The 118,996-nt window shown below is 40.6% G+C and overlaps 2 protein-coding genes across 6 annotated transcripts; both read right to left on the bottom strand.

Annotated features, from left to right (window-relative positions):
- Positions 1 to 814: 814 nt before the first annotated feature.
- Positions 815 to 109,691, bottom strand: LOC134538314 (transcription factor kayak). Of its 4 annotated transcripts, none has more exons than XM_063379512.1 (5): positions 109,406 to 109,691; positions 7,121 to 7,292; positions 4,984 to 5,144; positions 3,035 to 3,142; positions 815 to 2,479 (listed from the first exon to the last, which is right to left on the bottom strand). In XM_063379512.1, the coding sequence occupies exons 1-5, from the start codon at positions 109,547 to 109,549 to the stop codon at positions 1,892 to 1,894; spliced, it is 1,173 nt and encodes a 390-aa protein (XP_063235582.1). In that variant the 5' UTR covers positions 109,550 to 109,691; the 3' UTR covers positions 815 to 1,891. The 4 variants fall into 4 exon arrangements, with proteins under 4 accessions (XP_063235582.1, XP_063235583.1, XP_063235585.1 ...); XM_063379513.1 differs by lacking the exon at positions 109,406 to 109,691 and adding an exon at positions 27,709 to 28,015; XM_063379515.1 differs by lacking the exon at positions 109,406 to 109,691 and adding an exon at positions 22,373 to 22,469.
- LOC134538313 (repetin-like) lies at positions 85,941 to 105,756 on the bottom strand. Of its 2 annotated transcripts, none has more exons than XM_063379509.1 (2): positions 98,765 to 105,756; positions 85,941 to 96,529 (listed from the first exon to the last, which is right to left on the bottom strand). In XM_063379509.1, exon 2 carries the CDS (start codon positions 91,114 to 91,116, stop codon positions 89,905 to 89,907), a length of 1,212 nt encoding a protein of 403 aa, XP_063235579.1. In that variant the 5' UTR covers positions 91,117 to 96,529; positions 98,765 to 105,756; the 3' UTR covers positions 85,941 to 89,904. The 2 variants fall into 2 exon arrangements, with proteins under 2 accessions (XP_063235579.1, XP_063235581.1); XM_063379511.1 differs by lacking the exon at positions 98,765 to 105,756 and having other exon boundaries at positions 85,941 to 90,540; positions 90,613 to 91,314.
- Positions 109,692 to 118,996: the final 9,305 nt, after the last annotated feature.

The following is a 118,996-nucleotide window of genomic DNA, read 5'->3' on the forward strand; positions in this document are numbered from 1 at the left end:
CATACATATGTTAAATTATATAATGATAATGCAGTTGGCCAGTAATTTTTAACACCATTGGAAATATTAAACTACCCGTTTTGATAGCCACATTGCGATGTTCGTGGTTAGCAGTAACAAATATACTGAATAAAAAAATTTTATATTCAAGTCAACTCATTTGTTTCTGAAAACTAAATTATGATTAATGGAAACACAAGTACCATTCCCCATTTCTTTAGCCACTTTACCAGTCATTGTAAATCAATCTAAACCTTAACCCTCCTCCCTTTTCAGACCTCCCGCTTATTCTTAATGATTCGTACAAAGCAGAGAAATTGATATTAAATATAATTTTATAAAAATAGATTTAATTTTGATGTAATTATGTCAATCCCTTTATTAGACCTAGTTTAATTTGTTGAAGGTGCCAACATCATACATATTTCAAGAGTTTTCCTAGAATTGTCTGAAATATCAAGGTTATGAAAAAACACCATCTTTGCTGAAGCTGATTTTTTTTTGAAAATTTTACGAGCACACTTTCGTTACTGGTAATTATCATTCTAGAAAAAAGTAGCCTTGGGCTACCAAAATCTCCACTCACATTCAGGATTACATACAATCCTTATGCTGCTATAAGATATTAATTTTTTAATCATTGTAACATGTTTTTAGAACCGCCGCAAGAAGTCATCACGCCAACATTGAACTAGCTGTGCTTGAAAATAACTATTAATATGAATGCAATAAAATTTACACGTTAAATTGTCAGCGAAATCTTCCAACCACACAATCTGAAGGTAACAAACAGTAAATGGAAAAACACTTCATATTTCATACAGTATCAAAACTTTGATAAGATTTATTCACTTGACCAAACATCCACAGAACACGTCACAACAAAAATATACACATGTAACATCACAAACAAAGGCTTCCAAGATTTCAAGGAAGACAAAAAAAAACTTCATGAATTCTGCAACTGCCAGTTGCCGAGCAAACATAAAAACTGTCCGTACCACAAGACTTGCACAATGCAGAAGAATTAAACAGTTAAGTACAACAAATACAAAACTTAGACTAGCAATACTCTTGCACTTGACTCAATATTGTCACATCTCCCTTTTGCACTTGACTTACATTGTTGCGTTTCTCCAATCGACTTACATTGTTGCGTTTCTCCAATCTATCTTCTTTGATAATTCAATACAGATAAAAATATACTGCTCAAATCGTTTATACTCAACTGTCACAATATATCTAATTTTTTAAAATAATTATCTGATACATTATAATATGATTTCCGAAAATAAAAATGCTACAACACGCTCTTTAAAATCTTTTCTGAAGCACCAACCAACACAAGGTCATTCATGTATAAAAACACTTCCTTGAAAAATATTATGAACAGTCACGTGTGAATGTGTGAACATCAAAATTAAACAACATCCATAGCAATTAAGTAAGCAATACAAAGTTTATCAACATTTGAAAAAATATTCCAAAAAAAATGCACACCGATACCGTGCTGAAAATGCAATATTTCACACGTGTATTGCCAGCGCACAAACAGTAGTCTTATTTCGAAAACAAAATCTCTTATTGCTCACTTACAAGGCCATGCTATTTTCTGCCACAAAATTATAAAAGCATATCATGACCGGAGATCGAGATCTCCTGTAGAAGAAACCACTTAAAAAAAAAAAGAAGGCATTTTCTTGGTAGCAAAGCAAATTTGGCGAAAATTGAGCAAACATCTTTTGACGGAACGGGAAACAACGGCGACGTGAAGGCAGGCAGGCAGACTAAACACGAGGCCACTTTGGTTTCACAGCATTATGTCCGGCGGCCACGGGGGCTACCTCCGCACGCCCCGCCTGGCCTCCAGCCCGGCCTGGCCCGCCCGCCATCACAAGGACACCAGCTTGGGGGGCACGGAGTCCGGGCTGGACAGGTCCACGCAGCCGGCGCTGCGCTGCTGGCTGGAGCACGACGGCGTCACCACGGGGTTCGACACGGAGGAGACGGGCGTGAGGCCCGTCCCGCCCTCCATCAGCGAGTCGAAGTTGAAGGGGATGTTGGCGGAGGGGGTGGCGCCCGGGAGGCCGGCGCCCTCGAACATGGCCGCCGCCGTCTTCAGCATGTTCTGCATGGGGGTGAAGGCAGCGGCCACGGGCAGGGACGTCGGCCTGGGGGGCTTGGCCCCGCCCGTCGCGGAGCCCCCGGACATTGCCGGCCGCTTGGCGGGCGGCGGGGCGCCGAAGAACCTCTCCTGGTCCGCGACTGGGCCCGGCGGCTTCATCTCCCTCTGCTCCGGCACAACTGGGGGCAGTATCAGCGGCTTGACGTCCGGCGGGGAGGGCGGGCTGCCTGACTCTCGCAGTCGGCAGCACACCTTGTGTGTCTCCAGAATCAACTCCAGCTCCTCCTTCGCCATCTGCAGTTGCTGGATCTCGTTTTGAAGTCCCTGTTTCTTCTGTTCCAGCTCCTCAGTTTGCTGAAAGCAATACAACATCTCCTCTATAGCCGTTTGCCACCTAAGAAATATACATACAACATAAAGTGCACACCACTATTTTGTCACCAAGTATTACCTGCCTCAACAAGTGATCCTGCAGAACAGTACACATTGGCAAAAGCAAGTGGTGTACTAAAGAAATATGTATTTACTTTGCAAGGCAGAGTACGATAGTAACGATAACTGAAGTTACTATATTTACAGTATATAGCACTGCAGTACAAACTTTAAATAATTAATGCCCATTAATTACTACGTTATTACATAAGATTTGAAGCACAGGACTTATTTTTAGATTTAGAAATACACAAGAATTAATTTACTGACAAAATTTGGCTTTTACTTTATCTGTATCTCGCACACCCTGTTAAATCAATATTTTGTCAATACGCATAGTGTGCAAGACCCAAAATTAAGAAATTTTTTAAAATCATGATATTGATTAGAAAAACCAGGGAGTTATGTTCATTGGACCACATGAAAAATATGCTTATCATGCACGACAGCTTCTTGGTTAATTCCTCACACACTTACTTCCAGAAGGGCGTTGGTATGATCCATCCTTCTCTTTCTACATCTCGCTGCTGCCATCTTGTTCCGCTCACGTCTGATTCTTCGTCTTTCCTCTTCCTCTGGGCTTATCTGGATCAGGAGAAAAAACATTGGTTAAAAATGTTAAACTATGTTATAAAAACAACAACTGTACAATGCAGCCTCAAAACTTAATGTGCAAAACAAAATTTACAAATGGCTAAAGTTACCTTTGATAGCATAACAACTACTAGGACAAGTTACACTTCCAATTGTGCAAGTTTAAAAGAAATGCATACCTCAGTAAATTTTTTAAATGTGTGTGAGCTTATGCCAACAGTCATTTCATAACTTTTTACAAAACAACTAGTGAAAAATATATTGATATCTTTAATGTTACACCACAGAATGATTTGATTACAAGATAGTAGGGCTCTTGAAATTGTTTGAGGAATAACAATTACAAACCTAGTTACAGTTTATTTCTGGTAGATTTCAAAGAAAACTACATACATATTGTAGCCGTTATCATGGTGCGACTTTCAGAAAATTGTAATATAGTCTTTTGTTTCATGTTCCACAGACCCCGAAAACATTATCAGCTGAATATATATAGACATACATACACATGTATGTATATATATAAAACCTTTTGTGGACACGACAACTATCACAATTTTTCACAAATCACTTCCAAAATATTACATAAAATCTAGCAGTGGAAAAAATCTTGGTAAAGTTCGTTAATTGGCAATATCCGACCAAAGGTTTTATCTATGAGAAACAGAAATATTGCTGTTAACTACCATAATATGGAAAATATCATATCCGTTTTAACATATTATAACTCGTAGGTGTAATACCAAAATCTTTTATCTGTGTAAGTTTTTGATTACCCATAACTGCAAGGAGTTGAAAAAACAAGTGTTGAAGAACAAAAAATCATAACTCCCTTCGTAGGCACATCGAATCCATGCAAATTTTTTATTAATCTTATAATTTTTATCTAGCACTTTTGTGTCAAACAATTTTTGATAAGACAAACCATTGCTACAAGGGCTTAAAAAAAAGGTGGTGGAAATTAAAAATATTCATAAAATCTCTTCCTTTTATACTATTAAATCCATTCTTAGCTATTCAATGCTGTGTTGTTAACTACTGAATGCTGGATACATTGAGTTAAAAATATTCTTAATTTTTTTTTTGCTGCATGGAAGATGGGCAAATATTTAATCGATCATTTTGTAATATTGGAAAATATAAATGTTATGTACATTGAGTTATTAAAATGTTCCAGAAGTTTATAGAAATTTCCAAAATTATTTCCAGGATAAATAGGTACTTCGAAATCTACCTAGGAATGTAGGCTGTGCCAAAGGAGATTTTTTTAAATTATATTTTCCAAGTAACATCACATACAACAAATTGCATTTAGTTGACAGTGACGAGCTGAGTTTATTATTTACCTCTCTGAAATCTCTGGGGATTTTAAGGGAGACCAACAGTCTCATAAAATATTTGTCATGCACCTTAATATTATATCTGTAAGAATACTGATATTAAAGTATTTACAAAACTAAAACTGTAGTAAAAGTGATTAACTCCTTCCCTCAGGAATGCACCACAAAATCTAATGCAAATAAATTTATTTATAGGTGTTATAAAGACACGGAACAATATTAATCTATTATTTTATTTAATCTAAACTATACAGAATACCATGGTTCTGGTACATTTCACAATCGTAACTTTGCCCAGCAGAAACATTGTAATGTTTCTGCAACATTACAGAAATGTATCTGAAACATCAAGTGCCGTAAGGGAAAGGAACTCTCGCAAAGCCCGAATGACAGATCACAAAGACCTCAAGGCGGGCCAGCAAGATGAGAAGACGGCCTAAAGAAAGAGGCGGGGGGCGGATCGCTGGAAAGGGCAGGAGGGCAGAAGCTCACCCCGGTGTTCTTGGCCGGGCGCCTGCCGCCCACGTTCCTGCGAGCCGTGTTGGCGACCGTGGCGATGGTCGGGTTGTGCAGCGCCGTGGAGGGGCGGGAGGGCGCGACGGACGTGATCCCTCCTTGCCATCCCTTCTGGTCCACGAGGCTCATGTAGCTGCCTGTGCGAACAAGGAAACCATGTGGTCTGCTCTCTCTCTGCTTGCTTACACACACAACCGAAGTCATACGAAAATACTATGTAATTGCACAATAACACACCACAAAACTATTTATAAATCTGTTTTGTTTGAACTGTGGAATTATTAATTAAATTTAATTTCTAAATACAAATTTCACAAATGGAGCTCTCTTTGTTAAAAATCCATCAAAATTATTTTCTCGCAACGCTGGGATGCATCAAAGGAAAGGTAAAAATGTGACAACATTTATTTGCATGCCTTGCCCAATTTTGGAAACAGATAAAATTAACTTTTAGAACGAATAATGCAATTATAAAAGTACATAGCACATATTTATGTTTGTTACTTTGCCGATAGTCTAGTTCAAAAGAAATGTTTTGAAAATGAGATTATGTATAGATTCCATTTTTTGGTGTCATTTAGCTGGGCACCCATAAAATGAACTTGGTCAGTGACCACACTGCAAGAGTCGGGCAATTTTAATTATTATCTGTCTAACATTTTACAAACAGCAAGTAAAGAACAAAATTGGTAATAAAAAATTGCTACAAAACATCAAATGAAATGCTTGTATAGTGAAACATCTGTAGAAATTGTCCTAGATAAAACATAATGTCATGATGAATCAGTCTGAAAGGGGTTAAGACCTAATCATCTTTTTTTTTCCAAATACAATTGCAAGATGTTATCCATAGTTTGACGGGGTTTGTGTCCAAGTTTTGGACACTTCTTTACTTTAAATCAATATGTGTGAAGTGATAATCATAACAGTTGTAGTTTCTGCGTGCAGTAATATTTTTTTCCTCCTGATCAATACAGATTGGTTCAAAATTTAGCCTTGCCAAAAAAGCAAACAGTGAAAGCCGCAGTTGAGATCAGCGCCTTATATTACTTCGCGAAAACGTGTGGAGATAAAATTAAGCTTCGCAACCAACTTTGAAAACTAAAAAGCGTAACAACCACTTGCATGCACCTACGCTGGTACGATATCACAGGCATTGCAAATACTGCGCGACAATATCTATCTGCAAGTAGGCTCAACCATTGTTGATGCACTATTAGTCTCGTGGTCATTAGCAATTCAAATCCGACGGTAGTTTGTCAGAAAAGAAAAGTTCGACCGACTATCACTGTAACGAGCACAAATTAAGCAAAAAATTGCTGTTGTCAATAGGATATAAACACCACATAATATTCCATAGCAGGAATATGGTCAACAAACAAAAGAAAAACAAAGAAAAATGGACTAACAGAACGAAAAAAGACCCACAAATGATGACAGCACAAAAATATTGAACCCCCAAAAAAAATATTCAGCACAACAGTTGAAACGAGACAAAAAACACCACAAAACAAAAAGACGAAACAAACGCGCAATAGTTTTTCCAAAACAGAAGAGAACGACAGACAGAACGACTACAGACACACATACATGTGCTCAACAACGGCATATGTCCAAAAGCTTTTTACATCAGGTCATGCACTCCCATTGCACAAATCTTTTCAAAGATAATACTGTAACGAGCGTCAGAAGTAACTCAAATAAAAAAAAAAATAACCCGTGTATTGTCATCAGTGGCGTAACCAGGATTCGTGTACGGGGGGTGTTAAGAAGCATGCCGCCCCCCCCCCCCCCCCCCCGTATTAAAGCGGGGGGGGGGGGTCCGGGGGTTCCTCCCCCGGGGAAAATTTGGATTTTAACGTGTGAAATAGTGCTATTTTAGCAGTTTTCGGTACTTAAATTTAAATATTGTAATTGATATTTTTTTTATTAATTTTAATATGAAATTTGAGTGATGAATAAGAAATTAATTAAAGATTTGGTGCTAAGGGGGAGGGGGGTGTTTGAACCCCTAACCCCCCCCCCCCTGGCTACGCCCCTGATCTCCATGAAGTGGGGGGTCTGCGCAACAAAGAGCGCGCAAGGAGAAGGAGAATGAGAAGGGGGGCCCCACCTTGCGTTATAGGCTGCACCACCGGGGGCACGAAGCCCGCCTCGTTCTGGTACGGCTCCACCTCGCTCTGCAGGTCGAGGAACGTCTGGTCGATGTTGCGCAGCAGCGTCGGCGTGAGGGTGGACGTGGTGCGGGTCGGCACCCCGGAGTTGAGTCCGTCCAGCGACACCACCTGGGGAGGGGCACACGCACCAGGGCGCCGTCAGCAAGCACTCTTACACTGCAGAGAAGACATTGCCGCCACGTCACAACGCACCACTGTTCAGGTCATGCGAGGATTTAGTGCCACACCTCTCCCCCTGGATAACACATAGGAAGCCAGGGGTGCAACAACTAAATTTCCAAAGGGGAGGCAATATACCTTTTTATGAAGAATCATTGATCCCCGGGAAAATTTGTATTTCAAGGTGGAAAATGGTGCTATTTAAGCAGTTTTACTATCTAAAAATTGATTACACAGCACTTTCTTTGCCCTCCGTTCGCCCCCACTTCAACGTTTCAGAAGGGGGGGCAAAATACCCTTGCCCCCCCCCCTTGTTGTTGCGCCCCTGTCGGAAGCAATAAATTAGTAAACAAGGTACCGACTATCGGGGAAACCCGCCCCCGAAGACAATCCACGGATCCGCCCCCTGTGAAAGGTTAAGGAACATTACATAAACACTTCGGACACATGACAAAAGTTCCAGTAAGGTTACGTTTCATCAGTCCACGGGGACTTTGGCGGAAGAACTAAAAAACAATAAAACAGCAACGGCACATACAGAAAAAAGTTTCTCGAGTTCTTCTAACATCTCTAGTTACTAGGCAAGCGAAAGTGGGAAAAATTCCTAAACAAATCAACGGTGGGACGTTAACGGAGAAACGAAGAGTGCACAAACGGTAAACTTACAAAGCAGAAACAAAACAAAAAAATTCATCGTCATCGTCAGAGACACCTGTATTCCTCAAAACTTTCAAAGTTGCGGCCACAGCAGCTAACATCAAACGAATAGCGGCGTCCAAGTTCTCCGCGAAACACAGGTGTCTCGAACCACGACGACGAAGAGGAGGAGGAATTACCTGCTGGTACCACAACTCCTGCGCCAAGAAGTGACCCAAATCGAACGAATCCAACTCCATCATCGCTGCTAGTCGGGCTTAAGGGGGCTCGGTTTCGATCGAAAAAAATAGATTGACGGTAAACAAAAAAAAAAAGGTCGTTCGTTCGTGAAGAGGCACGAGGCGTCCCCGACTGCTGCAGCAGTCTCGTGTTCGGGCGGCGGCGCCCCGCGTTCGCGACCGTGCACCGCCGAGCGCTCGCGCCGTCTGGCGAGACCCGGGGCGCGCCGCCCACCGCCTGGCCGCCTCGCGCGCTGTTTTTAACCCGGGCTGGCAGCGCGCCCTGTGCCAGCGGCCTGTCGCGACCTGCACGGGCCCCGGCGCTACCTCCCCATCCACTTCTAAACATGCTCTCAACCAGTGGCGGATCCAGGATTTTGGTTTGGGAGGGGCTTGACCCAGCTGAGGCTAGGCTTTATCAAGGCAAACACTAAAACAATAGTGGACCCAGATGGTTTTGGAGGGGGCTTGAGCCCCTTAACACCCCCTCTGGATCCGCTACTGCTCTCAACTCGTGGCCAATGGATACGTACAATTACACCATGGGCGTCGCAACCGGGGGGGACGGGGGGGGGGACACGTCCCCCCCCCCAATAATAAAAAGGTCTTCAATTTCGTCGACCTCCAATAATATATTCAGTTTCGTAGTTATATTATTAATATGATTTCTGTGATATAAACCCATATGTTGCGCATGGTGAATTTAGTCCAATCGTGGTAATGTGAGCACTTTGGGTTTTTACAAATTTGTTCTCTGAAAATATTTTTTTATAAAAAATAAATTATATATTGCAACCAACTATAATTATAATATCTAGGAAAGAAAAATGCCAAAAAAAACACCTTTTTGCGCCTTCAAACCCCAAATTTTCCCGGGGGAGGACCCCCGGATCCCCCGCTTTTTTCCCAGGGGATGGATGTTCCTCAACAACTAAATCAATTGCAGTCCCCCCCAAAAAATATATCCTTTCGACGCCCATGCGTACAATTATAGTGTAAGTAATCTTCTCTTTTAGCGCGTAATATTAGGACACAATCGAAAGGTGCAATATTTAGTTCACTAGGATCTTTTGATCACATGACAATATGATTAAAACCTAATGGATTAGCAGAGGTTCGTCGGTAAACTAAAGGACGTTTGCCTCACGCGTGGATATTTACTTTTTTCCCACCTCTTCTTTTTGCTAGAGCGAGAGAAAAAAATCCGTTTCGATAGCTGTGAGGCAAATGTCGTGAAACTGCTATTAAAATGTGATTTATTCCCTCCTTTTACGGTAATCACAATTCTATTAGTTCTTTTCTACAATGCCACGGAAACGGAGACGGATGTCTACCGTTCATAAATGTAACGTTTCATCTTCTGAAACCTTTTATAAGGAGTTAACACCTGTGGACGGGGAAGGGGGGAACATTCCATGCCACTCTCCCTTCAAGAGCACCAAAAAAACTGGCCTATCAAAAAATGTATTCTTGTTATAGCATCATCCCCCCTCCCCTTTTTTTTTCTTTCACTCTCTACGCCCATGGAGAAATTAAACAAGTTTCGGAGGTATGCATGGAAGTATACGATGACACTGAAACGAAGACCGATCTCACTAAACGAGTGTCTACAATGTAGTGTGTTCCGCGCGAATTTTTAAAAAATTTCTCCTGTAACAAAAGTTACACTTTTTTTGTTGCAAGTTTCTGAAAGAAATAAAGAAAACCCAGCTTCTTTCATCCCTATGCTGTCTTTGTTTTCTCTTATAAATTATTTTTTTCGTAACCGTGATATTCATTCAATATCATTGGTTGGTTGTCATTTGTTACCATTCCGTACTTTGCCTGCACTATAAAACTTAACACAATGAAGCACACAATGTAGAAGCAAATATGACAGGACGACAAAAAACATGCAGGACAAAGCAAATAAATGGCACGCACTGTTGCCAGAATTCTACTACCCAGCTTGTTAAAACATTTTTTTTTTAGATATCGATGATTATATTAATTTTAGTGTATTTTTAATTTTACTATTAGTTAATTTTTCTAAAGACCAGTATTAATGTACATGAGAACTTTTTGCACCTGTCGGTCACTACAAATAACAAGGTATTCCAATAATTATGTCACACAAACACAGCCAAATTTTTAAATATTAAAAAATATATAAAAATTACAACGTTTCCTTAGAAGTAAAAACTGAATATTATCAGATGATGCACATGATGAAACAACAAAAAAAAAATGTGTTCATAAAATTCTTATTCTAAATTTTCTTTTTAAAATAAAAAAAAAGGCCATACAATATCAAGTCTTGTCTGAAACCTTTTGCGCTCTTTGGATACACCTGGCAACGGTGCGCACCGAAAAGACGGACAGCGCCAACTGCAGATAACGTGCAAATTGCAAAGAGAAAAAGTAAATGCCCATTAAAATGCACAGTGGATCTTAAGATGAGAGAAGCTTGAAAAAATTGTCCGACACCCTTCTTCCCCCCACTTTTTTTTTTTTACACCACAACAACAACAAAACATGTAATCGCCGCATCCTTGGGCGCTGCACTTACTTAACCTGTACCGGTTGTACAAAGAAGTTTCACTCCAATAAAGCTGAACAATCGCTGCAGCTCCACGCACGCGCAACTGACGAAAGAACGTTGGAACGAGACCAGCCCGAAGACGGTGTTCTGCTGTTGTCCTCCGGGAAACGAGAGATATCTCTCTATCTCTCCGACGTAGCTAACACCCCGCGCACACGCCTGCGCTCTGTCGACGGGGGCCCGAGATAACAGCACTCAGTTCCGCGAGACGGCGCTGGCTTATCACAACCTCCCCCCCCCCCCCCCAATCACTGGGGGCATGGCGCAACCGCAGACCCGAGGATCTGATAGAGGCACATTCTTGCAATCTGCTCACAAGCCAACACAAACGTGTTAAGTTAAGTGCCCCAGATAAGAGGGATAGGAAATTTTTCTAGGGTAATCTTAATATTTTGAACACGCGTAAACAGAAAACAGAACTTTATTTAATAGTGTCTGTCCCTATCTTCTTCTAGAATCTAAGAATGAATAATTGATGTGTTTATGATAGCTAAGATGTGATACAAGAGTGCACAATGATTTAGAGCCAAGATTGTTCCGCGGACTCATTGGGTGGCAAAGTAGACTTTAAGCACATATAAAACTGCTTCACGTTGACGATTGGACTACAGTGCTCTTTGACACGCCCACTGACGACCCTGGGCCAGTAATGAAAAAGTGGTTACCCAATTAACTTGTAACCCGTCTAAATAATATGACCAATATGCATTTCTTAAAATGCCCGGTTATGTTTAATCGAGCCGAGTCTAGCCTGGAGTGAATTACCATGTTTCTAATACAGTATAAAAAAAATTGGGTAAAACATTAACAATAAATTGTCAAGGTAAAAAAAGGGTCAAATTTTTCCCGGTATATTATTATCTCCTGAATAAAATAGAATGTCCCAGAACCAGAACTCAAATGTCAAGCTGAGAATAGTTTATAGGCCAATTAAATACAATTCTGAATAATAATAAAAATCCCGAGTTAAAAAGATGTCTCATTTAAGCAAATAACCTGCTAAGTTAGAATAGTAGATTTTTTTAATAGAATGAACTGTCAACATTACCCAATTACTAGAGACCTGCAAAATTCGCGGATTCATTCGGTGATAAGCTAGAATTCAAACACATATACCTCTTAGATAATTTTGCTATTGGCTTACTGTTCATCTGGACGAATCTCAACCAGTTATAAACCCTCAACCAAAGAACGATCGAATCACAGAAAAACCAGCTGAGACGACTTACAAGTCGGCAGCCAATGAACTTGCGTTATTTGCCCGAGTGTACAGGGGTATGTGCAGTCTATCCTGAAGGCCATCGAAACCGCGAATTTTGCAGGTCTCTACGGCAATTACAAATTTTTTGCCGCATAAGTCGTGCAAAGAATCCCCACAAAGTATAACCTGTTTGAAATTTGTATTACGTAATAAAAATTTGCAGTCATGGTATCTAATAATTTAGTGCGAGCAGGGTGCAGATTATACGCTTTCAAAAAAAAAACGCTTACTAAGAACTTTTGGTACTTACGTATTAACGCCACCGCAGCTACCTTTAAATATTGTGGATGATTGGTTGGGTTAGTATAGCTACGTTAAAATATATATATATATATATATAAAATATTTATTATGGTTGCTGAGGAATTACCAATTTAAGATGTGGCTATCCTGACCCAACCAAAAGTTCACATGATTTCACAGAATATTTTCAATGTTGCTACACTAACCCAACAAACCGTCCACAGTATTTTAAGGTAGCTGCGGTGGCGTTAATACGTAACTACCGAACTTTTTTTTTAATTTTGGTTTATTATTCAGAATCTCTTATCATTTTGCTTATCGTTGCGCTCGGCTTTGATGCTAAGTCCTGAGACACCCCCGCACACCAAGGTTTCTCCGTGGCAACTACCTACCTTACGAGCTGAAGACCTAGAACAGAATAAACCTTCCCCCCCTGGACGCTCATCGACGTAACTTGGAACTGTCAGGAACGGTGGCTGGAAGCTTTGAATATATATACTGTATAGAAGTCGCGAGTGGATAGGATTTACTCTACGTTTTTCAAAAGCGTTTGATGAACAGCTTGGGAACTTCACCACTGCAGTGCGCTGCCGTAACGCTCTGTATCGTCTTAGTAGTTATTTACACGTTAGAGCGCAGCACTGTCGCCCGCTGTCATTCCCCGCACCCCTCATCCATCATTCACTGCAGCTCAACGTCGTTCAACTGGAGGGGGAAGGCGTGTTTGAAGAGTTCGACACTTGTCCGCTAGGGACCACAAGTCGATGCCCTAGAGATGGTGGCGATTGCGGGCGGTGAATTAACCAACTACCTCAAAACCGTATTAGAAATTTTAACCTGGGCTGGCGACTTCTATACAGTATATATATTCAAAGCTGGAAGGAAGCGACATTCGGGTTGGTAAACAGGAAGCCGCTATCGCTGGAAATGCGGCGACCAGTTCCTATTGGTTGGCTCGCGCGGGGAGATATTTGTCGACGCGAAGACATTACAGTCTGAAGGGGCGAATGCAGGACAGGGCAATCGCCCAAGGCCCAGTTCTTTTTTCCAAATTTTATTTTAACCGTCTGTCTAGTTTTCTGTTAAAAAATATGGACATTAGTGAGTAAAGAAGAAAATTAGAATTTTATAAAATACATTAACAAAGTGCCCGTTAAAACATATTTTTAATTCGTGATATAGTATTAGGAATTTTATCGTAAGCATTTATAAAACTGACCCGGGATAATTTATAAGGAAAGGAACATCAAAATTTCAAGCTGAATTAGCAAAACAAGTTTTTTTAAATAACCAAAAAAAGCTTGTTTCTTTGTTTGAACCAAGTTTTTTTTTAGTTTAAAACCAGCTTTTTTTATTACGTCAGTTTTGATTCTCACCATGTTCAAATGAAAACCATACAACAGCAAATTTGCACATATGAAGGGTATTACCCACAGGAAGAGGATTCTCCATAGAATGGGTGTTTCCCACATACGGTCGGAGAATTCCCACAAAATAGGAATGAACTATTTCATAAACAAATACACACATATAAATATATATGTGTGTGTATAAATTTTAGAGGAGTTTTTAGCTTGGTATAGTTTACAACTTATTCAGAATAGCATGTAATTGTTTTGTTCCTGTAAACCACGAGAAATATTAATGAGCAAACATTTGTTGTTATTAGAGTGGAATTAGACCTTTTATTAAAAAGTTAAGATATTCTTTTAAACAAAAAATAATATTTAAAAATAAATTTTTGAATAAAAACTACTTAGTTTAAACAATGGTTCAAATCAGCCAACCCTTAGCAAAACCATCGTTGACAATTAAGTTCCACGTTGGCTTAAAATATTGTTTGGAAGAGTTAATTTTTTCCAATTTTCAAGGGAAAAGCCCTATAAAAGTAAATAGTCCAGAGCCGCCACAGCATTACACACACGCGAACAGTTTGTCTCGGGAGTTCACAAGACTAAGCCTGTATCGCATATTCCACGAACGAATGCACTTTACTGGAGGGTTTGACGACTTTTTAAAATTTGCAACGTTTTCCGAGGAAAGTACTTGCACAATTAGTTGGCCAGCCTGGTTCTTTGGGGAATTTGTTCGTGTGAAATGACCAGGTAAAAATGCTCTGTATCACGCGTTTCTAGTTTGTACGTCATTACTAGAGACCTGTAAAATTCGCGGATTCATTTCGCGATAGGATAGAGTCCAAATACTTTTGACATTATTTTGCTTCAGTGATTGGGCCACAGTTTATCTGAAGGACTCTGGGCCAATGAAAAATCTTTAACAGAAGAATTAGCGAATCACGATCATTCCAGTCAACAGGTGTTACGAGTCGGTAACCAATCAGCAGATGTAATTTCCAAGAGTGCATAGAGGATCATGGAGTCCATCCTTTAGGGATTTGAAATCGCGAATTTTACAGGTCTCTAGTCATTACTTTTAACTAAAGTCTATTTGTAAAAATTTCAAAATAATCCCTCACTTGCATTTCTTTGGAGATATACGAGTTTTATTCAAAGTAAACACCCGGGGGGGGGGGGGGGGGGGGGGGGGAGAAAAAATTAACATGGCGAGTGAGATGGAACCTTTAATGCCTCGCATGCATCTGTCTCGAAGTGCATTCTCGTTCGCAGGATGGTTTACAATGCGGTAATAATGCTGGCATCTCCGGATGTTGGTGAGCCACAACTCACCCACACCCACACACACGTACACACGTGTCGGGGCGAGGCCGGAAGCCGGTCTCTCGGAGAATCCCGCGGCAAAAGGCCCGGTGAGTCAGTGCAAGCGACAATCCGCCTGAGATTGCACAAGGAGGAGGAAAAAAAAAGGAGGGGGAAGGGGAGAGAAAAGGTGGGGCGGAATGTCGCCCCAGCGACGAGGAGAAAACGCGTACAGCGTTGCCAAACCACACGGATCTCCCCCGCTAATTTTAACGGGCGGAGGAATGTTCGGCAGAATTTCCTCTTAGACTGTAGATTGCAATTGTACCATTTAAAATAATAATATAAAAAACATTTAAACATTTGATTGCAGATTTTATAGTTCAATATAAAATAACGCCGGAACTTAGTTCGACACTATTTGTAAAACGGCGTTCTTCTCATGATCAGCACTGTTTTGTTGGCAAGACCCGTTCTGCGACACGGAAGCGAAAACGGATCTCACGGAACGGAGTTATCTACAACAGCACGCCTGCTGACAGGGATCCGTACGTATCAGCTCGGCAATGCCCAGCTCTTACGTTTGCGTTACCCCGTGCGAAAAACAGAAACCTAGCATTAATTGGGCCATGTTTGTTTGTGTTTTTAATACTTTAGAAGTTGTTCCGAGTACAAGAGTAACTAACGTCATATAATTACTTTGTAATAGGGATATATAAGTACATATAAATCCTGACCAGTGTTTGAATTAATTTTTCGTAGCCACGTAGCCATCAAATTCAATCTCATTGGCTGACATATGTAACGTCCCCGTGCTGTGTGCACGCAGCAGATAAATACGTTGCTGGTCTCTGGTACACATGCGGTGTGCACAGCTTCAGGAAAATAAAACCTGCTATTTGTAAACTGCTCCATACATTCGAGTTGTGTGTTCACGGGAAAGCATTTAAGAATATGCTGAGGGCGGATGAGTTGCGTGTTTTCAGGATAATCTAATAGTTAGAGACCTGAAAAATTCGCGGGTTCATTTCGTGTTATGCTAAAATGCAAATAATTATACCTTAGTGCGGCTTCTGCCATTGGTTCACTGTTAATTTGGAGGACTGAGGGCTAATTAGAGACCCTCACTCATAGAAGTGTCGAATCACAGGTTACCCAGTCGAGACAACTCACAAGTCAGCAGCCAATGTACAGCTGGTATTTTCCCAAGTGTGTAGAGGCTATTGGAGTCCATCCTGAAGTTCATTGAACCCACGAATTTTTCTGGTCTCTATCTATAGGCGTGGAACACCGCTACAGATTCATTTCTCCGCCATCTTATGGGTGTATGTGATGTTCCAGGTCGTTATTTTATATTTACGTCTAACGGTTAAACTTGTAGACGTTCCGAGTGGCCAAACTTCAACAAAATGAATTTATATATTTAATACATTTTTGCATTATTAACTGACAAAGTTTAATTTTAATAAATTTATGTACCGCGCGGATAAGGAAAACCAAAATGGAATAAATATGGCTACTTGAGTGGTATACTTTAAATTTATTTCAGGAAATTTTGTTTTATTTAGCTCTTTTTTATTTAATCATAAAAATTAGGAAGATTTTCTGAAACTAAAATGATTGTTTGAAGTTCCATTTTTATATTCAGTTTCATTCTTCTAATCCACTCTGCACAAAAACGTAACAAAAAAAATGCAACTTTTGCAGCTAGTAGTGCAAAAAGTAAATAAAATATATATTAAAAAAATAGTTGTCTGTAAAGTCGGTTTACGGACGATAGTTTAACGCGACGTCATAACAAAACATTGATGAAATGATTGCATACTTTTATGAAAAATTGAATCATTTTTATTGAATTATCACTATTTTATATGGATACAAAGGAGTGAAATAAAATATACAATTTGATTGATAAATTTACTTTTATTTGCACTCATTAATTCAAATATATTTATTACTTTAACGAATAGATTATTTTAACTATAACTTTTATACATGTTTGCTATTTAACTTCTTCCAATCTGTGTTATTCTGTTAAGGATAGGACGATGATAGGAAAAGTAGGAAACGAATGGGAGTGTTTCAAGTTTAATGTGCCTCGAAAAAGTCAAATCGGTGGGTTGTTCCAATCGAGTGGAAGAGAGATAGACGCGGCGCAAGCGTACAATGAGCGTAACGGGACAATGTGCGTTTCGGGACACTATTTCGTGCGTGCATCCGGCGTTCATCGATTTTTTAGACGTTGTCACGTCAAAAAAATGCAACTTTTGCAGCTAGTAATGCAAAAAGTAAATAATATATATATATTTTTTTTTTGAAAAAAATTTCGAATTTGTGAAAGCTTAGCCACTGAACAAGTCGGCAAGTTTGAAACGTGACTTGGAGCAGGACGAGAAGGCATGACTCGAAGGCGACTGGAAGGAACGCGAACAGCCGGAAACCCCCTTCCACGAAACTCAAGACCGCATGTTGCGGGGCGCGGCCTCTCTCGGCGCCAAGCGGCGGGGCCTAATTGAATACATTAGCGAGGCCGTCCATGAAGAGGAGGGGGGGGGGGGGGGGTAGAGCGTGGTCAGCCTGTCGCGACCCGCCCACTCAGGGGCGTCAGCCTGCTGCCGTTTAGCGCGGCGTCGCAAGTCTTCTCGTCGTGCGTCAAGATGGCGGAGAAACCAAGATAGAGAGGTGTTGACGGAGAGCCAAACGTCCGATCGTTATAGAGACCTGCAAAATTTCGCGGATTCATTCGGTGATAAGGCTAGAATTCAAACACATATATACACCTCTCACATAATTTTGCTATTGGCTTACTGTTCATCTGGACGAAATCTCAACCGGCTATAAACCCTCAACCATAAAGAAGGATCGAATCACAGACAAACCAGCTGAGACGACTTACAAGTCGGCAGCCAATGAACTTGCGTTATTTGCCCGAGTGTACAGGGGTATGTGCAGTCTATCCTGACGGTCAGCGAAACCGCGAATTTTGCAGGTCTCTACCGATCGTGCATCTTCGGTTTTTTTGTTCATTGTAAAAGGTTAGGTTAGCTACATTATAAATACTTTAAAACATTGTGGACGGTTGATTTGGTTAGGATAGCTACATTAAAGATACTGTGAAATCATGTAAACGGTTTCCTAGCCCTGGATAGCTACATATTAAAAAAGTTATTTGCTAAGCAACCATAAAATGATTTTACAGTATTTTTAATGTAGCTATACTTACCTAATATAACCAACCATCCACAATGTTTTATAAAGTATTTATAATGTAGCTAACCTATCCTAATCGACCGGAAAATGGAATACCACACCGGTTTATACAATGAGATAGAACGGAAAAAAAAGCGAGAAACTTCGGCTGTGGCTCTCTCGTCTGTGAAATGAAGGCTTCCCGGTTTTGACGCACGTCCTTCGGGTGCTTTCAAGAATCTCTACCCGATATTCTAAGCATATCAGCCATTTTCACTCTTCTAAAAACACGGTTTAAAAACGAAATCCGGAAACAGAACTAAGTAACTACTTCATGGAGTTAGGAATATAATTACATAACAGTATAACATAATTCTAACAATGTCTAGAAACTTGCTTCCTCGTAAACAGTAAATGCAGTTTCCAGGATTGAGAGCCACACCCGTACAGTTTCAAAAGAAACAAAACCACGATATTGCAAAGACTTATAAAATTAATGTTACGGTCTAAGTATTTTAAATAACGCTAACCTAAACTCCCTACACACCTCAAGAAAAAAATAAATAACTAACTACTATCCGTTGCATTGACGAACCTAACCTAACCTTTTAGCTTAGGAACTTCGGGAAAGTTCGGGGTTGACCGAAGTGCTTGGCTGCCGAGAAGCGTCGCGACGACGGTATACTCGAGGTCGCACCTTAGTGTAGCCCCTACCCCCCCTCATCCGACCACACGCCTGGGACACGGGTGTCGTTTACCCTTGCCCCCCTCCTCTAGGCGGACACGACCATGTCACGGCGCAGATAAACAGGGCTTTGTCCGGGCGACGACGCGACGTCCTTCCAACCCAGCCTCGGTGGCGCTACTGCAGAGGTGCCCCCCCCCCCCCAAACAATATGACTCACCCCCCCCCACCAACCTAATGATTCGCCCCCCCCCCCCCCGCCCTCCCGAAATTTTTTATGCTATTTTCTCAATGATTTACTCAATTATTTTATAATATTATACTTCTTTAGTATTATATTTCATCACATTTTGCATTAATTAAAACTGATTTTCTAATAATAATTTTGGTCATATCAGGTACCTAATATTTCCATCCTGAACCGACAGATAACTGCTTTTGTTGAGGAAAGTGCGGGGTTGCCAATTTGATTTACAAGATCCCTTTCAATTATCAAAGCACCATAAACGTATTTTCACATTAGAAGCTATAATTATGTAAATAATATATACATTTTTCTCGTCTTTTAACCCCCTGAAATTTTAATGACGCAGTCTGCGTCGTTACGCCCCCCCCCCCCCCCTTGTGGGCACCCCTGGCTACTGCCTTGCCGCACAAGTATCTCGCCGTCTACAACACAACTTGACATACACGCCAAGAATACCCCCCCCCCCCCCCCCGGGAGTAATTTCTTAAAATGCGACGGAAAGTAAACGAACGGAAATGTTTTTAACAACCTGGGTGCTGTCATCTGTGACGTGTATGACGCAAACCAAAAGTTCACAAAGCCAAATGGGTTCTTTATAGTAAAGGCAGTATGATAATTTAGGTGATATTAGGCGAGCTGTTGTTACAACACGTACAATTTCAACTGTGTGAGAAGCAGTGTCGTCTAAGAATACTACTCTAGGCCCATATATCAGTGCCAATAGTACCTAATGTGCAAGAAATCTGTTTTGCACTGCTTGCTGCTTCTGGGCGTTTATCTTTACCTTTGTTGCTAAAACAAAAAAAAATAGAAACTGGACTTGCCCCTTTATTCCAATTGTCCCACAATACATTCTTATTAGATATTCCTCCATCTAAACCCCGGACTAGAATTAATTTTCTTTATTTCAAATATAAGTTTTTAATTAGTAATTTGAAATTGTAATATAGCCCTTTTTTATCTATACTTTGCAATGAAATTAACTTGGTTTTCATATCCGGATTATCACAAAATATTTTCACAGATGTTACAACCTACACATTGTAAAAATGTGTCTGAACATGCCAAGCATAGCGTAAGAACTAGTGCAGACATTTCGAGAGAGTGAGTGAGTGAGTGAGAGAGAGAGAGAGAGAGAGAGAGAGAGAGAGAGAGAAAGGGAGCGGACATTATTGTTTAGCTTATATGGGTAGTTTCATAAATTATGCTTCAATAATTTCTTGTTTTTCTCTTTATTTCAAATAAATACATAACATTAGCAATTGTAATTGTTTGTAAATAGTTTTACACATTTAATAAGTGTTTATTTAATCATCCAATCCTAGATACGATCCAATTTAGATTTCAATAATATAGTGTGGTATGTTTCGAACTAACCATTCGTAGGTTGTAAAACTTTATTTTAAGATTCCATTCGTTAATAAAAATTTAATAAATTACATTTTTATTTATGTTTAGATGATATGGCTTCACACAAACTGTTAATTCATTCAAGACTGTATACTACACGATTTCATGCTCTCAATCCATGCTAGGATTAATATAAATATGGCCTATATCGCACTCGTTCCAAAACACGGACATATCAGGGAAAGTATTTTATATACATGTTAATGCCTTCTTGTCTATCAGCAAACACATTAAAAATAAATTATTATTTTAGAATTAACTAGAATGCACTGCGATAGCATTAAACATTACACATCATTACATTAAAAAAATACCTTACTGAACATTGGTTTAACCGTTACTGATTGCACTTACTAAATATCCACGTGAGTAATGTTTTGTCAAACCGTTAGTAAAGGCCCTGTCACACTGTAAAATATTTGTCTCAAGCTATATTTGACAATAGTTTGAGGGGTACATTTGGATGCAAAACAGCTTTCAATTTTTTCCATAAATCAAATTTGTGCATATAACCTCAAATATGTTTTTAATGATGTCACACTATCAAAGTTTATATTTGGTCTGAGCTCTCTCAAACTTTTCGATTTCAATCTCTTTTTAAAATGAAATAATGCATTACAGTGCTGGTTGGAATTATTGAACATGTTATGCTAATTGTGTATTTTTAAATCTTTTAAATATGTATAAATTCAACTTACAATAGATGTAGAAACAATTTCCTTTTTACACAAAATAATTTCGCATACGACATTTTAAAGATTTGTTGTGATGAAAACGGATGTCATTTTCGTTTTTTGTATGCACTATTTTGATTGGCTGATTGCATCCAACGTATTTTAGAACCCTTCAATTTAATGTAAACTCAAGTAGTCAATCTTGTCAAACAAACACAGCTGTGAATGTAAAATTTTCGGTTACTTCATAACCCTCCAAGGTTATACGATTCAACATATTGAAAGGTGTTTGGAAGCGAAAATTGACAGTGTGACAGGGCCTTGGATGAATACGTCACAAGGCTACTGCGCGGGAAGTAAACAAAACATACCCGCCAAGACCTTGTCTTTACAGTGAGTTATATATGCCATAACAGGTTTCCCACTCTTACTTTTAATTTCCCCGAGATTTCCCTGTCCCTATCTAAGATTTTTTTTCCTGCCTCGTCGGTCTATCTGGCAAAATAACAAGATAAACTACAATATACTACTGTCAAGACGCATTTCGACAAACATACATGTCATGCAAAATTAACAACAAAAGCTGTTTATTGCACAATTTTCAGTTCACGATGTTATTATTTCGATCAACTACGTAACCATAATTACCAGTCTGAACAAGATAACGAATAAATCTGATGAATCTTTCAAATTATAACTATCGATTGTGATCAAGCTTCAAGACTATGGTCATTTTATTCCGTTTGAAATTAACACAAAGTTATTTTATTCCTTGTGTCTTAATTAATGTTGGTAATAAAATCGGACACGGATTACTAAGAATATATAAATTAATGATTAAAATAAAATATTTAGATACTGTATAGTATGAAATATTATTGATGCTATGTACTTTCCTTTGACTATGTTAAGTCACCAATCACACAATAAGAAATATATCATAGTGTCAATTGTCAATATGTTTAGGGTTTGAGTCAATTAAATCAACAACTAAACGCACATGACTTCTAGGGTAACTGCATAACTATTTCTGAAGAAACTATTTGCAGCGGCCACCCACTAATTTCAGGCATGCCAATTAATTAAATATCTACAGCGATTTAACGAAATTAAAATTTGACGATCAAAATATGAAATATTGTTATGTTTGAAATCTGTGGAAAAGATGGCGTTTTTCGGTTCATTTCTCCATATTCAACCTCTTTACCTGTTTGCGTTCCGCATGGACAGCTCTGGCCGCAACGGCAGCCGACGGCGCACTGGACTGACGGCCCCCAAGGCGCACCGCCGCGAACAAAGGCGAGGCGACGGACGGCACGTGACCTCTCTCCGCGAGAAGTCATGTGACCGCCACGGGCGCGCCCCGAGTCGCCTACCTCTTGCCCGGCCGCGGCGTGCCCAAAGAGCTGTTATACGTGTAGTTTCCCACCTCTTTGGGCGTTCCTGAAAGGCTTACACCTCTTTGGGCGTTCCTGAAGAGCTTATTGTGAGTGCAGTTTCCAACCTCCTTGGGCGTTCCTGAAGAGCTTATTTTGAGTGCAGTTTCCAACCTCCTTGTGCGTTCCTGAAGAGCTTATACGAGTTCAGTTTCCAACCTCCTTGGGCGTTCCTGAAGACCTTATACGAGTATAGTTTCCAACCTCCTTGGTCGTTCCTGAAGAGCTTATACGAGTAGTTTACAACCTCCTTGGGCGTTCCTGAAGAGCTTATACGAGTAGTTTACAACCTCCTTGGGCGTTCATAAAGAGCTTATACGAGTAGTTTCCAACCTCCTTGGGCGTTCCTGAAGAGCTTATATGAGTAGTTTCCAACCTCCTTGGGCGTTCCTGAAGAGCTTATAGAGTACAGTTTCCAACCTCCTTGGTCGTTCCTGAAGAGCTTATACGAGTTCAGTTTCCAACCTCCTTGGGCGTTCCTGAAGAGCTTATACGAGTAGTTTACAACCTCCTTGGGCGTTTCTGAAGAGCTTATACGAGTACAGTTCCCAACCTCCTTGGGCGTTCCTAAAGAGCTTAGAGTAGTTTCCAACCACCTTGGGCGTTCCTGAAGAGCTTATACGAGTAGTTTCCAACCTCCTTGGGCGTTCCTGAAGAGCTTATACGAGTACAGTTTCCAACCTCCTTGGGCGTTCCTGAAGAGCTTATACGAGTATAGTTTCCAACCTCCTTGGTCGTTCCGCTGAAGAGCTAATTATGAGTGCAGTTTCCAATCTCCTTGTGCGTTCTTGAAGAGCTTATATGAGTATAGTTTCCAACCTCCTTTGGCGAAGTTCGCTGGAGCTTTTAGCGCGGTATCGCCTCTAAGCGCAAGGCTCCGAAATGGTGCACGGTCTTCTCGTCGTGTAAGGGACAACTATAAAATTTCAGCGGTTACCATGACATTACATTGCATAAAATTAAAGTTCAGGTGTGATGCAAGTCCCTTAAGTGCTTTCAAGAATCTGTACCGGTTGTTTTGTGTCTAAAAATTACTTTGGAAACATGCAATTTAGCCACTTGAACACTTCTAAAAAAATAGTTTATTAACTTAATCTGGAATCAACGCTACTTTCGACCCTCAACGAATTCTTAAATGTTTTTCGTAAACGGATCCTACTCTGATATCTCGAGTGTTTTAAAATCGCGTTTTTGCTGAAGCTCTGCACACCGTTGTGTGCGCCCAGGTAGGCGGGGGCCTTAACAGAATCAAGGTCGCAAACGCAATCATCACTACAGTACATAGATCTACACTTGCATCGTCATCAAATATTAAAGGAACTGTATGACACCACGTGGTGAAGAAATACTACTGTCTAGTTCATTTAAACTTTACACCTGGCTCAGATAATTTCGTACGCTGTAATTTGTACCTAAAAAAATAAAGGTCCCCCGACATTAATCGTACATTAAATTATTATGAAGGGCCAAGCTTAAATTAAAATTTTATTAATGGTGATATGACCATTTCAATGAGATCAATGTAAGAATAATGTTCATACGTAATTGTTTAGATTTTTGTGGGTAGAGCATATTCCAAATAGTCGACAATTCTGCCACAAGCATGTCGATACGTGTATTAATTTAATTACACAAAAGCCAAATTTGTTTCCACCAAAACAAAGTTGGTATTTCATTAACCCAACAAAGAAACAGAAAATGTATTAACTTATCCCAGCCACTCAAAATTGTTTCGTATTCCGACAATCTGAAAGAAAAAGTGTTTTTGTAATAACATTTTTTAAAAAACAATTACTGCTGTCCTGTTTTTATGTTAAATTATGCAATGAAATTTCCTTAACGAAATTTCAATTTTCTCAGATTAGTTATTTTAAAATAATTTACCTAATTTGAAAATTCTCTGAAAGAAATAAAGAAAATCAATCAATCCTTCGCCATCCCCATAGCTGGCCTCATTAGGTTTCTTTATATGAAACACAAATTATTATGCATATGCTATTTATGGTGTGCATGACCATGGACTAAAATACCGTCTGAAAAAAAATCGATCACAGTCTATGGCAGAATTGAGCATGGCACTTTCCCCTCGAATTACTACAACCGGGGAATTTCCACTATTTTCCCCGGATTTCAAGTAACTCCTCCTGACTTTCCCTGAAATCCCACTTCCCTGAAGCTGCGATTATAATAGTCCGTTGCCCCCGTCCGTGAGTCACCTGACCTGCAGCCAATCAAATGACCCTAAAAATTATATCTGCCCGTCCGTCAAAATAATGGTAATTTTATACGTTTGATGCACGGGCGTATGAAATTAAACCTACAAATGGTTTCAAGGGTTTTGTGTTTCAAATTTCATTATATCATAAGATTTTTTGTCTTTAAGTTCTATAGATGCTTACATATAATTTTTAATTATATTTGAACGCATTTTAAAGTTTCTGTTTGAAACAAAAAATCGTCCGCTTTACAGAAGTGTAATTAATTACGCATGGTAACTCAGAAAAAAAAAACCAGAGTGAAAAATATTTGAGTTTAATTAGTTATGAGTGTACCTACAGCTTAAATGGTTATCAAACGCCAATCTATTTAAACAAGGCAAATTTTCTCCAAAATTTAAGCGGCATATACACACACACACACACACACACACACACACACACAGGGAAATATGACAATATTTGAAATATGACGGAGTGTTGTGAAGCACTCAGAGGATGACGGACGGACTATTTATTGTATTTTCGGCTTGTATTTACAGTGTGGACGCTGTGTACCAAGGTGTCTACAAATCCCTGGTGAACCTATTTCAGGACTTTTTCAGGACCTTTTAAATAAAATGCGATTGCAAAATGAAGACGACAAAAAAAAAAGTTAACAAATTAAGAAATTAAAAGTTTGCTACTTCCAGCGTCATTGCTGTTTATTTAGGGATTTTTTTTTCGTGAACCAGTTCTCAGTTTCCCTACTTCTTCGTGACAGGAATTTCGTGACCTGTGCACTTGGCAAACACCGTTTTTAAAACATTTTTAAAAATCGTTAACGCGGTAGCACTAAGATGCAAGCCTAGACTAATCAATAAAGCCAGGAGGGGGGGGGGTGGTTAGAATGTCGTGCAGCGTGTTTCGCAACGGCGCGTGTAATGCGATAAGACCGCAGCCAATCGGAGCACTGCGTCTACAGCGTTGCACGCCAGAAGCTGCGTTCAACGAGTCCAGCGTATGCTAGGATCACACACACAGCGCCACAGCATAACATCGCACTATTTGTGAACACGCTTGTGTTCCAACAAAAAGCTAGATGTAAAATGTTTCCTGCCATTATTACAGTCCCACTACACACGCTATACGACAGCCATCAATGTTTTAAGTTGATTTTTAACTAACCAGTATGAAAAAAAAATCTGTTTCATCAAAATGTATTGCTTATTCGGGAAAAATCTTTGAACGTAAACGTGTTTCAAAACTTTTCGGAAACGAATTTAGTAAACTAAACGTCGAAATGTAATTTGATTACCGATGCGACAGTTTAACCATCATTCCCAAACAAAATGATGCTCATTTTCGTAACGTTGCGCCCGCGAAGCGATGGAAATTGAAAAGAAAACCAATCAGGTAGTCTGTCCCGTTCGCTCTTTTTATTGCCACCAAAACCGTCGATGACAGTTAAAAAAAATCGTTAATTAAACGTTTGCAGAGATAGGTAAATGAAACTGCCGTTACAGTTGTACTTGCAGTAGGTATCTTTGTCCAGATGGCAGCACGGTACGTTTCACAATACTAAACGATAGTCCATTACGAAAAGAAAATGCACCGTCATCTTAAGACCGCCGCGTCTATTATGCTGGAATTACAATAGCGTGACACTTTTCTATAACTATCGAGTCATGGACTCGACGTTTCTGAAATCAGAGCCAGAAATTAGATTGCGAAAACTGGTGAGGATGGTTGGTGAACTTTTAAATTTTGTTTCTACATTTATGTGTGAAATTTTTCTAATAACAGCAAAACGAATGATGAAATGACGTTTCTACCGATTTCCTCAATACAAATTCGCAAGAAAATGAAAAAAATGCTACAGATTTCAAAAATAAAATATTTTTATACAACGTGTCTGTCGTTGGACAATTATCAAGAAAATCATGTGCAAACTTAGTTCCATGTGGTTCTATAACTCCCCACTCTCAATCAACCATGAGCAAACGTTTCGACACGCGGACAGAAATTGCGTAATCAAAGAATGGGGTATTAAGATCAAGTTAGCCTTACTTGCATCAATATATACGATCAACAATGTTGCAAAACTTTTCTGTATCTCCTTGGGTCAAAACAGAGTACCAAGCTGATGGAAAAATTCAGTAAAGTTTCACCGAGAAAATAAAACCTACAATAATAGTTTTTGTTATGTAAAATAACCTGAACGTAGACCAAACATTGGCGAAATACATGTGTGGTGTGATACGTCACTTGGGCTGAGCTCATATTTTTTTTTCCACTCTTTTACAAATAAATCAAGGTCGTGTCGGAGATGTTGCAACGTCGCGTGCGCAACTTCTCGGAACTCCGTTGGCGTCATTGCAGGGTGACGTCACCGAGCGAAGGCGCGCCAGAACCACCTGACTGAAAGTATGCGGGATTCCTGGAAACGGCGTGGAAACCCCCAGTCCATTCCGACCAGAAACGCCGTGCTTCGGTTAAAATTATCTTCCGGACGCGGTACGCCATTTCCTCTCATCAGAACGAGTACAATTTGTATTTAAAAATTCAGCAAGCTCCTTAAATCTTGTTAAACATATTAAATGGGTAAAAGGAAACTACCTATGCCGGATGTTAGTGAATTTGAAATCCAACTGTCGTCACTAATACAGCTGTTTCAAAAATAATTTAAAATAAATTCATTCAATATTAATTTGTTACCCATACCTACGAGTTCACGTACGAACGAGAAAAATGCAAAGATTGTTTTCGAGCATCAAAAAGCTTGGCGCAGTATTTCCGACGCATACACCTTTTTAAAGAAGGAAATTTTGATTGTTTTGTTGTACAATAATCAAACTCGCGTGGGACGGTAAAAATCATGCTTCGCAGTAGGTACCAATGGCAGTACTCACCAGTGAAGGTTTATCCTTTCTCCCCAGGTCGGAGTACATGGTGTAGATGTTGTCGTCGAAGTTGTCCAACACGAACGGGCCGATGGGCACCAACTGCGACATGAACTCAGCTGGTTGGTCCACTTTCGCGCCGTTAATAAAAAAAAACTAAATATTTAGAATTCCACTTCCACGAGGAACTTGCGAGAAACTATTTTCTTTTCCACTCTTCAAAGTTCCGTGCGCGAGAAAGAGACAGACGAGGGAAAAAACAACACAACAACCTACGCGCGCGCTGTCAGCCAGACAACTGGTGGCTGCTGGCGGGCCACCAGTCGCTTTTACAAGGTCGCCGGGCGACCGCTTGGCGCGCTGACGTCATGCGACGTTGCTAGTTCGTGGAACCTGCCGCCAGGCTACGCGCGCGCGCGCTCTCTTTCCTGCCCCGCCGACTGCCCTCTCTCGCTTTCTCCTTCCGAGACACTCTTGTTTGTTGTTTTTCCACGTACGTGAACGAATAACCCCGAATTTCCGAATTTACGAATTCCCGGCACAGACACATATCCGAAATAATTAACTCAAAGAGTCAAAAACCAATTTCGTTGGGCAGCAGGGTTATATTTAAGTTTCGACTAGTGTGCTATGATGCAGCTTGTATCCTGACGTAACTATGATGTAATTATGTATCATTGTTGAATAAAAAAGATTTATCAATACCAAACCAAAACAACAGAATAGGTCGGACCAATGCCGGACACAAAAGAGAAAGGAAGAGGGCCGGGAAAAGTGGTCATATTCCTCCTGAAGAAATTGGGGAGAAACCACGCGAGATCTCAGTGAAGGCAGTATGTTATTTTGTTTGTTTATTTATTTATTATCAACTTTATTAGTGGTGAAGTTAAGGCGATACGCCTTTTCTTACACTTAACCACACTTTCTGTTAATACGTCATGCATGAGATTTAAAAAAAAAAAGCAAAACATACACATAATACATGATAAAATACGTAAGATAGATATCATAATTAAGCTTTAAATAAATGTTCAAAGATAAGAGCAAAAGCATTACAAAATTTAACCAAAAGGTAATTGACAGGTAACTAAAAATTAAGCATAGGCAGACATGTGCTGGAATGTAACTAACACAATAAATCCGGCGTTGCATAAACACATTCACACAGATTCAAGCAATAGGTAAGTTGGGAAGTGATCACGATTAAGTTGGTGTTTCAAAGATTTGTTTTCAGCTTGTGTTTGAAATTAGCTAGGTTTTATTTTATGCACTGTATAATGCTACAACTTGCAATCACAAACTACGAAAGCAGTGATGCATGTTGAAAAATTGTAACACAAATGTCCAAATTCCTCGTTTTGTTGACGTAAGTTTTTGAATGCCTTTTTTTAATCCCCTCCCAAAATAAAATTCCTGTGTCTGTACTGTATGTTTATTATAATTATTTTCACTATAGTTATCATTATATTATTAAAACTGTAAATCGAAAGATACCCAGGGCAACTAAATTCTTTCAAAGTAGCTTCGCAAAATATTCTTAACCGGGTTGATTTGTAATATAGAAATCCGATTCCGTAGGTACATATCATGTTCGGTATTATGTTCTAGACTAGAATAGGAAGGGCGATAAAGCGATACCCGAAAGTTAGTTTCATTGATAACGTGTTCTGTGCAAAACAAGATTGTGGATGTTCCCTACCCGAAATTCCTATTTTCCCGTAAAGACATAAGAAGGTAATAGCTGCCCGACCAGGCTTCGCACGGTTGTATTGATTGTTAGAGGGGGGGGGGGATGAGACCAAATCTCTTATTTGCAGTTATAATAAATGAAATAAAATGAAAATTAATTAATTTTGATAAAAACTTAATACAATGCTTTGTAATGTACCGAAGAAAAAACGAATAGCACCGATGGTTTCCCGACTCTCGAGCACGCAACGTTGTCATGGAGACGAAGTACCCACTGTTTCCTGGGCTTAAACACCAATCAACATTGATAATCAGTTTATTATTAATTATAAATTATTAAGACGATTGATCGAAATAAAAACTATCCTAGCTCTCAAGTTGGAAAAAATTACACATAAATGCCAATTTTCATCTAAATCGGTTGACTTGGTGAAGAGTTCACTGGAAACAAACATCAGGACACTGGATTTATATATATTAAGATTTATTAAAGTTACACTTCTTTCGGCACACTATGGAAAAATGATGAGTAAATTTTTACGATGTGTGCCCACCACGCAAAGATATTTTCACAATAAGATGGCGGACCCACGTGTATGAACATAAACCCATATATAGTCACTTTCATAAAAATTAGGAGATATACCAAACGTAGTGGTGTGCTAACTAAAACTTTATGATAGTGAAACTACCCTGGAATATATTGTAAACTAAAAATCATAGTAAAGAGTAATTTCAAGTTTAAAAAAAATTAAGGATACTGGTATTACAACAAATATGATTAATATTGTCCTATCAAACTTTCGTCAGGCTTCGTAGCGCAGTGGTTATAGTGTGATTCTAAAACTCAGTAATTGAATATATTTTTTTTAAATTACAGATTACTGGATTATACAATTTGTGCTTTAAGAAAATATATATAAATAAATTTTGTTTCTCAAAATGTTTACATAGGTCAGTCCATTTAAATAATTATTTAATTCTAGGTAGGCCTATATCTTCTATTTTGACTTTAAAAAATATTAAATTAATTACGTTTGTTAGAATATTAATTTCCATGAATTCGCATTGGTATTAAAAAAATTATAATAGTACAAAATTCCTTTAATGCTTAGAAATTTATAGTCACCTTAAGTGTGCGGAAACGATATAGTATTAACTTTTTAGTGAATTTTAACAAGGTGAAAAATATTTTTAAAAAATATTATTTGTCAAAAATCAGGTCTAATCCGGGGTTTCATATTTTTTCGAGTTTTTTGAGCTTTTATCGGAGACGTTTCATTATATAGTTAGCGAATTCTAGCGGCGGGTACGGAACTAAGTGTGAGTCGCGTTCAGAATTTTAGTGATTGATATTGAATACGGGTGTATATCATTAAAAACATTTATTTATTGTGAATATTAGTGATATAAATTGTTTTCATAAACTTTTGCAAATCTATTTATATATGTCCCCGAATGTATAATTTATTTGCAATACAACTTGTTATTTAATAAATAATTAAAATTAATAAATAAAAATAAATATTTAGCATATTTATTTATTATCGTTATTAACTTAAATTTATCTCGATTACTTTACTAAATTATATCATACACATGATTGTATAAATATTGAATATTGAGTACTTATATTAATTTTTGTTATATTAAATTTCATCAAAAATAAGTATAACTTATAACGCGCGTAAATGTATAAACACCTTTTTAAAATTCTAACATTGTTTTTTTTTAATGTTATCTATACAAACATAGTAAAGAGTAACTTGAAACATTTAAACTTTTTCAAATGTGTGAAAATTGAAGTTTTTGAATGAATGCAAAAAGTTCGATACCAACACCTGCGATTTTAGAAGAGTGAAAATGGCTAAAATCGCGTGTGTTTTCGGAGTAATTTTTTTTGGGCATGAAACACTCTCTAGAGATTCTTGAAAGCGCTCAAGGGACTTGCGTTAGATCCTGTATCTTCGTTTCTCCGCCACATAATACTATGGTTACGGCTCAAATCTCATATTCGCCCCCGTGGCCCCCACAAGGGTGGGCCTGGGTGGACCCCTGGGCCCAGCCCTGTTTATTTTTATCTCAGTGTGTGAAATAAATATACGTACTCGCTGTGGTTACTTTAAAGTAAAATAATTTTATAAATAAAGCTTAGTTTGGACTTATAACACAGTAAACATAATCTTACCCTGTATTTTTAGGATAAATAACATTCTAAAAAGAGTGTAGGTAAGAAATAGCCATGCAATTATGATGTAGCACGTGAATGTAAAATTAGGGGCTGCGACGCGTCTCCGATCTAGGGTCCAGGGCGGGTAATCGAATTCGGGGGGCCATGTCTTCTCTGTGCATGAGGAGAAGACTGCGCGCCAGTCCAGAGTCGACACCGCGCTAGAAGAACCTAGCGAGCGTCTCACATCCACAACTGCGAAACGTGGGTAATGCGCTTGGGAACAGTGTGTCCACAAGGAAAAAATATTTCGTACCAACTTAGGCGAGAAAAAAGTACTAGATTAGAAAAAAAAAGTACTAAATTATAATTTGTTACGGTTTTCAACAATTTAGGAAGTTATTATGACATTGCAATGCTCGAACTTAAATATCACACCACACACACATGCAATCCATAGTTTTTTTAAAAAATAATTACGCTTAATAATAAAACATATTGGAGTTACAATAATATTATTATATTAAAGAAAAATGTACTAGATCTGTACTAAACCACTAAAAAGGTTATAGGTAAAAGTACTAGATCTAGTACGAAAGTACTAACTGTGGAGACCCTGCTCGGGAACCGAACAATGGTTGGAAACGAATAAAAGAGCACTCTCGAAGGCGTAACGTGATCGGCGCGATGTCTTCCAACCAGCAGAACAAGGGGGCATGATCTCATCCCTCCTCCTCCACCCCGCGCAAGACAAAAGAAAAAGGGCGATCTCGCGCGCAAACCTTTTTTGTCGCAGTCATGAACTTCGCGATACGACGTCGTTAGTCGGGGAGAATACGGGGAGAGGGGCTTTATCTCGCGCTCGGCGGAGACAAGCCTCTGGACTGCTACGTGACATATCTGTCCCTAGTAGCAGCACGTCGGCGCGGGCAGCCCTATATAGGGAGGGATCTTTTGTTTCTGAGGTCATTGTGCACAGATAGAGACTGAGAAAGAGGCCTTATTTTCTAATCCACAAACGTGAGTGTAGTGTAATCAGTTGATGTCATTTGCTGTTTGGTACTTAGCGTGAACTCTTGTATATTAGAACTGTGTTGTGAGTTGACTAGGTGGCACTTGTACCGGGCCAAGTGATAGACACAGTTTAAATCACCCGCACCCCAGCTTTTTTACAGTTGGCACCATGTTGGAACACTGCAAGGGTTGGCGTCCATAAACCGTGAGAGTGGCATCCCTGCAGTGAGAAACAAAAAAACAGTCTTCGTTTTCATCGGCATGATGGCGGTTGGTCGCAATGATGCGGGCTGATGCTATCGTGTAATTTACGTTGCATCGTCGGTTAAAACCTTCTCGATACAGTCCACATATGTTTGTCATCATTAACATTGGCTAACGGCTGCATTTCACCTTCTCTCCAGATCGCACAAGATTTGGTCAGATGTTTTCTTCGTTGGCTTCTACACATGGCTTTGTTTATTTTTTTTATTAATGGAGCTTTGAAGCACTTGGAGCTGTTGGAGCATTTTGGAGCTTTTGAAGCTGTTGGGGCAGTTGCAGCACTTGGAGCACGTTCGTCCTTTTTTTGTTGATCCTGGCATAGCGAGCACAGCGCCCGCCCTGTGTGGCTGTAGCTTAATACGAAACCTCGGACATTTAACGCTGAATTATTTGAAACAACGCCAAGCGTATATAAATATACGTATAATTATGTTTTCAACAACATTTCTCGACTCGAATCATCACACGTAGTTTTCCCCACCCGCCGCTAGAATTCGCTGCCGGAGCAGCTCACGTCGACTATCGATAAAAAATTTATTTGCAGACCGAAAATTTTAAAACCATACGATGGAACGGCTCCGATAAAAACCGAAAAAAGACTTGGGAAAAAAAATACTAAACCACGGCTTTGGACCTGATTTTTTGACAATGAATTTTATTAAAGTACACTTTGTGAACTTTGGCCCGCGCCATCCGCCGCCGTGTTCACACATTTTCCGTTCCACGCGACTTCCGTTACCATTCGCGAAAATTACTCCCACCACTAAACGCCGAATACCATAACGCCGAATGCCATAACGCCGAATGCCAAATTGACCGCAACGCCGAAAACTAGAAAACTGCTGTGTACCACAACGCCGAAATACATTAACGCCTGAAAAATGTCATTGCAGGACTGCCACAAAGGTTCGGTTAGGTATGGCTAGGTTAGGTTAGGCTAGGTTAGGCTAGCCTAGGTTAGGTTAGGTCAGGGCCGCAACTAGAGTCTCTGGCACCCGGGGCATGAATGGATTCATGCGCCCCCCCCCCCCCTCTTTTTTTGCACATACCACACCAATAAAGCGGGGGGGTCCGGGGGCCCTCCCACGGAAAAATGGTGCTATTTAAGCATCTTCCATACCTACATGTAACAGTTTCTGTGCTACTGTACCTTCCATGCATGAACCCACTATGTCCATAAAGTAGTCCTAGTATAATCACTAGACTTGTTCATTAAATGTGTTGAGACGTTATATTGCAAATCAGATTAGACATTCCTGGCATGCAAGTTAAAAAACTTTTTACCAGTTACCAGTTGTAGTAGGAATTACAATGCAAGCCGGCGATTTCGGCGCCCCCAACAGCTTTGCGCCCGGGGCGTATGCCCCGCTTGCTCCCCCCTAGTTGCGGCCCTGGGTTAGGTTGTGGTTTTTCGGCGTTAAGATACATTTAAGAAACACACACAAATTCATTCAGTTGTTTTTCATTTTGTTCCTGTGCCGCCTCCCCCCCCCCCCCCCCCCTACACGCAGCAACATTTTTCGGCGTTACTGTATTTCGGCGTTGTGGTACACAGAAGTTTTCTAGCTGTCGGCGTTGCGGTCAATTTGGCATTCGGCGTTATGTTATTCGGCGCTATGGTATTCGGCATTATCGTACGTTCGACGGTGTGGTAACGACCCCGCCGGCAGCTGAGATGTCACACATCGCCTCGGCCAAGCGGCCAAGTGTCTGGGGAGAGGTGCGGCGGCGACCAGAGACGAGGTCGCTCGAAGGAGTGATTGGGTGATGACTGCAGCAGGGAGGGTTAAACAGGGGGAGAGGGGGGGACAATCTCCGTCACGCGCCCGCGGACATCCTGCCCGGCTAGGCGGCGGCTAACAGGCGCATGGCTGCGGTCACAGCCAGCCGCCAGGGGCCGTCCATGCACACGGGCCCTGACATGTGCTCACTGCACCCAACCGATCACATCTGCGACAACACCATAACGTCAGTCAGGAGGCGCCACAACAGGAGGGGGGGGGGGCAAGGGTATTTTGCCCCCCCCCCCCCTTCTGAAACCTTGAAGTGGGGGCAAACGGGGGCAAAGAAAGTGCTGTGTAATCAATTTTTAGATAATAAAACGGCTTAAATAGCACCATTTTCCACCTTGAAATACAAATTTTCCCGGGGGAGAACCCCCGGACCCCCTGCTTCAATATAGGGGGTCGATGATTCTTTTTAAAAAGGTATATTGCCCCCCCCCCCCCCCTCCTTTTGGAAATTTAGTTGTTGCGCCCCTGACGTCAGTCGCATCCAAATCTAATCCATGTATTTCGTTAGAAAAAATGTAAATGTTCGTTGGTTCAAAATCTTTAAAAAATCTCCGAAAAGTTCTCCGCCGATTCTCTTTGGAATCTTATAACGCAACGTTGCAGTCGAATACGCGCGTGTTTTTATATACCTACGTGCAACCTGTGACAGGTAAAGATATAGATAGGTAAAAATATATATTTAATGAACGTTTGTGGGCTCGTCTTCTGTTTTGTAAAGATAATGGTATTGATATAGAAAGGTTAATATACAGCTATATAGAGAGATATAAAGAGGGATATATTAAGATATATAGAGATGTAGAGATACAGATAGGGAGATAGAAATATATACAGACAGAGAATTAGAGATTTTAAAATACAACAAAATATTGTGAGCTTTAAAGAGGGACATACATAGATAGATAGAGAGATATAGAGATGCTTTATATATGTTGACCTACTCTAAATTACAAAAATAAAATGAAAGAGGCATAGCGACGCATGCCAGCCATTAGCCAGTCTATGCATTTTTTTTCATGATGTGACTAGTAAAGAAACTAATATTATTTTTACTCGTACAACATTTTAATGTCGACTAAGTCATTTAAAAGAATTTTTTAAATAAAGGCGCGAATAAACAATATTTTTTTCTGCATTTAACTAAGATCCTGATCTCGTTCGAGGCAAAACTAAATTTCTGATTTTATGCTGTGTGCTTGGTAATGTCACAAACGTTTGTGGACGATTTCAGAGCGAGAGAGAGAGAGAGAGAGAGAGAGAGGAGAGAGAGTAAAGAAGATAGAGAAAGAGAGAAAATAACTATGTTAAACCTAGGAGTGAAATCTCAGTTTAATTTTATACTTCTTGGTTCAAGCTTCAGAACATGTGACCGCTACGCGCATTCCAAGTGAAACTTCATACTTCGATAATTCACTCCAAAGTCGATGATCCCTTCCTCGTTGAACTAAACGATATGGGTACAAATCCGGAAATTTTGCGGCTAAACATAGCGTCAGGTTAAAATTCACAGTACTGTATATACTCTACCCTCATGGTGACTGATTGCTAGACAGGAAAAATTCGCGGGTTCAATGACCTCTAGGATAGTCTCCAAAACCCTCTGTACATTCAGGCAAATGTCACCTGTTCATTGGATGATTATTTGTGAGTCGTCACGACTGGGTAGCCTGTGATTCGATACTTGCATAGTTGAGCATCTCTAACTGGCCCACAGTCCTGCAGATTAAAAGTGAACCAATGGCAGAAGCAGCACAAAGGTATAATTGTTTGAATGTTAGTATATCACGAAATGAATCCGAGAATTTTCCCGGTCTCTACTGATTGCTTAATCTAGAACCTGCCCTTCTCCTGAGTGGGTGGATGTGATTAGGTCACTCTGCTGCTGGCTGGCAGTTGGCTGGTCCACAGTTACAGAGAGGAGTGGCGAGACAATGCTCAACCTACCACCAAAGCAATGCTAAGGTATAGACATATGTTCTCAGTATAACTGCCAACCACAAGAATTCGCGAAATTTCCTGGTGTCAATCAGTGGGGGGTTCGCAATCGTAACAAACATGGCGACGAAGAAAGCATCCGAAGAGTGTTACAGTTGTCAAGACTCTTCTCCCTCAACCATAGACCGCCCAAATTACTTAACGTTGCACTTTGGGTTACTCTCCGATGAGTCATCGCCTCAACTCACCTTACCGTCTGTACAGAAGTTTCACTTCAAATAAACTTTGAACGGATTTAATATTGTGACTACAAACCAAAATGTGAGTTTTTTTTTCAACTCTGGCAGTTTTTTCCAAATCTACCCCTGATCAGATTTTGGCTATCAAAGAACTCGATAGAAATTTTCAACCTGGTACATACATTCTTCCCACCCAACCAGTAGTTCTAACCACAAAAATAAATTAATTAAAAGCCGGTGCCTACAGAACAATAATTTTATTCCTTAACTATGGTGTCACTTAGCGATTTTCATGTCCGAGAGGATTTGTTTTTCCTTTCCTGCGCTGATCCATGGTGGCTCTCAGCTCCGAGTCCAGGTCTCGTCTGCGGCCGCCGCCGTCGGAGACCTTGTGCTGTCGCTCCTTCTGGTCCTGCGCCGAAGATGTCCTCCTGGGACTCGCGGCCTCGCTGCTGCACCTCGCGGCTGTCCCCGGGACCCGCCCCCGAGGCTTCACGGACGGCTCCGTCCTGTTCTTCGCCAGCCCCGCCTCCGGTCTCTTCGGGGAGGTCGTCGTAGACACAAGCCCGAGGTCTCTCCTCGCGAAGAGCTCTCTCACGCTGGCCCGCGCCCCTCGCCCGTCCAACAACTCCGACAGCACCGACAAACCCTCCCTCGCGTCACTTTCTTCCGTCTTGGACCGACAGTTCCTCCCCGCCAGTTCGCTGGACAGCGAGATCCTCCTCTCGACGAGTCGCGCGCGATGGTCGCTCGTGCTGGCCGGGACCTCCGGTCTGGTCGGCACCCGCGCGCGCTTCCCGGTCCCGGCGCGGGTTCCCGGACCACTTCCTTCCGGCGTGACCGGCGACTGTTTGCCCGGACGCCTATCTTCTTTTGCCCCGCCTCCAGCGGCAACCTTCGGTTTAGTTTCTTTGCGGCCGCGGGATTCGATGTTCGTCGAACCTCCTCCTGGGGAAATTTCTTCAGGGGCTTCCTTGATCACGCCGACACGTCTGGGTGGTCTCAGGATTCTCTCGGCGTTCGGGAACGGCGGACCTGCCGTGTCCGGCGACCGTTCGCCCGGACGCGCATCTTCTTTCGCCCCGCCTCCAGCGGCAACTTTCGGTTTGGCTTCTTTGCGGCCGCGGGATTCGATGTTCGTCGAACCTCCTCCTGGGGAAATTTCTTCAGGGGCTTCCTTGATCACGCCGACACGTCTGGGTGGTCTCAGGATTCTCTCGGCGTTCGGGAACGGCGGACCTGCCGTGTCCGGCGACCGTTCGCCCGGACGCGCATCTTCTTTCGCCCCGCCTCCAGCGGCAACTTTCGGTTTGGCTTCTTTGCGGCCGAGGGATTCGATGTTCGTCGAACTTTCTCCTGAGGAAATTTCTTCGGGGGTTTCCTTGATCACGCCGACACGTCTGGGTGGTCTCAGGACTCTCTTGGCGTTCGTGTCCGGAGGAGAGGAGCTAGTCATCAGCTCCAGGGACCTCATCTTCCTCGCGAGTCTCCTCAGGGCGGCGGAGTTCTCCCTGCGCCGCGCCCGCAGCTCGCAGGTCCCGGCCGACAGGACCCGGGTCAGCTCGCGCAGCCTGTCCGCCGCCGCCGCCTCGCGCCAGCAGCGGTGCAGCAGAGCCGCCAGCAGACCGGCGCCCGACGCCATGTGGACGCAGCCGCACGCGGGGCCGCCGGAGCCGTCGGCGTCGGACCAGATCCCCCAGCCCGCGAACAGCAGCACCGCGAACAGGTAGTCGTCGTTCAGGAGCGCCCACAGGTAGCCGCCGACGCCCAGGCACGCGGCCTTCAAGTCGCCCGACATGTCCCGGGGACGACACCCCCCCACCCGCAACTTCCCCGCGCTAGCTGACTCCGCGCCGGACCATCTTCCCTTCCCCCCCAGGTGTCTTACACCTCCTGTTGCTGGGAGACGGGTACTCGGGACTGTTGTTGGCACGAGTGTCTGTTGCCACGGTTGCTACCATCGAGCATACCACGGTGTGGGTCAGTGTCGTAGCCAGGAGTTTGCATTGTGGAAACATTTCTAAATGACTTTTTTTTTTGACGTGACGTCTAATAAATCGATGAACGCTTGCTGCACGCACGAAAAAGTGTCCCGTTACGATGTGTCCCGTTACGCTCATTGTACGCTTGCGCCGCATCTATCTCTCTTCCACTCGATTGGAACAACCATCGATTTGACTTTTTCGAGGCACATTAAACTTGAAACACTCCCATTCGTTTCCTACTTTTCCTATCATCGTCCTATCCTTAACAGAATAACACAGATTGGAAGAAGTTAAATAGTAAACATGTATAAAAGTTATAGTTAAAATTATCTCTTCGTTAAAGTAATAAATATATTTGAATTAATGAGTGCAAATAAAAGTAAATTTATCAATCAAATTGTAGATTTCATTTCACTCCTTCTTTGTATCCATACAAAATAGTGATAATTCAATAAAAATAATTCAATTTTATTCATAAAAGTATGCAATCATTTCATCAATGTTTTGTTATGACGTCACGTTAGACTATTGTCCGTAAACCGACTTTACAGACAACCAATTTTTTAATGAAAAAAGACTGTTTAACGAAGGAGTTTCTAATCCTTACTTAGTAACCATCATTAGACGTGGTCAAGCATCATTTCCAAAATTATGGCCGGGACAATACCTGTATGGTGGTGGCGAGGTCAAAAAATGTCTTTAACTACGTCACAGCACGCCGTCTCCTGATAATCCCTGACTCCATGCACCGAAGATTCTGCACTGCGCCTCCACATGCATGCGAGACTGCGCGTCACAAGAAAATGGCGTGCTAATGTAGATTTCCGGACCACGCGTGGTTCAGAAGGGTGTAAGCAAACCGAGGCGAGCGCCTTATTTAATTAGTAGTTTCATGTGTTTCAGGAACAGGTGCACGGTACCAGCAACCCATATAATCACTTTCCCTGTATTGCAGTTCATGAGTCGTGGGTGCCGTAATTTCGTTCCTACAGCAAGAAGGTGTGCACAAAAAATCTGCAATATAATATTTCTCCCCGATTTTCCAAAAACCAAAATTACACACTTACCTGACTAATTTTTAATTTACCTATTCAGCCTCAATCATCGCCATAGCTGACCTTTATAAACAGTACCTCGCACAGGCCACTTTATAGTGTGTATGACTATGCGAAAAAGAAAAACACTTGTCTGGATTGGATTATGGCAGAGCAGGAGCATGACATTTTCCTCTCACGTTACCATCACTGGGGTTTACCTAGTAACGACTTTTCCAGGATTTAAAATAAAATCCCTGACTAATTATAACTTCCCTGACATCCTGGACAATATTTTGTTTCTCAATGCAAAGATATATATATATATATATTTTTTTATCTTAAAGCTATGTGACGGGTCAATAATAATAAATGAAACTGCATAACTTGGAAACCTCAAGACACAATAATTTTATTCCCTACGCGTCGCCACTTCGCCACATGTCCGCGAGGATGCGCTGTTCCTTCCTGCGCTGCTCGATGGTGGCCTTGAGCTCCGAGTCCAGGTCCCGCCTGCGGGCGCCGGGCGGCTGTCCCCCGTCCTCGCTCGCACCGGCGCTGGGGCACCTCGCCGCTGTGCCCGGGACCCCGCCCCGCGGCCCGAGGACAGGGACCGTCCTGTGCTTCGCCAGGACCTTGTCGCGTCCGACCTCGTCCTGCCTCGCGCTCTCCGGGTAGGTCGTCGTCGTCGTCAGACACGCCAACAGCTCCTCCACGCCGGCCAGATCCTCCTGTCCGCCCGAGTGCCTCAGCCTCACCATCTCCTTCACGACCAGCAGGGCGTCGCTCGCGTCGCTCGACCCTCTCCTCGCGCGGCGCGCCTTCCGACGGCAATTCCCCCCCTTCCCGGCGCGCCGGTCACTCGGGCTCCCTCCTTGGGCTGCCTTCGTCGGCGCCGCTTCGCCCGCGCCCGACGGTTTCCCGGTCCCGGCGCTGGTTTCCAGACCGCCTCCTCGCGATGTTTCTCGTACGACCGCTAACTGCTCTTCCAAACGCATTTCTACCTTTGTTCCGCAAGAAACGCCACATTCCTCCAACGCGCGACGCCCCGTATCAGAGCGATCACGGCGATTCAAATTTGTCACAGTGTTCTCAACTTCAACACATTCCTTCGCTTCACGATCTACTGGGAGAGATGCGGTCGACGGTAAAATCTCTTCGCTTTCTGCATTTTCCTGCTCGGAAAGCTTAAAAAATATCGTCGTTATATCATCTTTCCCGTTCGATGAACGTTTGTGACTCGTGTCTCCGGCATTGTTTTCATCGCAAATTTCACTCTCGGCTCGTTTGGCGCGCTGTCTAACGGCAATAATCCTCGGTCGCGATTCCCTGCGAACTTGGCGCTCCGCGCTGCGCGATCCGTGGTGGTTCGACACGCCTTCTCCCGCGCGTATCTCCTCGGGGGCTTCATCGACGACACACACGTAGTCCTCGACGCTCGGTTTCGAGCCGTCGAACATAGGACTTGCCTCGGTCCGGTCTCGCGGCGCGGATCTCGCCGTCAGATCCACCGAGCACAACCTCCGCGCGAGCTCCCGCAAGCCCGCCACGTTGCTCCTGCGCAGCTTCCTGAGTTTCCGATCGACGGCCAGCAGGTCCTTCGTCACCCGGGACAGCCTCTTCGCCGCCAGCGACCTGCGCCGCTGGCGGTAGACCAGCGCCGCCGACACGCAGGCGGTCGAGGCCACGTAGACGGCGGCCGACAGGCACAACTCCGCCGCCCCGTCGTGGTCGTCCGGCCACAGCCCCCACGCGACCCACAGGATCGCCGAGTTCGCCAGCATGGCGTACAGGTTGCACTCGCTGTCCGTCAGCTGCTTCAGATACCTGCCGTACCACAGGCACGCGCGCTTCGCTTCCTCCATCTTTTGGCCGAAAATTCCTGGTCGCACCCCGTCAATCTATTATCGACGCGACAATTTTTCCCAAGTGTCTTCTTGCTCTCCTGTTAGGAGACGCGTGATGGATTGTTTGTACTCGAGGACTGTTGTTAGCCTGAACTCTGTTGCCATGGTTGCTTCCAACAAGCGTACAACAAAGATTCTGCGTATTTTACTTTACCTCCATATGACGGTGAATGAAAGATATTTAGCCCAGAAAAATTGACATGTTTCAATTAACGTTTTTGTACCTGACATTCATATAATAATGTATCTAACCAATAGTTTCTATATGAAGCAATTATAATTGCAAACATTGGATTAAGATTCAGAAATTAAAATCACTTGCAAAATACATACGGAATATAATATCTGTGAGGCGCATAGTACTACAACATATTTGACCGCGCGTGTGAAACATGTAACGGCTTAATATTGTTTCTTTGTTATTTACGTAATAAGTGTAAGCCAATAAATCAGTGGCAGGCATTTTTCACGAAGAAAAAAAAATCCTAACCCCCATTAGATTGCAATATGGTATACCTAGAGACCGGAAAAATTCACGGCTTCAATGACCTCCAGAATAGACTCCAATATCCTCTACACACTCGGGCAAATGCCAACTATTCATTCGCTGTTGACTTGTGAGTCGTCTCGACTGGGTGGGCTGTGAGTCGACACTTCTATGAGTGAGGGTCTCTAATTGGCCCTCAGTCCTCCAGATTAACAGTGAACCAATGACAGAGGCAGCACTAATGTATAATTATTTGAATTTTAGTATAACACGAAATGAACCCGCGAATTTTTCAGGTCTCTAGGTATACCCCTCTCCAACTGTTTCTTCCTTGTAATTGGTGACCGTCTGCAAGAGAAGCAATTGCCTTATTTTACCGGGCCATTCAGAACGCGTTTGCGTCCGCGCTGAATATGTGTGATCTGTGTTCTCACAGTAGAAATGCGCCTGAAAGAAACTCACCCAATTACGAAACACAGACGGTACTGGAATATTATAACTCCCAGCTAGTCTCTAAATCTTTTCGCGAAAATACACACCCCTAGCTAAAACTAGAGATACGGAAATTTCGCGGATTTGTTTGCGTCAGGCTAAAATTCACAATTCATATATATACTACATACATATATGCTTTCCTATTGGCTGATTTCTTAATGCAAAAAAAAACCTTCTTTGGAGAGGGTCTACGTGATGCAGCCACTACTGCTATCTGGTTGTTTACTGGCTCAAAGTCGTAAAACAGATTGAATAAGTCCAGTAGTTTTTGAGTTAACTTATTACAAACAAACGCTAAATCTCTCTATTGTAAAAAAAATTAAGTAGTTTGACCTCTGTAAGAAATCTCCCATATTCACTCATAAAATTATGCAAATTTAATACAAAACTTAAAACTAACAGGAATTATCCTGCGTGGTAGCAAAATTAGCGTTGTTTTCTGGTACCAAGTTAAGACTACATACAATAACGTGTACACATTCAAGTAGTCATTTGTTTATTGGCTGCTGCTTCTATCCGTGTCCTACATCATTCGGTCACGTGTTTCTCTAGGTGATTTTCACTGGCGAGTCATTTGAGCCACGTAAAAAAAAAAAACGTAACTCAATGACAAGATACTTTTAAAAAGAACAAACAGTCGAATGTTAAGACTGGATCACGAGCAACTGGGTGACAGAGGTGTCCCAGGGATATGAGCTAGAGACCCGGAAAATTCGCGGGTTCAATGACCTCCAGGATAGACTCCAAAATCATCTACACACTCTGGCAAATGCCAAATGTCCATTGGCTGCTGACTTGTGAGTCGTCTCGACCGGGTGGCCTGTGATTCGACACTTCTATGAGTGAGGGTCTCTAATTGGCCCTCAGTCCTCCAGATTAACAGTGAACCAATGACAGAAGCAAAACTAAGGTTAATTATTTGAATTTTAGCATAACACGAAATGAACCCGCGAATTTTACGGGTCTCTAGATATGACAGGTGTGGGCCCGTATCGGTACTGCCTGGAACTGTAGTGGGGGCAAGCACTCCTCAACCCCTCGACGTAGCTGTACAGTTGTTAAGAATCCATGCCGCGATTGGAAATGGCTAGAGCCATGCATATTTCGCGAATTAATTCCAAGAATGGCTGAAAGTCAAAACACTGTAGCATCGTCTTTGTTTCGTGATTGAGTGAGTTTTTTTAAGGTACATAACTACTGTCAGTGCAACCAATCACAGTGATTCAATACGGAAGCAAACGCGTCCTGAGTGGCTCGGTCAAATAAAGCAACGACTTCTCTCGCAGACGGCCGCCAATCACAAGGAAGAAACCGTTGGTGCGGGTATACCTTGTTGCAGTCTAATAGACGTTCAGATTTTTTTTCGTGAAATATGCCTGCCCCTAGAAATGGCGTATCTGTTTCACGGTTCTCGGAACCCAATGCCCAGTTTGGACTTATCCGAATTTGGACATGTAAAAGATCCACTTATCCCCTAATCGGATTATGCCCTAACGGGATTAGTTGCCGATGGAGTCTGTGCAGGCAAGGTTGTAGACCATTGTTGTGTGTCACCACATACAAACGGACAAGTTTTTTGAAACCCTTTGGACACGGACCCAGGAATTTTGGCAGATGCGTTTGGTCAACGGTTTGACTGTAACCATCTATACCTTAAGCATTGATTTGATGATAGGTTCAGAACTGTTCGGACACTCCCCTCTATGAATGTGGGCCAGTCGACTACCAGATATCACTAGAGTAACTGAATCACTTCGACCCACTTAAGAGGCGTGTTCTACATAAGAAATCAGTAGGGGCGTGCATATTTCGCGAAAAGATTATGAAACTAGTTGAAAGTTTAAACAATGCTGTGTTTCGTTATTGGGTGAGTTTCTTTCAGGTCCATATCTATTGTTAGAACACCATTCACAGTAATTCAGCGTGGAAGCAAACACGTCCTGAGTGGAGTCAAATAAGGGAACGACTTCTCTTGCAGACGGCCGCCAATCACAATGAAGAAACAGCTGGTGCGGATATACCGCGTTGCAGTCTAAAAGGAGTTCAGAAAATTTTTTCCGCGAAAAATGCCTGCACCTAAAAATCAGCCAACTGGGAAGCGTATGTAGTTAGGCGTATATAGTAGAGTGCATTGTAGCCTGACGCCAAACGTAATTACAACATTTTCGTGCCTTTAGTAAAAATGATTCATGGTTATATGCTTATCATAAAATATATCTGCAATGGGTATGGTTAGGTGGGAGTTATTAGATGGGCCTTTTTATATTTAGACGAATCGTTAGTACAGACAAAAACCATTTGTGGTTTTGATTCTAGGTTAAACTAAACTAGCCCATGAATGATAAAGCCTATTTATAATGCTCATTGGTCCATAACTAGAGACCGGGATCATTTGCAGATTCATTTCGCAATTGTCTAGGATTCAAACATGTTTACCCTCATGCTGATTCAGTGATTGGAGCCCAGATTATCTGAAGGACTCTGAGCCAATGAAAAACCACTCAACAAAGGAAGTTATCTAATGGCAAGCATCATAGACAACAAGTCTCACAAGTCAGTAGCCAATGAAAAGGTGGAGTTTACTCAAGTACACAGAGGGATGTGGAGTCTCTCCTAGGCGCATAAGTAGAGAACGGAAAAATTCTCGGTTTCATTTCACGATAGGATACAATCCAAATGCGTTTAACTTTTTTTTTCTGCTTCAGTGATTGGATCATAACTTTTCTGAAGGATCCTTAGAGCCAATTAATAACCCTCGACAACGAAGTATGGAATACAAACATAGCAGTTAACAGAAGCCACGAATCAGTAGCCAATGAACAGGTGTAATTTAACCGAATGTTCATAGGATCGTGAAGTCTATCCTATAGGTCAATGAAACCACGAGTTTTTCCAGTCCCTACTCATAGGCTTCGGCCTGAGACGCACCTAGGTCCCTCCTTAACCCGAACCCCTCTCACAAATACACATTTAGTTTCCAGGGAGGAAATTAATTCACCCCTTCAAAGGTGGACCCGCGCCAAAAACTCTTGTTGACGCAGCGGTCTGCTTCTGCCGTATCGACGTAGCGCAGGCTCGCAACGTGTTTACGTTTAGGGGAGAGAGAGGCTCTCGCCAAGAGATCGTCTAAGATCAAAACCCTCCCACGGTTTATCCGCTCCTCCGATACGCTGGGCATCTGGCATTACTTCGAGGCTGAGGGATTCTAAAAACGTTGCAGCAGGTTTTAAAACACACCCACACACGCACAACACCCACCTTTTACGTTCTTGGTCCACCTCTAAATATATATCTAGAGAACGAAAATATCCGCGTTTTGAGATAGGCTAAACTCCAAACACGTACACCTTCGAGCTACTTCACAGGCTGACAAGACCACAACTAAAAAGTACCGATTCATAAGTAGGGACTGGAAGAATTCGTTGTTTCAATGACATCTAGGATATACTTCACGAGCCTATATGTAGGTACTCGAGAAACTTACACATGCTCATTGGCTACTAAATTGTTAGACATGTTATCTGTGAAGCTTGTGAAATGCGTTTAAAATTTTGATACTTCAGTACTGGACCACAGTTTTTATTAAGGACTCTGAGCCAATGAAGTATCGGATCACAAGCATCCCAGTTAACAGTTCTCACGAGTCACCAGGTGCAGTTTTCCCGAGTACATATAGGATTGTGGAGTCCATCTCAAAATTCACTGAAACCGCGAATTTTACCAGTTTCTACATATAACTAGGGGCATGCATTTTTCGCGAAAGAAAATTTGTCCACTCGTTAGACTGCAATAATGTATAGGCACGTCAGTGGTTTTCTTCCTTGTGATTGGTTACCGTCTGCAAGAGACACAATTGCCTTATTTGACCAGGCCAGTCAGGTAGCGCTTGCTTCCACACTGAACGACTGTGATTCGTGTGCAATCAGTAGACATGTACCTGAAAGGAACTCGACCAATCACGGAACACAAGACGATGCTAGAGTGCTTTAACTCCCAGCTTGTCTGGAGATCTTTTCGCGAAAAAAAATGCATGGCTAGACCGGAAAAATTCGCGGGATTCCTTTCAAGACAGACTGGAATACAAACTCGTTTAGCTTAATGCTGCGTCGGTGATTGGACCGTAATTTACCTGAAGGACTCTGAGCCAATGGCAAACACTCAACAAAAGAAGTATCGAATCATAAGAATGAGCAGTAAACAGGTGTCCCGAGACGGTAGCCAATGACCGGGTGATAGTTGCCCGAGTACATAGAGAATCGTGGAGTCTATCCTAGTGGTCATTGATCCCGCGAATTTTTCCAGTCCCTATGCATGGCTAGAGCCACGGAATTTTCGCTGATTCATTTAGTCGCAAGCTAGAATGCAAACCTCCACACTGTCGCACTGTGTTCATGATTGGACCGCAGTTATCTGGACACGCTCCTCTACGACCGTGAGCCAACGATGTCCAGCTAGGAGAGAAGTAAGCGAATCAGGTAGTGCCAAATAACAAGGATAAAAATGTTCTCGCTAAGAAATCAACCAATGGGTAGGGACCGGAAAAATTCGCGGATTCAATGACCTCTAGGATAGCCTCCATTATCCTCTGCATTTCTCAAGTAAACACGCGTGTTCATTGGGTACTAAATTGTGAGGCGTCTCCACTGGGTAGCTTGTGATTCGACGCTTCTTTGGTCGATAGTCTCCCATTGGCCCAGAGAGCTCCAGTTAAACTGCGAGCCAATAGCAGAACCAGCATAATTGTACACATGTTTGAATTTCAGCCTATCACGAAATGAATCCGCGAATTTTTCCTGTCTCTACCAATGGGAATGTAAACATGGGTCGAGCACACCTATAACTTTGAATTCTATCCCTGAGGCCAGAGGAATCCGCGAAATTTCCGGGACTCTATGCATGGCCCTGCATACAAACCCACGCCGGACAGAGAAAGTCATAGCTCCGCGTGACGTCAGCGACCTGGATGGGCTTCGGCGACCGTGGCTCGAGGAGTCTATAAATACACCGTCGGATAAACGCGTGACGTCAATGGCGGGGCGCCGCGGTCAACATTTTTATCGCGTGGCTATCTTTAAACACCGTCGGCGCTTGTGGGATCTCGGGAGAGTAGGCAGACGGGGCTACCCCCCCGCTCGAACCTAGATTTGTAAACACACGCGCGGCGATGCTACATTCTTGCTCGATGACCGCTCTCGGTTAACACCGTAGCATCTCACGACGGCCAGAGCGCGTCTCGTTCTTGGCTTGCGGCGTGGGCAGTGCAGAGACCCGTCTGCCATTGCAATGTCCCAAAGCGTGTCCGGCGGACACTGATCGCCGATTGGTCCACGTGAGCTTCTGACGTCATGGGTGGAGTGGTGTACGATGGTCAGATTGAACTTTTCGTCCGAATCTGTGCCCTTTGGTAGCACCAGTGGCGTAGCCAGGATTTGTGTATGGGGGGGGTGTTAAGAAGCATGCAAACCCCCCCCCCCCCCGTATTAAAGCGGGGGGTCCGGGGGTCCTCCCCGGGAAAATTTGGATTTTAATGTGTAAAATAGTGCTATTTTAGCGGTTTTCGGTACTTAAATTTAAATATTGTAATGGTAAAAATTTTATTAAATTTAATATGAAATTTGTTTGAGTGATGAATAAGAAATTAATTAAAGATTTGGTGCTAAGGGGGGGGGGGGGGGTTTGAACCCCTAACCCCCCCCCCCCCTGACTACGCCCCTGGGTAGCACACAAGACAAAGAACAACAACAACAACAACAACACTCGTGACATTTGCCCTTCCGGTTCCCGTTTCAAAAAAAGTAAAACAGAAAATTAGGTACGGTGTGGTAGGAAGCCAATAACACCAAGAAGAAGTATATAATAGCCGGTCCTGCGCCAGGCTTCAGGATTGAAGATGGGGGTCAGTGACCAACCACCCTAACGTCACGGTAGTCATAATGGATGACCTAGACCTTCAAAATTTGCCAAAAATGACTCAACATTTTCCCAAATCCGCCAAAATTTCCAGTTTGGGGGGGAGGGGGAAATTCGCCAAAACTTTCAAAAAAAATTCGAAAAATATTTTTTTTTTCTTATTTCGAGGGAAAAATTATTGTTTTGAGGTTAAAAATTTTCCGTTTTATTCCTCAAAAATTCAGAAAATTCGGAAAAACTTCAAAATACTTTTGCCTTTGAAAGAGGCCAAGTCTTCAAAGAGGCTTGAAGTCCGCATGTACAAGCCTCCCTGAGCCGTCGAGGCGAGAAGGAAGCACACGGCGACACTGTGGGCTGCACGGGGGGAAGAGAGAGAGAGCGAGAGAGAGAGAGAGAGAGAGAGAGCCCTGGCACATGGTCGTACTGCGGGGGCGACAGAGGGGCCGGGTGCCGACTGAGGGCAGTGGCGTAGCCAGAATTTGTGTATGGGGGGTGTTAAGAAGCATGGCCCCCCCCCCCACCCCACCCCGTATCAAAGCGGGGGGTCCGGGGGTCCTTCCCCGGGGAAATTTGGATTTTAAGGTGTAAAATAGTGCTAGCGGTTCTTAAATTTAAATATTGTAATGGTAAAATTTTTTATTAATTTTTATATGAAATTTGTTTGAGTGATGAATAAGAAATTAATTAAAGATTTGGGGCTAAGAGGGGGTTTGAACCCCTAAAACCCTCCCCCCCCCCCCCCCCCCGGCTTTGCCACTGACTGAAAGTGTGGACGCGGCCCTGAGCGCGGCCGGGCCACACCCCGTCCACAGGGCTGCCCTCACCTCGCGGCAGAGCCCTTACGTCCCAGCGCTCCGCCCCGCTGGCCGTGGGTCGACGGCAACTCGTCCCCTCCGCAGTCCCGGGAGGGGGTCACTACCCCACGGGTTAGGAATCTCGAGACTCAACACCTAGAGCCACACAGTAATACACCATCGAACCGAACAACTTAGGCCAACTGTTCAGGTATAAATTTCTACTAATCACCCCTGCCCCCCCCCCCCCCCCAAACCAAAAACGTCAACGGCTGAACCCCATGCCGCGAAATCAAAGTTACGTATCACGACGCGAGTATAAAGATATAAAATCAAGGCCAACTCGGTCGCGATGAAACCACACACAGACTGCGCACGAACCCGTGATGCGGGGGAGTTGCTCGGCCCTTGCGTCCCGTCGTGGCGATGACGTCACCCCCCTGTCTAGGTCGATCAGGGATGTCTCTGCTTTGAATATATATACTGTATAGAAGTCGCGAGTGGATAGGATTTACTCTACGTTTTTCATAAGCGTATGATGAGCAGCTTGGGAACTTCACCGCTGCAGTGCGCTGCCGTAACGCCCTGTATCGTCTTAGTTGTTATTTATACGTTAGAGCGCAGCACTGTCGCCCGCTGTCATTCCCCGCACCCCTCATCCATCATTCACTGCAGCTCAACGTCGTTCAACAGGAGGGGGAAGGGGTGCTTGAAGAGTACGACACTTGTCCGCTAGGGACCACCACAAGTCGATGCCCTAGAGATGGTGGCGATTGCGGGCGGTGAATTAACCAACTACCTCAAAACCGTATTAGAATTTTTAACCTGGGCTGGCGACTTCTATACAGTATACATATTCAAAGGTCTCTGTCTGCCTGGGGGGGTCGCTCCATCGGGCAAACTGATCCGGGCCTTCTTCTGGCAACAGGTTTCATTCACCCCCCCGGGTGTGCTCGCGTGGGCGACCGTTTCTTCCCCGCCAGTCGAGTCCCAGCTGCTTGCAGGAAGGCACGAACATCGAGGTCACGCAGACCGCCTCTCATCACCCCTCCCCCCTCCCCGCCGCCAACCAGCCCCAACTCATCCACACCCCCGCCATCACAAACACATTTCCATAAGCCGGACAGAATCCCGTGCGTTCGCTTTGGGCGGGTGACGAGATGAAGTGTCGCGCAAAGTCCAAAACGCTTTACAAATGTGCCACGTCAGCCGCGTTTTTTACCCTACTAACTCAGGACTCTAGATGTAGGGACCGGAAAAAATTCGCGGTCTCGATGGCCTTCAGGATGGACTGCACATTCCCCTGTACACTTGGGAAAAATAATGCGAGTTCATTGGCTGACGACTTGTAAGTCGTCTCGGCTGGTTTGTCTGTGATTCGATTCTTCTTTGGTTGAGGGTTTATAATTGGTTGAGATTCGTCCAGATGAACAGTAAGCCAATAGCAAAATCATCTAAGAGGTATATGTATTTTAATTTTAGCCTATATCGCCGAATGAATCCGCGAATTTTTCCGGTCTCTATAGATGATACGTCTTCTTTATCCCAAGAACAATTTCTTTTTTTTAATCACACTCGTTTAAGGATATTCTAACTGCGCAAAAAATTTTTATTTCGATGTGTAAAACACCACAGGGAAGAACCTATGTTTTTTCTCTCACGAAGTGTACCGATATGATATTGTTATACGTCTAGAGGCACGGAAATTTTCTGAATTATTTTGATCAGCAGTTTTAACTCCTCTGTACGACTGTGGACCAATCAGCTCCCAGCAAACAGTAGAGAGACCGAATCGCCTAAACCCACTCCAAAGACGGGAATGTTCTACCGTAATAAATCAACCGATAGGTAAGCATATGTGGGTAAAGTATACATTAGTGATGGCAGAACGATTCTTCTTACCGAATAGATTCATCTGAATCAGTTCCGTGTAATGATTCATTGAAAATATTCGTTTATTTTTCGTTCTTCATATAGTACAGTGGATATTTGCCTGAACGCAAATGATTACGGACAAGTTCGTGAAGTCTAACGTGGTGCCGTATAGTTAGGGACAGGAAAAATTCGCGGGTTCAATGACCTCTAGGATGAACTCCATAGTTCTACGTACACTCGGTCAAATGCCACCCACTCATTGGCTGTCTGTCTTGTGAGACGTTCCAGCGTAGCAGCCTGTGATTCGATAAAGCTTTGGTCGGGTGTTTCTCATTGGCCCAGAGTCACCCAGGTGAGTTGTGAACCAATAGCAGAGGCAGCACTGAGGTTAAATGATTTGTATTTTAGCCTATCGCGAAATGAATTCGTGAAATTTTCCGGTCTCTACGTATAGTAAACGCCAATTTTATTTTTCAAGTCAATAGTGTTTCCATCTCCGAGCCAGGTATGTATGCTTGTTGTGTCGGGACCACTTGACTGATCGTGCTGCGACCCTGTCACGTGATGCGGCGGGACGTGCGATCGTGCCTAACAACTCGTCGGCGAACACAAACTTGAACAAAAAAAAATTTGTTGTCTGTAAAGTCGGTTCACGGACGATAGTTTAACGTGACGACGTCATAACAAAACATTGATGAAATGATTGCATACTTTTATGAATAAAATTGAATCATTTTTATTGAATTATCACTATTTTGTATGGATACAAAGGAGTGAAATAAAATATACAATTTGATTTATAAATTTACTTTTATTTGCACTCATTAATTCAAATCTGTTTATTACTTTAACGAAGATATTATTTTAACTATAACTTTTATACATGTTTGCTATTTAACTTCTTCCAATCTGTGTTATTCTGTTAAGGATAGGACGATGAAAGGAAAAGTAGGAAACGAATGGGAGTGTTTCAAGTTTAACGTGCCTCGAAAAAGTCAAATCGATGGTTGTTCCAATCGAGTGGAAGAGAGATAGATGCGGCGCAAGCGTACAATGAGCGTAACGGGACACTTTTTCGTGCGTGCAGCCGGCGGCGATCATCGATTTATTAGACGTTGTCACGTCAAAAAACCAACTCAGGCCGTTGCGTTCCGACAGGAATCAAAATCTCCTCGTGTCCCCACAACTAGCGACCGGAAAAAAATTCGCGTGTTTATTTCGCGACAGGCCAACATCCATAACCGAGTACACCTTCGTAACCGTAACATTTTATATGTGGAACTGTAAGCCAGTGAGAAACCCTGACCCGAGAAAATGCCGAATTACTGTAAAACCTAGTGGAGACGTCTCTCGAGTCAGCAGCCAATGAACAGGTGTAATTATCCCGAGTATGTAAAGTCCATCCTATAGGCAAAAGAACCCGCAATATTTTCCGGTCCGTACTCAAGGCTAGAGACGTGCGAATTTCGCATATTCATTTGGTGTAAGAATAAAATTGAAAATCCTGTAAACCTTAACTCAGACATAAGAACACTTAGTCCGTTTTTTTTAATATGTTCATAAACTTCATTTTTCGCTCTCTGTAAGGACATATAGCAACCATATTATTATGTTTGAAACACATGATGCGCCTACATACATACAAAGACTTACAATACACTTTTCAAAAAAAAAAAAGTTTTAAAAAATGTAAAACATCAAAATATTATCTTGAAATTGTTACTTATTTACTTTTGTCTAGTAAATAAGTGCAAATAACGTGTTTATTTATTAATAAAACAGTTCTCACCAGAAACGAAGAAACCTGAAAATAATTTAAGTTAAAACAAATCGGAAACATAAAAGTTACAATTTTGTTATATGTCCTATCTCTCCGGGGTACAGATATATATACATACACATATATACACACACTCACATACATGCTTTCGTATTAGCTGATTTCTTATTGCAGAAGGAGTGGGTGGATGTGAAACAGCTACTCTACTTCTAGCTGGTACATAGTTGACTACCCGCAGTGGTAGAGAGGAGTGTCGAAAGAATTGGGAGCCAATCATAAAAGAAATGCACATGTATACACGTTTGCAGTCTACCTTACAACCAGAAGAATCCTTAACATTTCCGTGTCGCAACCCGTAACTACCCTGCCTGGAATGTAAAGTTGAAACATTATTGAGACATTAAATAGGTTACAGCTACTTCTCGGCAACTTGAACCACGATTATTTCGCTGATACACTGTGTATCAATGTAGACTTGAAGCATGCTAAATCTGCTTCATATTACTGATTGGACTGCGTCGCTCTTGACACGCCGTTGACGAATCCGGGCCAGTTATAAACCAAGGGAAGTGTGTAACCAGCTAAATGTTCTCACATGTCGCAATCCGGTGTATTTCTACTTAGAGCTCCGCCTACCCGGGCACACATTGTGTCCATAGCTTCAGGAAATACAACGCGATTTCAAAACTACACAAAATATACGATTGGGGTCTGCTTACGAAAAGCATTTAAGAGTTCGCTGAGGACCGAAAAGTACTTTTGATTTCGGATTAACTTAAAATGGCTAAAACGCGTGTTTTCAGAGTAATTTTTAGACGTAAAAATACTGGTATAGATTCTTGAGAGCTCTTAAAGTCTTAGCATAACACTCTTATCTTCATTTCTCTGCCACATAATGATCCTGACACCGCTCAAATTTCACAGAAATTCTATGACGAGAAGACTGCGCGCCAGTCCAGAGGGGACACCGCGCTAGAAGCACCAGCGAGCGTCGCGCTTATCATCCCGCCTCTCTGACACACATACACCCCTGACAAGGCGGGCCCCTTCTAAGCCTAAATAGCTACAATTTGCGAAGTACCATTTATTTATTTCAGAAGCATTCTTCGTAAAAACGTTCGCAGATTTAATGTGCTTTTTAAAAGATCAATAGTTCTTTACTGAGCCGAAAAAAAACTGTATTTTTCAATGATTCCTATGTAAATCAGTTGCCAAGAAATAGTTTGTTGTAACACTACAAGAAAAATAGTGTGACTTCATACAATTTGGTTAATTTTGCATAAATTTAATACGTTTCTCGAGATAATATTAAGTATTTATTACGAAAATTGGCACAATATTTTTTTTTTTTAATTGAAGTTTCATTCAAGCATAATAGTTTTTTTAACCATGGAAAAAATAAGATCGAATATTCAACAATTAGACTTTATTTTGTTGTATCGTGATGATTAATGTGCTCAGTTAATACTGGAAAGCTATTCAGGGAACGGTTCAACTATTGGAGGTACTAAGACAACACAGAGCATAAATGGCCGGGAAAGAATCCGAATCCAGTATTAGTGCGAATGCCATATTGTAGTGGTACAGTTTTTTTTCCATAAAACAAATTTACAAGTGCCTGTAATTTTACATGAATATTTCTGTTCCATTTTAAACCAAAAGAAAATACAGAGCGCCTGTCACCTAAATTCGAGGCATACTGTACGATGTCACGTTCGCGCCAATTATACGAACGCGCCTATCGAGTTTATCTCCGACGACCTAAAAATAAGGCACGCTGTACCGACCAGCACTTGACGGCTTGACGTCAGCGCGCGGATCGGTCGTGCTGCCAACCACGCTCAGTTGATGAGCGCAACGGGACTCGAGTGGAATCTTGGACTTGAAGAAGAAGACCTAGCGGCGCTTGCGAAAACCACGGTGAGTTTCCCACCGATTCCGAACGCGTTTTGGAAGAAGGTAAACAAACACGGGTAGGGAGAAAGACGGGTTCGTGAGGCTAGCACAATTAATTTCAGAAAAGTTATGATTTGCTGCTGATATTTGCATTACAAGTTAAATCCCCACACTTGATGTCTGTTCCCAAATCACCAAGTATGTCCAGTGTCTCGCCCCTTACCCCGCGCCTGTCCAAGCAGACACACAGGTCTCGCGCCACTCGGTCGCACTCGCGCGGCCGCCAGCCGAACTCTCACTTCACTCAACAACTCGCCTTCTGGGACTCAACTCCCCGCAGAAGCCGGCGTCGCCGCTTTTATACCCGTCGGCCGTCTCTCTGGAACCGACTGGAGTGGTTGTGACGCTCGAAGCATCCAGAACAGCAGCGCACTGTTCACGCCACTCCACGCGACGGGCCTCTGTAAGCCGGCGGAATTCCCACGGATAGGTGACAGCGCCGAGGAAGAGGCTGCGGGGGCAGGGTGTGGCGAGGCTGGGCCGCTCTAATCCCCGAAGGTATGCGCGCGTGACGTCAGTCGCCGTGCGGGGCTGCCAACCACCCGGAGGCAACTGGCTCGGTCGACTGACCAGCAGGCCAGCACCGCGACCCTGGTTCCAGCACGCTTTGTAACTATGTATAAATAATTCCTTTTTTTTAATCAAAGTGTTACATATATATTGTTACGAACGTGAGCAAGGCCGGGACACGTGCAGGTGCAGAGCTGGCTGGCGACTGCCGCAACATTAGATGCACCGCGCGCGCCTGGAAGATAACAAGGATTGTCGCTTTCCCCCCTCCTTCCCACCACTCCCCGCGCGGCGCCCTGCCTTTGACACATAACTGACACCTGACAGCTGCGCCGCCGACACGTATTTCGAGAGATTTCTGCCGTCGGGTCGGCGCGGAATGACGCGACTGGCCCCAGCCGCGCTCGGGAGTTCTGGAAGGTGACTGGGCCTATATATATGTGTGCCCGGGACGCCGGCCGAGAGTCAGTCTGAGTTGAGAAGAGAGTTCAGGCAGGAGCTTTCCCGCGGCGGAGTTTCCGGGACAATATTGCCGCAGGTGCGGCAGAGTGGCGAAGTCCTTGGACGAAGGTTCCAGGGCGGAGTTTCCGTGTGACAGTGTCGCAGGTGCGGCGGAGTCCCGAACGAAGTTGCGAGCGAGGCGTCGAGAGCGGATCCTCGGCGAAGGGCAAGTGCGTCGGCGGCGGCGGAGTGCGGCGACGGAGTCCCGCGGCGGAGACCCACGAGGGGTGCTGCGGCGAGAGTTGCGCCAGAGGTGCGGCCCAGCGAGGTGTGCGGTGTGTAAAAACGACTGACTGCGGAAGCAAAATTTTTAAGTGCAATTGATTATTTGCCATTTTAGATTTTTTATAAGTGATATAAGTAGTGGCAATAAATAAAACTGTGTGTGATAAAAATCTTTTAATTGGGCTATCCTTTACGAACCCGCGGTAAATTGTAAAAATATTATATAATTACATTCTAACAGTACAATTATACTTATCAAGACCAAAACAAAACCATGGTAAATTCTAAAATAAATAAATTTTCTAAAAAAAAAAAAACTTTAAAATTAAATATGTAACACAAATAAGGACTGGAAAAATCCACGCGCTCAATAAACACCAGGATAGACTTCATAGTCTTCTGCATACTCGAGAAAATGTCACCCGGTCAATGGCTGGTGACTTTTGAGACGTCTTCGCCGGCTAGTCTCTGATTCGACAATTCTCTGGTCGAGTGTTTCTCATTGGCACACAGTAGTACCTACTCCGCACAAACTATGAACTAATAGCAGACGCAGCATAAATAGTAACAGTATTTAAAACTATAGCCTACAACGAAATGAGTTCGCGGAATGTTTCCGATCCCTACAAAATATCTCGTTAATCTCAAATAAGATATCCCTGACCTTTCCCTTGACTTTCCAAAACCAAAATGACACATTTCCATCCCTTTTTTAAAAATATTTTTCCTACTTTGCAATTTTCTGAGAGTCAATTTATTTAAAAAATTCCACTCCCCACCGTCCCCACAGCTGGCCAAGTTCGAACAGAACCTGACATAACAAAATTTTTATAAATAGTGTGTACAACTGAACATTAAAAAACAATCTGATGTATTATTAAAAACTTTTATTATGACATTATAAAGGTGTGTCTTAAACGGTTGTGCTCTTTGGCGTATATCTGGCAACAGAGCACACCGAAACAAGAACAGCGCTAATGGCATAAATCGTGCATTGGAAATAAAGAGAAAATGCCCTTTGAAATGCACACTGCAAACTAATTACTTATGAGACGCTGTATGTAGTAGCGCTTCATTCGCGCTATGGCTCCAGATAACTAAGGCCTGCCACCAGGGGCGTAGCCAGGGGGGGGGGGGGTTAGGGGTTAACCCCCCCCCCCCTAGCACCAAATCTTTAATTAATTTCTTATTCGTCACTCAAAAAAATTCATATTAAAATTAATAAAAATTTTACCATTACAATATTTAAATTTAAGCACCGAAAACTGCTAAAACAGCACTATTTTACACCTTAAAATCCAAATTTTCCCGGGGGAGGACCCCCGGACCCCCCGCGTTAATACGGAGGGGGGAGGGGGCGCGCATGCTTCTTAACACCCCCATACATAAATCCTGGCTACGCCACTGCCTGCCACGTTCGCGTCGTCTCGGCTGTCTGACGTGTCGAAGCTGATGGTGCAGATGCGAATACAGTAATTTGATTTGTTAAACGTGACCTGTGACGTCAGCTGCTGATGGCACTTCGCGCGGAGCGAATCTGTACGCCTGGAAATGGCGAACTTGAACTTCCGAGGTCAGACAGTACCATCTGCATCTGACGTCATGAACAATATTCGCCAATAAGAAGCATGAAGAAGAGTAAGTGCAAGATGGCAAAAAAAAAAATCATTCCCGAACATTATAGTTTTAGGTTTTTGAATTTCGTCTCTGGCACCATTTTGTTACATTTGTTTTCCGTTGTTCTGAAACAGAAAACGAAGTACCCAAAAATTTAAATAAAAATTATAAAAGTATGTAGCCAGGAAAATTACAGGTTTGGGCTCAAATATATATTAGAATCGAACAAATTTTCACGAGTGGCAAGGAAGATAAAGAGTCGCAACTCAGAGCTATCATTATTATTATTATTATTATTATTATGTAAATCTAAAATCGTCCTGTATTTATCAGCAACCTAATAACTCAAAAGTCATTACTTTTCCAAATAAAATGTTGGCTACTGTGATTTTTGTTTTGTTTTGTCGTTCGTTGCTGGGAATATTCACCGTGAATGTTTCGTATTGTCTATTCTCCGATACGGAAAACTTAAAAACTGCATAGCCGCAAAGTGTAAGTGTTGAAAATCACAAGTTCAGTTTGAATTGCGAATAATTACACACGAGCACACACATACACACATACACACATGTGCATTATTCAGCCATGCCTATTTCTTGCCACCAAGATCTGGATGATTCAAACATTGTCAAAAAAAACATTTTTTTTCTAAAGTATAATTAGTTCTGCAAATTACGCTCAATACTTTACCTCGTTAACGCACCATTCCATTAATACTGAACTTATAATGTCTGTAAAATTACTTTTTTTATTTAAGTGATGTTTAAGAAATGTCTTATGTTTTCATTATATTTGAAATTTATTCCTTTGATGTTGGCATTTCACAACCGAGCAAATATTTTATTTATTTATTTATTTATCGTCTTTATTGGTGGCGAAGTTAAAGCGGTACGCCTTTTCTTACACTTAACCACTTTTATGCATTTAGGTACATCAAATAGTGGAATATAAAAAATTACGCATGATATAAGCAGATGTTGACTAAATATTAAGAGAACAAATTAAAATTTTAACTCAATGTTCAAATACTAACTATTACAAAAGATTCAACCATAACTAATTTAGAGTAATTAAAAATTAAGCATAGACATACATAAAAAGGAAAGTAATTAAACATACAGCAAATAGTATCAAAACCTGAAAAAAAAAAAAAAAAAAGTTGCTACTACATTAAAACTAGTCACTCGCACATTCACACAGATTCAAGCAGTAGGGTAGTGGCGAAGTGGTCATGGTAAGCAGTTGTTACAAAGATGTTTTTTTCAGCCTGTACTTAAAGAACTTAGGACCGCATTCCAAGACACAAAAATAAGGCTTTAGGTGTTGAATATGCAATACCTGTACCCTAACCATATTCCAAGTGCACGATAGGACACGGCCAGTCCCTTATTTTTAGGGCACTGATTTTTGGTGTCCTATCTGTTGCCGATTTGATCCATAACTGTATATATATTTTTTTCTTTTTAATGAACTTTAACGTAACTTTTACGATTACAATTTCCCCCACCCCCCTAATATCTTAAAAAACAGCAAACATAAATACGGCCAAAAATTCATCGTTTATTCTTGTACAACCAAAATTAAATATTTTATTTCACATTATAATTCCATAGTTTTAAAAAATAAGCTAAAATTACGATGGATTCCACGAAGTACAACTGTTTATAGCCTCGCACAAGTCCTCGTTTATTAAAACGGCTGCCGATCTGATACCTTACAAGGGGTTCAGTTAGGACACGTTTTGGAATATGACCCGAGAGTTAGGGTACGGCAGTTGCCCAACAAGGCAGTGCATATTCGCTACCTTGCTCAAACGTCTTGGAATATTGCCCTTAGTGGACCTATTCCGAATGCTGTGTTGCGTCTCCCTGTTCCTGGCGTGGCTGTCCGGGCAGACAGTCGGCACGCTGTTGCGGACGTGCTCGTGGGGAAGATGAAGGGGGAGGGGGGGAAGGCTGACCTTGAGGACAACACGTGGCACACCCACACAGACGGCGCTGCGGACAACTTCGAGTCACGTGCTGCCTCTCGTCAACGGAACACCGGCGCGGAATAGCAATGCGGACAGTTGGACACCCTGTTTCAGTGGGGTTACCATCACGGTGATAAGTAGTAAGGAGGGGAGTTGAGTTGGTGCGTGCGATCTTGTAAGTCAAAATGAGAACATCCCTATTAGCCCCTGTTTCCCTGTCTGCATAGCGAAGAAATCTTTGGTTATGAATAGAGACCTGCAAAATTCGCGGATTCATTGACCTCTAGGATAGACTCCACAGTCCTTTAAATACTCGCGGAAATGACACCTGTTCATTGGCTACTGACGAGTGAGACGTCTCAACTAGGCTGTCCGTAATTCGGCACTTTCTTCGTTTAGTGTTTCCCATTGGCTCACAGTTCCCCGGATAAAATGTGGGCCAATCGCAGAAGCGGTACGAAGGTATAGTTGTTTTGATGCTAGCCTATCGCGAAATGAATCCGCGAATTTTGCATGTCTCTAGTTATGAATGACTAGAGACCGGAAAAATTCGCGGATTCATTCGGCGATAAGCTAGAAGTCAAATACATATACCTTTTAGATGATTTTGCTATCGGCTTACTGTTCATCTGGATGAATCTCAACCAATTATAAACCTCCAACCAAAGAAGGATCGAATCACAGACAAACCAGCTGAGACGACTTACAAGTCCGCATCCAATGAACTGGCGTTATTTGCCCGAGTGTACAAGGAAATGTGCAGTCTATCCTGAAGGCCATTGAAACCGCGAATTTTTCCGGTCCCTAGTTATGACTAAGTTGAACGCCAATTTCTTGCAGATGTGATGGGTATAGTGTTTACCACACGACAGCATATTTTAAGAGTCTTCCTAGCTAGTGCTTTTCAAGCTATTAAACAAATTTGTAGCACACTAGCTGAAGTACCCGGCGTTGCCCGGGCTAAACACGTTATGATATGAGGAACATAACAACCGAATTGCAACTCTGTAGGGTATAACAGCTGAAAAAACGGGTTTGATTTTTAAGTCCCATTTATTGCACAATATCGGTGCATCAAGGCTACGCATCAGCAAAACCGGCGCGCCAATCTTCAGCTTCATTTTGTGGGAAGGCCGGTAACCCCTAGACAAGACGTGACGGACGCACCAAACGATAGCGCGTTACAAAACTCAAGGCAACACCATCTACTGACGGAGTTACAAACTAAATTTTTATTAGCGCCTTTTGTTCGCTACAGCCGTCAACTTCCCTAAGCGGATGGGTTACGCCAAGGAGAAGGATATGATGTTGCCAGACCTTACTATATGACCGAGTGGCGGACATTCAGAAATGACACAAACTCACTGTTTGTGTGTCTATGACCTAACTCGTACGATTTTCTATTCCAAAACTGAATTTCCCCCCTTTTCCCTCCCTTAGGGATGGAAGTTCATTCATAATTATGTGCAGTCTATGTCACTGTCCAGCCTATAAATTATTTATATGCAAAAAATCATGTTGATCCATTGCACCGTTAAAGAAGGGCAAATACAAACACACTTTCACATTTATAATAATATAATAATAATAAAGTAGGGATAACGTTTATACATCAGATGTTTGTTTTGCTATTCAATTTCTAACCAGTTGATTTAAACTTCATAACAGGCAACCTCTTCATAAGCAAATAAATACCTTCATTGTGGAAATCATGGAGGTATAACCTATGGAGTGGGTGTCTGTTCTGCAAGGAAGAAACCACTGAAGCAGCATACCTTGTTGGAGTCCAACAAAAGAATTTTTTTTTTGCGATACAACAAAAACAGGAGACTAAACAAAAACATTGATATGCTTTTTACTTCAATCTCCCGTCGTCCTATCAATTAAATAAAATGTTATAAAGCCCTACAAAAATTGCAGGGCTGCTAATCCACAAGCTAACGAGGGAAAAAAATCCATAGTTTTCTCATGCAGATTTCATACACATTTTATTATTTCATGTTAGGGGCAGGCATTTTTCGCGAAAAAATCTGAACGCCTATTAGACTGCAACACTGTATACCCACACCAGCGGTTTCTTCCTTGTGATTGGCGGCCGCATGCGAGATAAGTCGTTGCCCTAATCGACCGAGCCACTCGGCACAAGTTTACTTCGGCACTGAGTTACTGTGATCGGTGTTGTAACAATCGACATGTACCTGAAAGAAACTCATCCAATCATGAAAGAAAGAATATGCTACAGTGTTTTAACTTTCAGCTAGTCTCGGAATCTTTTCGCGAAATATGCATGTCTCTATTTTGTACATCTACATATAGACCAGAAAAAATTCTCAGATTGATTTCGTGACAGCCTAGAATCCAAACATGTTTACCTTCATGCTGATGCAGTGATTGGGGCACAGATTATCTGAAGGACTCTGAGCCAATGAAAAACCTCTCAATAAATCGACTCGCAAGTATCAGAGGCGACGCGACTCGCAAGTCAGTAGTTTGTTTACTCGAGCACAGAGGGGGTGAGGAGTCTATCCGAGAGGTCACCGAAACCGCGAATTTTTCCAGATCCTAACATTTAACAAATAGTTTATGATGAACACTAGGGGTAGCCGTTTTTTTCGCGGAAAAACAAATCTGAACGCACAATAAGACTGCAGTGTGGTATGACCGTGCTAGCTGTTTCTTGCTTGTAATTGGCAATTGCCCCATTTGACCGGGCCACTCAGGACGCGTTTGCTTCCGCGCTGAATTACTGTGATTGGTGTTCTGGCAGTAGACATGCACATGCAACCAATCACACAACACAGATGATGCTACAGTGTTTTTAACTCTCAAGTCCTGAGATCTTTTCGCGAAAATACACGGCCCTAAATAACACACGTCGTTTTATTAATTTGCGACCCGTTTAGGGTAAATTAAAAGCCTAACAAAACTACATTCAATTCTTCAAGGGAGTTTTTTTTTTTTTCGGTCTTGTAACAATTCTGAAAAGGGGGGGGGGGGGGAGAACTCGAGGGTTCAAATTGCACTGAGTGTCCACTCTGTACTAATGCTTCATTTACTATTATCTTTGAATACCCAGCTATGTGTAAATAAGCGCACTCGTTTGGTTCCAGGCTAAAATTAAGTTTACTATGTATACTCTTCCACACATGATTTCATTATGTCTGATTTCATAATTCATAACCTCCCCTTCTTCATAGAGGTGGGCCGCGCTGGTAGTTGAGTAGCCCACAGCCGTAGAAAGGAGTGTCCAAAAAACTGTGATCCAAATCATCAAAGCTGTACTAAGGTATAAAGGTTTTCAATCATCCTTTAGACGAAAAAATAACACATTACTAGAGACCCGGAAAATTCGCGGGTTCATTTCGTGTTATGCTAAAATTCAAATAATTATACCTTAGTGCTGCTTCTGTCATTGGTTCACTGTTAATCTGGAGGACTGAGGGCCAATTAGAGACCCACACTCATAGAAGTGTCGAATCACAGGCCACCCAGTCAAGACGACTCACAAGTCAGCAGCCAATGAACAGTTGGCATTTGCCCGAGTGTGTAGAGGATATTGGAGTCTATCCTGGAGGTCATTGAACCCGCGAATTTTCCGGGTCTCTACTTATTACGCGATATTTTCGGGCCCGTACGTGTGCGGGTAGAGAGTATACATAGCAACTGTGGTGAATTTCAGCATGACACAAAAAAAAATCAGCGAAATTTCCAAGGTTCTACGAATTTGACAGTTTTCGAACAATGGTACCAATGGCAGTGGTTTACTTATCCTTCTTACACTGTTGTTCTGTCAACGGCTTTTTTAACAACTTCGCGTGGTTGTCGGTGTTACGTAAACAAATATCGTGCGTTAAAAATGCGTAGCATTTTGTATGTTCGGTGGATTGCTGGGTTTATTTCAACTACACATCTTAAGTTTTTAAATTGTGTTTTTTAGAAGATTTAAAATGGCTAAAACGCGTGTTTTCAGAGTAACTTTATGGAAACTGAGAATGGTTTGAGCCAAAATATATATTTCTCAAATCGAACACCGTGCAGTTTCTTTTGTAGTTATTCTTCTGTTTAGCTCACACTTGAGCGCCAACTGAAGTGTTCCCGGGCTGGAAGCTTCCAAAAGCGCGCGACGCAGAAAAAGCGGACGGCCAGTTGGAACGCGGCCTTCAACAAGGCCCGGCGGGCCGCCAGCCGACAGCTGCCGGCATCAATCACGAACTGCGACTCGCAGGGCGCGCGTGGTCGCGGAACCAGGGGTGTCCGAGGTTCACACAAGAGGAGACAGCTCGGCGGGGCCGATGTCCCTGCGCGGTCTTTCCGGCACCAGCAACACAGAACACGCGCGTCGTTACTTATACCCTTAGGATAGTGACCGGAAAATTTCGCGGGTTCATTGGCCTCGAGGATGGACTCCACAGTCCTTTACATACTCGGGGAAATTGACACCTGTTCATTGGCTGCTGTCTCATAGACCGTCTCAACTAGGTTGACACTTTCTTGGTTGAGGGTTTCCTATTCATAGAGACCTGCAAATTTCGCGGATTCATTTCGTGATATGCTACAATTCAAATAATTATACCTTAGTGCTGCTTCTGTCATTGGTTCACTGTTAATCTGGAGTAATGAGGGCCAATTAGAGACCCTCGCTCAAAGAAGTGTCGAATCACAGACACTCGGTCGAGACGACTCACAAGTCAGCAGCCAATGAACAGGTGGCATTTGCCCGAGTGTGTGGAGTGTAGTAGAGTTTATCCTGGAGGTCATTGAACCTTAAGAGACCGGAAAAAATTCGCGGATTCATTTCACGATATGCTATAATCCAAACAACTGTACCTTTATATTGCTTCTCTTGATTGGCTCACAGTTTTATCTGAAGGACTTTGAGCCAAAGAAAAACCTTCAGCCGAAAAAGTATCGAATCGCAAGCGTCCCAGTCGACAGGTGTCACGAGTCAATAGCCAATGAGCAGGTGGCATTTGCCTGTGAGTGTAGGGGATTGTGGAGTCTATCCTAGAGGTTTTTCCAGTGTCTACGCATCGTTACTTACCCTTAGGATAGTGACCGGAAAAATTCGCGGGTTCATTGGCCTCGAGGATAGACTCCACAGTCCTTTACATACCCAGTAAATTGACACCTGTTCATTGGCTGCTGACTCATAGAGACCCGGAAAATTCGCGGGTTTTAATGAACTCCAGGATAGACTCCAATATCCTCTACACACTCGGGCAAATGCCAACTGTTCATTGGCTGCTGACATGTGAGTCGTCTCGACTGGGTGGCCTGTGATTCGACACTTCTATGAGTAAGGGCATTGAATATATATATTGAATATAAGTTATATATATTCAATGGTAAGGGTCTCTAATTGGCCCTCAGTCCTCCAGATTAACAGTGAACCAATGACAGAAGCAGCACTAAGGTATAATTATTTGAATTTTAGCATAACACGAAATGAACCCGCGAATTTTCCGGGTCTCTACTCATAGACCGTCTCAACTAGATTGACACTTTCTTGGTTGAGGGTTTCCTATTGGCTACCAGTTCCCCATATAAAATGTGGGCCAGTCGCAGAAGAGGTGCGAAGGTACACTTGTTTGGACGTTAGCGCACCGCGAAATGAATCCGCGAATTTTTCCGGTCTCTACCTTAGGGGCACGCGTATTTCGCGGAAAATATTCCGAGACTAGCTGAAAGTTAAAAACACTCTAGCATCGTCTGTGTTTCGTGATTGGGCGTGGGTTTCTTCCAGGTACATGTCGATTGTTACTGCACCAAACACAGTAATTCAGCGCGGAAGCAAACGCGTCCTGAGTGGCTCTTTCGAATAAGGCGAAGACTTCTCTCGCAGACGACCGCCAATCGCCAAGGAAGAAACCGCTGGTTAGGGTATACTTTTTTTTACAGTTTAATTGGCGTTCAGATTTATTCGCGAAAAATGCCTGCCCCTACTTACCCTTTATTCCATTCCATATTTCAATTTTGCGTAGAAACAGGCAACTCGAAATTTCACGGATGCATTAAGGTGTCGGGCTAAATTTCACAGTACTATGTATACTCTACCCATATGTGCTTTTTTCTATTGGCTGATTTCTTACCGCAGAAAATCCTCTTCTTTGAAGTGGGTCCACGTGATTCGGCCACTCTACTAATAGCTGGTTGTTGATTGGCCCAAAGACGTGGAGAATTGTGATTCAAAAAAACATTTACAGTCTATTTTGCGACCAAAAAGAATCAGCAAAATTTCCTTGTGTATACACAGAGGCCTGCAAAATTCCAGACATTATTTAGCAACAGCCTACAAGGCAAGATTGTCCACTTCAACGTCCTTGCTTACTGGATCACTGGTTATTCGACACGCCCCTGAAGGACTATAAGCCAATGACAAACACCCAAGAAAACATCTGACCGAATCACGTGCGACCCGGAGAGGAGAAATGTTGGCAGCAGCCAGTGAACACAAGACATCGACTTGATTTATTTATTTATCGTCTCTATTGGTGGCGAAGTTAAGGCGACACGCATTTTCTTACACTTAACCACATTGAAAATACCATTGTGAATTTTAGCCTTGCACCGGGAAACAACCGTGATTTTGGCACGTCTGTGACAATGAAACGTGCGTTTGCTTTACAACCTGTAACTACTTTCCTAAAGACATCACTTGATTAAAAATTAAGAATTTTAGGGACGTTAGGCCATAAATGCTATTTCTCAGAGATATTTTTTTAAGAGAACGTTCTCTACACCTTATTGGTAGAGACCGGAAAAATTCGCGAATTCATTTCGCGATATGCTAAAATACAAATAGTTATACCTCAGTGCTGCCTCTGTTATTGGCTCACAACTCACAAGGATGACTCTGGGTCAATGAGAAACACCCAACCTAAGCTTTATCGAATCACAGGCTGCGACGTTGGGACGTTTCACAAGACAGCAGCCAATGAGTGGGTGGCATTTGACCAAGTGTACGTAGAACTATGGAGTTCATCCTGGAGGTCATTGAACCCACGAATTTTTCCGGTCCCTACCTATTGGATAAGTAGAGGCGATACTTCATAAGAGCAAAAAGAAAAGTGCAAAGTTCAGTAGTTTGAAGAAAGAGGAGTATGATTAAAGCAGTGTGTCAGACAACTTTAAGACACTTTGCCGGGTTTTTTTGGTCCCCATGTTCTGTTATAATTGAAGAACATTTGGCAAAAAAAACAACCATAGTATAACAATGGAATTTTTCAGAAGCAAAAAAAAAATCCTGTTTTCCACCTTAGTATTCAAAATATGTGAAAATTATTATGTAACATTAATAACTCTTCCTTTCTTTCATATGTTTTAATTAAAAATTAATATTTAAAAAAAAATAGTTATACAATTAAGCTAGAAACATTCTTAGTTCTGGACTAAGGGTTTTTTTTTCCCCAATACAAATTCGTCAGAGTGAACACAAATGAAAAGAATATTCTTTATTATTTGTTATTGATAATAGGGAAGCAGTAGGAAACCAACAAATAAACAACGTAAGAAAAGGTTGGCAAGAAGTATAGGATAGCATACGTATAAACAAAAAATTTGTTAATACTTAGGGACTCGAAAAATTCGCAATTTCAATCACTAATTTTAAGGACGGACTCCATTATCCTGCGTACATTTGAAATTTCAACAATTTAACTCTATTTAAAGCTGTTCTGGGAACGGTTTAACTATTGGAGATACTGGGATAACACACAGCATAAATACCCAGGTACGAATCCGAACCCGGTATTATTGCGAACACCATTTTGTAGTGATACAGTTGTTTTTTTTCCACGTAAATGTACAAATTTACAAATATCTGTAATTTTACATGTTATATATATATATATACCTATATGTTCCATTTACAAAAAAAAATCATGGGGAGGGGGCTCAGATCAATTGCTTAAAGAAGCAACCACCCGAGCAGCCATTGCTGACTGACTGACAGAGACATCATCATCGCCAGTAGCGGACCCAGGGGCCGAGCATCGAACCCCGAGGCCCGCAAGGTGTCCCAGGGTCGCTGAATGCGGACCCCTAACCTCCTGTGTTGTGCCCTATAAACAGGGGCGCAACAACAGGGGGGGCAAGGGTATTTTGCCCCCCCCCCTCTGAAACCTTGAAGTGGGGGCCAACGGGGGCAAAGAAAGTGCTGTGTAATCAATTTTTAGATAATAAAACTGCTTAAATAGCACCATTTTCCACCTTGAAATACAAATATTCCCGGGGGAGGACCCCCGGACCCCACGCTTCAATAGGGGGGGGGGGGGGGGGGGGGGGATCGATGATTCTTTATAAAATGACTTTGGAAATTTGCCGCGAAGCTTGGTGACTTAAAAATTGCCTGAGTTAAATTTAATATACATAATTTCAAAAGGAAATGAATTTATTTTTTTTTTACGTTAAACTCGTGTGTTGTCCAGCCCTTTTTGGTTTGTAGACGAGTTTTTTTTTTTTGGGGGGGGGGGGGTTGTGTTTGATTTAATATTTAGCTGAGCAGCTTGCTTTTTAAACTGTTCACGTTATCTTGTTGATTTTTTTTTGGGGGGGGGGGAAGGGGGGGAGAAACCTGGCCGGCGCTAGCGTGGTTCAAACAGCGAAACGGGGAAGGGGAGGGTTGGGTGTGGGGGGATAAGGAGAGAAAAAAAAAGGGAGAGGGGGGTGACCTTCGGGCGCGGGGCGGTAGAAAGCGCGACGTCTGGTTTCGTCAGAGCTCCCACCGAGTCGCGGGTCCGCCTTCTCGCGGCAGACCTGGGTGAGGGGGGGGGGGGGGGGGGGGGGGGACCGGGTCTCTCCCGTCATGGGGCTGTCTGGCCCACGCCCGCTCCTCTTTCGTTCAACCTCCTTGGCGGCGTTGCGTCCGGTTCCAGGTCGTTCTTTCGTTTTTGTAAGTCCCGCGCGAGGTTAAACATGCCCACGTGCCACACATGCTCAACTTTCACAAACAAAAAATGAATATACTATACATTTGAAGTTCGTCCAAAAGTGTCCTGTCCTAACGTAGTTTGTCTTAAAGCGTAAATACACACACACACACACACACACACATCGCATACTTTTTGCATTATTAGCTGGCAAAGATGTGATGTGTTTTCAACGGTCTTTTGCAGTGTGGATAAGTAGAATAAAATAAATATAAAACTGGAACTTTTTAGGTTTGAAATCTATTTTACTGGCTGCTATGTGATACGGTTTAATTTCTTGCATAATTTTTTTTAATTTTATTTTACCTGGCCCTTTGTTTTTTTTTTAATCATGAGAACAGGTTTATGTCTACAAGTTAATGTTAAACGTAAATATAAAATAATGACCTGTAACGGGCTATTTTGATTTTTTATTTCCATCATTATCATTACTTAAAGACTTTTTTTCCCCCTAAAATTTTAACTAGATGCCTCTTTGCATTCTTTGTTCCGCCACAAATATCTTCAACAGATACATATACTTAGGGGCAGGCATTTTTCGCGAAAAGATCTGAACACTTATTAGACTGCAACAAGGTATAACCGCACCTGTGGTTTCTTCCTTGTGATTGGCGGCCGTATGCGAGAGATGTCGTTGCCTTATTTGACCGAGCCACTCAGGACGCGTTTACTTCCGCACTGAATCACTGTGATTAGTGTTACAATCAATATGTACCTGGGAGAAACTCGCCCAATCACGAAACACGGACGATGCTATAGTGTTTTAACTTTCATCTAGTCTCGAAATCTTTTCGCGAAATCTGCATGCCCCTACATATGTATACTTCATGTTAATATCTGTAGGGACCCGGAAATAACTTGTTTCACGCGGGCTGCAACTGCCATGACAATAGCATCAGTTCACAAGTGTTCACTTCAACAAGTAGCCAAAGCTGTTTCCTACGCCATGTCAAACCAAAACGTTTAGCACGGAAAAGCCTTATTGCGGAAATTTTGCGAATCCGTTTGGCGTCAGGCTAGAATTTAAAGTCTCGTGTTTGCTCCGCCAACGTTTGTTTGGCATTTGCTTCTTTCTTAGTGACAATCTTTTTGTTCTTCTTATTCGACACTACTCTATTCGCTTACTTTTATCCTGGCTGGGCGTCGTTGTGTTTTAAATAATTACAGTCCAATCACAAACTCGGTGCGAGAGTATAATGGTTTGCGTTCTAGCTTGCGACTAAACGTATCCACGAAATTTCCATACCTCTCAACATTTGTTGGAAAATTTGTGGCAGAACAACAAATTCAAAAGAGGTATTGAGTATAAATGTTAGAAATAGACATTGAAAAAAAAAGTATTTACGAAAAAAACGAAGAGAATAAATGAAATGTGAGACCAAGCCTAGTCAGGGAGAGACGTCTATCTTTGTTTCAATTATTTGCTAGTCTTCGTACATTGGCTGGAAACATGGACAATTCGCGTTTGTTTCCTCGCGCCAGGCTAGAATACACAAACGTAAGCCCAATCGAGTCTATGTCACGTGTAGGGACTGGAGAAATTCGCGGTTTACAATTACCTCTACGATAGACTCCACGATCCCGTAACTCGGGAAAATTACACTCGTGGGAACTATTAACCGGGACACTCTGTGTTCCATAGTTCTTTCGTTAAAGGTTATTCACTGGCTCACAATCATTCAGGTGTAAACTGCGGTCCAATCACTGAAGCAGCATGAATGTGTACGATTTTGAACTCTAGTCCATCTCGAAATGAATCCGCAAATTTTTTTTTTCCGGTGTCTACGTATAGCTAGCGCCATGTATTTTTCGCGAAAAGATTTCGATACCAACTTTGTGCCAAAACACTGTAGCATCATCCGTCTTTTCTGATTGGTTGGTTTTTTTTTTTTAAGTAACTTGTGTACTGTCGGCACTCCAATCACAGCCATCCAGTACGGAATCAAACGCGTCCTGACTGGCCCGGCCAAACAGGGCGATGGCTTCCCTTGCAGACGGCCGCCAATCACAAGGGAACAATCGCTAGCGCGGACATACCTTATTGCAGTCTAATAAGTAGAGACCAGCAAAATTCGCGGATTCATTTCGTGATATGCTACAATTCAAATAATTATACCTTAGCGCTGCTTCGGCAATTTCTTCACTATTAATCTGGAGTAATGAGGGCTAATTAGAGACCCTCGCTCAAAGAAGTGTCGAATCACAGACACTCGATCGAGACGACTCACAAGTCAGCAGCCAATGAACAGGTGGCATTTGCCCGAGTGTGTAGAGTGTAGTAGAGTCTATCCTGGATGTAATTGAATCCGCGAATTTTGCAGGTCTCTACTAATGAGTGATCAGATTTATTCGCGAACAATACATGCCCCCACGTACAGCTACTTCGACTACCCAGCTCCCGGCAGTCGGCGAGATTGCGAGTCACGGTGACTTGCAATGAGTTGAGCTTCTTTGCGGTTTGTTTGTCGTGTGAAAAAAAAAACCGCCACGGTTGGCGCGCCTGCAAGCAACGGCTGACACGGATGGATATTTCTGACGCGCTCTCACGTTTAAGACATTTTGCCGTAAATTTAAGAAAATAAAAATCTATATGAACCCGCAAAATAAAGTGTTATTTTTAGGGACTGGAAGATTTCGCTGTTTCAAAGACTTCACGATCCTATATGTACTCGAAAAATTTACACCTGCTCATTGGCTACTTGGATTGTTAGACCTGTTAACTAAGATGCTCGTGATTCGATACGCCTTTCGATGAGGCTTATTCATTGGCACAAGAGTCCTTCAAGTAACCTGTGGTCTAATACTGAAGCAGCAAAAAAAAAAAAAAGTCAAACGAATTTGGATTCTAGCATATCGTTATTTTTTTCCGATCTCTAGTTATTTTCTTATGTCAGGTTGTACTCTTCCAGGGTGTCCACCAATGTTACAAATTTCCCTGACAATTTGTTTTAATAATTTACCTATTCTGCAATTTTCTAAAAGAAATAAAGACAACTAAGCCTCTAGCATCCCTGTAAATGTACTAGTTCAAGCAGATATTCCATACGCAATTTTACAGTGAGCACGACTATGCACTAAAAACACCATCTGTCGACGCATGTATATTTCACGAAAATATTCCGGGACTATCTGAAAGTAAGAACACTGTACCATCGTCCGTGTTTCGTGATTGGGTGATTTTCTTCCAGGTAATTGTCGATTGTTGCAACATAAACCACAGTTAATTCGGCGCGGAAGCAAACGCGTCTTGAATGGCCCGGTCAAACAAGGCAACGGCTTCTCTTGAAGACAGCCGCCAATCACAAGGGAGAAACCTCTGACGCGGGCATGACATGTTGCAGTTCTATGGACGTTCGGAATTTTTTTTTTTTCAAATGTTGCCTGCCCCCAGTTATTCCCCATTCCACTTCGCCATTACCCGATAGAGTACCCCACTCCTGAGAGCACTGTTGATTTCTTTGTTACGCTTTGAATTCAACATACCCAACCGAATGCAGAATGTATGCCCGACCTACCCTTAAAGTTTGTCTGGGTACTTTTAAATCATTACGTGAGTAACGAGGTTAATATTTTATTAACATCCTTTTGAACTGGAATAATAATTCTGAATTCTGACTGGCGCGTGCAACGGCAAATGTGACGCCGCTGGAGTTGGCAACACTGGCCGCTCGCGGAGGGGCCGCCTCAAGCGGGGAAGAGAGGAACTAAAACCGGCCGCTAACCTCACACCTGCGGTCCGCAGACCGTTAGCTTACATCAGCTCGCCGTTTGAAAAGTTGAGGATTTTCTCGTTCCAGGCCTTCCAAATTTCAACGCCCGAAACTTGACTTTTCCGCGATACAACCGACTCCGGTTTCTCTAGAAAATAGGAAAAACCTGCTACCTGGGTTACAACTTTTTTTAATTGATGTTGAAACTATGCCTTATAAAAAATGTCAAAAGTCAAACTCATCAGCCAACTTCTTTATTTACTGTAGACAAATTTTACAGGAGAAACACAATGACAAAAACACATATCTCCAAGCTTACTATACCGATTGTGACAACTCGCACATCTCGTTAACTCCTTTATTTTATGTTTAATTAAAATTTTCATATCAAGGCAAGATAAACACACATACGTGACTACTTGATTGTTACATAATACATGAAATTGAGTTGCTTGGTTTCTGGGTTGCAGCAGCATCTAAGACAAAAAAAAAAATCTGATTTTGAGTAACCATCTGATTGAAGAGAAGTTGTTAGGTTTTTCATCTTTTCCCCAATTTTGTCTTCGCAAATGGCTCTAGCTCTGTTCCACCAAGTGGAAACAGCTGTTCTCTTCCGAGTTGGTGGCTGGTTTGAACTCGCCTGTGGATACGTGTGTGTGTGTGTGTGTGTGTGTGTGTGTGTGTGTGTGTGTGTGTGTGTGTTGGCTTGGCTTCCTGTAAATACTGTGGTCTACGTGGTTACTCTCTCCTCTTGTGACCAAGACATCCGGAAAATGCAGTTTTTCTTCTACTTCCACTTCCACGGTAAATTAATTGTATGTTAGTATGGATGCTGTTCAGGTGTTTCAAGAAGTCTTGCAGCATATCTTTGCCACGTCATATCACAAAGGTATCATCTACATACCTGTACCAGCAATTTGGTTTGAATTGGCTGGTTTTTTTTTTTTTTTTGCTTTCTCTCCTTGAAATCCGCCATTGGCTAGCAAAGTAAAGGATAATTTGAAGGTCTTCTGGGAGAGGCACTTTGGTGATACCACGATCAAGGCTTGCCAGGAGATATGTTGAGGAGAAATTTGTTTGAGAATCGTAATGAAATGTGCAGAATTTTCTACACGAGAGGCTGGAGTTGGTACTAAAGGTTGGATTATTATATTCAAGTATCTGGCTAGTGCATGGGTAGGTGAGACAATTACCTTAACTTTATGAAGTAGATGAATGTCCTTCTCAAGTATCTTTGGGAGCCCATTGAAAGTCGGGATTCTGGTATCTTTGACGATTAGATGTTTTTAACTCTCTTTCTCTAATGCTGACTTGGTAACCAATTTCTTTGTTCACTAGTTTTTTTTTTTTTTTTTTTCGTTTCAAAACTGTATTTCTAGAAGAATTAAAATGGCTAAAATGCTGTTTGCAAGAATTTTTTTTTTAGGTATGAAACAGCTGGCTCAAATCCTTGTAAGCACTCAAGGGACTTAATTGCATTACACATTTATCTTCATAATTTCATATAATATTATGGTTATTGCTGAAATCTCGTGGTTCCCTATGAAAAATTTCTCGATTATAAGGCACGGAATACCCGCAAATAAAGTAACAATTTACAAAAAAAAAGTGAAGTTAAGAAATTTGCTAATAAAGGTAAAAGCAATGTTTCGTGACTGTTGTTCATATATATATATATATATATATATATATATATATATGTGTGTGTGTGTGTGTGTGTGTGTGTGTGTATACACACACACACATACATAGAAGACTAGTATCACTAACACGATGAGCAGGAGGCCAGGCTAAGAGTGTTTTATGTAAGAAGATCTGGATGTTCGTTTGTCGTGTGCAAGGTGTAAGGTATAAGGTCGCAGCTGAAGGTGACATATTCGCACACAACGCGACGAAAAGACCGCGCGAAAGTCATTGCCTCTGCGCGTAGAGGCGACGAGGCATTCGAAGCGCGTGCCGATGTCACCATTATGGGCGCGCTGTCATCGCCTCGTCTTGCAGAGAGCTCCCGAGCAGAGCTGTGCGACATGTGCAAGGTGTCTTAAGAGTGGTATATAGGGAAGCGGCTACTCAGAATCCGGCGCGAGCAGCACAAAATACCTCTAGCCTGGGCGGAGTTTAGCCTTGGAGGAGTGGCCTACTAGGAGCGCGTCCTGGCGAAATGATGTCGGTGGAGGGGATAGACTCGGTTTACCCTCCCTCACTCCGTGGTCATTCCCTCCTCATGACGGCGCGGTACGGGTCGGGATGTCTCGACAGCATTGCTACCTGCCTGCCTGCCTTCCCCGTAGGAGCGGAGCGCCGCGCGAGCTAACAGTGGCTACACACGTTTCATTCAACTCAAATGTCAAATAACGCGAAAAGTATGTTTATCGTAATGGTAGCATATTTTTTACGCGTGTTTAGTAGTTCATAAGTAAAAAAAAAGATAAAATGCATTACTTTGTTTTTGCTAAAAACACAAACTTTTACATGAAATGGGAAAAGTGACATTACATCGTAATTTTCGAAGTCACGTGGATATTAAACGTTACATATCCTCCAAGAAACATTAACTTACCTTATTCTGCAAACAAATCTTGCCGAAGTTAAATATATTTCCCGAATCGATGTTATGTATTTTTTATAACTCGCATCTGTCAATGATAGTTGTAAAAGCGTTTCGAAATACATACATCTTATGTATTATTTAAAAAAAAAAGTGTTCGTGACTTTATAAGATGGAAAAATCTCCTTTATAATTGTTTCACTTGTGTCATGGCAATGAGTTATCATGCAGGTAGCATATATTTTATTTGGACGTGGTAGAAAAAGGCACTATACAAGAAATCGTTACATAATTACACATTAAAAAACATGTATTTATTTCACATGTAATTCATACATTTTGTTTCACACCAATAGACAATGTTCATTATGTTATAAAAGACAAAGAAATTTAAAAAGAGCACTATAAATTAAACCAACGTGCGCACGATTTACTTCCAAGAAAGACAAATTAAAAAAAAACTGTACGGTATAATAGACATTTCAAACACAAATATTTTTACATCACAAATTTTTTTTCAAAACTGTTTGCAGAAAAGTCCAACAATCTTAAAAGTATGTAGATGGCCTTTAGAGAGGTACTTAAGAGAAACAAATGCTTAAATAGAAATAATTTTACAAATCCGATACAGTAAACGACAACAGATTATTTAAACAAGTTTAGTAGAAATACACACAAATTGGTTTTACCTGTGACGCACAAAAAATGTACATAAGCTTTATATTTTTAACTAGACAGGCATTTATACTATTTGATTTAATGCACACACACTTTTAAAACAACAAAACACAGAATTTAATTTTGCTTACCACTGAAGCAAAATATTTTTATGGTCGCTATTATACATTATTTAACGAAATTTATTTCGTTTCTCCTTTTTGTTAGGACTTACAAGACAAGAAGTTTATGCATACCGAACACTCTTTTTAGGAAATTCTCTTGTTTCTCATTTACAAATTTTACAAATTTCTCAATTGGCTGCCAAATGAATTATTTCCTTCAAACTAAGTAACAGTTACGACCACCTCAGTATTTATTCAGCTAAACAAGCAATGTCTTCTATAATTTTGAAGCACCATTGCTCACTTGAGCATTTAACCATTCTGGAAAGATTAACTCAGCTTTAAAACTTACATTATAGGTAAGACATTTTATTTTTTTACATGTCCAAAATAATTACGGTAATGATTCTATAGGTAGGCACTGAACGTGACCACACGGCCTATACTTTCTTATGCACATGTAGGTGCTGGCATACTAAAAATGAAGGTTCATGGAAACAATGAGCAAGAATAATTTCCAGTATGAAAGGTGACAGTTTATGAAGCTAAGTGAGCAGGCGACTTAGATTGATAAATCAAACAGGTCACTATAAAAATTAGTTTGAATGATTATCCAAGACCAACATTTTCTTGAAAGTTCTGCAAAAGCTTGAAAAATGTTCACGTTTAATGTAATCAGGGTGTAATATTCGGTTTTGTTTCGGACTATCTTCGTTTTCCCATGCATTTTATCTTATGGCTTCTGATAGCCTCTGTTATGTGCGGTGGATCCCGAATTTCCATATTTCTTGTGTGTCTAGGATCAACTAATTCCGGAAGAACGCATAGTGTGTAAAATAAAACGAGTTTTGGCTCCATTTTTTCTTTCCAGAATGTGTCGTCTCTGAAAATTTCCAATAGGTACTTTTAATTTCTTTTGGCTCGAAGTACAGATGCCTAACTAGCAAATATCCCTTCTGGTTATGTGAAGCTGATTCTGGACTTGATAGAAATATTCATGATCTTTTTTAAATGAAATGACAGTAGGACTTTCTTCAGAATATTTCAAATACTTTATTTTGCCTTCTCGCATGGCTTCATTTATGTCCATTCCATATGCCGAAGCAGGACACTTAATTTCTACGAGACGGCCTTCGCCAACAAGGACATCGGATGTTGCGGCAAGAAATGGGTGTTCTTGGTCAATAAAAAGACCAGCTTTACTTACATTAATTTTTTCCTGGTCTTCTAGCTGTTTGATAACTATTTCTTCGGACTGCCTGCCATGTTGTACTGATGGAACATTAAGTATGTCATGAGAGTATATTATGGCTCTTACTAGGTTCTAGCAGGTTGTTGTTGGCTTCAAATAGGTTCAAACGTTTTATTACAAAAATTCTAAATCGGCGATAAATGTTTGTTCTAAATACCTCTCTTTCCTGTTGAATACTGCTCATTTCATACGTCATTTTATTAAGTTTTCAACGATGTTGTTTTCTATGATGATGGTGTCAGACACTTCCGTGGACCAATGAAAAACACCGGCTTCCGTTTCCAGCAGTTGGATTGGTGGCTGAAGTTTGGCGTACGATTTGGTGACTGTCCTGCAAAGATTAAAACAAAATATATTTGTGACATGTCGAGTATCAAAATTCCAAAAGTAACGAAATTTCCTATTTTGGCTCTAATATTTGAGTACAATTTTATAGTTGTGTGTTCCGCTCAAAATGTTGATGAATTTCTCTTTAAAGGTAGTGACATATTCAGTTAATTCTATAATCCTGCCTATAAACACTACCACTGTTCGCAAACTAATCAGTAAGTGTGGGATATGATGTAAGAGAGTTTTATTGTACACTAATATGACAAGTCTAATTCCAGAATGTAAGTACAGCACGAGATACGGGCATACACATGCATGCACGTACAAACTTGCATAGAAACAAGTAACATTCAAAAACAAGAAATGCCTACGTGGAACAATAATAATTTATGTCATCATATATTTACTGAATGTTTTGTTTGCAGGAGAGCCATATTGTATATCGTCCTTTACTAGAAAGCCTACAAGGGGAAAATTTTTCGCACTCAATATTTTTTATAAGGAAACATGGAAAATCACCCAATGACGCAGTTGAATATTACAACATACAGCAGTAAGGATTCCTGGCATTTTTCCAGCCAAGCGGCTACCACAAGTAACAATAATTTGTTGATAGTCGAACGCATTTGTAAACTGAGACACGCTCAAACAAGGGAAATGAGGTGGGGGATGAAGAAACTGTCTTTTGGAACCGAACACAGTGAGTCATCAATAGCTTGCCTTCCATTCTCGCAATTATTCCCCCACCCTTATAACTTCGCCCATACTGATTTATTTAATTATCTTTCGGCTTGTTTTATAATAGCACTAGTATTTTTCACATCACATGGACTTTTCTAGGACTGGATTAATGCCCTATTAGTTCACTTTTTAAAATTACTAATTGAAATTGATAATCGATGACGTATGTATGGTCGTCAAGCCATAATAACTTCCAATGACTTACATACAAAAGTAATAACGAGTATCTAACTTTTCTTTAATCTGTCCGTAACACTAGGCGTATATATATTATTTTCCTAAAACAAATCCATAGAAGTTAATTACTGGACTGAAAATTATTTATATGAAAAATTTAAGCCTTTCATTAGACTCCGAACGTAATAAAATGCTAATTCTAAATGTTATCGTTAAATACAGTTCGCAGTTTGTGTAGTATAAAGCACTGGCTACTTACTCCTCATCAGGATTCAGAACCATATTTTCATTCTCTGCGTTGCTTTATCTTGGTAAAGAAAAATGAGCCGTCAAGTTAGCCGTTTGGGGATCAGTTACTGTGCTGCACCATATTCTTCAACTCTTCGGATTTTTCTAAAAAATTTAATGCATTGTACAAACTAATTTGTAACATATGTTTCTTAAAATAGTTTTTAGCCGGGTTTGGAATTCTCCGGTGTTCTTTTACATTAATAAAAGAAAAATTAATATCGGTATCGCTATATCTTACCTTTGTTTCTGGTACTCCATCAGAGCTGTTGCTCTTCTTTTCTTCCGTTTCGCACTTAAATAAAGTCGCCCTAACTTACCGATTCGTTTGTCTTGCTTTTTTTTCATGCGTACCGACTAACAGATAATTGCGTCTTTTTTATATTATGCGAAAGCTCACAAACAGCATTAACGAACCATTGAACGAATCAACAGACTTAAAAATCTTGTACAATGTAGGTTGCTACCGAGTGAAGATTCTTTTCAAGCTACTCGCCATGATAGTCCAGGAAAGATATGAAAAAAACATGGACAAATTGCAAGAAAAGTTTTTTTTACATCAAAATTCACAGAAAAATTCGTAGAATAACATATCCAAAATCCACCGAAATCCACTTTCTTTTGGTAACTTTTTTCCGGGTTTTGTTCCGGAAAAACGCGAAATAAAATAATAACTCAAAAACGGTGCATCTGACGACAAAACCTGTAGAGACAAAAATTAAAGAACATTATCTTTTCCATAACATATCCAAAGTTCAAGAAAATCATCTTATAAATTCTGCTTCGTTTTCCGGGATTAGTCCCGGAAAAAATATTAAAAATGAAATAAATCGAAAATTGTGCACTTTACAGTATAATGGGTTAGGAAAAAGATAAAGTAAACAATGTTTTTCATAATATATGAGAATTTAACACAGATCAACATTTAATTGTTTTTTTTTTGTTTTCCAGGAAATGTCCCGGAAAAAATTTATCGAAAGAAAAAAAAACGGAAACCGTGCACCGTACTTCAAAATAAATCGTGAATTAAATTAAGGGCAACAAAATTGCATTATATAATTGACCTTTATCAAAATGTGCTTAAAATTTATGTACTATTGTCCTGGTATATGTAGTTACTATTTATACGATTGAATTCCCATTCCCTTGTACTGAGTGATTTTATGTATCCATGTGTTATAACTCTGCAAACGATAAAATATATAAAATTAAATTAAATATGTCATTGACGGAGGATATTTACTTCATCAGTTACCTTGGTCCCATACTGCAACATACAACGAGATCGCTCAGCTGTACGTGAGTTTCATCTTGAAAAATTATGGATTAGCAACTACTGTATTTGATGGATATGGGAAAACTCACAGTACTAAAGACACAGCACATATTAGAAGAGCAAGAGGTAATGCATCACCTGTAGTTGAATTCACAGGAGAAATGCAGCTATCACTCCGTAAAGATATGTTTTTTTTTTGAACGAGCGAAATAAAGGACAATTTTTAAGGTTATTAGCAATACATGTACGCGAAGAAAATGTCCTGTTGTCGAAGCACCAGGTGATGCAGATATTTACATTGTCCAAGAAGCTTTAAATGTGCAAAAGAACAATTGACAATAGTTATAGGAACAGACACAGATTTACTTGTCCTTTTACTCTAATATTTTGGCTCACAATCACATAACTGTTTGTGTTTAAAAAGTGAACAAAGGCAGAAGAAAACATATCACATTAAGGAGCTAAAGCTGAAGCTCGGTGATGAAATTTGTAGTAATATTCTTTTCTGTCATGCATTCATGGGATGTGACACATCACACATCTATGGTATAAAGGGGAAAATATTGGATCTTCTCCAGAATGACAGTGCCTTCAGGCAACTTGCGAAAGTATTTTCAGATAGCATTCCCAGTGTGTCAAAAGAAGACACTGTAAAATCGGCAGAACAGCTGTAGTACGCCTGTACAATGGGTCAAGAAGTGACACTTTCGACACTTTGCGTTGTAAAGTGTTAAGTGAGAATGCAGCTACTAGTTCTAAATGTGTACAACCAGAACAGTTACCTCCAACTAGTGCTTCAGCTCGTTTCCATTTCTTAAGGGTTTTCTATCAGATACAAGAATGGAAGGGAATTAAGATGAATCCAGAAGAATGGGGATGGAGACAATTTGCCAATTTCGACAGACAAGCCAACAGTTATGGAATGCCTTTTGAAGGTAATCAGGTGCACTTGCAACGAAGATGGTTGCGGTGCATCCAACTGCAGTTGTAGGAAACACGGCATCCCATGTTCTTCGGCTTGTGGAAACTGTCATGGATCAACCTGTAAAAACCGGCGCGAATTACCTCCCGAGGACTGCAATTACTGTGACGGCTTTTTAGGTAGGGTGTTCCTACATATCCATGCAAATTAGCCTGTTTTCCTAACCAAATACAATGATATTTAATGCTGTGACCTTATACTTGTAATATACCATTTTGTTCAGAAAAATATAATCTTTTCCAATATAGATTCAAATTTTCATTTTTCTCATCGAATAACTAGAAAATTATCAACAAATTGCTTGTTTTTACCATTTTTTTAAATATATTTTGCGTCACGATTTCCAAAATATAAAACTATATTGGAAAAACTGCATTACTTTTCTCGTCAGATTAATAATCTGGAAGCTGTAGCTATCATAATTCTCGAGAAAATAGGCTAGTAGTGGACGCATGTATAACTGGTTTTAAAAATGGGTATATAACGCTCTTAAACAGGATGATTCTATTAAATAACATTTCGAGCTGATATGCAGGTTATTTTCCGAATTTTTGGATCAGTTTAACATTAATAGAAATATAAAATCACGCTGATGTTTGTTTAGGTAACCTATATTTTAAATTAAAGTACTTATGTATGTTACCTAATGCATATTTATTCAGTATTGTGTGTTACAGAGTGCATCCCAATGTGTGTATATTTTTCTATTTCTTCTCGATACAGGTCACTGGAAATCTTGTGTAAATTTAATTGTATGATATGTTTTGTGAGAATGGACGTGTCAAATTTTTCTTTCAAACAATAAGCAGTTGAAATGAGTCTGATTTTTTTTTGGTAGATTTCAAAAACGTTTTAACACATCACTAACTGAAAAAGGAATATAATTTAAGTGACTTTAAAATACTTGTATATTATGGAAATTAAATATAGTTCGGATCCGACAATTTTACATGGGATACAATGCTTTCTGTTATTTTGCCTACATATTCAATACTTTTTCCGTGGCCGATCACAAAATAAAATCTATATACCAGATTTCAGTGAATTTAGGATCTGGTATAGGAAATCTTGTGTGCTTCTGTTTGTCCCACCGAAACTTTTTCAATACGATGTTCCGTTTTCGTTTTATTGAATTTTTAAAGATTTTCCAGGACGAGTCACAAAAAAAACTATATACATATGTAAATATATATTTATATATATGAGCAGATTTTGTTGAAATGAAATTATATTTAATACAAAAAAGTCTTTAATTTTAGTCACGAATTTCTTTGACGTACGATACGTTTTCGTTTTGTCCTTTTTTTTTTCAGGAAATTTTCTGGAAAACCAAAAACCTATTTTGTGTTGATTTTTGTGAATTTGCAATATACTATGAAAATCGTTGTTTACTTTAACTTTGTCCTGAAACATGCTGTAAAATGCGCCATTTTCAATTTATTTCAATATTTTAGGTTTTTCCGTGACGAATTCCAGAAAACAAAACAGTAGTTATTAATGAATGTTTGTAAAATTTTGATATGTTATGGTAAATTTGGCTCTCTTTAATTTTAGTGTCTATACCTTTCTTCGTAGAACGCACCGTTTTACAGTTATTAATTTATTCCGCATTTTTCCGGGACAAATCCCGGGAAAAACGTTACCAAAATAAAGTGGATTTCGGTGGATTTTGGATATGTTATTCTACAAATTTGTCTGCAAATTTTGATATTGTAAAACCTTTTCTCGCAATTTGTCCATAAATCGACCCCTTTTTCTCATAAAATGCCTGGACTATGAATCCTTTAGAGAAATGGTGTTGCTGTGTAGCGGGAGGAGGAAGAAGGGAGGAGGAGGTTTATCACCGTTACAGATCAGCACTTCCCCTACCGCGGGCGACGTTGAGGCGTGTCAGTGTCATCCCCACCCTGCTCGTCTTCCCGGAGCTTGGCGTCAACTTTCCCGTCGAGCAGCACAAGGCAGACACTAAAAATGCCAAATTAGCCAGTTTTCCTAACCAAATACACAGATATTTAATGCTGTGACCTTATACTTTTAATATACCATTTTATTCAGAAAAATATAATCTTTTCCAATATAGATTCAAATTTTCATTTTTCTCATCGAATAACTAGAAATTCGTCAACGAATTTCTTGTTTTTACCATTTTTTTAAATATATTTTGCGTCACGATTTCCAAAATATAAAACTATATTGGAAAAACTGCATTACTTTTCTCGTCAGATTAATAATCTGAAAGCTGTAGCTATCATAATTCTCGAGAAAATAGGCTAGTAGTGGACGCATGTATAACTGGTTTTAAAAAGGGGTATATACCACTCTTAAGGGGCCCGCCTACCTGGGCACACATACGGTGTGCAGAGCTTCAGGAAAAACAACGCGATTTCAAAACTACTCAAGATATCCGAGTGGGGCCTATTTACGAATAGCATTTAAGAGTTCGCTGAGGACCGAAAAGTACTTTTAATTTCGGATTAAGTTTTTAAACTGTATTTTTAGAAGCGTTAAAATGCCTAAAACGCGTGTTTTCAGAGTGATTTTTAGGCATAAAACAATCAGTACAGATTCTTGAAAACACTTAAGGGGCTTGCATAACACCTTTATCTTCATTTCTCCGCCATATAATGTTACGGTCACCGCTCAAATTTCACAGTTATCCTGTGCCGACGAGACGAATGCGCGCCAGTTCAGAGACTTGCGCTTAGAGGCTGCGCTGGAAGCACCAGCGAGCGTCGCGCTTATCATCCCGCCTCACTAACACACATACACCCCTGACGAGGCGGGCCCCTTAAGGACGTATTCAGGGGATAGCAACTACCACCCTTTCCGAGTAAAAAAATAATAATTAATACGAACAAAAAATATTTGAGCAAATTTTTAACAAGTTGGTTGGAAGACTCTTATTACGAAATAGACACTGCATCATCTGTGAAGTCACAAAAACCAAAAACCTTAGGGTGGTCTTCCTTTTATTGTTGTTTATTATTGAATGGGAACCTGAACCTCTACACCGGTTTTTTTTTTTACCCTAACTCAAACTAAGTGTATTTGTTCGGGAGGGTCTGCGTTAGGGAAGACTCTAGGTCCGACCCAGGGCGCAGCCTTTACGCCTAGTCATGCTGGGTTTCAGCCATGCATAAAAGGGTAGCACGCATCATCGTGTGCTTCCGTTTTGGGACAAAATTTCGAGGTCAGGATTTTCGAAACCATCACTAACATAGACAAGACCGAATCTTTCTTCGACATGTGAGGGATGTCGACGAACAACGCCACGACCGTTAAAAAAAAAGAGTGTGTGTGTGTGTGTGTGAATCCAAGTTGGGGGATGTCTAAAAAAACTCTTCCCCAGCCTAGAAGCACCAGGGTGGCATTGCCACACACTACCTCTAGCGGTGAAACTCGTAACATTGAATATATATAAATGTTTGACACTATAAAATCATCAATGCGAAATAAAGTTAAAATAAATATGTATTTAACTTTTAAATTAAATAATATTTTAAACTCAACACTGACTGTAGGCCTGATACAAAGTTCTTAGAAGCTAATTTTCACGTTACTAGGGTACAGAATCCCTTCATACAGTGATCCCAGTGACTTGTCTTCTCCCGTGGTTCCGTGGCTCTCAAAGGCAGTGGTAAGGAATACTTATCGTCAAGGTCGCCGAAAGGTGCTGATACCAGCTTCCCGTATATGGGAGGGTGACTGGCTGGTTAACCTAGTACGCCCTAAGACCGCTAGGGGCGTGCGCTGACGATACCTAGCGATTGAAGCGATCGCAGCGGCGGAGCTTGGAACTACAACAATTCTTCTGAGAAACCGGGCAGAAAATTTAACCTGGGCTCGCGACTTCTATACATTATACAGAGGTGCCCCCCCCCCCCCCCCAACACAATGACTCACCCCCCCCCCCTAACCTAATGATACCCCCCCCCCACGAAATTTTTTATGCCATTTTCTCAATGATTTACTCAATTATTTTATAATATTATACTTTTTTAGTATTATATTTTATCACATTTTGCATTAATTAAAACTGATTTTCTAATAATAATAATTTTAGTCATATCAGGTAATATTTCCATCCTGAACCGAAAGATGCCAAACTGCTTTTGTTGAGGAAAGTGCGGGGTTGCCAATTTGATTTACAAGATCCCTTTCAATTATGAAAGCACCAGAAACGTATTTTCACATTAGAAGCTATAATTATGTAAATAATATATACATTTTTCTCGTCTTTTAACCACCACCCCCCTCTGAAATTTTAATGACGCAGTCTGCGTCGTTACCCCCCCCTTGTGGGCACCCCTGCATTATATATATTCAATGCTCGTAATCATGTGGTCGTTGACTCGACTGCTAGACAACGGAGCGAGAAGCGCCATGTCAAGAGGTTGCGTCACCAGTTGTTCACTGGTAAGGAACTCCCCTTTAAAAAAATATATATATATATTCAACACTTAGATCTGATCGAAGAGTTCGCGACCTTGGCCGCCCTGGAAGCCAGTCAGCCATGTTCTAATCACATTACCCAGCTCAGCTGTGGGAGACAAGGACAACCTGGTAGATAACACGGCGCATGCGCAGAACAACGTTCTGACGGCCACGCTCTCGGCACGCGTTTGTGCGTTGAACCCAGTGTTGCCACTCTTCCTGGTAGGAAAATTCCCAAGTATAATTCAGACAGGCTGGCATCTACATGGTCCGTACCCTCTCGTGCAATCAAAAATTAAAGAGTTTTTAAGGACCCTTACTCAGTGGCGTAGCCAGGATTTGTGTATGGGGGGTGTTAAAAAGCATGCCCCCCCCCCCCCGTATTAAAGCGGGGGGGTCGGGGGGTCCTCCCCCGGGAATATTTGGATTTTAATGTGTAAAATAGTGCTATTTTAGCAGTTTTCGGCACTTAAATTTAAATATTGTAATGGTAAAAATTTTATTAATTTTAATATGAAATTTGTTTGAGTGATGAATAAGAAATTAATTAAAGATTTGGTGCTAAGGGGCGGTTTGAACCCCAACCCCCCCCCCCCCCCCTGGCTACGCCCCTGCCCTTACTTCATCGTCTTCCCGCCACTATCATAGGCAGGAATCTATTTGTAATATCACAAAATATCTCAAGAATATAACATTTTAAATATTGTATGCACAAATAAATTATTTGGTTGGTTCAAATCTTACAGATAAGCCCCTATTGTCCTGAATTATCTCTGGCACACGTATCTTACCCAAGCATAGTGTCTATCTGAAAATTATTGCCCTAAAAATTGAGTTTATCACTATTTACATCTAATTTATAACATGTTGAAAACGTATTAAAAATTTATATATATATGTGTGTGCGTGTGTGTGTGTGAATGAAATCTAATAATGTGGCCTGAAATTCGCCAGCGGTTTTTGTTGTACAAGTCGGAAACAAAATAACATTAAATACTTGTGTTTATCCCTTATTTACACGATCAATCTTTATTTGAGTTTTTAATGCTTATTAGTCAAATTTAAGGACTTTAAAGACCTTGAGGACTTTCTTAGGATATTAAGAATATTAAGAAGGCATAGGAACCCTGATTAAGATATGAAATGTCACTTTCCACAGCATGAAAATGGGTAGGTATTTAATAGAATAATTCATATACTACCATACCCTCTCCTCTTTGTCATGTCGCAGGCTTCTATGCTTATATATCTAATACAGAATGCTTTTTAAAAAGTGATGTGTCCGATAGGTGGATATAGAATTTAGTTTTTTATCTTACCAACAGAAATAAAGGAAGACTTTTTATATAAAGAACACGGAGAACTGGCAAATTTAATATGTCCCGTATTTCAATCATTTGAAACAAAAACATAAAAGCAAAAACTTCATTATCATTTTTAATTATTTTCCGGCAACAATACGTTAACCAGGGAAGAGGCGGGAAAGCGACTTAGATTACTTTTATTGATTTCGTTTAGCTGAAGAAAAAACAAAGACGATCAATTAAAGTTATAGTAAAAACCAAAATTTATAAACCCAATTTGTACAGACAAGGACCAACCTGTTCTTAATGTTATTCGCGCGCATCCCAATGCCGTCCAAGCAGAATATTTGGAAGGATCTATGGCCGCATGTTTAAGGAGGAGAGACAGGAACAGAAAGGCATAATATTGGTTTCAAACCGGCCCCCCCCCCCCCCCTGGAGTTATAATAAGCCGCTCCTGAGGGGGCAGGGCCCCTGGAATCAAGAATCCCCTCACTAAGGGGGTCCACTTGCATTTGCAAAATCATGACTGAAACAAGAGTTGATAAATGTATACGTTAAAACTGTGTTTTATAGAAAACTTTCTGTGTATTATAAAGTTGTCTGCTTATTGCATACATATAGGCCAAAATACGGGCAGTATACAACCTACAAGCACCCTAGTGTCGCGCAATACTCTCGGGACGTACGGGGCCCGATTTTCAAAGACAATAATATGGTGTATATTGGTCAGGATCAAAATTCCCTGACTCTGCCAAGTTTCCCTCAAAAATTGCAATTAATTTTTCAAAGCTAACCATATTCCAACCAAAAGTGCACATCAGTATCTATTCAATTCAATAGTTTTTAAGCCAAAAAAATGTAAAAACTGAGTAAAGATTATTCATACTTAGCAGATAGGATTTTTAGGCTTATTTCAGTCACTGACAATTCTAATATGCGTAGCCAATTAAAACTAAACCCTTAGAGTTAAAAAAAATATATTAGCTAATGTTATAATCCAGATTGATATGGACAACCTAAGTGATAGTTTTCCTTGACCTTTCAAAAAAAATGTCTGATATCCCCAGATTGTTCAATTAAAACTTTCAAAGTCCCTGATATTTCTATGTATCCCAGACCTGTGGAAAAACAGACGGCGAGAAACCCATCAAACCGGTCTGTGCACTGATGACTACGGGGTTCACAAACGTGTGCCAAAACCAAGTCGATGAAACGTGTTCATTGTCTACTGCCACCTTTTCACGTTCTCCACGGGTCGCACGTGATTACAGTCAGATGTTTACCTGGGTGTTCGTGATTGGCTGCTATTCATTCGGGGCGTGTCAAAACAAATAACCTGTAATCCAATAACCAGGGACGTCCAGCTGCAAGGGCGTGGTCAGGGAGAGGCCAATGACCGCCCTTTAATGAAACTCATAAACCAGCTTAAAATAAAGAATATAAAGGTTCAATTTGTGGCCATTAAATGTGAAAAATTATTAAGCCTTCTCTTTGAACACGTATTAAAACACAATCATAAACAGTAGCACATATTGAAATGATCTGCCATTCATAAGTATTATTTAAAAACTTCACGTTTAAAAAAATCTTGATGTACATCAGATAGCCAAAACTATGTATAAAAGCATCATCTGTTAAAAATTTTTCTTCACAGAAAAAAATGTTCTCTACCATTACGAAGATTATTTCGCAAACACGTTGCTAAGAAATAGTTTGTAATACTACAAGAAAGATATTGTAAATTTGTACAAAACATGGCTATGAAGTTTTTTCGAGATGATAGGCCTACTAAGTGGTTTTTTTTATAAAATTGGCGCATTTTTATAAAATTGGTGCATATTATTTTTTAAATCCATATTTAATTCTAATATATATATATATCTATATATATATATACACATATACATTTATATAAACATAGAAAATATGATAATAGCTTTGCGACCATTGTCTGGAGTTGCTTTGCCTTCTGGGTTGTAGCCGCATTGGCGTTGCAGTCGCCAACAACAGGTAACTGCTCCCTGATGATGGAAACTGCAAAGTCGACCGAAACGTCAATAATACCATCGCCTTCGACGCGGCTGTAATCCAAAAGCCGGGCAACTTCATGGAAAATATACCTAATAGAATACGTAATCAATAATTGGACTTATTTTTGTTTTATCGTGGTTATTAATGTAACCAGTTAATACTGGAAAGCTATTAAGGGAAAGGTTTACAAACAACTTTAACGGTTAGATTCTTTTTCTATCAAAAGGCACTATTTTCAGTCTTAAAAATTCAACAAATTTGAAAAATTTAAATTATATTAAAACATATCATTTATATCGATAGTACAGTATATACATAGAGTGTCCAAGTTATAAATTTTGAAACTATCTACTGCAAGCGTTGTAGAGTTTTGGTTCAAGATCACAATTAAAGAGTAACTCAGAACAGCATGCGGTTGTTCTCTCGCTTGCAGCGCCCACCTACTCAAAATTGCGACTCCTGAACGTAAAGCATTTTGTGTTCTGCAATGTGCTAAGAATGAATCTGTAATTTCAGTTCAACGTGAGTTTTGTTTTGTGGTTCTATTGTGATCCCCCGTGAAGCCAAAACACCCGCCAATGTTCGAGACGACAGAACTCTTTTTTCGCTGGCCTCCAGGTTCACCTGACATAAAGCCATGCGATTTTTTTTTTTCCTTTTGGGGCTTTATAAAAGATTGTGTCTAGGTTCCGCCGCTACCCAATGATTTTCCAGAGTTTAGACACAATACAAAAGTCCATTACTCCGGACTTCCTAACCAAAGTGTGGGAAGAATTAAACTTTAGGTTGGATGTGTGCCATATAACTAAAGGTGCACATATTAAACATTTGTAAGAAAAACTAGGTTAGTTAAGCTTCAGTTTTATGTATTATTTTTGTTGTAAATAAGTCTAAATTAAACTTATACCTTTGAAACTGGGACATTATTTTAAGGAATTTCTGTATTGGAAGTAATAATGTTAATGTTAACAGGCCCGGGTAGTATCAAACTGGTAACAGTGGGTGCCCTTTGCTCCATACTGCAATCTAAGAGTGGGACAGACTATAGTATATCTTCGCAGCCTCTTCTGCGGCTGCAGTGTCTAGACGCTGGGCGCCACGTCACTGGGTTTCCACTCAGTGCCCCAAGCCACTCTCACTGCCAGCATCCAAGTACACGAGCGAAGTGTGTTAGGAAGCGCAGTCCGTATCGATCGTGTTGGGGTAGACACAGGGACAGCGAGGGGTTGGCACCCTCCCCTCTTGTCAGCCCTCGCGTCACGCTGCAGCTAGCTACCAGCAGCGAACTGCCTGGGGGAGTCGTGCGTGATGGTACACTGTGGGACACCTTGGGTCGGCAGGTCCTGCTGTCCGCCCGCATAACGCAGCTGTCCAAGATAAGGTGCTACACTGCGGGACACCTTGTGACGGCAGGTGTTCCGCCTGCCCTTCATGCCGTAGTTTTCTATACACTGTGCTACACTGCGGGACACCTTGTGATGGCAGGTGTTCTGCCTGCCCTTCATGCCGTAATTTTCTATACACTGTGCTACACTGCGGGACACCTTGTGATGGCAGGTGTTCTGCCTGCCCTTCATGCCGTAATTTTCTATACACTGTGCTACACTGCGGGACACCTTGTGATGGCAGGTGTTCTGCCTGCCCTTCATGCCGTAATTTTCTATACACTGTGCTACACTGCGGGACACCTTGTGATGGCAAGTGTTCTGCCTGCCCTTCATGCCGTAATTTTCTATACACTGTGCTACACTGCGGGACACCTTGTGACGGCAGGTGTTCTGCCTGCCCTTCATGCCGTAATTTTCTATACACTGTGCTACACTGCGGGACACCTTGTGACGGCAGGTGTTCTGCCTGCCCTTCATGCCGTAATTTTCTATACACTGTGCTACACTGCGGGACACCTTGTGATGGCAGGTGTTCTGCCTGCCCTTCATGCCGTAATTTTCTATACACTGTGGTACACTGAGGGACACCTTGTGATGGCAGGTGTTCTGCCTGCCCTTCATGCCGTAGTTTTCTATACACTGTGCTACACTGCGGGTCACCTTGTGGTGGCAGGTGTTTTGCCTGCCCTTCATGCCGTAGTTTTCTATACACTGTGCTACACTGCGGGACACCTTGTGATGGCAGGTGTTCTGCCTGCCCTTCATGCCGTAATTTTCTATACACTGTGGTACACTGAGGGACACCTTGTGATGGCAGGTGTTCTGCCTGCCCTTCATGCCGTAGTTTTCTATACACTGTGCTACACTGCGGGTCACCTTGTGGTGGCAGGTGTTTTGCCTGCCCTTCATGCCGTAGTTTTCTATACACTGTGCTACACTGCAGGACACCTTGTGATGGCAGGTGTTCTGCCTGCCCTTCATGCCGTAGTTTTCTATACACTGTGCTACACTGCGGGACTTCTTGTGATGGCAGGTGTTCCGCCTGCCCTTCATGCCGTAGTTTTCTATACACTGTGCTATACTACGGGGCATCTTGGGATGCGTTTTGTCTTGTCTGCCGCAGCTTTCGTTTACAAGGTGCTATACTGCAGCACATCTTGTGATGGCAGTCGCGATCTTTCGAAACACAATACTTCGTTAGAGACTAGCCTTTTTTTTTAAGGCGAAGATTTGAGTTTTCTTGTATGTAGCTTCGTCAAAACGACAAATTGCCCGCGGGAGACGTCACATTGTGCTGCACTGCGGGAACAATCTTTAGTTGGTCATAGTTCCGTTGGCAACGTGGCTCCCCCCGCCCCCCCCCCCCCCTCAGCCAATGAGTTATCTGCGGCACGCACCGTGATCGGCACGACCGTCGCAGAGCCGTGAAGTGCCGCTAACAGCGCCGATGAGTGTACCTGACGTGACAAGGAGCTCAACACGGCGCGATTACATCAGCCCGGGTGGCGTAACACGAGGCTCTTCCACGGAGTCACACTCCCATTTTAGATATGTAGCTATCTGATGCGGCATCTTCTTCAGTCATAGCACAATAGTGTTCGCACTCGCTGCACAGAAAACATTTGGAAACCAATTTGTCAAAAATTATTTGTAATACTATAAGAAAACTACTGTAAATTTTTACAACACATGTTTTTGGAAACCATCCTGATTATTTTTGTCGCGCTTACGAAAATTGGCGTATAAATATAAATTTTGATAATATTAAACAATGACTTTATTTTGTTGTATCAAGAAAAATGTATTTCCAAAATTCTCGTTCCAAATTTTCCTTTACAAAATACAATATTGCAGATACATTTTTAACAAATATTTCCTTGCGTTACAAAGTTGAGTTTGAATAGTTTGTGCTCTCTGGTGTAGATGTGGCAACAGAGCGCGTCATAACAAGGCAAGATTTAATAGCAGATATCATGCACTGAAAAGAGACAGTCAATCCCACACTGGAATGTAAGGATGAGACGGGCTACAGTTCGGAATAATCTGCAGTGTTGGCAGCCGTGCTTCACGACGCTAGCGCCTGCAGCGGAGCGCGGACAGGCGCGGAAAGCGGGGGACCACAGGAATGCGCGTGAACGTTACGCAACGTCACGGGGTATTTCTGTAATCTCTGCGCCCGCTGACGTCATCCGCGGTGCAGTGCTCGGTAAGACATCGGACTTGGGGTCACGATTCCCTCCACGAGATATTTTACTGAACGTCAATTCCCGAGCTTTAAGGAGGCGTAACCTCCGCCTTTTTGAATTTTCCATGATTTTTCTATAGTTCTAATTTCGAACTACTTATCCCAATTTTTCTCGGCATGTCAAGGCATAAATCATATCTCCCAAACCTTCTGGCTGCTGTCTTGTGAGACGTCCCAACGTAGCAGCCTGTGATTCGATAAAGCTTTGGTCGGGCGTTTCTCATTGGCCCAGAGTCATCCAGGTGAGTTGTGAGCCAATAGCAGAGGCAGCACTGAGGTATAACTATTTGTATTTTAGCCCATCGCATCGCGAAATGAATTCGCGAATTTTTCCTGTCTCTACTTATTTCACGCGGGCGACCACAACTGCCATGATAATAGCATCAGTTCACGGGTGTTGACTTCAACAAGTAGCCAAAGCTATTTCCTACGCCATGTCAAACCAAAACGTTTAGCACGGAAAAGCCTTAAGGCAAGGAGTGTCAAAAAATTTGGAACTGCAAGATGTCGAGGCCTAATCCTCCTTTAAACGGCTCGTGCAAGTGATCATGAGGACCACGTGACGTTTTCAGCGCTATAAGATAATATATAGAGACCTGAAAAATTCGCGGGTTCATTACGTACTATGCTAAAATTCAAATAATTATACCTTAGTGCTATTTCTGCCATTGGTTCACTGTTAATCTGGAGGACTGAGGGCCAATTAGAGACCCTCACTCATAGAAGTGTCGAATCACATGCCACCCAGTCGAGACGACTCACAAGTCAGCAGCCAATGAACAGTTGGCATTTGAACGAGTGTGTTGAGGATATTGGAGTCTATCCAGGAGGTCATTGAACCAGCGAATTTTTCCGGCCTCTAATAATATATATGCTGAGAAAAATTTGAGACGAAAGAGTATGCAGGAGATTTGCCGTAGTAAATTTACAGGAAAAACTCTCAAATAATATAGTAACGAAGAAAAAAAAATAACAAATCTGGACTTTTAAATAAAATGTATTTACAACTATTTTACATCACAGGATCATTTGTTACAATATTGTCACGATCCACTTTCGGAGGGGGGAGAGAATCGTAGCTCTTTACATAGAAACAACTCGCTTGGCATCAACTAGTCTTAACTTCATAAAATACTTTACTGTACCTAGGATCATAGGTTCGTCATCCCGTACAGGATGTCTGGTGAGAGCTGAACTAAGGAGATTTTGCAAAATAACATAATACTTAATTAAAATTATTTTATTCTTAAAGTCAAATACTCAACATCATTTTAAAGAACATTTAAATAGCAGGATTACAATTTAAAACAATAATCTCTTTACTTCCTTAACGATTGAACGACCTTACAAGAGAGAGAATGAGAGAACTTCACTAAACACTTCCCTAGTCCTTCCGAATACCTCAAATCATAATTAATACTTAAAATTAAAACAAAGATAAGTCCATACTCACATTTTCCGAAAAGCCTTTCTTGATCGATTACTTTAAAAAAATAACGTAGGGGCCTCTCCTGCCCTTGAAATCCCGAACGAACATTACATTTTAAAAACTATGACGCGTGACCCCTGACGAGGGCCATAGCCTCCGCCCGAAAGCTTGACGACTACATTATGACCTAACTTAAATTAAACGACTCGTGGCCTCTGGCGTCGACCATAGCTTCCGCCTGAGTGAGCCTGAATTCCTACATCACGAACGAACTAACAACTCGTGACCACAGGTGAGACGCATAGCCTCCGCCTGAGTGAGCCCCGAGTCACCACTCACTTGCGCTTAAATTCGCGCGCCCTGCCGCGCCTACCATAACAAAAGCTCGTTATTGAAGTCAAATTTACTAAACAACTAACTAGAACATCTGGGAAGACTACCCCCCCTCTACCCCAATGTGCAGGCCACACCGCGCGGCTTGTTACGAAAGCGCGCCCCAGTAACTGCGGCCCGTGGCTGCGCCAGCGCGCGGCCAAACAAACAAACAAAATTCTGCAAGCCCGCAGCGCGCCGCGCCGGCCCCGTGCCCCAATTACATGGTCACGCCACTTGCGCTGACGAGTGAACAGAGCAGCCAGCCCAGAGTCCCGTCAGTAAAGTCCCTAAATTTGATTTCAACAACCCTGCAAAATTTCAACCCGCGACATAACCCTCCCCTCACAGAGCTCGAGCCCCATCGAGCTACCTCAAAATTACAAATTGTCTTTTTCCATTAAACCATAACTATAAATTCCTCATTTCACAAAAATAATAATTTTCTTAGTTCCTTGCTGTCTGAACATACATCTAGATTCTGCATAAGATTTATTTTAAAACAACAAGTATTCATAAAATTAAATGTAAAACTTTTATCTGGTTTGTTCTCACAGGAACCTTCAGAGGCTCGAGTTCTCAATTCAAAAAAAATTGTTCTGTTAGTGAAGCTCTCTTTACAAATTAAATTACTGTTCTTAGTTTCTCAGTATTCGTTAAACAATGTGCAAATTCTTGATAATTATTATTATTTTTTTTTTTTTCGGTTTCCGTTTATTACCATACTTCTTTCGTTCTTCAAAAAAAATTAAGTGTCCTTACAGTGTTTCAATTAATTAAACTCTTATCTCGTGAAGGTTGGTGCAACTCCTCGAAGTCAGTGTTGTCGAGAAGAGTAGCTCCCTGGGCTGGCCATCAGCAAACACCACTCAACTCCAACAGCTACTGGACTGGCTTCCAGGGCAGCTCACAACTTCTCCCCACATCTGCTTCGGAGTTGTGCCATCCTCATCACGAACAGATTACAATTCTGAAACATCATCAACAGGCATTACCATCACGCCTGACAAATACAAAACTAACTACTAAACTGCAATCGATGGGCAAGGATGCAAACACACAAAAAAATAAAATTAATTAATTCAACTGCTAACATAAAGTATCCCACCCTTAGCATAATCTAATCAGGCAAATAATTTGATAGGAAAAACTTAAGGAAGGGAAACATGACCTCCAATGATTTTCCCTACCTCTTGAGTCTTGATCTTCTCTATACAGCAAATAGTCCCCACGAAGTAACTGGGTTGAAGGTCAGTTCACATGACCCACCCATAACCTCTTCTACTCTTCTTTTCTTCTGGGGGCAACCACAATGCCCACCAATCTCTCTCCATGGTGCCGAACCAGCTATCCCATGAGAGTAAACAACGTAGTCAATAGGAGCGCAGAGGGGAAACACCAATCTCTGGCTTGTCGAGTCATAAAACTGCTTTATCTTCTTCTTCTTCTGAGTAAAAATATCTGACTAACCTTGCTTCTATTCTTCCAAACAGTAAAAGTTCATCAGGTATCTTCATGAAAGAAACATTCTAACTAATAATTCTTCATTTTTCTTCTTCTTTATTTCTGTTAGTTGTAATAGAAGGCCATGTTAGGGAGGTTATAGGGAAAAAGAGTGGCCAATTCCCACCCCATCACCCACCTAGATCATGACTAATTAACTTTTAAACTTTCTATTTCAAACAAATAAAAAAAAACCATTTTTATTCAAATTTTTAAATTATAGCTACTTTTCCTTCATAACCTCAAAAGCAAATCAATAATTCTAAATGAAATTGTGATTTACTGCATCCTTGTTCCATCCGATCTGTTTGTTTATAACCTTTCTTGTAAAGTATAAAATTTTCAAACATTACTAATTCAAAAAAAAATTAAATTCTGGTGTCCTTTGAGTTACAATTAACTTTACTATTTCTTAGCTTGAAATAATTTAAGTTTTCAGAACTATTTCATTGTCTAATTCACAACACTTAAAAATCAACTCAAAACAACAAATCATCAAAATCAATAAGATCATCTGACCTACCTATCAGTACTGTGAACTTGAACTGTTCGTACACATTTATAATAAACTATTATCTTTAAATTCCAACCTAAATAAGGTTTAAAAAAAACTACTAATCCCTCTGTAAATTAAGAAAATTAACTTTAAAAATTAAACTTAAGGTATTAGTTCTTTTTGACAGCTACCACAACTCACTAGTTCCATTACATTACTATAACCTAAAAAGTTCTGTAAATAATGTTTATAACAAAAAAAAAACTCCAGTTACTGTCTTCCATAAAAAAAAATAAAACTTTACATGACCTTATTAATCTCCACTTGTAAGTCCATGGCTGCCAGCTTTCTCTTCTCTTGAATCTTCAGTCTTGGCTCTTGTTTCAGTGATCTTGTATCTTGTCTCTCGAACTCTTGTCATCTTGTAAACTGGACTGCTGCTCAGCTCATCTTAAGGAATCTGTAACAGTTTCAAAAATACATGTTAATTTAAATTACATAATTCCTGTTCTTTGGTCCTAAAAAAAATTGTATTATTAGTACACATTACCCTGAAACAACATTATTATTCATTGTTTATTACTTAAAAAAAATGCTTTACCATAAAATCCTTTTTTGTTCTTTTCATTAGGCCTATTTATTTTCCTTCTTCTTAATTAAATTCTGCTTCAAATGTTAATCCTAACTTAAGACCTACCATCTATTTATTATTCATTACCTACATTATTTATGTTACCCTAAAATTCCCATAAGTTTCTAATACTTCCTATCAAAGACATTCTCTCTAAAAAAAAAATTTACTTGTGACTCTTAACTTAACAAACTTAAAAAAAACTTTTACACTAGACTTAACTTATTATTCATTCTTAGTTACTAAATTTCTATATGTAAACTTTAGTACTTACAAACAAAAACTGCCTATTTCTCTCTACCTCTTAATCTCTTTCAATTATTACAATAATAATGTTACCTTGCATCTTTAAACTTTCTTCTTTTCAATTAAATTAGACATCTCATAACAATAAAAATTCTGCCTATACTCTTCTTATGGGTGTACAAACCAACAACAAAATTTCAAATTCTCAAGTTTCCTTATATTTAAATTATGCAATACAAATAACCTCTGTGGTGCCTGTACCCTTTAGGCCTACCACCTTCTCCTCTCACAGCATAACTCTTATTCCTCGGGGTCTGTATTCACTGTTCCAAATCAAATATCTCAAATAAATTAAAAACAAATTTATTATTTTAAGAAAACAAAAATTTACATTGAATTTACTATGGAGCCTGGAAATCTTAATGTCTCACAGCAGCTAACATGACTAAATCCCATGGAACCCCAGGTTTACATAACCTGTGCCCAAAAATTTAAGCATACCAGGCTTTCTCTGCACTGGTTTTACAGCATCACACACTATTTAGGGCCCCTGATCTGCCATCAGTCCCAAGGAGTTTTCCCACAACCCCTCTCTACACAAGCGCCTACCGCATTCCTCTCAATTGGCTATCGGTTTTACGGCATTCTTTTGGGATCCGACCATCAAGTTAGGGCTAATCGAACACTAAACCTCCATACTTCCAAACTAATGTAAATCAATTAAATTTTCTCTGTAAATTCTAAAAATCAAAAAAAATTATTCCAACATGCCAAAGAAACTTCCAAAAAAAAATTCATAATCTTATCTTCAAACCATTAAAATAAAAATAAATAGATTACTCTGTTTTCTCCTTAATAACTGTAAACTGTCAACAAATATCATGTCGTAAATTTTAACTATGCTTACTGACTCTTAATCATAAAATCTCATTTGTCCTAATTAAAAACAACCGATTTCCTTAAAATCTCACTGTATCTCTCATACTCAAACTTCACTGGTTGAATATCTCAATAAATTCAAAAACAATTATCTAAACTCTTAAAGAAACTCCTCCCCAATTATTCAAATTACTTCACCTTATTTTATTTCATTACTTAAAACACCTTACTCAAAAAAAATTAATTAATTATCTAGCTATCTTCCATTATTATTTATTTACCGAACAAAACTTTCTCCTAAATTAATTTAGTAACATTCAATTTCACATTAGGCAAGTACACTAACTCTCTACAGCAATGTTTCTCATTTCCCTCCTTCCTAACTGAATCCAATCTTACTTAACCTCCAGGGAATTTACCTCACAAAATAACCAAAAATTTCACTGTAGTGCCTATCTGCTATAGGCCCACTACACAGGGGGCTCTAACCCCACCAACAAACTTCATTGAAATGGTACCCTATCCCATACAGGATAGCCACTTCGGTACTACCATGGGGAACTCCTGCCCCAAACTACTCACAACTCTCAGGATTCTCCTGACCCTTAATTCCGTAGTCAGCCCATCTCCTATGGTCTGCGCTACAATTCCCTTTCTTCCCAGGGACACAACGCCTCACCTTAGGGTCCCTCGCCCTAATGAAAACATTAATTTTGTCTCTCTGTTCTTTTGGAGTAAATTCCCTCTACACACAAAATCTAGCCTTCCCAGTTTTCTCAATGCTTATCGATTTTATAGTGTACCTCCTTAATAATGTTTACAAATCCCAAAAAAATATTTTTAAAACCGAGGTAGAATTTAACTAACAAAAACATAAACAACTTACAACGAAACACTTCTAGCCTATACATCATACACTTCTTAAATTAAATTACTTACATACTGAAAGTTACTCTTCTTCTAAAACACACTTAAATTTAAATTTATTTAACCAATAGTCTATTTTCTTATCGCTAAGTTACCGTACAGCTGATCAAAACAAGGTCACGGCCTGTCCACGTCTCCGTATGAGCCCGTGACGTCACCGAATTCCATCAGGTGCGCCAACCCTCGCTTGCGGTTCCTCCGTTCTCCGCTAGGTCTCAGCACCTCCCCGTCACGTGTTCATTCTGCCACGTCCACTGACGTGTCGTTCTGAAACAACTCTCAACATTTTTCTAATTAAAACAAAACATCACTATAAATTCTATAACTCTCTTTTACATAAACTCTCGTTTTCTCTTTAATTCCTTTCTAACGTTTATCCTTCCCTCGACTGATTTAATTCGTACGTCTCGTCTCCTACGCGCACGAAAACAAAACAAACTTCACTTGAAAATAATTCCTATTTACGACAAAAAACTTTATTTTAAATTATAATTCTCTTAACCTACAATCTTAAAATGAACTTCAATTAAATTAAACCACTTGCATTATCTCTAATAAGCATTTAACTTATAACGTATTCTCCTCACGTAATAATCCCCGATATAAATCTACAATAAATTCAACGACTTAAAACAACTTATCACTATAAACTTTATCCTTACAAGTATCCTCAAATAAACATCTGTTACGTCAAAAAAAAAATCTCAAAGACTTCCTCCACTATAGACTAAAATTCCGTAATCCTCTCCTCAAGTAAACTCTTAATAACCTGCTATCAGAAGCTGAAACTAACTTAATAATAAACATAAAAATCTACCTCTCTCTCTCTCCAGAAATAGAACCTATCCGGCGAACTCTACCATTTCTGTCACGATCCACTTTCGGAGGGGGGAGAGAATCGTAGCTCTTTACATAGAAACAACTCGCTTGGCATCAACTAGTCTTAACTTCATAAAATACTTTACTGTACCTAGGATCATAGGTTCGTCATCCCGTACAGGATGTCTGGTGAGAGCTGAACTAAGGAGATTTTGCAAAATAACATAATACTTAATTAAAATTATTTTATTCTTAAAGTCAAATACTCAACATCATTTTAAAGAACATTTAAATAGCAGGATTACAATTTAAAACAATAATCTCTTTACTTCCTTAACGATTGAACGACCTTACAAGAGAGAGAATGAGAGAACTTCACTAAACACTTCCCTAGTCCTTCCGAATACCTCAAATCATAATTAATACTTAAAATTAAAACAAAGATAAGTCCATACTCACATTTTCCGAAAAGCCTTTCTTGATCGATTACTTTAAAAAAATAACGTAGGGGCCTCTCCTGCCCTTGAAATCCCGAACGAACATTACATTTTAAAAACTATGACGCGTGACCCCTGACGAGGGCCATAGCCTCCGCCCGAAAGCTTGACGACTACATTATGACCTAACTTAAATTAAACGACTCGTGGCCTCTGGCGTCGACCATAGCTTCCGCCTGAGTGAGCCTGAATTCCTACATCACGAACGAACTAACAACTCGTGACCACAGGTGAGACGCATAGCCTCCGCCTGAGTGAGCCCCGAGTCACCACTCACTTGCGCTTAAATTCGCGCGCCCTGCCGCGCCTACCATAACAAAAGCTCGTTATTGAAGTCAAATTTACTAAACAACTAACTAGAACATCTGGGAAGACTACCCCCCCTCTACCCCAATGTGCAGGCCACACCGCGCGGCTTGTTACGAAAGCGCGCCCCAGTAACTGCGGCCCGTGGCTGCGCCAGCGCGCGGCCAAACAAACAAACAAAATTCTGCAAGCCCGCAGCGCGCCGCGCCGGCCCCGTGCCCCAATTACATGGTCACGCCACTTGCGCTGACGAGTGAACAGAGCAGCCAGCCCAGAGTCCCGTCAGTAAAGTCCCTAAATTTGATTTCAACAACCCTGCAAAATTTCAACCCGCGACAATATAATGAGCGAAAGACGAAATAGATGTAGTATTCGCTGGGGAACGTATCGATACGTATGTTAGAAATCTAAAATTCTTTCAGTGATAATTTCCACAGAATTTAAGTGTACAGTCTCATTGAATGTGCGACTATGAAATTGGGTGTGTCGTTCAGAAAACAAAATTAAATCCAAAAAGGCTGGAGACGATTAAAGCTTGGTGATTTCCAACACCCTTTGGGCGGTATCCCAAGACGTTCGGGTGAGGTAGCGAATAAGCTCTGTCTTGTTGGGACACAACCGTTAAGGGGGTGCTTCCCATTTCAGGTCATGATTTTTATTTATTTCTTTATTTTTTAGTTTTTCTTCAACAGAAAAAGGTCTTAGCAATGGCGTATGTCCAAAAACTTACATCAAGTCATGCACTTCTATTGTACAAATCTTTCAAAGATAATATATTTATATCAATCACTGATCAACTTTTAGACTTTTTTCAATTGTTTAACTTTCACGAAATTAAAAATATATATCGCGCATACTTTATGCATAATTAGCTGCCTAAGTTACATTTTTAACGTTTTTGGGTTGTACAAATAAGGAGAATTAAATTTATTGCAGAACTGAAACTTTTTAGGTTTAACTGTAATGCCACTGGCTACTTCATGATATGGTTTGCATTTCTATCACAAAAACTCATTTCATGTTTCTTGGCTGTCAAAGCCGTAACAAATTTGAGAATTCTGAAATGCCAGGTAAAAATTAATCCGAATCCCAGCAAGGAAACAAATCTGTAACCGTTATGATAAACTGTGCTCTGCGCGAGGCTAGAAAATGGTTCCAACGCATTCTAGCGGACGTTTCGCAACCATCAATACAATAACTTTTTTTTTAATATCATAAAAGCATTCAGCTGTCGAAGGCTAATAGTTTCTTGCACCACCTAACAAAAATACCTCACCTTATCAAGAACAGAGCGTATAAAGATTACCTACAGTTTATCTATTGTTATATTTAATGAACAAGTACGTACGACATAGAACGAATACGAATGTGAATTTTAGCCTCATACGAACTTAATCCGCGAAATTTATGGGCCTCCTTACACAATAAAAACCGACACCTGTATCACCCTGGAAACTTTGGTTTCTTAGATTTCTTCACACTGTTTTAATTATTTCGTACCATTTGTTTTATTATTGGCTATTGTCGGAAAGAGGTGCTTTCCCAAATTTGACACGGAGAAATGAGACTGCTGTTCAATGCACTGCTCAACGTCTTTGATTCTGCAACAGTGAGACTATAATAATACAGAGGTTAAGGAAATCCTGACAAGAAATATTTCCGCAAATCACAACTGTCTTCACAGTTTAATCTTTCTTTTCCGCATTGCCGTAGAGAACGTGCAAAATTCGCATTGTTTTCTGGTGATAGGTTTGACTCCACCAATTGTGTGCATAATTTGAGTTGATTTCGTGTGTTCATTGGCTTATTCGTCATTTTTCCTTCTTCTCTGATTGCACTTGGTCAGGTCACGCTAATTGTTATCTTCTCGTTGATTGAAAGTCACCCAGGGTGAGTCAAACGCCATGTTATCCGTACAGCCACGACTCATTTCACTTCAGTCTACACTTAAACTGCACATATATACATATACGTACACACACAACCCTTTTCGTATTATCGTGTAAACAATTCATTCTCCTTGTCAGTGTCGTTAATGGCATGTCTAAAACAATTATCAATGTGAAGATGTAAACGTGTTTCAAGTAAATTTTGCTAACCACTGAAAACCTGAAACTATCATGGCTAGAGGCACCTATCCAGCGTGCTGGTACGCCAAATGAAACTTTATGATAGCTAACCTATCCTGGAATACATTTTGTACACTTTGATGGTCATAACAAGAGATAATCGAAACTTTTAAAAAAATAAACTTGGGAATATTTAAAAGGCCGTTATATTTTTGTCCAATGGTACTGCTACCTCTAGTATTTTTGCCGTGACAATTGTATCAAGGGTTGCGAAAAAAAATCCGCTAGAATGCAATGAAACCATTCTCTAGCCTCGCGCGGGGCACCGTTTATTGAAACGGTGGCCGATTTGTTTCCTTGCTGGGATTCGGTTCGGACACGTTCTTGAATACGGCCAGCGAGTTATGTTTACGGTTGTGTCACAACAAGGCAGCGCTTATTATGTGTGCGTGTCTTTACTCGCCAGAAATGTGTAACATCTGGCCTCGGTAACGAGAAAAATACATGTGTTCTCATGTTTCAAATACACGAAATTTAACGTATAAATAATGACAGTACCGTGGTAGTTGCATATTTTTGATCCTTGATATCCGTCGCATTTACGAAATGACTCCGACCAAATGGCAATATACCAAGAACTGAGATGTTACACATTAGCTAGAGACCGGAAAAATTCGCGAATTCATTTCGCGATAGGCTAAAATACAAATCGTTATACCTCAGTGCGGACTCTGCTATTGGTTCACAACCCACCTGGATGACCCTGGGCCAATGAGAAACACCCAACCGAAGCTTTATCGAATCACAGGCTGCTACGCTGGAATGTCTCACAAGACAGCAGCCAATGCGTGGGTGGCATTTGACCGAGTGTAGGTACGTAGAACTACGGAGTTCATCCTACAGGTCATTGAACCCGCGAATTTTACCGGTCCCTACACATTACCTTGTTTTAAACTAAAAAATATAATTTTTAAGCCAGAATCTGGCATCGTTTCTAAGAGCTATCTGAAGTAACGAAGAACTCTTTGGAAATTTGATGTAATTTCTTGTTTCGAAAAGTCCTGTAAATGTAGTGTAATTTCCGACAGCGGTTAGGTTACTCCAGCCGCGCCACTTCGCTCCTGCGCAGAATAAGAACCGACTGACCTGGCGCCGTTGTTTGCGGCCGAAAAGGTCACGAACGTCCGCCGCTACCTCCGGTGAAAGTACCGGGGGAAAAAGAAACCACGTGACCGTCCGCCACGGACGCCAACTTACACGCTCCTGAACACTACATCTGTGTTCACAGTTCAAAAAATACCGTAAGTGAATGCATTATCAGTAGAGACCAGAAACATTCGCGGGTTCAATGACCTCCAGGATAGACTCCAATATCCTCTACACACTCGGGCAAATGCCAACTGCTCATTGGCTGCTGACTTGTGAGTCGTCTCGACTGGGTGGTCTGTGATTCGACACTTCTATGAGTGAGGGTCTCTAATTGGCCCTCAGTCCTCCAGATTAACGGTGTCTAATTATCAGGCTTGGCACATGACTGTGCTCACGACTTGGACGAAATCTATTCACAATTAGATTATTAGGCTTTAATTTGAATTGTAGTTTAAATCAGGGGCGTATGTTAGACCGAGGAGTGTGTGTAATTATATCCCTGCTATCCACGAACAAATGGAAATAATTTAAAACATACAGCGGGAAAAGTGGTTTATACATATATACACACACAGAGATTTTGCGTACGACGTACATGTGCAGAGGCCCAGAAATTTCAGATTCATTTGGTGACAGACTAAAATTCACAGTCCAGTGTAGGTAAACTAAACCCCCGTGTTTTTTCTTCTTGGCTGACTTCCCATGTAGACACTCGCCTGCTTCTGACAGGCCCAGTCGTATTCGACAAAATTTCCTGAACTCTGTACACGTGGTTTGTGTTGTTATGACCGGAAAAATTCGTGGGTTCATTGACCTCTAGGCTGGACTCCACAGTAATTTACATACTCGGGAAAATTACACCTGTTCATTGGCTGCTGACTCGAGAGGCGTCTCAACTAGGTTGACACTTTCTTGGTTTAGGGTTTTCCCACTGGCTACCAGTTCCCCCAGATAAAATGTGGGCCGGTCGCAGAAGCGGTGCGAAGGTAATACTTGTTTGAATGTTAGCCTACCGCGAAATGAATCCTAGAATGTTCCCTGTATCTACCAATGACTAGGGTCATGCAGATTTCGCGAAAAGATTTCGAGACTAGATGAAAGTTAAAACACTGTAGCATCGTCTGTGTTTCCTGATAGAGTGAGTTTCTCTTAGGTACATACCGATTGTAGCAACACCAATCACAGTGATTCAGTGCGGAAGCAAAAGCGTCCTGAGTGGCTCGGTCAGATTAAGTCAACGACTTCTCTCGCAGACGGCCGCCAATTACGAAATCACAGGTTCGGGTATACCTTGTTGCAGTCTAATAAGTGTTCAGATCTTTTTCGCGAAAAAATGCCTGCCCCTTGCCAATGACCAGCGACGTTCAAGTGTAGCCTGCAGAAAGTAGCGTTCTAGACTGTTCTTAAACACCAACGCATAGGGACCGGAAAAATTCGCGGGTTCAATGACCTCTAGGATGAACTCCATAGTTCTACAAATGTCACCCACTCATTGGCTGCTGTCTTGTGAGACGTCCCATCGTAGCAGCCTGTGATTCGATAAAGCTTTGGTTAGGTGTTTCTCATTGGCCCAGAGTCATCCAGGTGAGTTGTGAGCCAATAGCAGAGGCGGCACTGAGGTATAACTATTTGTATTTTAGCCTATCGCGAAATGAATTCGCGAATTCTTCCGGTCTCGGACTCGGTGGCGGCAGCCGAGAAGTCTCCCAGCGCGCCAAGTCTGGGATTACGGCGCCCGACAGAGGGTTGCGTCATCGCGCCGGCGCGGCGGGCGAAAAGAGGCAAGGTTGGCTGGGGTTGAAGGACGAGTTACACACACCTGGCCGGCCCGCCGCCGCCGGGGGAACCAGTTACACTGGCCCGGCACGTCGGCGCCAGCACCTTGGTCCCCGATGGGCGGGCAAGCACCTCGCGGCGGCGAGGGGGGCTGAACGCGCATGTCCCGTCGTCTCCATATCGGGTCAGCCTCGCGCACACAAGCATCGTCACACAAACTCCGTCAACGCTGCCGGCACCCACTACATCGGACAGCTCAGGGTGGCTCGTTTTTTGACTAGCGCCTACAAATACCCGGTGAACCTTCTTCAAGACTTTCTCAGGACCTTCCAATGAAATGTATACATCTAATTTATACATAAGCCAGACCCCCCACATCATTCTGTGGGCCCCGTTGCTAGAAGTCATTATGCGCCCCCCCCCCCCAACCCCTTTTTTTCTAACAGGTAAAAAAATGTTTTTTTTTCCTTTATGCATATTGTTTTAATTTTTTTTTTAACCTTTTCACAATTATTTTTAAAACACATTAAAACTAGTTTCAAGTCAGTGTTTCGATTGTCAACGTAAATTTATTTTGAATAATGGCAAATAAATGAGTGTAAGTGTCCTGCACTGTCAACATGTCGTCGCGTCAATTGGTGATGGTTTTGTTACTCATAGTTGTAGATTCAGACACGTTCTGTACGCACAGCATACTCCGAATAATATTACTCTGGTGTAATATTTTATCGGTAACTAAATTTAAGCCTTACTGTTTAATTGTTTTCTATGATTTATTTAAAATTGTTTACTTTTGTTTTAAGTTTTTTTTCTTTCCTTCGCAGGCCCCCTAGACCCATGGGCACCATTGCCATAGCAACGGTAGCACCGGCCATGTGGGGGCCCTGACATAAGCAAATGTAATATGTAGGGACAGGCATTTTTCGCGAATAAATCTGAACGCCTATTAAACTGCAAAAAAAGTATACCCTAACCAGCGTTTTTTCCTCTGCGATTGGCGGCCGTCTGCGAGAGAAGTCTTCGCCTTATTTGAACGAGCCACTCAGGACGCGTTTGCTTCCGCGCTGAATTACTGTGATTGGTGCAGTAACAATCTACATGTACCTGGAAGAATTTCACCCAATCACGAAACACAGGCGATGCTAGACTGTTTTAACTTGCAGCTAGTCTCGTAATCTTTTTTTGCGAAATATGTATGCCCCTATTAATATGTGGGGTCATGGATTTTTAGCGAAAATTTTTGTAGCACCATCTGTGTTTCGTGGTTGGTGGAGTTTATTTTAGGTATATTTCTACTGTCGGCACAGCAATCACTAGAGATCGGAAAAATTCGAGGTTTCATTTCGCGAAAGGCTAGAATCCAAATTCGTTTGACTTTTTTGCTGCTTCAGTATTGGACCACAGGCTACCTGAAGGACCCTGAGCCAACGAGTAACCATCAACGAAAGGCGTATCGAATTATCACAAGCCTGCCAGATAACGGGTCTCAACGATTTAGTAGCCCAATGAGCAGGTGTACATATAGGATCCTTGAGTTCAATGTAACAGCGAATTCTTCCAGTCCCTAACGATCACAGCCATCCATTGCGGAAGCAAACCTACCCTGGATGGCCCCGCCAGATAGGGCAATGACTTCTCTTGCGGACAGCCGCCAATAAACACCAGGGAACGATTGCTTGCGCGGGCGTGCCTCATTGCAGTCTAATGAGCGACCAGGTTATATCGCGAAAAATACATGATTTTAGTAATTAGAAACAGCCTTAATATCGGCAAGAACGTGCCTGTGCCCCCCCCCCCCCTTTTTTGTTGTTAAAAAAAAGTTAGAAAGAGCTAATAATTTTTCACAGATAATTTCCACATGATTTACGTGGACAGTCTCTAGCTACTTACAATAAACGTGCGACAATAAACCACAGCGAGGAGTTAAATAAATAAAATGCAAGTTACACAGGAAAAAAAATTCTGTTTTTTTTACAAAAGATTCGTTTGAAAACCAGCTGCAAAGATATAGTTGGTAGGTAATACTTCAAGAAAGATATTGTAAATTTGTACAAAACCTGGCTATGAATTTTTTTTTCACATATGATATACTTTTTTTTTTTCGAGATAATAATGAGTAACATATTTCTTTCGAAAATTGGCGCATAGTTTAATATTTCTATTTAATTATCATTCAAGCATGATTGAGAAGCCATTAAGACAACAAATGTCACACTCAGCTTACTGAAGGTCTGTGTTTTGAAATATTTAAAATAATTAATTATAACTTTAAATGGTTAATGACTATGATACAATTTTTTAATCAACTTCGTGTATATATGTGTGTGTGTGTGTGTGTGAGGGGAGGGTGGTTGGCATATACATTTTATGTAAGTTAATTAGCTTAATATTTAAGGTTAAATGATGATTTTTCTTTATTTTTCAAAGTAATACTATGTAGTTTACACAAGTTTTATTTTTTCATTATAGGTTTTGGTTTTGTTTATCTATCTTTTTTTTAAAATTTTATATTTGTATTACGTACTTTTTCTCTGCAATAAATGAGATTACCATTTAAGAGCACATATTGAAAGAAAAAAAAAAAATATATATATATACATTTTATCACGTAGTAAGTATGAGCTATTTTCTTAGCTTAGTAATTTCTTTTTCAGTGATCATGTATTTGTTTTACTATTTAATTTGGTGTCCAAGCCTTAAATTCACCACAAGTAAAAATAAGCCTAAAATAAAGAAAATAAAATAAATAAATTTTTAAAACCAAGGTAACTGTCCAAACCCCCTTTTTGTTGACGTAAGTTCTTTGAATACCAACATTCTCATTATATTACTTTTCAAATCCCCGCCAGAAATAAATCCCTACAACTGCCACTGCACGTGAAATGTAGCTGAGATTCGAAACTTATTCACCTTCACAACTACCCTGATAGCACATTACTTTGCCAGTGCTCGTTCGTGTTATTTATTTTTATTTTACTTAATGGCGAAGTATTTTTTTTCTTTAAGTCATTTTTACGTGGCCAAAATATATCGGTTGAATCTCAACAGAAGACTAAATTTTAAGCGCAATTATTATATTTTTACTTGATTTGAATTACTGCTTAGTTATATATGTATAAAGACGTGTCCCACATTCAATTGAAATTCATCAATAAACACACTAAAGAAATTCGTTGGCATCAAAAGTTTTTTTAAAGCAGAAGCTAAACAGATTTGCCGATTTTTTTTGTTACTATTCGAATTATAAAAAAACTCTATCACGACCAGCTGTTATTGAAACTGTGTAAGAACGCAAAAAAGAACGAGCATAACACTAAAAACGATGATCACTAATTTACAATTATTTGAAAATAAATGTGTTCCTATAGAACACTCAGTAACGATATGAAATTAAAATTTGTTAGTAATTTAAATATATAATTAGTTTGTAAAGTGTAATGATTATAAAACTGGTTTCTAAAAAAAATTTTAATGTTTATATTACAAATATGTTACTAACATTGATTAATGTAAGTATTTTGTCTGTAAATTTGTGTTTTAAATGGGTTGGTAAATTAAAGATATATTATTTATTTGCAGGCCAACAGCTAAAAACTTACAAGTGCTTTTTTTTTTTCAGTTACAATTTGACTTATAAAACATTTAGTTTTACAAAGTAAACCTTGTTATCTATTTAATTCACGTGGGCTCCATATAAAAAAATTATAACTGTGGCGACGTAAAAAAAAACGAATTCAAGTGAAGCTGTGCTTTGTAAACAAAGGCGGTCACGTGCGCAGTTGATACGTTTAAGTGACGTAACTCAGATAAGCGTGTTCAGCTGACACGAAACACTGTAAAAAAAAAAAAGAAAGCCATCGAAAGTTATTACGTGTTTACCGCTTACTTTGAAAGACATGTGGGGTTTTATAAAGACAGCAATCAAAAGGTGTGCAAACAACACGCAAGAAAGAGGTCTGGCAACGTGGCTGCCCGTTGTGAATGGCCGCCGGGCGAGAGAAGAAACACGCGCGTATTGATCCGCCTCGTGTACTCACCGGCAGCACGATCTCCGACCCGCTGCTGGCCATGCTGGACAGGAAGTCCGTGCTGGACACCTCCGAGTCCCGGCTGTCCGTGTCCGTCGAGTGGCACGAGCCGGACCCGCCCTTCGGGAAGAACATGACGTCCCCGCCGTCCATCCGCTCTCTCCGGCTTATTCGAGGGAAAACAAACAAACAAACGGACGCGAAGACCGGACTCAGCGCAAGAGCAGACGGGCGTCGCGCTACGTTGGATGCGACGAGCGAGCGAGCGACCACCTGCAGCCTCCTCCGGACTGCGTCCTCCCTCCCTCTGTTGTATGAGTCACCGGACGGGAATAAAAAAAAAAACGGGGGAAGCCCTCGCAGCCACGCTCTGCGCATGCGCGGCCCGCCCCGCACCGAGCCTCCAGCGCGAGTGATGTCATACTCCCGGCGGAGCTATTTTTAGCCCGGTGAGCTCACACTCGGGTGGCGTGACGTGGAGAAGGGGAGCCGGAGGTTGCCGAGGACGGCCGAGCGGGGCCGAGAGCGTGACACATCGGGGTTGCCGGAAATGGTGGGGGGTTTTTGAGGGAGATTTTTTTTTTTTTTCCCTCCCGCCTTCGCTTGTGCGTTAGTCACCCGGGAGGTATGTGGGACGTTCGTTCTGGCCGTGAACTTCCGAGACACGTTAACTTCAACATCGCTAACAAACATCACAATTTAATAAATTATATTATTTGTAAATTAAAAAAAAAAACTAATTCCTCTAACCTGTCCACGTTTAGAACATACATTTATGATTACAATAAAAAAAATAGTATAACAATATTTTTTTATGAGGTTTTACCAATAGTATTCCTAATGTTATATCAAGGATTATTAAATTTTTCAAAATTTTTAATAACTTTACAATTTACAAAAATTTAAAAAGTCACTGAAATTCACATGTCCAACCAGCTTTCGCAGCGTCTAATGGTGTTCGATCCCCATGTATGTCACAAATGTTTACATCTGACAATCGTTTTCGAAACACGTGCCATATGAAATGGTATAAAAAAAATACCTCGTTCACTGGGGACTACCAATAGATTCAACTTCAGATAATCATAAATTATTGTACGGTTCAGGTTATGATAGTTCGGCGTTGAGTTCAAAACATGGCGAAGCATGAAATATCATTAACAAGTTATCTTAAAAAGTTAAATACACATTAATTTACTTTCTGAACTACCTGTGTATCTTGTACTCGAACAACGATGTAATGCAGGCTGATAAAGAATCTTCGGAACACACACACACCATGAGTACTTCACGACTTCAATAAATAGTTTGTATTGCTACAAGAAAGATATTGTAACTTTGTACAACACATGGCTATGGTTATGTTTGCATATATGAAATACGCTTTTCAGAATAATACTGAGAATTTCATACGAAAATTAGCGTACAATTTTATATTTAAATTGATGTTAATTCAAGCATAATTTTGACTTTATTTTGTGGTTGCATCTATGCGCAGTTAATACTGGAAAGCTATTCAGGGAGGTATTTGAGGTACTGGGACAACACAAAGCATAAATACCCGGGTAAGAATCAGAACCCAGTATTACTGCGAACACTATTTGTTGATATACAGTTGTTTTTATGTAAATATATACAAATTTATTAACTATATGTACGGTAACATGAATATTTCTGTTCTATTTACAAAAAAAAAGTGTACCTACTGCAAGAACTTGAGTGTGAAATGTATACTGTGCCGTGAGATTAGTATTGATGTACGCCATTTACTTTTTTCCTTATATTGGCAATATGTGTAGGTTCACTACCATTCCAATGGCGTACGCAGGAAAAAGTTGACGGTGTTATCAAGGTCGAATCCAGTGATGAGTCTTGGAGGAGGGGGGCGGGGCGGTGCCCTTCAGATAATCACAAATCAACCTTACCAGATATGGAATTCAGGGAATTGTTTCCTAAAACATGGAACAATATTGACAAAAACCTGCTTATGGAAACCCGGGCATAGAATATCACTCACTGCCACGGTTCTGCTGCTTGTTTACTTTTACAGCGCGCGAAACTATCTCGGACATTGCTGTTTCCGAGCAGTGTTGCCAAATTCATATTGATAAATTCCTCGAAATAGGCGTAAACTTTCCATTATAGATATACTCCATCATATACAGTAAAGTTACCAAGCAGTGTTTCCAACTACCTGTTGATGAATTCCTTGAAAAAAGGGTACAAGTAAATTTCTCATTAATGATATGAATTTTTTTTTCAATATATCCTTAGATAAATGTATTGTATTAATAAACAGCATTCCATTTTTTTTTGCAAGCTTCGGCTCTTTTGCGGCCCGGGGGGGGGGGGGGGGGGAAGAAAACGAGAATTTCCCCCTTCCCCCCACCCAATTGAATCCACACAGGGGTGTTATATGAAATTTTAAAAAATTGGGTGATGGAAAGTGAGCTGAAATCACAAACCACGAAGGTAATGATGAATGTTGAACATGACTGTTAACGTAAGTTTTTCTTAGTAACAGAGTTCTTATTTTATTTAAGTTAGTTTTACTTAATTTTGTAATGTTTAACCACGGGAGTTTTTTTTTTTTTTTGCATTTAACTCGTTCATATTTTTGCAGCTCTTTACCCATTTTTTTATTTTCAACTATAGATTTTTTTATAGTTAATGTGGTTTAACAAATGAATAAATAAATAGGTGTAATGCACGGAAGCCAGCCGCGTGGGCGGAGCTAGTCGCTCACGCAACCTCCAGCCAAGCGACACTGTGTCAACCGGCAATCCGCCGACACAGTGCGACCAACAGCCAGGGGAAGAAAAAGAAAAATTCTCTATGTGGGCAAGGAGGGGGGAAGGCAGCTGACCCGGGCGCCACGATAGAGGAGCGCAGGATTGCCCAATATATATATATACGTGTTTGTGTGTATGTGTCCGTGCGTGTGTGTGTGTGACCCTGAATATGTATAGGAATTAGGCAAAACAAAAATAAACGTTAATATTGGTTTCTGTACTTTGGCATACAATTTTTAAATGTTGTAATTAAAAAAAAAATGTAACATGTTATAACTATGTTTAGGTAGATTTTGAAAAAAAACTACCTATTGTAGCCGTTACCGTTTATATATAGATATATATACATATATACATACATACATACATACATATATACATATATACATATATATATATATCACATTTTATGGGCACGATAACGGCCGTAATTTTGTACAAATCACTTCCAAACTGAAACATAAAATGTAGTAACGGAAAATCTCAATCGAGTACATTAATGGGCAAAATTACATAAAAAGGTTAGAAATGGGGATGTTTTTTTGAAAAACTTAAAAATCGCCTTAACTCCAATAATTTGACAAATATCGCATCCGTTTGAACGTATTAGAACTCGAAGAAATAATACAAAAATAACCTTCGGGTAAATTCCATGTTTGATGCTAACAACCATAACTGCAAGGGGTGGGAAAGCTAGGGTCGGAGGACAAAATAAATCATAAATCCCTTAATATGTAAGCTATTAAGTTCGTTTAAATTAATTTTAAACCTTAAAAATACTATCAAAAACTTTTGCTAAACAATTGCTGCAAAGGATGGAATAAACAGGGGCTAATGAACCAAAAAATAAATATCTCCCATATTTCTATGGGAGTTACCATCAAATCCGTTCAAATTGTTTTTAAATATTAAAATTTTAATCTAAAACTTTTGTCTGAAACAATTTTTTATAAGACTAACCATTCCTGCTAGAGGTTGAAAAAAAAAAAGTTTGAAATTTAAAAAAAATATATTATTTCTTAAACATGTACACTATTAAATCCGTTTGCAATTAACGTGAAACCTCATAATATCACCTACAACTTTCGTCAGAAATAATTTTTATACGACTAACCATTACTGCAAGGGGTGGAAAAAACAGGTGTTGAATGACAAAAATTATCATAATTCCCTTAGTAGGCAAACTGTCAAATACTTCAAACTGTTTGAAAAACTTATAAACGCTATCCAAATTTTTTGCCTGAAACAATTTTCGATACAACCAACCATTGTTGCAAAGAGTGATAAACAGAGGTTAAAGGACAAAAAAAAACATGACTCCCTTAGGTAAACTATAGAATCTATAACAATTGACTTTACATCTAAAAATTATCCAAAACTTTTGTCTGAAAGAGTTTTTGATAAGACGAACCATTACTGCAAGTGGTTGGAAAAAAAAAGGTTGAAATGAAAATATAAATAAAACTTCCATACCATGTACACTATTGAATCTGTTTTTATTTATTTTAACTTCTTAAATGTGATCTAAAACTTTTGTCGAAAATTAATTTTTATGTAACTAATCATTACTGCAATGGGTGGAAATAAGAAGGTTTGAAAGACAAAAAAAAACACGTTTTAGTAGATACACTATTAAATCCGATATAATTTATTGTAAAAATCCTAAAAATTATCTAAAACCTTTAGCTCAAACAATTTTTGATGAGACTAATTATAACAGTAAACACAAGGGGGAGGAGGTGTTATAATTTTTAAAAAATAAAAATTTCTTACTATCAAATTTGTTCAAATTTATTTTAAACCATGTTAATATTATCCTAAGCCTTGGTCCAAAGCAAGGGATAAAAATAGTGTTTAAGGTAAAAAAAATTTAATTACTACCTTATTAGGCATAATATGAAAAATCGTTCTTATCTATTCAATGATGGATGCAGTCTAAACATTTTTGCTGCATGGAATATGAGAAAATGTTTTATCGATCATTTTGGAATATTGGGGAATGTTATGAATATTTTTTTTATGTTCCAGAAGTTTATAGAAGTTTCCATAAAGTTTCCAAAATAAGTAAGTACTTAGAAATATACTGTGCCTGTAGGCTGTGCCGAAATGAATTATTTTTATTTATTGTGTTTACACTGCACATTTAACGCAATATTATTTATATAAATACAGTAAGTGAAATAAAACGCACACCTAACCAAAGGTAGGTAAGTTCACACGGTTTGATAATGTTTAACTTAAAATTACACGATAAAAATTAATTATGCCTGATAAATTTCTTGCTGTTTGAGAAAAATCATTTTATTACTGATTGATGAACATGAATATATTTATGTTCAAACGACTGTAAATTAGTGATGTTTGTTTCTAGCGTTACGTCCTCTCTCTTTACGTTCTCTTGTGCGCCGTTTTCATACAAGTGGTCATGTTTTAACTCAAAGTTAAAAATTACAGTAAAATACACAGATTTATCAAAGGAAGAATTTGACTTCACATAAATATGTATATATATAATTGTGAGCACTAATTTTGCACCTATCAAATAATGCCGAGCGTGATAAATTAACGCAAAATGTATTTTAAGTACACTTCTGGACACAAAGTGCGCAGCTCTCCGTAAATGTATTATACTAGCGACCCTAATATCGCTTTTTGTTGTGAATGTTCAAAAATATTATATATATAATTTTATATTAATTTGTTTTGAAAATGATACTAAAATGCCATATATATATATATATATATATATATATATATATATATATATAATGATCAGATCACTACCAAACTTCATAAGATCACCCGCTGGGCTAATCTGAGAATTCCCTGAAAATTTCATCAAAATCGGTACAGACATTTTGAGTCCATAGGGGTTAGGCCTCGCCATCCTTCAATTCCAAATATTTCGACATCGCTTGCAATAAAGCTTCCGTGCTAATTTTTTTTTTTTTTTGGGTCGACATGGCACGGGACATACCTATGTTTAGCTACTTGCTGCGAAGTCAACACTTGTGAACTGGTGTGATGATACTTACAGCTGTAGTCATCCCCGCGTGAAATATTAAGTTATTTCCCTGCGGCGCTTACATAAGTACTAAAGAGCCTGTTATCAAATACGCGGTTGCAAAAAAAGGTAAAGGTCTAGGGAGATGTTTATGGCTTGACATGCCAAAAAAAAAGGGATAAATAGTTAAAAAAATTAGAATCACAACAAAAAAAATTATGTAAAAATTTAAGATGGCGGGGCCTAATCACCCTCAAATAATTTAGTCAGCACTTTCCAAAAGTCTTGGGCGCTTTCCCCGACCGCATAGGACCATTTAACTTGAACATTTTCGGCTAACTTCAACGTTATAATACTACCTACAACATCCCAAATTTTGGTTTACGCAGAGGGTAATCCTGCCTTCATTTTCTTTCCCGCCCCCCCCCCCCCCCTCCCGGATGCAGACAAAGAAAGGGGAACTTCAAAAGGATACCTAAGGAAAGTGGGGGAACACACTCTCTTTATGAGCACGACTGCAGGACTTGCCTTGCTGCTGCCCCCCCCCCCCCCCCCTCCACCACACCCCCCAGAGGGGGGTGGGGAGGCTAGGGGTGACGTTTCCCTCCATAACTTTCAAACTTCTAATGATGACCAATAGGAAGACAGGAGCCCCCAAAAAGGCATCGTACTTCCCCCCAAGGCTTCGCCCTTTGGACGGCCATCGGCGCCGGAATTGCCACTTGTGTGTCCCGCCTCGCTATCGCAAAACACCCCACTGGCTAGACGAGCTCTTCAGACGCCTCGCTTTGATGATTGCGATGCCTTGTTTCCTGATTACAGCGAAGAGAATCCAGAAGCTACAAACCTTGTTGTAAGATTTATTTTCAACGCTTAAATTCCGAGATCAATCCTACCCAATACTATCAGCAGCTGAAGTGGTTCAAACTCTTTCGAAGACGTACGTAATATGCACGCACTGATCCTCGCTTATGAAGAACTGCAGCCGAGATCATCTCGCTATCTGTCAGCCAATATTAATTACCTTCATAGTCTATGCTGGCAATGACCGTACCATCATCCATGGTTTGTCAGGATCTTTTGCAGCCACTGAAACTCTGCAGGCTCTGGAACGAAGGCAACAAAACAATAATTAAAAAAAAAAACTAACTGCTTGAATCTGTGAGTTACTGGTCTAAATATCATACTACTAATTTTTTTTTTTTTTTTTAGATTTTTAGTTACCTGTAGGCTAAATTAGCTTTTTGGTTAAATTTGTAATAGTTACCTCATATTTTTGAACATTAGTTAAATATTAATTCTGCTTTCTATCTTTTTATTACCTATATATCAGCATCTTTTGCAAAATTTCAATGTATGATGTCATAGCAGAAAATTTGGTCAAGTAAAAGAAAACGTGTATCGCTTTAACTTCGCCACCAATAATGACGATGATAAATAAATATGTTCTGTGTTGTATCATTACTTGACATTAAAAAAAATTAAACAATAATTTGTTTATTGTGAGTACTATTTATAGACAAGAGCGCATTGCCGTTGTTTATATCAGCTGGTCTTGAGAGCACTGCAGGCAATTTTACAACGCCGATGTCGGAGACAAGAACTGATCAATATACATATCATACCAGCCAATCAAAAACTACCACAGACAAAATAAACGTATTCAACCCAAACATACTGGAAGAATTTGGAACATGTGCTGGCAACGTCAATAGATACAGAAGACGCACGATATCGGCAATCTTGGCAAACAATTCAATCACCTTTGACCAGGAACACAGATAAGTTCCTTAAATGATCTTTGCAATTGATATGGAAATACGCCATTGATGGTTTAATTTACTTTCATGGAGGCCCTCCCCTGGAAAATTTGAACAAAACTCTTTCAAACAAAATTTTAAGCCAACTTGAAACTTAAGATTTGAAGATGGTTTCGCTAATTTATCTTAAGAAATTTTTAATATTCTTTCCTGATAAATTATACTCGGTTCAGTTGTATAAATGCTTACGATCAAATTCCGGTGGAATCGAAGTAATTATACGTGGCAATAAAATATTTTCATATTTTGCTTATATAAAATCATGATTTGAAATTTATATTGACCAATAATTTAATTTACATGCTAATAAAATTTTGATTTTCCTTTTCCCATTAATGTATGTATTTTTAACAGAACACTAGAAAAATAAATAAAACAAAAATGTAAAGCACCCTTGTTTATTCTGCCCCTTGTAGTAATGGTTGGTCGTATAAACAGTTATTTCAAACGAAAAGTTGTAGATAATAATTTAAGGTTTTACAACAAAACCAAATGGATTTAACAGTGTACATGATAGGTAAATTTTGAATTTTTTTTAAATTCTACCCCTATTTTTTCAACCCCCTGCAACCTGCTGACTGATTTCTACTTATCAGCCCATGCCTGACGACGAAAAACAATCTCAGTTCCCGAAACGTCGCAACTGGTTTGTCTTGGGAAGCATACTGTCGTGTGTTTTCCAGAATACCTGTTTAGTATCATCGTTGGTTTCGTCTGTCTGTCGCTGTATTGTCCAAAGTTGTTGTTTCCCTGTATTTACTTTTTTTTTGTTGCAACTGTCTCGTCTTTTTTCATCGTCTGTGTTGTGATATTCTAATTAATTCCACGGAATTCTCTGTGCTGCCTTTTCATTTAATATTTTATATCCGCGGATTTCGGCTGGTTTTCTGTGTGTTTATGTATTCATCTTCCTTTGTACATCCTTCAGTTTTTCTCTATGACATTCAGGTTTCAACCGGGTTATAGTCTAAAGTTAAGAGAGGGGAGTGGGGGCGGTATCCAAAGACGTTCAGGCAAGGTAGCGAATAAGCGCTACCTTGTCACACAACCATAACCTAACTCGCGGGCCGTATTCCAGGACGTGTCCAAACCGAATGCCAGTAAGAAATCAAATCGGCACCCGTTATGATAAACGGTGGCCTGCGCGAGGCTAGAAACTGGTTTCAACGCATTCTAGCGGAAGTTTCGCAACCATCGATACAAATGCCACTACAGATAGCAGCACCGTCGCACAAAAATAGAACTGCTTGTATAAACTTTAGTACTTTTTTCACTTAAAAAAATTGGTTGTCTGTAAAGTCGGTTTACGGACGATAGTTTAACGTGACAACGTCATAACAAAACATTGATGAAATGATTGCATACTTTTATGAATAAAATTGAATCGTTTTTATTGAACTATCACTATTTTGTATGGATACAAAGAAGGAGTGAAATAAAATCTACAATTTAATTGATAAATTTAATTTTATTTGCACTCATTCATTCAAATATGTTTATTACTTTAACGAACAGATTATTTTAACTATAACTTTTATACATGTTTGCTATTTAACTTCTTCCAATTTGTGTTATTCTGTTAAGGATAGGATGATGATAGCAAAAGTAGGAAACGAATGGGAGTGTTTCCAGTTTAATGTGCCTCGAAAAAGTCAAATCGATGGTTGTTCCAAACGAGTGGAAGAGAGATAGATGCGGCGCAAGCGTACCATGAGCGTAACGGGACACAGCGTAACGGGACAATGTGCGTTACGCAGACACTTTTTCGTGCGTGCAGCCGGCGTTCATCGATTTATTAGACGTTGTCACGTCAAAAAATAAAACCTTAGAAAAGCAGAACAGGTACGTATAAGTTAGACAATTCTATATTGTGTTGCTGAGTTGTTTGTTTTGAAGTTGTTGTGTCTAAAGTTCGCCGTCCGAGCGGCTTTCGACGCTGGGAGAATGATGATGAGGAAGAAGCGAAGAAGGGGGGGGGGGGGGG

The sequence above is a fragment of the Bacillus rossius genome, chromosome 13 (assembly GCF_032445375.1).
Source record: "Bacillus rossius redtenbacheri isolate Brsri chromosome 13, Brsri_v3, whole genome shotgun sequence".
Taxonomy (NCBI): domain Eukaryota; kingdom Metazoa; phylum Arthropoda; class Insecta; order Phasmatodea; family Bacillidae; genus Bacillus; species Bacillus rossius.

What these genes read in the sequence shown, in the direction of transcription:
- LOC134538313 (XM_063379509.1), bottom strand. Translation starts at nt 91,116, where the DNA reads ATGCCCCGTAGTATAGCACAGTGTATAGAAAACTACGGCATGAAGGGC.
- LOC134538314 (XM_063379512.1), bottom strand. Translation starts at nt 109,549, where the DNA reads ATGGACGGCGGGGACGTCATGTTCTTCCCGAAGGGCGGGTCCGGCTCG. An exon ending in GGTCGGAGATCGTGCTGCCG is followed by an intron (nt 7,293 to 109,405) that starts GTGAGTACACGA and finishes GCCCCTCCCCAG; the next exon opens with GTGGTGTCGCTGGACGGACT. An exon ending in ATACCAACGCCCTTCTGGAA is followed by an intron (nt 2,480 to 3,034) that starts GTAAGTGTGTGA and finishes TATTGCTTTCAG; the next exon opens with CAAACTGAGGAGCTGGAACA.